We start from the raw sequence: 144179 nt of genomic DNA on the forward strand, positions 1-144179 counted from the left end.
GGCCAGGCTAGACTTGAGTAGATACAAAATCCCTTATTATGTAATGATGACCCGAATTAACAAGGAGGAACTGATATCTACCGAATTAATTTAACTAACAAAAAATTCAACTCCTAATCCACAGAACTAGTGAATTTATACATATAATATAAGATCTATCATATCTAAAAAATTAATAGGAATAAGTTAATATATTTTGAACATGAACGTGAATGGAAACATTATGGTGTCCACCTCTTTAAGGGTATATATCATACGCACCTTATCATAAATTAATATAATTTTATCATAAAAATTCGTAATATCAATCATAAAAGGCATAATCTCGTCTCAAATTAGCGTTACAAAAAATGTAGTAACCAAGCCATAAACTTTTGTGACATGAACCAAAAAATTTCGAACATTTTGTTGCGCTAATTTATGTTAAGGTTACACATTTTATGATTAATGTTACAAAATTTTGTAATATAGTTACACAAATTTATGGTATGCACTCCTAAGATGGTGCATATGGTACGCACCACTAAAATGGTGCACACCATATACTTTCCCATGAAGGATCTTACTGGTACATAACGTTTCTAATATAGATTCACCTAAAACGTAGAGAAAAATGGGTAAATTACACTCACTTTCTTAGAAAAAATACAGTCAGTCCTAGATTTTTTACATAATTATATATGCCTCCATTGATATTTTAGTTCACATATATTTAGATCCCTTTTTTTTGAGTAATTCATGAATTGTATGGATGAAAATATGATATTGTCATATATTTTAACTAACATATATAAGTATATAACTTTGTTTAGTTTATTATCTATCTACCATTTGTATAAGTTTTGATTACTTTAACCTTACTAAATGAAGATCAATCTAATTATGCCAAATTTATGGAGCTAATTATATAAATATCTTGAGATTAGTCCACCACCAGTGTAGCCACAGCTCGGCTATGGGGATGGGCAAGGTTCTAGCCTGGCTTAGACCATGGGGCAAGGTTTTAGCTCAGTTATGAGAATGGTAATGCTCCTAGTTCGGTTGAATTCGCATATGGTGGTGTAAACAGGTTTTATTTTGGTTTGAGCGTGATTTTCGATCAAAATCACTGGTTTTTAGCCTATCTGTTTGACATTCATCTCTAAGCGTAGAGTTAAATGGGTTTTCGGAGGCCCTAATGTAGTTCCACATCCATTTTTTAAAATATTTTTAGTGGATTAATACTTTAAAATGTTATTCTCAAGACTAAACGGTGGCACCAAGACACAAAGAACAGCTTGAATATTGAAATAGAAATGTTAAAAAGTTTCAGAGACATACAGATGAAGGATGCAGTGCTTGGTATAGATCAGTGGATGAAGCTCTAGTAGCTGAAACAAAGTAGATGCTTGAACCAAAGCCTGGCGCACGAAAATGAGCAAACTTTGGGAGCTCTGGCTTGGGATTTTGCTGGAAATGATGAACAGTGGAGGCGAAAGGGCGTGCATATTGGCTGTATATATGCATAAGGCAAAGAGGCAGGACCGTTCGAATTTTGGGGCAGTGTTTGATAGCTATACCAAGGGCACGGAGCTAGTGGGGGCATGCCACGTGTCCCATGATTGAAGTGGTGTCAAAGCAACAGGAAAACGTGCTAGGTAATTGATGAGACTCATTAGAGCCGAGCAAATCGCGAGACCGAGCAGGATTTTTTATCTCGGTTAGCTTGAACAACGGTAGCTCGGTTGAAAGACAATAATCCCAATCATGCTACGCAGATGGAATTAAGAGGTAATTGAGAGGGTAATTTGTGTACAAATTGGGCCAAGCTAGGTAAGGTCGTTTTCTGAGGTTGGGCCACGCATTGGGCCAAGCTATGTACTTAAATAGCTCGGTCCCAGGCTAACGGTTGCTAGGACGGTCAATAGGTTTGGGCCTAGCTATCTGTGTATGGCCAATAAAACAAACTGGAGTGATACGTCGATTACATGAAAAAAGCCAAGCTAGAAGTAGCTTGGTGGGATAACTCATGGCAATCAGGGATTGTTTAGCTCGGTCAGAGGAATAGTTGCACAACGTAACTCAATTAGGCACAGTTAGCCGAGCAAGGTTTTGGCCATCTCACTTGGCTTGTAGTAAGGAGGGTGTTCTAAGGATAAGTATTATCCTTAAATATAAGACTCTTAGGAGAACTCTGCTAAGGAGAGTTAGAGTCCTACTAGGATTATGCAATGTAGAACTTATAAAAGTTCATGACAAAACCTATGCACAGATAATGCAACTCTTACTCACAAATACATAGAGCATATTGTCTATTGTCTATTGTCTACTTGCTGACTTAGGCATTGGAGGAGTTTCTGGCACACACTCGTCAGCTAACTCACGTGTGTTTTTAGGTAGCAAAGCGACGACTTTAGAGGAGTGCAAACTTGGTCAACAGAATTATACGAGAAGATTATTTCATGCTCGTACAATTATTTATCTACCATTTATATAAGTTTTGATTACTTTAACCATACTAAATGAAGGTCAATATAATTATATCAAATTTATATAGCTAATTATATTTTTTTGTCAAACTTCATGGGAGGTTAGTGTAATTTACCCCTTCTCTTCCCTCCCCCCTCCACAAAAAAATAAAATAAATAAATAAATAAAAAATAAAAATAAGTGAAATATATCAATAAAATTATCGTGTGGCTCGATCCCGAATGCGAGCGGGATTCAATCGTGATTGATAATACAGTCAAAAAGACTGGCAAGCGAGATGGTTGTTAATAGTACTCCATTTGCATCAATTCATTCTGTCGTCCACAATAACATAGGCAACATCGGATCCCAAATCCGCTCGTACAAGCAAACAAATGAAACTATTATGAAAGTACGTGCCCGTGCAAAGCATTAAAATAATTTATATTGAAAAACAAAATCGGTAACTTCACCCATGGAAAATGAATCCTATCAAAGGCCTGTTTGCTAACATTAGCCCTATCCGCAGATTGGCCTGTTTAGCTTGTTTACTTATATAGTTATCTTCCTTCCCTATCAACCAAAGTCTTTCGACCAAATCCCCCTAAAAATCGTGCAATATCGTAACTAAAAAAATTGGATAAATTACACTTTGTCTCATAAGTTTCAAGATTTTTTTGCTTTGGTTTTTAAAGTAATTTTTTTTTTTTTCCATTTTGGCCCATAACATATGGAATCTTTTTCTAATTTACTTCCAAAACAAATTTTCATCCAATTTTGGAAGGAAAATACCACATTGGCTACCACGTGGTGCCATGTAGCCACATGTCATAAGAATGGGTAAATGCACTTTGTACCCTTAAGTTTCAGGTGCCTCTATTTACACACAACATATCATCTCAAGACACAACAATACTTAATTCACACCTTTAATAATTTAATAAATAATAAATTTGTTCAATACACACACAATGTTCCATTTTTACCCTTAATCACACACCCCACCACAGCCATCACCTGCAACCCAGCTCTGTCGCTGGCGCCGGTGTTAGCCCCTCCTCCTTGGCCTCTCTTCTTCAAGCCACCATTGCGATCTGCCCTTCAACCTCCTCCACTTCGGATCTAAGGTTTCAAAGGGTAGAGATTTAGGGTTTCAGAGGCGAAGGGAAAAGGAAGAAGAAGAAAGGAAAGAATGGTGAGAAAAGGGTATCGGAGGGAGGGGGCTAGAGAGGGAAGCTGACGGGAGAGGTGCTGCAAGAGTGGCGCAGAGGGGTGGAGAGGATGGCACGAAGCTAGTGGAGTGGCGACGTCATCACTGGCATCGGCTAGGGTTTGCAGTGGCACCATAGATCTTCTACCCTCTCCCTATTGCCACCAAAACCCCCTTCCACAAAAGCATGAGAGAGAGAGAGAGAGAGAGAGAGAGAAAGAGAGAGAGAGCGAGTGAGAGATATGCGATTTACCGAAAGAGAAGATCGCAAAATCTAAGTTGTGGGGGAGTGCTTGCGACAGAGGGAGAAGATGAGAGAGACGTTGGCGGCTGCGGGAGGATGAGGGAGAGAGGTTGACAACAGCAGGAGATGGGGAAGTCACTGGCGGCGGCGGCGGAAGAAGGAGCTACTCGTTAGGGATTCGGAGAAGAGAGAAAAGAGAGATAGAGAAGAAGAGGATATTTTGGTAATTCTCTTTATGGACAGAATAGTAATTAAAAAAAATGGTGTAGGATGAGTAAATTAGTGATGTGTAAATAGAGGCACCCTTAAGTTTCACATTTTTTTCACATTTGCCCTTAAAATATTTTTCTTCCCACTTTGCCCCCTTAATGTTTGTAAATTTACACACAAAATAAAGTACTGTCCAATTTTGGATGGTAAAATGCCACTTAGGTATCCATTTTGCATAAAAATAAATTATATTAAAAATTGTGGAGTTTTCGTAACTTGTTTTTATTTATTTTTATTTTTATTTGGAATAATTAGAAACAATTTGACAAATACAAATACCAAAAAATATATTTATTAATTTTCAAAAAATATTCCAACCACCCCAAAATTATATGAATATTTTGGTCTTTTTATTTTTTCTATTTTTTAGAAAACAAATTACAAAAAGCTCACCCAAATAAAGAGGTATTTGGGTGTAATTGAACATTGATCGTTGTACATGGTGAGATGATGAAGAAAGGGGACAGAAGGAGCTGATGGAGGTAGAGAGGTGCTAAAGGTTGGGGCAAAGAAGAGAAGACTGAAGAAGCAATGAAAGTTTGTGGATAAATTTGAAAAGGAAAAGGAGATAGGGGTTAGAATTTTGGGGTTTGGGTTTGGATCTTATAAATTTGGACAAAAATTGGTTTTGGGGGTAAATTGAAAAAAAATTACAAACATTAAAGGTCAAAATGAAAAACTATGAAACTTAAAGGGAGCAAAGGAGAATTTAATCATTTTGACATGTGCCATGTAGCATTTTCCATCCAAAATTGGACAGAAGTTTGTGTTGAAAATATATTGCAAAAAACTACAAATGTTAGGGGCCAAAATGAAGAAGAAAAAAAATTAATGGTCAGAGTAAGAAAATTGTCAAGTTCAAAGGGGCAAACTATAATTTATCAGTAAAAATATATATAAAAAAATAGGCTTCTAAGCCTTTTGTTTTTTGAATTTAGCAATATTATGAACCCAGACTTAATTATTTAAAAATTATTTATAACTATTATCTTATTATTTAAATTTATTCTACATATAAATCACACACTACGCATGTAATTTTTACCCTCACAACCATTCACCCAGAATGATTCCTAGAGTAATTCTTTTGAATTATGAAGGGAGAAAACAAGCATTTTAAGTCTATATCACGCAAGGCTTTAACTATATTTATAATTTTAGAGGAAGTCTATGCAATTTTACAAGTCATATTGCAAAGAGTAGTACATAATATTAAAGGCGAATTACATTAATAGTCCAAGTGATTTAAATTTTATGTTACTTTGTTTCATTACTTTTTAATTGTGATATATGTAACCTTAAATTTTAAATCTTATTATAAATAAAACAATCAAATATGTTTAAAGGGTAAAGCTTGTTAGACAACTTATTTTGTGTTAGTTAACTTGTATGTTGTTTGAAATTTAATGGTATTTTTTTAATGAATAATGCTGAAACTTTTTTAGTTATAAATTTCTGTTTGTTTTGGTTTTTAGCATCTGTTTTTAGAAAAATATTCTAATAAACTAAAAAATAAATTGGCAAAAAAAATTAAAAACACATCAGTTTTATATAATTTTATCTTTGAGAAAGGTAAAAATAATTTTTTTCGATATTTATTTTCATTAAATTAGTTTCTAGTTTTTCGAAAGTCAAACATGACGACAACTTTGATATCATTATTAAATTAATCCATTAAATCAAAAAATCCAAAATTCAAAACATTTCACATATTAAACATATCGATTATACATTAAAAATATAATAACCATTCATTATATGATAACCATTAAAAAAAATATCAGTTAACAAAAAATACAATCGTCTATTAGATGATAACCATCGAAAAATATCAACAAAAACAACAATACATTACATGATTATCATCCAAATACATACTAAAAATTAATTTAGTATAAAAATAAATAAATATGTAAAACATTTATTATTTTCATATAATTTTATCTTTAATGGGTAGAAATAATTTTTAAAAATTTAAAAATAATTTTTTGGCATTTATTTTTGTCAAACTAGTTTATATTTTATCAAATTGATGGCTTTGCCTTTGAAATTAAATAATGATATCATCAATTGTCCTTATTTAAAACGAGATTTAAAATTTAGAGTCAAATATATCACAATTAAAATATCAAAAATCAAAATAATACAAGTCCCAAATTATAAGGAGGATTAATGTAATCTGCCCTAATATTAATACAGAATAATGTGGTAATTGTTGATATTGTCATTTAAATCAAAAGAGCCATTGATGGGGTTTATGTATATATATATATATATATATATGTCAGTGTATATTATTTTTGTCAAATTTTTTCTATGAATATCATATTTTGACACATAAAAGTTAGAATTTTGGGTGGTGGTGGTCCGGGAAAGAGGTTTTATTTATTTATTTATTTTTATTTGATGCTTCTTGATAGGTTCATAATCGGAATCTCCTTTTAAAAGTTAAAGGATAAAAAGCAGCTTTACCTAATTGCTTTTCAAATAATTATAAAATACATTTTATATTTAAAGAACCCCACCCTGCTTAATTAAATCCATCATCTGTTTTTGAGAGAGAGAGAGAGAGAGAGAGAGAGAGAGATGAAAGAGCATCTGTTACTATGCAGGTTGTTATGTTCAATTTTGCTGCTTTCGGCGCTGACTGGCAAAACAATAGTCTTTTCCACTTCAAACGGAACCCTGCCCCAAGAAGAAGGTAATAAAATAGAGTTATCTTATTTTAATGATATATATAGTTATATGAAAACCAACTTCTTTCTTCATACTTTTGCTAATTACGCACTTCTATTATACTTTATAACAAAAATTTATACGGGGTGTCATTAATTTATTTTATGATTTTTATTTTCTTTTGGGTATATATAATATGTTTCAGTTACGATTATTATAATCTTCAATTATGACTTATCATGTAATGTCTTAAAATAATGTATATGTCTTCATAATAGCACTATATGAGTATGAAATATTTGTCGCACACATACACCTTGTGATTAAATTTGAATATCTCTTGAAATGACTTCATAAGACCTGCGTAGGCCTGCGTTCACAATTCAGGTAAACTTATCAGTGGTGAGTATATGTCGAAAAATCCCTCTGATACTTAAGTTAAGTCTCTTAAAATCAATATAGGGAAAACTTTGAATTCTGTAAACAAAGTTGAATTATCTGGATGAGGTTAACTCTGAGCCTTTATATGTTCCACATGATAGAACCTTAATCACTATGTTTGGTTCCATTTTTCTAAAAACAGTTTTCAAAAAATTTTACTTTCTTATTTTTCGTATTTTTTTGTTTTTACTGAATCTTTTTAATATTTTATGCAAATTTTTTACTTTTTAGACACACCTAACATAAATACACCTAAAAAGTAAAAAAAAAAAATTGTAAAAAAAATCATTTAAAAATTTACTAAATACCAAAAATACAAAAATTTAGTACATTTTTTATATTTTTATGTATTTCTTAATTTTTTTAAAAAAAAAATTCACATTTTTTTTACTTTTTAGATACATCTAAGTAAGGTACATCTAAAAAAGTAAAAAAATGTTTAAAATTTTAAAAATATTCATTAAAAACAAAAAAATACGAAAATTAAAAAACTCAATTTTCAAAAAACTTAATCCAAAAAACTCAAACCAAACACACACAATAAAACTCTAATTCCTCTTTCTAGAATCTTACTAGGACAGCCAACCTCTTAAATGATAACACCTATCCTAGTACCTTGACAATACAAATCCAAGTGAAGTATTCCAACTAAATTGGCAGCCGGACTGGGCAAACCATCAATTCGGTTGCATACAGTTCACGAAACTATATCGACCAAGTCTTGGTAACTTTAACTAGGTCAATCGAGCAAAAGCCGATCAATAGAGTCGCTCTACGTCTGCTCAGCTCATACCAATGCGAGGTCTACCACTAGCCAAAGACTTAGCTAGGCGGGTCAAAATTCATGCTAGGCCGGCCAAAGCCCATACTAGAACTATGCAAAGCTTGTACGTTCAATAGGCCAACCCAATTCTGCCCGACTAACACCAGGGCCAGGCCATCTGTACAGTTGAACATCCACTGTTCGACCTAAACCTGAGCCCATCTGTCCGGCTAAATATACACGTTCGGTCCAATAGTCTAGCATAATTCCCTCTCTCAAGCACCATAAAATTTTGTAATATAAATTATAAAATGTCATAATTTCTTACCATAAAAGTATTTGTTGCTCACCACAGAGCATATTACTTTTATTTTACTGTGCAAACTATAATGGACATTTGTAACTTTTACCACAAATTAATATAACACATCATAAATATTTGTAATTTTTACCATACAGACTCACAATTTTCTTATGATGTGCCTTTTAAATGTGTATATTATAAAATTTCCTTAAGAGATTAATAGAAGTTAAAATACTGAGATTTGTAAGTAGGGAAAAATAAAAATAAGAAAGAAGACGAAAGAATAGGTGGTTATGCAACTGTTATCTTAAATGAGTGTTTGAGGGCAACTTTAAAAAATAAATAAATAAATAAAATAAAATAAAGATTTTTTTTCCTTTAGTGTTATTTTTTCAACAAGTTCAAAAAATAAATAAATAAATAAAAGCCCAAAAAAGCCAAAAAAACTAACAGAATAATTAACAAAAATCAAACCCCAAACACGCACTGTCCAAGAAATCATCCCTGTTGTCATCGTTTAAGTTTATGCGTACATCTGATTAACGAAAATCATATAATTTAATTGTATTTTTTTATAGTTTATTCTTAAAATTATAATTGATGGGCCTTTTAAAATAAAATTAAAACAAAAAAAAAAACAAATATGATTATATCTAGTTATTGAATAAATTAAATTTTTATCATGAATGATTTATACATAACTCAAAAATATGAACAATATCATAATGGGCCACATAGAGTTTGAGGTGGTTGTGCACTCTGCGCAACTACTACTGGCCTATTGAATCTATTTTGGATCCATTCAAATGATCTGAACGATTTAATTTTTAGAATATATTAAATAAAATATATGTAGAAAAAATTTAATTAATCAAACCACCGATATATGATTAATTTGATTTTTTTACAGACATTTACTGTAAGATGTCAACCGTTGGAATCATAAGAGACCCAACACACTCTTGGGACTTCTATCAAAGAATTTGTCTGCAGCAAAAATAAATAAATAAATAAAATAAATAATCACCAAATCAAACAACACCACAACACCCATATCTAACACAAATAAAAAAGAGTTTGACTTCTCTCAGTTTGGAAATTCAATTTGATAGAACATTGGAATTTAGTGGGTTTATTATGAGTCCTATCTAGGTGATTCGAACCATTCATATTTTAAGATTTGTTGAGAACAGTAAATATATAAAAAAAATCAAGATGATTGAATTTTAGTAGTTATATGTTTGAATCACATTTGTCTTAAAAAAAGTAAATAGTGTAAGAATTTATGTATTATTAATTGATTGATGTATTACAAGATGTATTGTATTACAAATCAGAGTGGGTTATTATATAGGAGAGAGTTTGGGTAGTAGGTGAGGAGTAGGTGAGGGTGAATTGGTGGTAGGTGGAGTGTAGTAGGTGAGTGTGAATGGTAAATTCTAACAGCCCCCCGCAAACTCAAGGAGGATAGGAACTAACCAACTGGAGTTTGGAGAGAGTAACAAAACAAGAAAATATATAAAAATAAGAAAATACATAAAAATAAAAATAAAAAAGATAGGGGACACTGTATGGTCGTGTCAGACCGTTGGTGAAGACTCTGAAAGGTGGTGCCATAACGTGGTAGAGGACACTGGATGGGTGTGCCATAACGGTGTAGAGGACACTGGATGGTGGTGTCATAACGTTGTAGAGGACACTGGATGGCGGTGTCATAACGGTGTAGAGGACACTGGATGCTAACCGGAATCAAATGTCGGGACAGTTTATAGGGTCATGTCGGACCGTTGTAAAAGTGGCACCCTCAAAAGGCGTGCCCAATTTTATCAAAAGGCGTGCCATCAAAAGGCGTGCCCAATTTTATCAAAAGACGTGCCAGACATGATGGCGAGGCACGTGGGCGCCTTGACTTGTGCGCACGGTTGTCGGCTGGTGGCAAGAGGCGCGCGATGCGCGTGGCTGCCTCGGCTATAAGACAGAGGCTGAGGCTGAGGCAAAAAAAAACTGCGAGAGAAATTCTGAGAGAGATTGTGGAGAGAGATTCTGTAACACTCTGTTTTCTGAGAGAGAGTTCTGAGAGAGATACTGGGTAACACTCTGGTGCCTAGAAAATGGCTTCATCGTCTTCCCGCGGGCTGCTCACCCTCTTTCCCGACCTCAACGAGTCAACGAGAGAGAGAACTGGTGCGGTGGCACTGGAAACTCAACCAAGCGCCCCGGAGTTTGCTCCGTTGAACTTTCCGATGCGGGCTGTGGAGCAAAGAATGGCAGGGCAGTCAGATGTTGAAGCCAATCAATATACACTGAAGTCATGTGTGGAAACCATGACTGCGGTTACAAATTTGTCGAACCGGCTGCAGAGTAGAACAAATGAGGTGCAGCATTTGAACGGCCAACTGGCTCTGCTCCAGCGCATGTATAAGGATGCGCGAACAGAGATAAGCGTGCTGAAGGCGGAAAACAAGGAGCTGAAGCGGAAGGCCACGGTGATGTTCCGATTTGGAGGGCCGCCATATGCTGCTGTGGAGGAGCAGGGAGTAGTGATCGTGCCCAGTGGAGTGGGAAACACGGAGGCAACACCGTCAAGGGCCGCACAGGACGGAGGCAAGAAGAAGAGACCTGCAGCAGAGTAGAGAAGAAAAATCCCACGGTGGATGTGGGTGTTTGGTTTTGGTTTGTGTGTCTTGTTTTTTTTTTTTTTTTTTTTTTTTTTTTTTGTAAAATGGTGATCGGGGTGAGCCCCAACAGGAATAAAATGAGTGTGGTGTGCAGTTCTTCTTCTTCTGCTGTTTTTTTTTTTTTTTTGTTTTTTTTTATGGGCAAAGAAAGAATAATGAAAACAAGGTTTCGTGACCCACGGTGTTGTGAAAACCGGCAATGGTTTTTTTTTTTTTTTTTTTTTTTTTAAATAATAATAATAATAATAATAGAATATAGTATAATAGTGTGGGGGAACAAGCCCACGAGGAAAAGTAAGAACATTGAGATGCAAATCAAAAAAATATATATATATTATAGTATAATAAAAAAATAATAATAATAAATAAATAAATAAAGGAATAAAGTGAAAGGAGATAAGAACATGATGATGGCTTTGGTGGGTGGAGGCTGTGGGTGAATTGCAGAAGTGGACGTGGGTGCTGTAGTGAATATAGTATAATAGGCATATATTAAAATAAAAGAAATATTATAGTATAATAAAAAGGGAGATAATAGATATATATAAAAAAAAAGTGGGAGAGGGAATCAAGAAAGAAGAATGGGACACACACATGGACAGCCACGTCTTGGGACACACACATGGAGTAGTAGCTCCACCCGTAAAAGGCAAGCCGCGGAATGCCAAACTTGGATGCTGATTCAAGGGTCCAACCGAGGAAGCCATCAGATATGAGGCAGGTGACTTGGATGCTGACATACATCTCCCTATATATTTGTGTCAGTTCTACGGCACCAAAAGTTTTCTTCTAATTAAAGTCCTTAGAATTTCAAATTTTAAAGAGTGTTACTATTAGCACCCTAATTAATACTTTAGAATCCCACTTGTAAAATTTAAAATCTTAGAAATTTCTAGCAACCCCCAAATAATACTAAAATTATCCTTCTAAAAACATCAAACCCATCAAAATGCACACCCCTAAAAACCCTCTATCTCCCAAAACTCTTAACAGTTGATCTCACCAATCTTCCTCTCACTGTTGAAGTCACTAATCTTTCTCTGACCATTGAGAGAGTTGTGCCATTGATATCATCGTTGTTGATATCTATCACAGCCGAAGCCGATCTCTCTTTGTCATCAATCTCTTCGTTGTCATGTTTGGACTTGTGTTGTTGAACAAATTACCTATGTTTAGACCTGTGTTACGAAATAATTTGTACATATTTGGACATGTGTTACCAAACATTATAAAAATGTGAAGTCTTGCGTTTGTGAACAAATCTAACCCATCAAAGTTTAACAAGCAAAGATAAGTATGCATCAACCAGTTTGATTAACAAATAAAACTAAAGTTCATCGTATAACCAAAACATAAGTATGCATTAAGGTTACATCCAAAGTGCTGAATATATGAATAAAAAAGCTTGAATAAGTGCCGAACATATGAATAATATTCGGTTAGACGTTGCCGAACTAATGCCTTTAATTCAGCCTTGTATTGCTATTTTTTTCCACATATGTTTGGGAGTTCAGTACAAAAAAAAAAAAGACATAGTTTTCACAATTTTTTTTTTTTTTGTATTTCTTTGTTTTTTAAAAAGTTTATCATTATACAAGATCAACCTCATCCGAGCTACGAATATCATCCAAGCTATAAACCTCCTCCGAACTTACATTATGATGCTCCATTCATCTCATGGTATTGGGATTGTCGGAAAAACTTTTACTCACTGCTATTGTCGAAGAAGTGTTGTTGTTGAAAGCCTAGCTGCTCGAGGGTTTTGAAGGGTTCAGACCAAGGTTTGGACGCCCATGGTGGCATGACCCATCAGGAGACCCATATAATTTGAATTAACCACCTTATCCAAAGGATAAGGATATGAGCCTAACAAACCCATCTCATCTGGAAGATAAAAATGTGAGTAGTTAGGGATTCTTTGGTGACCAAATCAAATGCGTATAACGTATTTTGATTAATCAAATATCATTCAAAAAATATTCTCTCTCTATCTCTCTGCCATTCAAGAACAGTAGCCTTTGTACAGTGGATTGTGAGGGTGATTCTCACACCGTAGTAATCACTTCACTGCTAGAAGGTTCGAATTCATGATTTGGAAGCACGTGATTCACCCTAACTTTCATTGTTTTGGATTCAACAGATAAAAGTTATGCTTGAATCTGTTTATCTACTGCGTAATATTTATCCTACATTTTGTGTTTTCACTTTTATGTTAAAAAAAGAGGACACATTTTTGTAACTTTGCACTTTTAAATTAATAAATGAGGGTGTATATTTATATTAACGTACTTTTAAATTAAAAAACCAGAAACAATTATTTATATTTGTCCATTCTGAAATTAATAAATGGGAACATATATTTATATAATTGCATTTTCAAATTAGAAAATGAGCATATACATATACATTTGTATTTTTAAATTTAAAATATGGACAAATATGTATATTTTTACATTTTTAACTCCAAAAATAGGAATTATATTTGTTTGACCAAATGCTCCAATTTTATTTTTTGAGCCATTGATTTACTTGCCAACTTTTCAAGAAGTTCATTTTGTTACTTCCAATAAGCTGTCAATGAGGTGCCTTCCCACACTGATGTGTTGGGAAGTGTTAGGTTTTTGTTATTGGCAATTCCATTTGACAAAACTCCTTTCAAGCGTAATTTTATTCGTTCTTTTATTTCAGTGAGGTTATGAGTATTTAGAAGTGAATCAAACCCTAATTGTGTCTTTGCAAAGGAGTTTGTGATGTTAATTCTTTTATGTTTGCCACTTTGCTGAATATGTCGGGGTCGAGGTGCAACGCCCCTGAAGTAAAAAATGCAGTCGAAGTTGCTTGACCACTAGAGCGGCCATTTGTGTGCTCGAGCAAAGAATCTCTGGTTCCAGAAGTTTGAACTGTCTGCAAAAGTATTGGGAGTTGTGTTTTTGCGCTCGAGCGGCACTTTTTATGCTCGAGCGTAGATCCATGTTCTGAAACACGCGTTTTAGTCAGCCCGCTTGAGCAGCCATTTTTGCGCTTTAGCGGAGATCGTAATTTTGTTTTCTATAAATTTGCGATTAATTCAGTTTCTAGGGTACAGCTTCCAGATCTTTTTCTTAAGTATTTAGGTTTTCATCTGAAACTTCTTCGCCAGTTTCTTTGATGTTTGTTTGAGTTAACTCATGCTTTGAAGAGTATACATCAAAGGATTGTTTGTTTCATTCAATACAAAAGAGAAAGTTGTTCTTCGGTGGATTCTGGAGTGGCTTATCGTCGTCCATTCGACATCAACGTTGTGGGTTCAACATTGGGCAAGACAAGTCCAAGGTGAAGATAGTGGTGGAAGAGGCACATTGGGGTCGGTTCAATTCAGGCATGAATTCGTTAGGTAATTGAGGGTACACTTGTTAGTTCCTTTTGATCTTCTTAGTGAATTGTTTTGTGGTTGTGGCCCGTGAGTTTTTTATTGCAATTAGAGGCGTTCCGATTATAGTTTTCCGTGTTAAATCATGGTGTTGATTCGTTTTTGATTGTTTGATTTGAATTGTTTTTTACTATTTAAAATTGATACATAATCACAAATCAATATATTGGGGATTTAGATTTTTTTCAAGAAGGATTGTGATCGACATTGATTGGACGTGTGGTTACAAATCAGGTGCATAAAGTTTACATCCGCTCTATCAAACTTATCATTGTCAACTATTAAAGGATTTAAAAATGTTACATATCTCAAAAATTCTATTAAAAATTTTATCAAATGTCTCACATGAATGTGAGACTCACATTATGTAGGTCTCATACCCATGTGAAATATTTGATTGAATTGTTAGGGGAGCATCACCCTAAAGGATTCCTATTGTTGTGTGCATCACATGCCTAGGAAGAGGAACAGGAACAATGTGAGAAACAAAACAGAGAGGTCATGAAAGTGAGAGAGAGAGAGAGTGTGTGTGAATTACAGTTAATTGATGTTGCGAATGATGTTATTTACTTATAATGGAAAGACGCAACAGGTAGGAGATTCGGTCAACTTTCCGTCAAAGTTTGAATTTTGGTTTGCACGCAAATACAGTGGTCAACTCTATTTTTGGACCGAGTGTTAATCACCGATTTGAAAATTAATTAATCTAAGCATGAGCTTTTGAACAGAAAGATTCCGGTTCAGTTTGGTAAGTCTCTTAAATTATAGTTTTATTTATTGATTTAAGTATATTGTTTGTTTTAAATTTTCAAATCATAATTCTATACTTATTTGTCAAAACTCAATTTAAAACGTAATCATTATTTTTCAAAACTCATAACCAAATACATAATTCAAAACTCAATTCAAATCAATATTTTAATATTTTAAATATTTTAATTTTGTTAAGATTTTAAATATTTTAATATTTAAATATGTTACGATTTTTTTAATTTTTTGGAATATTTTTAAATATTTTAATTTTTAAATATTACGATTTTAATTTTTTAAATTTTAAAATATTTTATAAAAATAAATTCAAACTCTATTTTATAAACATATTTTTAAATATTTTAATGTTTTTGTTATGTATTTGGTTACGATTTGAGTATAGAGTTGTGAAAGTAGTATGTAGTTTCAAGTTATGTGTTGTGAAAGTAATGTATTTTGTTATGAGTTATAACAATTTGAATCAAATTTTGAAAACCTTTTTCAAAACTCATAACCAAACAAATTTTCTTACTTCACATGTCAAATCAAACTTTCAAAACTCAATTTCACACTCAATTCAACACTCTATTCAAAAATCATAACTAAACAAATTGTCTATACTCAAATCATAATTTCAAAACACACAAATTCAAAATACAACTCATATTCTCAAATCATAGTTAAAAAATCTTACCAAACGGAGCCTCATTTTCATTCCATATTCATTAGCAAAGTTATTTCCCTTAACCAATTCTTTGTTAAGTTCTCAAAATCTAATTAACGAAGCTTGAAAAACATGCTTGTGTTCCCTTTTGTTGAACTTATATTAACTTAGAATCACGAAAAGATGAGTTTGGGGCAAGAATGGAACCAGTGGAAGGCTATAAAAGGTTATGATCTCTCTGTTTTTGTAAATATTATTGTTTGTTATAAAATTTTAAATATATATATATATATGTAACATTTTATATGTAAAATGACCTCTTAATATAAAAAATATATATCATTCTTTTTTCATTTTGAATTTTCTTTCTATTTTACATGGAAAAAAAAAAATATATTCATCCTATTAGAAATTACTTCTATGGTATTTAATTTTTTTATGTATATATCATATATATATATATACATGTGTGTTTTGTGTATATAGTGAAAAAAATTATTTTCCTTTTAATCTCTTTGATAATGAAAGTCTGATTCCGTTCCTAATTTTGGAGAAACCAACATGCATGGAGAAATGTGTTCATTTTTTATTATTTCAAAGAAACCAATGATTAAATCTTTTCCAAAAACATGTGATTCACTCAAGTATGTAATTCAGTCCGACTTGACACGTATTTCCGTGCAAACAAAAGTAGAACATACATAGTGAAATAAATAAAGCGTAAAGTTACAAATTATGAATTAATTGTAGTTATTCAATAAAAATGAAATAAGACATGCAAATTCAAATTAATCTATGATCTACACTATACGAATGAGGTAAACAATAGTTCGACGTTCAAACCTTTTTTTTTTTTTTTTGGGGGGGGGGGGAACTGGTCGTCAATCAAACCTTGGGGCGCCCATCCGCAGTTCAAAGGTAAGGCGGTGATAAGATATATAATGCACTGCAAATCAATTTCTAAATTCAATTATTTAATCTCATTAAATCCATTTTATTTAATCTACTCGCACAAATTAAAGTAAGTAAAACAAACTTGAAATCAATAACCAACAGGACTCAATAACTTGCCAACAAGGCAATAACTTGACCTTGCGAACGTATACTAAGGCTTATTTTGACAATAAGTTAAAAAAGTTAACGTTTTGATTTTTTAACTTTTTTAGTTAGAAGAAGCCAGCTTTTTTGTCAAAAAAATATCCAAAAAGTTAAATAATTAAAAAATTAATTTTTTACCAATTTCTCAAAACACTTCTATATCCAAAACGTAATATAATTCTAGTTCTTACCCTAATCAAAACCCTTGCTCACTTTGAGTTACGTGTCAGAAAGAAATTTCATCTTCAACCACTGAGGCTACTACTCGACCAACTACATAGGGGGTGTTTGGCAATCAGAGGTTGAGGCTATTATAGCCTCTTTTGGAAAATTAGCCCAAAAGCTATCACTGTAGCACCTTTTTACTGATTTTCAAAAAAAAAAAAAAATAGGCTGCTGCCCGGACAGTGTAGGCATAGCCTACACTGTCACAGCCGGACAGTGGTAATTTTGCCCCTTTATATCAATTTTAAAAATAAAAAGTTAGGGATAAATCTGTCATTTCAAATTTAAATATCATTTCAACACACTTTCTAATACAACAACTCAACTAAAAATTCATCTTATCTTCCCAAACACAAAACTAAAATAGCCTACTAAAATAGCCAAAAAACCAAATAGCCTACTAAAATGGCCACTTCCCAAACGAGGCCATAGTGTTGGGGGTGTCTTAACATCCAGGTAGTGGATCTACTACATTTCTCAAGCATACCAAATCACAGTACTAGCAAGAAGCTTGTAACTCTAGCCAAGCCCATAAAATCAACACCAGCAGGACATGCTCGAAAATCAACAACACTAAGACAAGCTCGAAAATCAACTAGGTGTATGGGTCTTTTGAGAAGTGGATTATAATCCACTTCTCAAATTATAACTCATTTCCTTCTCTCATAAAAAGTTGATTATAATCAATTTTAATCAACTTTTAATCAAAAAGTTGATTATAACTATCTTTTCAAAATAGCTCATAGTAAACACCACAACCTGATTATTTAACACTTGTTCAGTTATCACTTTTCATACTTGAAATATTTTCCAACACTTGGCCATTTTTCTAAACAATTCCTCTTTCTGTCTAATTTTACCAAATTGCCCCTATGACTATAATAGAGGTAAATCTATTTCCACATATCAAATCCTCTTAGTGCACATCATTTCTCTAGACATACATTTGATGAATTTGAAATCTTATAGTTTGCTCAGTTCACATCCTACCATATCAAAAATGTCCTCATCTTCTTCATCATTCAAACCCTAACCCTAGCTCCCTAATTCTTATCTTATTCATTCATTGCCAACCAGCCACCACCTTCTTCGCCAAAAACTTGTACTGCCACCACCATTCATTATTCTACCGTCGTCGGCTACCATTAGCAATCTATTTACTCCACAACATCTAGTTTTGCTACCCACTATTTCTTTCTAAACCCTAGGCGATGTAGCCCCCATATCTACACCGCCCTATTTGCCATGAATATGGGGTCTTTCAGTGCAGAGCTTAAGGAAGATGACGTTGGAGACAAAGTTGAAAAAGATAGTGCTACAGAAAGAGTAGTGGAAGTCATCGCCACCAAGGAAGTAGTGAGTTAGGAATTAGAATTTTGGATGAGGAAGATAAGGTTATTTTGATTATTTTATTTTTGGAAAAAATTGTAATAAAAAAAATAATTCATTAAGTTTGTACACAAAGAGTATATAGTGTGTGGAAATAGAATTTTTTTTTTTTTTTTGATCAGCAGTGTGTGGATATAGAATTATCCCTATAATAGTAATATATTCAAGTGTGAAATGACCAAAATGTTGATAAGGACCAAAACTTTACCCCTAAGGGTCCAATTATCTAAATCGCAAATTACCAAAATGCCCTTAAGGCACAAAATACTATTTGACCTTCCATTAACCCCAAGTTAATTTCCCTACTTTTGAAAGACTATTTTACGACTAATGGATCAAAATTACCCTTTTGGTCTTGAGTCTAAAATGCATAAAATAATCCAAATAAGCCATAAAAGTAACTTAAATCCTAAAATAATAATGGGAACATACATTTTCAAGAAAACAGTAAACAAAACTAGTTAGTAAAATGTAAGAAAAATAGCAAATCGCACTCAAATCAAGCCATCTTCTAAACTAGATCATTTAAACCCATGGTTAGTCCAACTAAATCATTTTTTCCAATTTCTTAACATTTTAATGATATACTAGAAAATCAAAGTGACCAAATCAGCATACTCTTTACATCAATAGTCATGGAATATGCCATTGATAACACTTTTTAGGTTTGAACATGAAAAGCCCTAATTTCATATTTACTAGTTTCATGATTTCATTCAAAATATGACAATATGAAATCAACATAATAGCACACTTTTTGGGGTTTCATGGCATGATTGACATTTTAACAACAAAATAGTGATTTAAACTAGAAAATTTGGACCCTTGACTTAATCATTTCTTAGCTTCTTTTTTGGTTGCCGAATGTTGATAGCTCCATCTTCAATATATTTGTCAAGAATGGCATGGAGTTCTTCATCATTGCAATCTATGGATGGCATGACTTCGAATAAGCCATCCCTTTCCCTCTTTCTATTAGAAGAAGATTCCTTTCAATATGAATGGCTCTGGGCTGCCATGGCTTGATGGGTCATCTATGTTGGAATATCTCCAGTTGCAGGCAACAGTAGACATTTTTGGACAGATATAGCAGTCTTCCTTGTTGAATCAAGGAGTGTAGTAGACTATGAGATCCTCAAGTTTTCCAACAAAGCATGATTCTTCTTAAGAATTTTGTGGATGGAAAAGTTGACAAGAACAGCCTCATCATCATCATCATAATAATCTAGGCTGCATCTTAGAATCTTCTGACATACTCCAGCAACCCCTCTCTGAGCTGACGATTGGTGCTATTAAGGTCAATAACAATGACCTTGTCTTCACTGTGAAAATACTTTTTATAGAATTTTTCCTCCATCTTCTCCTGTTTTTTAATGAACCTCGAAGCAAGATTCATGTACCAAGTGAATGTACAGTCCGTGAGGAATTTTGAGAACTCCCTAAGTTGAAGCTCTCTATCCCTGACATGGGGACTAAGAGAGTTAAAAAATAGCTGATATGCTCTTTTACATTGCATTTATGTTCAGCATAGAGAACAAATGTAGGACTGTCATACTTCTTTGGATATCCAACGGATATGGATGCTGATGAGAAAATGGACTAACTTCATCAACATTTTTTTTTCTTGAATGTGTAAATGCCATGCCATTCAATGCAACCCACACATTGGATTTGACCCTTTAAGTATGTGAATCATTGAGATTCAAGTTGGCAATAAATCATTTTTTCCACAAGTCATTGGATTCCATCTTATATTTATCGAGGGACATATCTAGGGACCATGGAAATCCAAATGACCAAATTGAATACCCATAATTGCCAAATAGAAATTGATTCACAAAACAGAAACAAACTGAGAGGATAATTTATGAGTAAATTGAGCCGAGCTGAGTAATGGGTCGTTCTATGGGTCATAGTAAGAGGGGCTTAGTAAGTGGACCACAGTCCAGATGCTAGTTCAGTCCAGGTATGGAAGGGACCTAGCATGTGTTAAATCGGTCCAAGAATAATCACGGTCACCACGGTCGGAGTAGAGAAAGTTAGCTCGGTCAGGGTATTCGAAGTTGAGGTATGGTGCATTCACTTGATGGATCTCGCTCTGGTTGGCGCGGTGGAAGCTTGCTGAGGTTAGTTCGGTCTCAATGGGCACAACTGAGGTACAAACAGATAAAGGAAAGGAAGGCATAACTCGGTCTAAGTTGTCATTTCAACATGACAATACTAGCTCGGTCGTTTGGTCATACCACCGAGCTAGGACTACCTCACTTGATTTAAGCAGTGAGGGGGGTTGAAAGATAAACATTATCTTTCAGGAGTGTGACTCCTAGGAGGACTCTACATGGAGGAATAAGAGTCCTACTAGGACTGTGCCACGCAGAACCTATAAAAGCTCATAACATCACCTATGGAGAGGTAACACAACTTTGATTCTCGAATACACAGAGCTTTTTGCTTATTTGTCTATTTTGCTGACTTAGGCATCGGAGAGGTATCCGGCACACACCCACCCGCTAGCTCACGTATGTATTTTCAGGGAGTAAAGCGACGACGTTTGGAGGAGCGCAGACTTGATCAACAGGATTATACGAGAAGATTATTCTTACTCGTACACAAACAATAAAAAATAAAAATAAAAAAGAGCTGCCACTTAATTTTTATGGAAAAACTAGGAAACCCTAACTCCATGTTAATTTAGGCATCGAAAAATAAAAAATAAAAATCAAAACTTGATTTGAGAGTTTAGGTACAAAAAGAGAAGATCATTGATTGAGCACCATTTTCACCCAATCTAAGATTGGCCTATACTAGTTTATTTTTTGAGATTTATTTCCATGTCAAATTCATATCTCAATTAAATTCACTTATGCTTTTAAACTAATCCTACCATATATGTTGTAGATACTCCATTTTGAATGACTATAATGCTTAGCCCCACTTGGAAAACATCGCCCTATGATATACTCCAGAATGATTGAAGACTTTCGATTTGACAGCTCTAATCCAAAATTGAATGCACCAAGACTAACTTCAGTTCACCCTAACATCCCAAGAAAACTATTCACAACCAATTTGAGCCACATTGGACCCCTACTGTCCAATTCCTTTCTATTCTCTCTTCACCTTGCACAAGTCCAAAAAATTGTACTACCTTCTTTGCATCATTTTATAAACATTAGAATTTTTAAAACTGATCTATAGAATTTTCAAAGATCTTTCTAATGATATAAAATTCGTCAAAATCTACTTTCAAACAAAGTTTTAGTAGACATTTTCAGATCAATCATTGGTTTTTAACAAAGAGGATAAAATAGTTTTTCCACAAAATTTACAGGCTAGACTTGGACCGGGCTTTATCTATTTTATTTTGGGCCTATTTTAATGGATTAATTTTTGGATAAATGGGTGGCCCAAACCCAAAGCCCGTTTTGAAAAATGCGACATCACGAATGGTCAGATTGACCACGGGCCCAATTTTCTAGGCTAGTGGATGGCAAGACTGGCTCCGTCCCCTTATTTTTTGCAACAGCGATTTTCCCCCTTTTGCCCCCGCTGCACAGTTGGCCTTATCTGTATCCGAATTTGTGCAATCCCATATCATTTTTTGAGTAGAAAATCCCTTCTACAAGAGTTTTTATAAACCCCCTTTCACCTTCATTTATTTTTGTTCAAGATTTGAGTTCAAGAAGTTCAAGAATTAAGTTCCAAATAATTCAAGTGTGGAGCACCAATCTGCAGTGACTTGGCCGAGTTTTAGTCTTTGTGACATTCATCCAGAGGCGAGTTTGGAGTTCTTCCTAGCAAGGAGAAAAACTAAGGGTAGTAAAGCGTTTCCCATTGCGGTTCCACGCTTTAATAGTTTTGTTTTCTGTCTTTTTCTTTTAGTTGTATGGGCATGACCCATATATGATCAAGTCACTATTGGCTTGGTTGCATATAGGTTAGCCATTCATTTTGTTTATCCCTCATGCATCCCTTTTTCCTGTCTATCCCTTTCTAGTTTATTTTAGTATTTCCCCTCTCTTCCCATATTATACTTTTCCCATTCTTTTATTTATTGCCACCTATCATGCATAAGTCTTACCAATTTTGAATTTAAAATTATCAAGATGATAAGTAGAGGCCGACCTTGAGTCGGGCAAGATCGATGCATAAAATCTACCCACTTCATACCTAAGTCCCTGAATTGAGTCCTCTGGTGATAGGACCTTTATATACAGAGTTATTTTACAGTTCTTGTACCTTAAAACCAAGTAACGGTTTTGAGTTTGATTATTGATTGTTTGGTAACTTAGCCTACGTGGAAAAATGATTAAAGGTCTATGCACACCATGTGACGGATCTAAGTGGGCTTCAATAAAATACTATTTGACCGAATTTTCAATAATCTTATGGGTTTTATACATAAGATGGGCAAACGAGGGAATAAGAAAGTTATAAGCCAATTGCACCTCCTCCCAAGGTCGGTTGCTTTTACATATGTAACTCACAAAAGAAAGGATTTTATCTCTTTTTTTTTTCTTTCTTTTTTTTAAATAGCATTAGTATATTAGTATAGTTAGATTACAATTGAAGGGCTGTCATTGCTCCATCAACTCGAACCTTTGACCTCCCACTCACTACACCCTAAGGTGTAACTACTAGACCATTGGGCCACACTCCAATGTTTCCAAAATTGTTTTTTAAGAAAGTTCCCTAAAACTTGGAAAATTACAAAAAAATGACAACTTTCCAAAAAGAAGGAGATTTTACCAACAACTTGAATATTTCCAAAACACTTTCTGTTTGAATAAAATGGAATCAACCTAATATAAGCTATAAAATCTTTCAAATACAAACAGTTTCATAGTGTACAACAATTATATTACATAAGGTAGAGGGTTCTCTCTAATTGGGTTTCCCAACTAGAAGGTATTGTTGGGCCTTTATGGGCCCATTATAGAGCCCGCATTGATCATCCACTACTAAAGAAAGGGCCTTTTGAGTCGGTTTTTTGAGTCGGCAAATTTTACCGTCGCAAAAGGTAGCCTTTTTGAGACGGCACAGAGTTACCGACTCAAATACTAAACCTTTAGCGTCGGCACCGTTGACCGACACAAAAAATTAATATTTGATAGCATTATTTGAGTCGGTTGAATTTACCGATGCAAAAGATAGACCTTTTGAGTCGGCATATACCTTTTGCGTCGGCAAATTTGTGCCGACGCAAAAAATTAGATCTTTTTGTGTCGGCAACTCATGCCGTAGCAAAAAAAAAAAAATTATAGCCAAGATATATATATATTTACTTGATTATATTTAATAAATATATTTATTTATACATATACTTTTATATTAATATTGAGTATATATACTATAAATAATATATATCTCGTTTAATATCTGAAAGAGGTATGGTGGTAAAGTGGACTTAGCGCAGTGATCTCGGGTCAAATTGACCAAATGGTTGTGTGTTCGAAACTTGGGAGCCTCAATGAGTTAAATTTTTTAAAACATTTAACCACTTTTTGAGTCGGCAATCTACCGTCACAAAAAATTAAAACTTTTTGCGTCGGCAGATTGCCGACTCAAAAACTTTTTGCGACCCCACCATTTTCGTCCCTTGAGTTGCCGTCGAAACGCCGTCGCAAAAAGTTTTTGTGTCGGCAAATACGCTATTTGCGACGGCACGCTGCCGACTCAAAAGCCCTGTTTTCTAGTAGTGATCCGAGCCGTTTAATATATAGGGGTTGTCAAGTATTTCATTCCTACAAAACATCATGTTAATCAAATATCAATAAGCACTTGATCAAATTATATTTGTGTTACCAATTTATTTTAAAATTCATACTTACAGTTGACACAAATGTGATTTGATCAAGTGGCTATCGATATCTGATTAACATAATTTTTTGCAAGGATAAAGTACTCGATGAGCTTTACATATTAAACAGTTCGAATCATTGATGTAGGCTCTATAGTGGGCCCACAGAGGTCCAACAACATCCTTCAGTCTGATTTGGACTGGAGAAAAGCGTATCCCAATACATAAAATATCCGAAACATGCTATTAATAAGAAATAATACAAATACATACAAAAAGATACAAAAGGAGGGAAGAGCACTTATCAGGTACTCCTCCGCACCAAAGTCATAAAAACCAAGTTAGCAAATTATATATATATATATATATATGACCTAAAGCATGAAACTAATGCAACAACACATAAAATGAACACCTATAGCCTGGTAGGTGCTAAACGTGGCATATGAGCGTAAAACCATGGCTTTTCACATTTAAAACAATCAAATACCACATAATGCAACAATGAGAATATCTAGTCAATGGGTATATTGGGCCTAGATGCATGATAATCATGTCATGTGATTAAAACTAATGGTACAATGCAAAACAAGTAGCAAAAGTAAGAAAATAATGATTAAAACTACTCTAAATCATGGAATATGCATGACTATGACTTAACCATTATCAAAAGAAAAAATCTTGACTCAAGTATATGAAAATAATAAGAAAACTATAACCTAACCGATAGTTTGGTAGTCAAACCGAAGAATACAAGAGAAACTTGAAAACAAGGCCCCTGGGTGTTTCCCCCAGGCCTTGGAGCTCTCAAGGCACATTTTGGATGTTCAAATACTTCAAGAAGGTCTCCTTTTTTTAGGGTTTTGGGAGAGCTATGAATTTTTGTGTATTTTGGTAGAGGTTTGATGTAAAAAAATGGTAATCAATGTTTCCTTTTCACTAAAAACTAGACAAGGTTTTAGTTAAATCCAATGCATTGATTACATATTACTAAATGCGTTGTAAGGGCATTCTCTTACTAATATGTCCTTTTTTTTTCTTCTTTAGATTTATAATTAGTATTGTTATACATGTAATTATATTTTGTGTTGCAGCGATTTATCAAGTACTAGATTGAAAGGAGAAATACCAAAGGAAATTGGAAAACTTACTTCTCTTACTGAATTGTAAGATTATTTTCTACTATTTCGCTCAATTGGCTTACTTAATCCTTCTTTATAATTTGAAGTTTGATCGTGAAATAGATGTAGACATTCTTTTTAAGAGGAAAGTTCAATTCAGAGCTTAGATATAGGGTTGTGAGGCAAAAAAATGCTTTTTCACTTTCTTCTTCATTCCGTGAAAGGATGAAATTGTTGTTTAGGATATTTCATACAAGTCATTAGAGCAATGAGACGTGACACCTTCTCAAAACTCAATAAGTTTTTCTTGCTCTCCGTTGATATGACTATGTACTATGTCAAATTAATGCATTAATTAATTTCAAAATTTTGGAAGTGCTACAATTCCACAATTCATTTTCATAGTTTTCTTAGTTAATTTTGCGTAGAGCACATGAAATGCAGACAATGTAGTGTAATTAGGAAAATTTTACATTCTAACATGGTTCTTATTGTTATGCATTTTTTTATGAAGATTAACTACTTTCACAAATTGTTACCATCGAATTTCAAATGAACTTATGTTGAGAAAAATAGACGATGGGAGAGCGCATGTAGTCTCACATCTATATTTCTTCATATACTCTTTGTTAGGTAATTTCACCAATTCATTTACCTCCATGAAAAAATAATTATTTTTTTTAATGAAAAACCTCTCAGCTTGATTGGTTTGATTTTCAAATTAGGTTTCCCCTTCTTCTTTTTCATCTTTTCCCCAAAGAATCTACAAACGAATTTAGTGAATAAAATGAAAAATTAAAAAAATTAATCTTTTCCCGTATGATTCTCCCATATTTTGGGAAGAAAATAATTTCTTAAGATTAAAAAAAAACTTCTTTTTGTATTTATTTTCATAAAGCCAGTTACTATTATTAAAAAAAAAATAAATAGAAAACTTATCCTTAAAAGGTTGGAAACATTTTGGAAAAAGTCGATGGAAAAAGCTAACAAAAATAAGACAAAAATAACGTCTAAAAGTTAGTCAATTTTTTGTTTTCAACATTATTTTTCAAAAAGAATTTATTGTTTTTAAATTTTAAGATCTTCTAGTTTGGACCGACTTATAAAGTATAAACAAATTGACTCAAAGTTCAACCAAAAAAAAAAAAATTGCTAAAAGCAAAAACAAATATGTCAATTTATAAGCTAATCAAAGTACCATTATTTTGTATGACATGATTTAGCTTATTATTACCTTTAGACCATGATGAACTCATCATGCACATTTTTGTACCACTGAACGGTCTCAGCTCCATTGAACGAGAAGACTATGAAATGCATGACACATATGGCGTTTGATGTAACTTTTGATTGACAACAATTCTTTCTCTTCGTTATTTATTTCTTTTCTTTTTTCCTTTTTTCTCTTTCAGCAGTGACAATGAAATTTTATTTAATTTTGTTGCCACAGATATCTGGATGATAACAGGTTTAGTAAGATTCCATCTTGGTTACAAAATTTGTCCATGCTTTCAATTATGTAAGTTGTGTAATCATGTTGAAGCCTATTTAATTTCAATTTACTTTTTAAATATATTTTCCCTACCTAACTAAGATCATCATTGTCATGTGTAAAACCCTAACAATGCTATGGGTAATAAAAATGAACATGTTAGGGTAATTTAACATTTATGATGCATGTAAGGTTTTATACACTAACATTGCCTATCTATGATGAACAGTGTCCTTGATGGTAACTTACTGGGTGGACACATACCAACTTTCTTTAGTCAAATGAAGTCGTTGGCCACTTTGTGAGTTTGCATCATAACGTCTTTTTCTTTTTCTTTCATCATATAGGCTGTTTTGCATCATTCATTGGTTCAATATCAGCAAATTAAATTCGAAATGGTCTATCTTTTTTTTATTAGTGTTTGCATTTAAAGATTACCTCATCTATCTATCTATTTTCTATGAGACATTCTACAATACACATACTCTTTCTTTTTTTTTTTTTTTTTTTTTTTTTTTTTTTTTTTTTGGAGTGGAATGCACAATATATCTGGTTATAATTTTTTTGTGATCTTTAGTTATGAGTTAAGTAATGTATAGTTATGACTTACTATAATTGTTGAAAATATTTTTTAGTTATAAGTTATTATGGTTTATGATCATGATTATGACCTAACGAAGTTATTTTTTTATTATGACTAGTGGTCATTAGTTGTGATTCATTGTGGTGTTTTTAGTTAGGAATGAATGTAACTTAGTTATAAGAGGAAGTGATGTTTACATATATATATAACCCAAAAAGCAGCGTCAATTATAGAATTTTGGTCATACAACATCCAATGGGAAATGAGGTAATTTATTACCAGTCAATGGGAAGTTTTCAAACATTACATCACAATTGGAAGAACCAAAATTAATTACAAAATATGGCATCGTTTGGTAGAATTATGAAATTACCATGGTCACTTTTAGTTTTCTTTTACAAATAACCCTAGCCACGTCTTCCGTCACTGCCATCACTTCCTCCATTCTCCCTCACTACTCCCAACCGCCTCTGCTCACCCTAGTCCTCTCTTACCTATTGTGGCCAGCCCTACCTCTTCTTCATCCACAGCTGCCACTCTTCTACCTATTCTCTTGATCTATGCCACTCATCTACTCACTTTCACCAACCTAGACTATAACCACCAAACCCAGCACCCTAGTCGATATCCAAGCCAACTAACTGGATAACAAGTAGCGATTAGGATCCATTCAATGGTAGTATAAACAAGTGTGGCTGGTACTTATAAAGATTTATGCGCATTGGAACATATTCAATTTGTTTACAATCGTTGAATTGAATAGCCAATTATTGGGCAGCAATGGGTGCAAAATAGTTATTCATAGTTAAAAAGGTAAATCTAGAGATATTTGAAGAGAGTATCTATCACATAACAAGTCCACAAAACTCCTAAGAAGATGAAACATCCATGGGTCATGGGCAGTCATGGGAGTTAAGAAAAAAAAAATGTGCAGCTTCTTGAAATGCAAGAGACACTAGCACCATTACTGGAACAACAAATGCGAGAAAGAAAAGGGAAACAAGTCAACACCTGAGAAGGAAAGAAATATCACGGGTCGTTGTAAGCAATCACAAGCCACTGCAACCTAAAAAAGCTTTAGGAATCAAATGTTTGTCTCAAAAAGTGAAAATTTTGTTGTAAAAAATATTTGAGGACCAATTCCTGTCATCATGAAAGCTGTCATTTAAAGGTCATCCCCAAAGTCAAAGAAAATAGCTTTTAGCGATAGAATAAAATGCACTTGTAGGGATAACTTAATTTGGTGCCAAAAAGTTTACTTTTTGAGAGAAAAAAAATGGTCTCAAAAGAATAGTTATTCATCACTAAATGTCCAATTTTATTGTTAAAAATACAACATTTCATCCCTAAAAAATTATTTTGTCCTTAATTTTTTGTCTCAAAAACCTGAATACGTTGTAGTGAGTAGTTAAAGCATTGCGTCTATAAATAGAAGGCCAATTAAAGCAGAAATGAACCTCTAGACTAAAAATTTGGACTTATTGTTATATTTTCTTAGTAGTTTTTCTCACTAGTTAGGAGTGGATTCAATTCTAATAACCATAGGAGGAACTTCAAAGATATGAGTAGAAGTAGCAAGCTAGTGTGATCTTGAAATTGTATTGTTCATTCAATCAATTCTAACTTTGCTTTTAGTAATTATGTTGTTCACTAATTCAATTTCTTTTCACTTTATTTCCTTTTACTTTCTTTTTACTTTTAATTATGTATTACTTGTCCTCGATGTTGGCACATTGAGACAAAAGAACCGTTTAGACATTCATCTAGTTTTTAATTAGCTTAGGTTTAAATCTAAAAAGGTTGTTCAACCTTTTCTACTCTGTCCAAATTATAATTACGTCATTCAAAGGCATTTCAAAGCCAACATTTTTTTTGGCACACCTGATAGAACACACATTCTAGTGCTCCATGACAAGGACAAAGAGATAATAAGAAGTTATATTTTTAACAATGTGCAAGATGTAGGGAGAGAACCAGAGGTTGCTATAAATGCCTTGAACATGGAAGTTTCCTTAAAATAATAATAGATACGCTAGTGATAATGTTGGTTAGTAAATTCATAACATTTCTAACCTAAATGTGGTTTCGAACTAAGTTTTATTCTAGATAGGGCCAATTATAAAACAACTTAGCCAACAACTAATGAGTTATGTTAATAATTTGGCAACTAATTTGTTGGAGAGGTAACATCCCCTTGATCACCATTTCTCCAGATTATAAAGAATAACTTTTTTTTTTTTTTTTGATTGGCAAAAAGAAGTAACCTTTATAGATGGAAAATCATACAAGATATGAGATTACATCAAATAAAGGGAAAGAGTTTGGTGAGGAACCAAACCCGAAAGGAAAAAACAGAAGAACAGATCACAGACAAGAGAACCGAAAACAGAACAAAGAACTAAACAATGTAACAAACCAACAGATTAGCAAACCTTAGACCACCAACAGACCAACAGAACCAACAAATGTAACAAACAAACCACCAGCCCACAAATTTCTAGCTCAAAACAGATTAACAGCCCATAGCAGAACACCATCGACCCAAATTAACAACCTACCAGCACTCCACCTTATATCAGTTCAGCCTGTACTTTTGCTACCATTAGCACGTAACCACAGCAGTTCTGCACTCCACATTACAGCAATTCATCAGAGCACTTAACCACAGCAATTCTGCACTCCACATTACAACCAAACACCAACACAAATACACCAAGAGACCAACAAACTATTAACTTGATTCTTCCCACAAAAACAAAAACACAAATACACTAATGATCTTTCCCACAAAAACAAATACATAGATACCCTGATGATCCTTCCCACACTTAGATTCTTCTCATACCACAACCTCAATAGCTTGGTCTTTCTCATTCTACAAACTCAGAAAAGTCATTGAACTTCTGTTTTGAGCTCCAGACAATAACCCAGCCCTTTTATAAGACCAAAATGCACCAGTCTAGAACTAGAACCTTCACCCTCCATTCCTGATACAATATTTCACCTGAGGCAGATTAAAGGCCAAGTCGTTGATGGAGAAATCAACCTGGAGTTTCGATGCTTTGAACCACATAGCAACTCTAACCTTCACTAATTCACACAAAGTTTCCAGATTTGGTTGGGAACCATTAAAAACACAGTCATTTCTGTGCTTCCATGTGGTCCAGAGAGTGGCCAAAGGGATTGCCATCCTGATTTTCTTCTCCAGTTTCTGCATTACACACCCGGACCACCATTCCAGCAAACCATGCACCGATCCTGGAATCACCCACTGCAATCCCCACTAGTGGATAATATTTAACCAAAGCAGCCACACAAAAGGGCAGTTAAGCATAATATGTTCCACAGATTCAACCTCAATATGACAGAAAACACAGACAAGACTTGCATTGCCTATGAGAATTCCAATTCTATGAAGGAAAGAAGATGTTTTAACCTTACCAAGCCAAGCTAACCACCCGAAAAATTGCACTTTTGGGGGCGCAAAGTTGTTCCAAATTGAGGCAGCCACTGGAATTACATTTCCCAGAGAAGATTCAGACCATTTATAAACAGAAGAAACAGAAAAGAGCTTCGAGGAGTCTGCGCACCAAAGAAGCTCATCAGGATTGGTATTGTGCAGTGTTGGTGCAGTGCAAAGCAGACATGATAATCTATAAGCTTCTTCCTCCTCCCAAACCATCAAAGATCTTCTAAATCCCAGGTTCCAACCACCATCCTATGCTCTTCTTTCAAAAAACACTCTAACCACACCATCTTTATCATTAGATAATAAGAAGAGCCTAGGAAATTCATCCATTAAGCAAACATTACCCACCCATTTGTCCTTCCAAAAAAGAGCTCTTCTCCCATCCCCCAGAACTATCTTAGAATTATTCATATAGAATTGATGCAGCTCTGAATTGGAATGAACAACATGAATTATATCAATCCAAAGTTTTGAACCTCTAGCAAGCAGTTTTGGGAACCATCTACCATCCACTGGCACATATTTTGCACAGATCACTTCTTTCCAAAGCGAATGATTCTCCGCACGAAATCTCCACCACCATTTTAATAGTAAACACTGATTCAAAGTTTTAATCCTCCTCACACCTAACCCTCCTAATTTCTTATTTTTAGTAATCACCTCCCACCAGACCATGTGAACTTTTCTTCTAAGGTCAGAGCCACCCCAAAGAAAAGTTGATTGCAATCTCTCAATCTCCTTAGCCACTCCAATCGGAATTCTAAACAAAGATATATAATAGATAGGTAAAGAGGACAAAACAGATTTGATTAGAGTTAGGCGCCCGGCAAAGGATAGCAACCTTCTCTTCCAAGAGGACAATTTCTGTTTGACCTTGTCAATAACAGGTTTCCAGGTACTCCTCCAGGTAGGATTTGCCCCCAAAGGTAGTCCCAAATATTTGAGAGGCAACTTTTGGTTAAGACAATATAAAGAATCAGCAAACTCTTGCACTATTTCCTCATCCACCCCAACACCACAAATGACACTCTTGTGATAGTTAATTTTCAAGCCCGAAGCAATCTCAAAACATCGTAGAATTCTTTTGATGTTGGTCACCTCCACTCTATTTGCACCACAAAACATAATCGTATCATCCGCGAATTGCAAATGCGTGACTCTAAGGCCATTAGAACCCACCTCAGCCCCTTTAATTATGCCCAACTCCTTAGCTCTACTCAGTAAAATATTGAGGCCCTCTGCAACAATGTTGAATAAGAATGGTGACAACGGATCTCCTTGTCTAAGACCTCTTTGTGGACAAAACTCAGATGTTGGTGGCCCATTAACTAGGACAGAGATCTTGGCAGAGGAAACACAAGCTCTCATCCATCTAACCCATCTAGATCCAAAGCCAAACTTCGACAACATATCAAATAAAAACTCCCAATTAATCGAGTCATAGGCCTTTTCAAAATCCAACTTAAGCACCAAACCTTTTCGGTTAGACCTCTTCCACCCATTCACTATTTCATTAGCTATCAAAATCCCATCTAAGATATTCCTTCCCCCAAAAAACGCTGACTGGGCCTCACCAATAATCTTGGGCATCACCTTTTTCAATCTGTTAGCTAACACCTTAGCTAAGATTTTGTACAAGGATCCAATCAAGCTAATAGGCCTATATTGATTCAAGTAAGAAGGACTTGAAACTTTTGGAATTAGGGCGATAAAAGAGCTATTAATTCCACCAACCAGATTAGCATTCTGATGGAACTCCCTTATAAACTGTAATACATCAACCCGCACTATTTGCCAACATTTCTTAAAGAAGGACATGTTGAACCCATCAGGCCCAGGAGCCTTATTCCCATCACAACACTTTATAGCATTCCAGATCTCCTCCTTTGTAAAATCTACCTCCAATTGTGCCACAGTTTGAGCACCTCCTATACTCTTGAAAGGGCCAGACAATTTGGGACGGACTTTCCAGTCTTCCGAAAATAGCCTCATAAAGTGAACTAGAACTGCATCTCTAATTTCCGAAGGCTCTTCAAGCAACATACCATTCATTGATATTGAACACAGAGAATTCCTACTATTTCTGCTGCATGCCATTATATGGAAGAACTTAGTGTTTTTATCCCCTTTAGCTGCCCAGTTCAAACGAGATTTTTGTAACCAAATCCATTCCAACATTTTACTTAACTTCCAAACTTCACCCCTCACTTCCTTTCTTCTAATCAATTCTGTATCAAGTAATGGTCTTTCCTCAGCTAACAAATCCAGCGAATGAGCCTCATCTTCCACACTTTTCAATTTTAATTCAATCCTTCCAAACACCTCCACATTCCACTTCTTAAGAGCCTGTTTCAGTGCCTTAAACTTCATAAGGCACTTGTATCCTGCCCATCCTGTCACACCAAGTTCTGACCAACTTTGTTGAACAAAGGGAATGAATTTTGGATGTAGAATCCAAGCATTAAGAAACCTGAAGGGTTTAGGGCCCCAGTCCCTCTCATCCTCCATTAAAATAATAAGACAGTGATCAGACAACAATCTAGGAAGTCCCCATAGTTTGAAAGAAAAATTCTGCACCCATTCATAATTAAGCAAAAATTTATCGATTCTGCTCCATTTCTCCCTTGCTTGAGAGTTACACCACGTAAACTTCCTCCCTAACAGAGGCATATCTATCAACTCTAATTGATCAATCATGTTATTAAAATCCCTCATTCCTCTATCCCTTCTTGAACACCCTATTCTTTCTGAAATACTCCGGATTTCATTGAAGTCCCCCCCCTCCAGACACCATGGCCCCATAAAACTAGCTTTCAACCTTACTAGAGAGTCCCACGTCTCTTTCCTTTTGCCCACCTCATTAGGACCATACAAATTTATGACAACACAATCAAAATTGGAAAATAATGTACCTGATAATAGGATGAAATTTTGTGTACTGCAGCAAGCCTTCAGTTGAAATACTTCAGGGTTCCAAATACATAATAGTCCTCCAGCTCGACCAATTGCATCTACACCCATATAATCAAAATTATCCCCAGGCCACATAGACCTAACCAAATCAGAGTCCACTGCTGGCTTCTTAGTTTCTTGAAGTAACACAATATCCACTTTCCTATCTAAAAGACTTTTCTTGATCCTCCTCCTTTTTTCAGGTCTTCCAATTCCTCTCACATTCCAAGATTGTATCTTCATGAGTATGAAAGTTACTCTTAAAACAGCTGGATATAACAGACTAGCTTTTCACTCCTTCCTTCTTCTTAGCTCTCTGTTTATCTTGAGCTTCCAACTCCTCTAACTTGCTCAGCACCTCCTCTTCTTTATCTTCACATTCTAAACCCAACGCTTTACCAATTTGTATAGAAGCCTCTGCCTCTGATAACACTCTCCGACCTCTATTATTTCCACTTGCCATGGATAATGAAATGGCCGCTACAGCTGACCTGAAGACAGCTCCTTTCCTCAAGTTTAGAGATGATGCCTCTAATCTCTTGTTGACCCCAAACTTCCCCTTAGTTTGCTTTTTCTGAAACTGAATTCTTGATACTGCTCTTTCTTTTGCCTTCAATTTCACCTTACTAGCTGGACAAGAGGGAACTTGTAATGAATGAGCCGTATAAATAGATGGACCTTGTGGGTTGTAATGTTGAATTTGAGCCTGCCAAGCAAAACTATGGGCCGACCCCTCAAAGCCATGTTGAGGATTATTATAATGAGACTGAACCAGCCCATCAGATGTAAGGGCCGGCCCAGCTAGACCACCTGCTAATTGGGCCCCATTAAGATCCACTTCAAGTTGGATACCTTGCCGATTACCAAGTGACCCACTCAGACTTCTGATGAACCCCGAGGTGTATACTTCAGCGTCTACCCTACACCTATCACCATCATCATATTGCTCATAGCTCAACCCTACCCCTGCTGGTTGACTTACGCATGCGCCACCTTCCTCAGACCCATCCTTTATCATATCTGTTTCAGAAACAGCAGAGACATCACTCAATCTATCAACCCCGTCCAATTCATCTGAGTTGGCAAGTAATTCACTGTTCCCCTCTCCAACCACCTCATCTCTTAAGACTTCTTTCTTGCCCAGCTGGATATCCACATCATTATCTTCTACCTCGTGCCTACTGTTTATGTCTGAAAGCTGGTCATCTGCAAGTGCCTCTGGAATTTTCTTCCCTGCGTCCTTCCATTCGGTGGGTTGAGATGTACACTGATCAGATGTTGATTTAGAAACTATTATTTGTTCCTCACAAACCCTCACTGGGTATAATGTACCTTTGCACTCCAGATATATGATATGATTTATAGACTCCATACTTGACGTGGCTATCTTCACCTTACCACAATGAAGCGAATTAAGCCGAAGTGTATCCTCATCAATGGCGAGCACTACACCCCAAGTTTCCCCAATGCTACTAAATATTTTAAAGCTCCATAAATTCAGCGGGACTCCATAGCAGCTAAGCCAGACAAATCTTTCTTGTTCAATAACCAACCCTTGTCTCCATTCTTGGACTGAATCACAGCAAATATTGAGCCAATCCTGCATTCTCTGAAGTTTGGCCTTCATATCTGCAACTGATTTGAATGAGAGAACCATATCTCTTCCACCCCCCCATCTGACCGTTACTTCCCCAAATCCTCTCCTAGCAATGTCCTCCTTAAAAGTATCCATTGATGAGGATGCTTTTAATCTTATAACCACACTTTCATACAACCAACCATTACCTTCCTCATACGCCTTAATGGTTCGGATTGCTTTTGTTTGAGCTCCTTTGCCACTCACAACCTCAGCAAAAGATCTGTTCCTTTGATGACCATCAATATGTGTGAGATTAGCAGCTATGGCTTTTCTAGACTGTGGTACTTGGTTCGGTCTGGGTTGTGGACCAGACGCTTTTCCAAAATCTGCCATCTTAACTCTCAATGCTCTGTCATCACACCAAAGCCCATGTGCCTTTTGAACGGCTATGTCAGCTGCTACAGAACAATTATATCTTACAAACCCAAATCGAGATCTTGTCATCTTGCGTCTCTTATTTGGGATGAAAACATCAATGACTCTCCCATAATTAGAGAATATGTTGTGTAGCCCTCTGGATCCCATGGATTCTGGAAGATTATCCACAAAAATAGAGTGTATATTTGTGACTGACTTACTGATCCACTCACGCCGACCGCCATGCCGACGAACCACTGGTTGCCATCCTCCACCTTCAATCTTGTTCATGGTGTAGAGTTTCTTACCCTTCTTAGCTCACAAGATGATTATGACACTTGAACTCTAAAACAACCCAATATATACAAGATTTGAGAGTAGCTAAAAGGTCGAGATCATAGAGAATAACTTGTTACCATTTCAACAAAGAATGAATGGACCTTATAGAGAGCATCATTGCCAATATATGGTTAGAGATGGCCAACAGAAAAAAACCAACAATCTAGTATCTCTTAAAGAAGAATTTGTGATCTTGAAAACCCACGAAAATTTTATTATAAGCTAATGCCTCCAATGGAATGGTATAAGAAAAATGACTAATTACCCTCCACATGAGCAAAATTTGGGAGGAAATGATACTATAGTAAGACTATCTATGAGGTTAGCAAATAATCAAGCATTCAAACAAGGACTCGAGGGTGGGACAAACCAATTAGGCAAGTAAACGAGAAACCAAGAATGATGGAAAATATTCCACCTCCAGTGCTCGAACAACCACCAGTGGTTGTAACACCTACCTTACCAATAGATAAAATTGTTGGTCTCATACAAGATATTTATGGAACTATGGCTTACAAGGGTACAATCTCTAGTATATATAAGACAATATGTTGAGTAGGTAAATAGGTTATATGAATTCTTGAAGGGATTTAAATTTATTACTTTATTCTTAGGAAGTGAAAACCAGTCAACCATTGAACACATTGAAGGTTCACTGGACAATGAGGGAAATTTGAAAGTAATGATTGCTTAAAACTTAGAATATTCCTTATTTCTTTGACTAGAGCAACTTTCACGTGGTTTACTTGTTTGTTGCTATAGACACCCTATTTTTGATTGGCCCTACTACTGGGGGGCTCTAACTCGAAGCTCCCGATGATGAAAGCAAAAACCGTTTTAAGCACATGTGATGGATGAGGAGAGACAAACCTTCCTACACCTGTTTTGGCCAAAGAGTTTTCCAAACCTTCAAACCTATATTTTTTGAAATGCTTTTAAGGCAAGTGGTACCTTTTCGTTCATTTCATCCATTATTAGCATTATATTTCCAAAAGCTGTTGACCTATTTTTCAGAAAAGAGAGCTTAGAAAGTCGGAACTAATGAGAAGACAGGAAGACCTTTTGAGAAAAGTAACGCTGAACAATGCTTGGTCGGCCGGACAAATTTAGAGAAACACGACAAACAACATGGGTTAGAGTGAGCATGTTAGGACCACTTCAGTCCTGGTAAGCACGCCCAAACCGTTCGTGCTTTACCATATAATTTTTTGAGAAAACACGACGAACCACTCTTGTTCAGCCGTACAAGTCTTGTCAGACGAATGCCAGCTAACGTCAGCCAAACAAATTTCTCATGAGGTGTCTCCTGGCATCTTGGAATATGCCATTTGAATCTTTAAGGATCAAATGGTATATTCTAAGCACCCCAAGCCCTTTTAGCCCCCTTCTCTTAAAGGATTAAGGGTTGGAAAATTTGACTAGTTTTAGTCAATTTGGTAAATTGATTGAGGGAACCCAATTTAAACTAGTTAACTATTTGAGTAATTTAATCAATATGAGTGAGGATTAGAGAGTTTTGTGAATAATGTTTCATATACATATACACTTGGACTACTTTCTGCATACATTTGCTTGGAGTTTTGGAGCTAGAGATCTTCACTAGCTTGAGGGAGTTTAGATTGGAGCTTGTGACTAGGTTGGGCCCTATCTCTACAAGCCTAGAGGAAATCCTTACTTCCATTCTTGTGTTTCTTGCATCTTCCATCTCTTTTTCTTTCTTGTTGTGTAACGCACCCTGCATTTCTCACAAGAGCATGCCAAGACAAACACAACAATATACCCAAAAAATCATCTTTCTCATTGAACTAAGAGTTTAGATATTACAATTCATCATGTACATTCCCACAATATCTGGGATTCGTATCCCAGTTCAATGAACTAGATGGCCTTACGAAATATAATCCTCTAGGGCATACAACAACAACAAAATAATTTGATAGTCATGTTACAAAAATCCCAATTTAAAATAACAAAACACCCATGAATCAACTTTTTTCCAAAAGGAGCTATTGCTTATTCCAATCGATCAGTGAGGTGGTTACTTCATCATTTCCTGAAAAATAAAATAGGGTTGAGCTATATGCCCAATAGAAATACATTAAACCAAGTATTTAATCTTTTGAGTAAGCCCATGGCATTATTGTAACAAGATTGGATGCAAAAAAAATTTAATATCTATAATAGCCATTTATTATAAGAAAGGAATAACCACCATCAAATATTTATCTCACACCAAGCATCAAAATTCATAAAGGAAAACACACCATGAGTCCCTTGTAAGAGTCCAAATTAACATACACCTTTTTGTTTAAAAATCATCCCCACATTTGCCGACTATTATACGGCAAGACATGGGCACCCAAGAAAACCATCCGTTTTTCCATTTTTGCCGACTACAATACAGCAGGACCTGTGGACACCCAAAAATATTTTTCCCACATTCATCCGGCGATAAGCCTAGACAAGGTATTTGGGCACCTTTAACTTTCCCCGCACAGGTATTAACACAACTCACTCAATTTCAAAAAAAATAGCTCTTACCCGGACTCATGTTCAATTCACACTTTCACCAAAGTTCCATTCAAATAACCAACAATCAACGCAATATGAGATAAGGAGAAATATTATATTCAAGCAAATCCATTACCAAATCCCAATTCCATGGCAACAACAATACTCACGAGTTTCACCATGTCATTATTTGTCCTATAATCGGAATCTAGGAAATTCTCAAATAAATTTACTCATTTTTGCTAAATTTTCACGTTAGGGTTTTGACTAAATTTGGGGTTTCTCTCCCATTCTTCACATATAATTAATTTCATAATCATAACACACCTATTTCGTAAAAGATTTGAGAAATTTCAAATAAAAGTTGGGTAGAAGGTGTTGTTTATACAAAATAAGAGTTTAAGTCAACCTAATCACCAAATCAAGTCTTAAATCACACTAATACCATCAATGTCTCTTCAAAATAAGAAAATACTAGGTTAAAAGTAACCCTACCTCAAAGAAGTGAAAAGAAACTCGGAGAAGCCCAAAGTTGATGAAACCTCGAAGCTCTTGGCTAAAAAGAAAGCTCTTAACATGATCTACAACCTTTCTCAAAGGACCCAGGTGAGAAGATACTTCTAGGTGAGTAGATCTAAAGATCTAAGTGGGAAAAGTTGAGTTTAGAGAGAAAGAAGAGAGACTCACAGTTTGAGAGGAAAAAGAGAAGAAAAAAATGAGAGGTTTTGGGTCTAAAGATCTAAGTGGGAAAAGTTGAGTTTAGAGAGAAAGAAGAGAGACTCACAGTTTGAGAGGAAAAAGAGAAGAAAAAAAATGAGAGGTTTTGGGTCTATTTATAGTAGCAAAAAAATAGCCCTAAAGTCATTGAAAGGAATAAGTCCAAAACCCCTCCCTTCCCCTAAAGTAGGGCCCAATTGAACGCAAAAATCAGGAAATAAACATGCAGGGGTCGACTCTTAAGACAGTGGTATCGACCTTTAAGAAGAAAAGCTGAGACACTAATGTTTGCTACAGCCAAGGGTCGACCTTTGGAACTCTTGGTATCGACCCTAAATTTTAACAGCTAGTTCCAGATTCAGCAACATACAAGAGTCGACCCTTGGAACCAGTGGTGTCGACCCTAAAAACCAGTAAAGATACCAAGAATAAGGCAATGAGGTAGTGTCGACCCCAAGAACCCATAGTGTCGACACAAAAACAGAATTTCTAAGTTCCCAACAAGTCTAAATCAAATTGTACTCCTCCAAAATCAAGATACAACAACTCCAAAGACTCCCAAAAGAAAATAAAGGAATTAAATACACCCTCCAACAGATTAAAGCATACAAGTGTTGCATGTTGGAATTTTCTTGAGATCATTGTTGGGTTGTTACTGATAGTTTAGTTGGATTCTCTCTTCTTCTACCCCTCTCTGTAACTAGTGAAGTCTGTATAACGACTTTGGCCAAGTCCAACTTGTTTCTTCTTAATTTGTTATGGGTTAGAAACCCAGGTACAGTTTCCTCTATGATAAAAGATTGGATCTCTCCTTCTGAACCTCTTTTACATGAATTTGAGTAGCTTATACTCATTTTCACAACTAGAAGGAGAAGAACCTCTCTCTCATCATTAGAGTTTTCCTCGTTTGTTATTTTGATTGATTTTTGTTAATATAAAATTCCAGACAAGGTTTCCTCCATAAGAGTAGACCGAATCTCCCCTGTAGTCACTATTTCATGAATTTGGGTACTTTATACCCCTTTTCATGTGTTAGAGGGAGATAATCTCTCTATCCTCGTTGAAGCCTTCTTATTTCATCATTGTCTTGATTTTTGTTGATATAGAAGCCCAAGCCAATTTTTCTCCATAAGAGTAGACCAAATCTCCCCTCTCGTTACTATTTCAAGAATATGCGCAGCTTATATCCCTTTTCATGTGCTAGAGGGTGAGAATTTCTCTATCTTCATTGGAGCCTTCTTATTCATTCTTTAATTGTTGATTATTGCTAGATACAGAAACCAAGGCATGGTTTCTGTAATGCCCCGTATTTTATTACTTGGATAACCTTACCAATATTCATTAATTAAGTCCATTTACAAATAAAATTTCATCCTTAGATGAAATGATGAATAATTAAATATACATATTCCCTCTTGTTATACAACAATGACATTTACATACAAATAAAAGAAATGCCCTGAGGCTTACAATAAAAGAGAGGACACTACTTTTTACAAAAAAAATAGCACTCAACCAAACAACAAATGAAATAGTACAATCCATCATTACATTACACTTATGAAATGGTAAAAATCATTGTTTGATTTTCAAATCCGAAAAGCATTCTCGGTACACATATACAGGCAGGGGGTGAGCAACCACTAAGCCACCAAGCAATCTCATATTAAAACATTAAAAGATATGAGGGTACCAAAATACTCATACATATATGTGAAATCATATCATGTCAAAACCATATGATTTTATTGCATAATCTCTTAAATCCAATTTATTTAATTAACCACAACAAGTTAACTTAAATAAATAAACATGTTTCAATAGCAACATGATATCCTTTTCAATTCATTCAATTATCTCATTATCAATTGAATCAAATAATCAAACAATTCATCAAATCTATTTTATACAATCTTATGAGATGAATGCATATGTCATGTCATGCTCAAAATATTTTTCTCATCTTTTGAAAATCTTACGCACAATGCCATTTTGAAAACACATTAATCCAACAATTTCAATAAAATTCCAAGATGGTAAATACGACTGAGGTAATCCCTACGCTGGTATTTGCAAGTAGACCATACAAGTATTACCAATTTGTCATTTTTACTAGTATTAACTAGAAGGCTCGACACCTGTAATCTGTCATTTTTACCAGTATTAACTAGAAGGCTCGACACTTGTAATCTGTCATTTTTACCAGTATTAACTGGAAGGCTCGATACCTATCATCTACACCACCTTTCAAGACTTACCACCGTATTTACCCCAAAATCATTTCATGAACTTGTTTCCCAACATTCATTTCTCAATGCAAAGTTTTCAAATCAAATTTCAAAGTTCATCAATATCAAATAAATTGATATGCCAATGCAATGATTAATAATATAATGCAATATTTCTTCCACTTTCAATACTTCTACACAATATTCCCATTGTGATCAAAATTCTCATTTCTCATTTCAATATAATTTCTTAAGATGAATATAAATACTTTTATTCCAATTCATTTATGGGACAACAAAATTCCATACTTAGAGTAATCTCAACCATTTAATCACTTGAAGACTATACTAACATTTTGAACAACAATTTTCAAAACTTCAACAATTCTCATATTCCATGAAAATCATCATTTATATGTAAATAAATAACATTTTTTCAAACATCCTTTATTTTGATACACAAAATAAATATAACAATATCTTTAACGATTGTCAACATCTTTCTTAAAAGCCCCCAATTTCTAGGTTTTCTCACCAAAACCACTCATCTTCATTTATTGAAAGAAAGTCACCAAAAACGTCTCTCTTCAATCCTCATAGTTCAAAACCCTCCATTTCTATTTTAAAAAGGACAAGAAAGTAAACCCACTTTCAAAAAAATCTCTCATCTTCTTGAATCAACAATCAATTTTCAAAACAAATCAAAGGATGATTTCGAAAATCATCTAGATCTTGCAAAAACGTATATATAGCTCAAAGGAAATCCCTACTTATTAAATATTACTATTTCCATTCTACTATGTCAAAAGTTATGGTATAATCTCAATAACACACTTTTAACCATAACGGATATAATTTTTTAATCAAAACTAATTTAATCTACTAAATTAGTAAGTTTATTATATTCAAAAAAATTTCAAATTAATAATACCAAACCTAACTTCACATGCCTCATCCCTCAAATATAACTATATTTCAACACAACCATTTTTCATGCCAAGCCATTTAAAGAGGTAATATTTTTACCAAATTCCTTACCAATAACAATTTCACAACTTTTTCTAAAATTACTCAACCAACATGATATTTACATCAAAAATTATGAAATATGTCCAATAATAACATTTTTAAGGTTATGAGTTTGAAAGTCCACATTTCACATTTTTATTTTCATAAAAATGAACACAACTTAATCATCAACATATCATCTTTTATAAAATATCATGAATATAACATTTTTAGAGTTTTTAATCCCAAAACAACTCTATAATTCCTACTTAAGCATTTACTCCAAATTCCTCAACATTAATTTATTTTTCTCAAAAATAAATTCCAAATCAAAGATAAAAAAAAAATCAACTTTATATTTCTCAAAATAAATCATTTAATCATAATATGATGTAAATACAATCATTTTAAATTTTATTTTCGAATTTCTTTGCAAAATTATCAACACAAAATGATTTTTCTAAATCAATCTCAAAATGCCAATATTCTTAACATTTTAACATAATTTTTCTTTCAAAAATTACCAAACAAAAATCTGAATATATATATATATATATATATATGTATGCAATACCTCTCATAATGATATATTTTCTCAAAATAACACTAACATAGTTTTAATGTAAAAATATGAAGAAAGTCCCTACCTCAAATAATGAAAAAGAGCGGATCTGGAATACAAATCTTGCCCGATCATGAATCCGAGACTGCCATTGTGAAAATCATGTTGAGCTCTCCGACTTTCATTTACAACACTTTTGTAAAATCTCACTCTAAAAACTCTCACTCTGAGCTCAAAGCTTGAACAACTAAGAAAAATAAAGAAAGAGGAAGAGAGAGAGAGAGAGAGAGAGAGAGAGAGAGAGATATATATATATATATACACTCTGCCAATCAACCAAAAATGAAACGAGAAGAAAGGGAAAATAAAGAAAGGATAGGGAAAGATGGAGAGAAGGGCAACCCACGGGGGTTACCTTCCCAAAAATAAATTGGTTTCCCAAAAATATAATTTTTTTGTAATAATACCTTTAAGTTTTATAATGTAAATTATAAAATGATATAATTTTTCTCACAACAAAATATAACATTTTTGTACACCACAAACTATAATATTTCGCTCACTATGAAATATGAACTCATTTCATTCACTATAAAAATATAGAACTTTTCACCATATGGTACCCACCATAAATTCAACTTTTAAATATTTATTATAATCTCATATAATAAATAATAATAAGTTACCAATCACATAATTAAAAGGGACCAAATAATTAAACATAAATCATAAACAAATTCAAATTCAAATTAAATTGAATCTAAATCATAGGTCTCACCCATAAGTCAAACATGGTCCAATTATATACCAAAATAAACCCAACTAATTTATCTCAAATCATGGTCCAAACACCCAAAACTCAATTTCAAATTCTGCTATACATTAGACCGAACACCGATCAGTCCGCGAATTTTCATAAAATAAATACTCATCAATAAATTCTGAAATGTTTACCCAACGTGCTAGATTCGTATGTGAATAACATATAAAAATTTCATAATTTTTTGAGATCAGAGACTATTTTTAAAAAATACCAAACCGAACTGTTTTCGTACAGAATTTACACAGCAATCAAATTTGAAAATTTGCTCAATTAAATTATGCATTAACAATTTTTTTTTTTAAAAAAAATTGGGTCATTATGGTTTCCTCCGCGAGGATAGGTTGGACCTACCCTCCCGAACGTCTTTTCCATGGGTTCGAATAACTTATATCCATTTCCATGAGTGCGAGGGTTAGGACCTCTCTATCCTCGCCAGAGTCCTGATTATTATAGAAATATTAGCTCGTATATCTATCGTGTGTGTTGGGAAGGATTTCTCTTCCCCTTAACCTTATTGTCTTTTCCTATTTATTTTACCTCATTTTTATTTTCCTTTGATTTTTCATACTACCATCATAATATTCACATGTTTAGCTTCAGATCATGCATTCGAGCCCGGATCATCATTTTTCATTAAATCGTATTATTACGTAGCGTGTATAAATTCGTTGTGTCACATCTCATCTTAGTAGCAATCGGGCTCGTAGGATTCATTTTGTGTGTAAATATAGCATTTGGTAGAAACTCGCATCTAGGATCACACATATATTTTAACTATTTATCTTTATTTGTACTTGGCTGGAGTACTTGGTAAGTATTCTTGTTATTTCCTTTCCATCTCATCACTTAGACTTGTATCTAGGATCATGCATTGTTTCTAACCCTTTACGCACATGTCATGGTGAAGAGAAGTACTAGGTGAACCTTCTATTTCTATGCATCATCTATGTGTGATTATATCTTTATCATGTCTAGCATACTACACCATGCGACTATATGCTTATGTGATATAAACTCTGTGTTTGCCCTCTAATTGGAGGCTTTATTGCCTTAGTTGGAATAGTTCAAATCTTCCCTTTTGCAAGTTATCTCACCTCCTCCTTTTTCTTTTCTTTTCTTTTCTTTTTTTTCTTTTTTTTTTTTTTGTGGCGGTCTAGTTGCATCAAAAACTCTTTTAAAATACGAGAGATTGAAAAATTCCAAAATAGGTGGTTTAGTCTATATTTATTTGTTTCACATAATAATGTTAGCATTAATAACTGGGTTACATGTTCATATTGTGTTAACGAATTTCATATCAAGAATTAGTAGAGGTCGATCGTTGATAGAGTGAGTGAATGTGCTTAAAAAATGACATTCCCTCATCATACCTAGACTCTCGAGCTGAGACACTTTGGCAATGAAGGATCATGGCCTTCAGGTACGAGTCAGGGTTTTCTATCCTCTCCAAAAGATTAGATGACGACTCCATGTCTCATGTTTGATCTAGATGTAGCACTTCCATATGATTGGTAGATTTTCATCAGATATGCTAAGTCTAGACTATCATCCGTGTCTCATATTGCACCTTGTTTACTTGAGATATTGGAGGAGTGGCCAAACCTCTAGCTATTAGGAAAAAGGGATCCCACAGTTGCGAGGATTAGTCCAAAATTGTCAACAATTGGAAGAAATCTTCCATATGTAGTTTTTCCAATCAACACTTGAAGCATAAAAGGATGATTTGGCAATGAAGCTAGAAACATTATCAAAAAAAGGCTTCACAATTGGCAATGTGCTTAAAAAATGACATTCCCTCATCATACCTAGACTCTCGAGCTGAGACACTTTGGCAATGAAGGATCATGGCCTTCAGGTACGAGTCAGTGTTTTCTATCCTCTCCAAAAGATTAGATGACGACTCCATGTCTCATGTTTGATCTAGATGTAGCACTTCCATATGATTGGTAGATTTTCATCAGATATGCTAAGTCTAGACTATCATCCGTGTCTCATATTGCACCTTGTTTACTTGAGATATTGGAGGAGTGGCCAAACCTCTAGCTATTAGGAAAAAGGGATCCCACAGTTGCGAGGATTAGTCCAAAATTGTCAACAATTGGAAGAAATCTTCCATATGTAGTTTTTCCAATCAACACTTGAAGCATAAAAGGATGATTTGGCAATGAAGCTAGAAACATTATCAAAAAAAGGCTTCACAATTGCTAGGTAGAAGATTGATGTTAACTTCAAAGGTCTCTAGATATGAAGTTTTATCATAACAACAAGAAATAAACGTTTCTTCTTTTACGACCTACTATAAGAATCCTACTGCGAAGATTGTTACTACTAAAATTGTTAACAAAAAAAGCCATATACATGTGAAACATAGTTCGAAAGGTTATTACGATTGACCAACAATTTAAGAATTACATTCTTAAGAGATATTCCTTCATTGCCTCTAGAAAATATGTGATTAGCATTCTGTCTATAATGTGTTGCTCAAAAGGCAATGAAAGGCCAAACTTTGGTTGATTTCTTAGCAGATCGTCTATGTGTTGAAAAATCAGAACCATAAAAATTATGATTTGATAGTTTGAGAACAAATCCAATGATAGGAATAGGACTTGTAATTTGGTCTTCAAAAGGAGTAAAAACCAAATATGGGGATCCATAATTAATGAGAAATCAATTAGTTAATGCCTTTAAGTGCTATAGTAAGGCTTTATTAGCATATTATATTGCTTCATTTCACCTTCTATCAAGGTTTAAACAAGTAAATTTAACTTACATTTGAAGACTTACAAATAAAGAAGCTAATGAAGTGGCTTTGAATGGTTCAATATAAAAAATTGCACCTGAACATGAGAAAGCCATTTGTTTATCCTTGATTAGGAAAAGATTAATTCCACTACTAGAAGGAGGATTTCCAATGGAAACACATACAATGAAAATAAAATAAGATAATACATAGCCCATTATAGAGTACTTGGTACAACCAAATGCCAAATACAGTAGAACAATTAAGTTAAAATCCATTACATTCATTCCATATGATGGGCAGTTGTATAAGAGAGGTGTTGATTACAAGTATCTTATATTCATCATCTATATGGCATGAATATATAGTATGTAAATCAAAAGAGGTTACCATTCAATACAAAGAAAATATTCACAGGCTTACATTGAAAGAAAAAGGGATTAACCCTTACAAAAGAATGGCGCTTAGCCTACAAAACAAAGTCCCTAGGCCAACAGATCATTAGGACTCCTCTAGCTCATACATATATTTTCACGCCAAGTCATGACCCTGGTGCATTATCAGTACTTGAAAACATTTCAATAATGTTAGATATACATATAGTTTAGTAGGCCAATCTTAAATACAATTAATATGTCTCTGCACATGTATATGAGCATGATGCTAATATATATAATGCTTAAAATCTATTTTCCAATCTTTGTAATTATGATTTCTAAATCTCATAGTTTGTCACAATGTTTGTAACACCCCAAAAATATGAAAACTTTAATGAATTGTTATTTCTTATAACCATTAGTTATCTCTCATTAATTATGCAAAAGCTTATAATTAATCTCAACCATTCGATAATTAAATCATGCCAAACCAGTATTTCATTCATAGATGTCCATTATAGATTTACCAAATAAAATCACATACTTTTAATACATTCATTGATCCTAAAACATGAATTTATAACATGTGATCTAGGAAACGAAATCTAAACTAATACAAGTTCTTTCCTTAAAGGCTACCAATTTCCAGGGCCTTCCCAGTTACATCAAAAGTAGGTCATAAACCCAACACATCAAAGCCCTTGGCTATACAAAAAGTAAGAAAAACAAAACGAGCTTCAAGCTCCAAAATCCTCCCAAGTTATCACCTTGGCAAGGCATACTGTCAACACCTGAAAAGTTATTTCCACACAAGGATGAGCATAAAACCCAGTAGAGATAATCCTAATGATATGTATGATGTTTAATGATGTCATGCTGTGAATGCAAATGAAATGCCACGTCAAAACGTAAGTTTTCCATTTTGAGATTTAGATACCATGCACTAGTACCAAGACCATAATTCAAACGCTTTTCATTTCAATAGAAAACATGGCAGTAAATACAACTCTAGTAATCCTTAGCTGGTGTCTGTAAATAGTCTTATAGAGCACTACCAATCCACTTTACTAGCCCTTAACTAGAAGGAATTTGGAAGCTACTCTGCGTGTGTTTTTGGACTTTCACCATGGACCAAAAGCCAAATTAATACATCACATCTACATCTCCTAACCAGATTCACCATGGTATTTACTCCTTTGTTTTTTTTTTTTTTTGGGGGGGGGGGGGGCGCTAAAAAATGTTACAATTGTTTTCTTGTTTTGAGTTACAATTGCTTTCAACAAAACCATTTTCAATAAGATTGTCAAAATACGAAACAATGGAAATCCATGATCTCATGATATGTTCAATATTATGCGTGATTTATAAATATTATAATTTGCCTAGTTCACACGCAGTTTTCTACAACACGACAATGTTATCCTCTATCGATAGCTAAAACAATTATCTCTAATTTGATAATTAAAGGTAGACAACAATAGTATACAATCCAACACATTCTCAACTTTCTCAAAGCTATATGATGTTTCCAATAATCTCAATAATTCAAATGTATTCAACAATCATCATTTCTCAAGAGTCTCATGACTATCCTCAATCAAATTTTCCTTTTCAAAACTCTACACTTTCTAGGTTTTTAAGAAAGCTTGGGGGTTTCCTCTCAATAGATAGTATTGCCGAAATGAAGTTGGTAGGCAACTGTGTATAATCAGAATCGTAGAGGTGCTAGTAGATTGTAACTCCTCGAAATAATAACAAAAGCCCATCTCATAATATTCCTTACAATTGACCAATAACATCATATTTTAAATTCCATTTAAATCATCGATCATACAAAAGATGACATATGCTTGTATACATTCATAAATCCAATATTTTGAATCTGTAGCATATGACATGTGTACAAACATTGATATAAAAGAAAACCCAAGCAATTATATTCCTTAGTGGCTACATCTTTCCAAGTGGATACTTAGGTACATCAAAATGAGTTCAACTCAATATAATTCAAGCCCAACGCTTATACAAAAATAATTACATCAAATAAACAAACAAAAAAAAAATCTCTTGGCTCCAAGTCCCCCCAAGCTATGTCCTTGATGGAGGCAATCATCAGCACCTGAAAGTTGTTTTCTACACAAGGGGAGCCAAAACCCAGTAGAGATATTTTAACACAATATATGAATCTTAACAAAGTCATGAAGTAGATGCATATGCATGCCAATTGTCAAAGGTTTTACATTTTCATCTCAAAATAATGCAATGCCATATCATATATCAATTCATGAAAATGACCTTTTATATCAGAAAACAGGGCAGTGGATACAAAATACGGGGAATCTCTAGGTATGTGTCTGCTAGTAGACTATATTAATACTACCAAAGTCATTTTACTGGTACTAACTAGAAGCATCGGCACCTAACCGAGCGGGTTTCTAAAATTTCACTAAGGGCACACAGGCCAACATAATAACCACAACCACACATCCTACCTAGATTTGCCAAGGTATTCACTCATTTTTCTCAAAACAATACATTTTCAATGTTTAAGTATGAATCAATAGTCAATGTAAGATGTATAAGTAATTAGTTTGAATTCACCCAATCCTCATGCAATTTCTACAACAATCTAAACTATTCTCGCCCGTTAGCCCAAAATAGATATTTCTATTCAACAGATAATTTTCAACAAAAGATATAATCTCATCATTTTCAAAATGGGAGTGATATTACATATCCAACTCCACCATTAGCATCAACATGCACATTCGTTCCATTCTTTCAAGCGTAACATCATTTTCTATTTTCTTTCACAAAACCGAATATCCAAGATTTTAGAACAAAACTCTTTTTACTTTCAAAATTAATTTTAAGTAAAGAAATCCATCATTTCAACATATCTCAACCATTAATACATCCCCACAACCTTTTTGAAGAACCCATTTGAAAACCTTTGTTTTACATTTCAAAATCAAACCCTAGGTTTAATCCAAAATCCTCAAATCACTAGATTCTTTTAATAGACAAATAACTAAGGTAAAAATCATACCAAATGTTGAAGAAATCCCAACCTCAAGATTAGAAGACAAGAGAGATCTAGGGTTGAAGTTAGGCAGAGCCAAAAACGATATCCTCTTCGATTAGATTGAAGCTCTCAACATGCTTTACCTTTTTCTCCAAAGGACTAGGGTGAAGAAATCTATAGATTGGGAGTATTTGGGGCTTGAATGCAAGAACTAGAGAGAGAGTGTGTGAAAAACTAGGGTTTTGGAATGTTTTAGAGAGAGGGAAAGTGAAAAGTGATTCAAAAAACCTTTTTTCCCAAACTGATAGACACGACAGACTGCTCAAGCAACCAAAACACCGCTCAAGCGTCAGAAAGAAAAAGTGACACCGCTCGAGCACACCCTCTTCCAAAAACTCAGACCTATAAAGGACCGTTTAAGCACAAGAAATATTGCTCGAGCGAACAAGCAAAAATCTGGACAACAACTCTTTGAAAACTAACTCCCAACATATTCCAAACACAACAATAACTCCAAAACAAACAAACCCAACTAACAACTAAGAAATAGGTCGGGTCTAAACCAGAATCGTTATAATCTCCCCCCTTAAGGAATTTTGTCCTCGAAATTTAAATCAAACATATAATCACTGGATTTAGACCAAACCATTGATCATCTATACCTGTAACAATGATAAACAGAGTCTTTCAACACCAAATATTATAATTCAACTTTCCAAAGCATTTACAATGTTTACATTTCACAACATGAATAAGATTTTTAATACAAGTCTCAAACATTAACAAATAGGTCAGGATACTTCTCACGGACTTCTGCCTTACGCTCCCAAGTCACCTCCTCAACCCCATGGGATCACCATAACACCTTAACCAATGGAATAGTCTTGTCTCGCAAGACTTGGTCCCGAGTAACTAAAACCCGTACCGGTCTCTCCTCGTGCGAAGGATCCTCATCTACCTCTAACTCGGTCTATTCCAACACATGTGAAGGATCAAGTTTGTACTTCCAGAGCATACAAATATGAAATACGTCATGAACTCTGAAAAGTTGGGACGATAAGGCCAAACGATAAGCTACCTCCCCAATTTGTTCTAAAATCTCAAAAGGCCTAATAAATCTAGGAGACAACTTCTCACTCTTTCCAAATCTCATTAAACCTCGTCTCGGTGATATTTTCAGGAATACATGATCTCTTATCTCAAAAGATAAAGGTCTCCTCCTATAGTTGGCATAGCTCTTCTAACGACTCTGATTTGAAACCAACCTCTTATGAATAAGCACGACCTTCTCAAACATTTTCCGAACTATCTACATGGTCAGCTATACAAGGCCTCAAACAGTGCCATACCAATACTCACCTGAAAGCTATTGTTATAAGCAAACTCCACCAAAGGTAAATGCCTCTCCCATGACCCCATAAATCAAGAACACAACCCTGAAGCATGTCCTCTAAGATCTGAATGGTTCACTTAGACTGCCCGTCAATCTGAGGAGGATAAGCGGTGCTAAACGTTAATCTAGTGCCCAAGGCATTCTGTAGGCTCTGCCACAACCGAGCAGTGAAACATGGATCTCTATCCGAAACAATAGTTACAAGGACCCCATGAAGTCGAACCATGTCCCTAACATAAAGGTCGGCAAGATAATCTACCGCGTCACTCGTGCACAATTACAAAGTGTGCTGATTTAGTTAACCAATTGACTATCACCCACACGGCATCATTATCCCGTTGTGTCCTCAGAAAACCCACAACAAAATCCATTGTGACATTCTCCTATTTCCACTCAGCAATAGGTGAGGGTTACAACAAACTCGCTGGTCGTTGACGCTCGACCTTCCCTTGTTGACAAGTAAAGCACCTTGAAACAAACAAGGCTACGTCTCTCTTCATCCCCCTCTACCAAAACTGGCGACTAAGGTCGTGGTACATCTTTGTGCCTCTCACGTGTACCACAAGGTGTGAATGATAGAACTCTCGAAGTACCTCCTCCCTACAAGATTCTGGCACAAAAAGACAGTATAGATATCTCACACTCGAGTCAGGATACAAGTTTAAGCCCTTCTCTACCTTTCCACTAGATATCTTTCCTCAGATAGCCTTTACTTCGTGATCACCCCATTGGGCTTCTATAACTCGGCTCACTATAATAGGAGGTTGTGCAACTATAATTAACAAAATGGCTAACTCAACGGACTCCCCAAGATGCAAGTCAAACTCGCCAATAGCGCCTAATATCTCTTATTCCCAAATGGCAATATTAGCTACACTGCTTATGGATTTCCCACTCAAGGCATCGGCCACTCCATTGGCCTTTCTTGGATGATAGTGTAACTCAAATCATAATCCTTTATAAACTCCATCCACCTCTTCTATCTCAAATTCAAATCCTTCCGTGAAAATAGATATTTTGAACTCTTGTGATTGGAAAACACTTCAAATCTCTCACCATATAAGTAATGCCTCCAGATTTTTAAGGCAAAAATCACTGCCGCTAACTCTAGGTCATGAGTAGGATACTTTCTCTCATGTGTCTTCAACTGCCGTGAACCATACGCTACCACTTTCCCCTCTTGTATCAATACACAATCTAAACTTTCTCAACACGCATCACAATATACCAAATAACCTAAACCCCTCTCTGGAATAATCAAAATTGGAGCAGTGGTGAGTCTAACCTTAAGTTCTTGAAACGACTTTTCATAAGTCTCACTCCACACAAATTTAATTCCCTTCCTCATCAATCTAGTCAATGGTGAGGCCAATCTGAAGAAGTGTTTCACAAAACATTGGTAATACTTGACTAAGCCCAAGAAACTTTAGATCTCAAAAGTATTCTTAGGTTGTTCTCAATCTTGCACTACCTCTATCTTAGAAGAGTCTATAGTCACCTCTTCCCCGGATACCACATGGCCTAAGAACTTAATTTCTTTTAACCAGAAGTCGCACTTCCCGAACTTAACGTATAAATTATATGCTCTAACTAATTCAAGTACAACCCATAAGTGTTCCTCCTCGGAGGGTGAGTAGATTAAGATGTCATCAACAAAGACAACCACGAAACGGTCTAGGAACTCACCGAAGATTTGATTCATCAAATCCATAAATGATGCCGGTGCGTTGGTTAGCCCAAAAGGCATTACTAAGAACTCGTAATGGCCATCGCGTACGAAATGCCATTTCTGAATATCCTCCTCCTTCACCCTCAACTGGTGGTAACCTGATCTTAAGTCAATCTTAGAAAAACAACGAGATCCCTTCAACTGGTCAAACAGATCATATATATATGGTAATGGGTACTTGTTCTTAACATTTACCTAGTTTAACTTTAGGTAATCAATACACAGTCGCAATGTACCATCCTTCTTTTTAGCAAAGAGAGTCAGTGCTCCCCAATGCGATGTACTAGGGCGAATGAAGCCCTTATCTAGCAGTTCTTGGAGTTGAATCTTCCACTCATACAACTCGGCATGTGCAAAGCTATACGGTGTCATGGAAATCGGTGCTGTGCCGAGCACTAAGTCAATGGAGAACTCAATCTCTCGATGGGGTGGCAAACTAGTAAGATTTTCTGGAAAGACGTTTGGGTATTCATAAACTACCCTTCAACAAATCAACTCAGACCACATCACTCTCATTACTCAATAAAGTTACAAGAGGAAATTAAGCTCGCCCTGACCACGTGAGTCATACACTAGTGACAAAACTCTATCAGCTCAGTCTCTTAGAAAATAAAAACAGTCACCACTCAAGGTGCACACCGTAACTCTCTGACGGAAACAATCTATAATGGCAACGTATGAAGACAACCAATCCATGCCTAAGATGACATCGAAACCTGAAATGTCTAACAATACGAAAGCAAAAGGAAGTCGGCGACGAGCAACCTCTATCTCACAACTGCAACATCCTCAGTCTAAGACAGCCTTAACCCCAACTGGAGACTCTACCTTGAGCGGAGGCACTAACTGAGCCACTTTTAAAACCAAAACATATGTGAATGTAGACGAAATGAAGAAATGAGATGTACCAGTATCAATCAACACACTAGCAAGAGAATTGAACAACAAAAAATTACCTCTCACTACAAAAGATGCTGGCAACTAATTTGAAGTGGTAACAACATACACATGCCTTGTGGGTCTTTGCTCTACCCGCTCACCCCTCGAAGCATAGAATTGATACACTGATTAAGCCGAAGAGGCTCCCTGATTGGCCCTCAAGGCCTATAATGAATGGGTAGGCTGATGGCTATGTGTTTATCTCGAACTAGATGCACCAAATGTGCCACCTGTTTGAGGGCAAAACCTTCTCAAGTGCCTCAATTGCCCACACTGATGATAGGTAGATGGCTGCTCTCTCCCCATACTCTAGCTCTGAGGACGAGTCAAAGATGGTGCAGACTGTTGCCCTTCTCCTCTCCACGGGCAAACAGAAGACTTATGGCCCAACTGACCACACTTGAAACAAGTGATCCCACCCTGACTACCTCTCCCTGAGCCAGAACTTGGCACAGGAAAAGTGGATCTAAATTGTGCTGCTTGGGACTACTATGCGATGGAACCTCTCTGCCGTTTGTTGTCTTGTACCTCTCCATGAACTTTCTAACTCGTCTGTTTGGAGCCCCTCATCTGTTCCTCCTCAGATTCGATCGTGATCTCTAGGTGAGCCGTCGCCTCTACAAGGTGACCGTAATCTCTAATCATAGACCTGACCACCTTGAAAAGGATTTCGGTCCTCAACCTTTTTTCAAACTTGATGCAACGACATTCCTCCGTCACCACGAGTTCTAGGGAAAATCTAGAGAGGCTAGTAAAAACAGTCTCAAACTCGACTACAAGTGTGCTCAGTTGTTTGAGCTTCAGGAACTAAACTCTCAACTTCTCCCTAGCAGTGGGAGGCAAAAACTTGTCTTGGAAGGCATTGACAAAGGCCTCCCAAGTCACCCCAATGCACCCTCGTGCATACTTTCACCATTGACCCGTATCTCCCTTCAGCTGGAAAGATGCCAAGGTCATCTTCAACTTGTCATCCTCAATGCCAAGCGTCTCAAACATCTTCATCATCTACTCAAGCCATTTATCCGCCTTCAATAGCTCTTTTGGATCCCCTAAAAACTCATCCGGATTTGACCGAAAGAACTCCCTCTTCAGAATAAATGGGCATGTCTCAACAACATGGGCCTGGACTTGACACTCAACCTTGAGAATGTCGATGGATTCTTGCAAAGCTCCAGCCATTTTGCGGGCCAAAGTTCCCATGGCTTGTTGACTTGCTGGCTCGACCACGTTGGCCTAAGGATGGCAATTTGAACCCGGCCCGACAGGGACCCGACCCCCAGCCCCGTCCACGTCTCTATTTGTCCCCGAAGTGAAATTACTATTTTACTTCTCTCTCTCTATACATATATAAACCAAACCCTCATATCACTTCTCTCTGTCTCAGATCGCATCTCTCATCTCTCTCTCCCTCACTTAGATTTGTCTCTCTTATTCTCTCACTTCTCATCATCATCATCATCATCATCATCATCATTATCCAGAACAAATCGTGAATAGATTTAAACAGATCCACCGATCCTTCACCACCACTGCCTCCACTACCATGGCCTCCTCTTCGACTCCTCAACGCCACTGCTTCACTCTCACATCTGCCTAAAAAATGGCCGCAACACCACCTCTGCCCGTCCTCCTCCATAGATTTCGACATCACTCATCACTTCCTCCGTTACAACACTGCCTCTGTCCGGCCTCCGCCGCAACTCCAGTGGATGATTTGGATTTCGATTTGACCCAAACGACGGCATACGACTTAAGTTAGCCAATGCACTAGTTGATCTGTGAGAACAACTCAGATCTATATATGTGTGATGATGATTGTTGATGTTGATGATGATGATGATAGATACATACATATATATGTGTGTGTATGTAATGAACAATTTCAAATCTTTCTTTTTTTTTAAGTTGATGATTGTTGATGATGATAGATAGATAGATACATATGTGTGTGTGTGTGTGTGTGTGTAATGAACAATTTCAGATCTTTTTTTTTTTTCAATTGTTGACGATGATGATGAAATATACTGAAAACAGATTTTTTTTTGTTTTTTTTGTTTTTGTGTTGAACAAAATTAATAAATAAATAAACAAATAAATAACAAACAAGCAAACAGGTCTAGAATTTTTCGGGGGTCGAGAAAACCCGATCCCCACTAGAATGCGGGGGCGGGAGGTGATGACGTCCTTACCAGGGATTGGGGACAAGGACGGGGATGGGGATTTTTTTGCCTTCGGGGATCGGGGACGGGGAGTGTAATCTCTGGCCCCGCCCCAGCCCGTCGTCATTCCTACGTTGGCTTGACCAACTCCTTCCTCTTGCACCGGAATATCATCCGATAACGGCACCTCCTACCGCCTAGGCTTGCCACACCTACCATCACCACGTCCTAAAATCCTAATAAAGTTAACACAATAGATTAGCACCTTTACAAATGTGTCGAAGCTAATTCACTCACATCCTAATATGGTGGGCAACAAATAATTCACTCTACATAAGCACCTAATCACATAAACATAACCGAACTTCCTTTCTAGATAATGATCGTCCCGCGACATTGCAAAGTTTCAATTAAAAATAGCAGTGATCAAGTGCTCTTCTAACAGGACTTCAAGAAACTCGTAGGCGCAATCAATATTTATGAAATTAAATCCCACATTCATCTAGTCACATAAGCATGTTATCACATACCATACCAGGTCTACTTCTAATATCATCTAGTGAGATAACCTATTGTGGTAAAAACCACATTCTGCGATCCCTAAGTATTCAAACCTGGTAGCTTTGATACTAAGTTGTAACCCGAAATAATAACAAAATGCCCATCTCATACTATTCCTTACAATTGATCAATAACATCATATTTCATATTCCATTTAAATCATTGATCATACAAAAGATAACATATGCTTGCATACATTCATAAATTCGAGATCCTTAATCTATAGCATATGACATGTGTATAAACATTGATATAAAAAAAAACCCAACCAATTATATGCCCTAATGGCTACATCTTTCCAAGTCGATACTTAGGTACACAAAAATGAGTTCAACTCAACACAATTAAAACCCAAGGCTTGTACAAAAATAATTATATCAAATAAACAAAAGGAAGTTCTCGGCTTCAAGTCCTCCCAAGCTATGTCCTTGGTGGAAACATATCATTAGCACCTGAAAGTTGTTTTCTATACAAGGTGAGCCAAAGCTCAGTAGAGGTACTTTAACACAATATATGAATCTTAACAAAGTCATGAGATGGATGCATATGCATGCCAATTGTCAAATGTTTTACATTTCCATCTCAAAACAACGCAATGCCAGATTATATATCGATTCATGAAAATAACCTTTTATATCAAAAAATAGGGCAGTGGATACAAAACACTGGGAATCTCTAGGTACGTGTCTGTGAGTAGGCTATACAAATACTACCAAAGCCATTTTACAGGTACTAATTGGAAGGATAGGCAGCTAACCGTGCAGATTTCTAGACTTTCACCAAGGACACAAAGGCCAACATAATAATCACAACCACACCCCCTAACCAAATTCACCATGATATTTACCCATTTTTCTCAAAACAATACATTTTCAATGTTTAAGTACGAATCAAGGCTCAATGTAAGATGTATAAGTAATTAGTTTCAATTCACCTAATCGTCATGCAATTTCTACAACAATCAAAGCTATCCTCCACCGATAGTTCAAAACAAATATTTTTGTTAGTTCAAAACAAATATTTCTATTCAACAAATAATTTCTAACAAATGATATAATCTCATCATTTTTGAAATGAGAGTGATATTACATATGCAACTCCACCATCATCATCAACATACAAATTCATTCTATTCTTTCAAACCCAACATCATTTTTCATTTTCTTTCACAAAACCAAATATCCATGATTTTAGAACAAAACCCCTTTTTACTTTCAAAATCAATTTTAAGTAAAGAAATCCACCATTTCAACATATCTCAACAATAAACATGTCCCCACAACCTTTCTCAAGAATCCATTTGAAAACTCTTTTTTTACATTTTAAAATCAAACCTTAGGTTTAACCCAAAATCTCCAAATCACTAGATTCTTTCAATGGACAAATAACTAAGGTAAAAATCATACCAGAGGTTGAAGAAATCCCTACCTCAGGATTAGAAGACAAGAGAGAGCTAGGGTTGAAGTTAGGCAGAGCCGAAAATAATATCCTCTTCGATTAGATTGAAGCTCTCGACGTGCTTTACCTTTTTCTCCAAAGGACTAGGGTAAAGAAATCAATAAATTGTGAGTATTTGGGGCTTGAATGCAAGAACTAAAGAGAGAGAGAGAGAGAGTGAAGAACTAGGGCTTTGGGATGTTTTAGAGAGGGAGAGAAAGTCAAAAGTGATTCAAAAAACCCTTTTTCCCAAATTGATAGACACGCAAACAGCTTGAGCGACCAAAAACACCGCTCAAGTGCACAATGACCCCTTCTTAGAAACTCAGACCTGTAAAAGACTACTCAAGCAAAGATACCCTACTTTCATAAGTTTTACAGATTGTAAAAGACCACTTGAGCACAAGAAAAACTGCTTGAGCGAACAAGCAAAATCTGGACAACAACTCTTTGAAAACTAACTCCCAGCTTGTTCCAAACGCAACAATAACTCCAAAACGACCAAACTCAACCAGCAACAACATGAAAATGAAATGAACAATAGTTAAGGATATGGATTCTTAGATTCAAAAGCAAGAAATGGGTTGGGTCTAAATTGAAATTGTTATATAGGCTTCCAAATTTTTGGTATGCACTTTGCAAAATTTGACCATACGGATGTGTTCGGAATGCTCCAAATAGCTAGAAACAACTATTGCATCATAGTGATTGGAATCTAGATGGCTTAGATTTAGCCAAAATAGATATGATAGTTCAGATCAACCAATTGCACTTCGCCTGCGACTTTGGATGATTTCTTCATTGGTTTTTTGGTTGTCATCTCCAGTGAAAAGTTGACTTTTTGGGAAAACTTTGATCAACATGTATGGCTTCGTTTTAGCTTCGATTTTGATGCGATTTTTTATGTTAGACTCATCTCAATGAGTACTTCACATTAGTATATTCAAAATTAGATTTTGACAATTTAAAAAAATTTAGTTTCTGGAAATTTGATATGTTTCGCAATTACCGGTGAATTTCAGTAGTTCTTGGCTTTTTGGTTGGTGGGTCTAGACTCCTCTAGTTGATACGAACCATCTGGTGTATCCAGATCTTGATTTTGACACCTTCAAAATCTTGACAAATTTGAAATTGTGCTTTGTTTCTTCAAAAATTTTGAAAAGTGGCCCGTACTGGCTTTAATACCACTAATGAAAATGAATTATGAAAATTTCCTTTATTTATGCTCTGATACCATGCAAGTCTAAGTTTTTCTAGGAGCATAATTGATGAGGGCATGATGCATGTTGTCGAGTAGGCTTTTAAGATGTGTTTTCAAGCTAGTGGATGATGTCCAAGTAACTTCCAATTTGCCGAGTTGGCCAAGATAACGACAATGTCAAGCAAACATCCATGGCATGGGCATTTCTTGTTTGTTAAGGTGAAGTTGATGACATTGGCTGTGGTATGTCTTGATTTTTAATAAAAAATTTTGCATGGCAGTGTTGCAAGTGTTCGGCGGCGACATTATTAGAGTGAAAGGGTGATGTCGTGGAGCTAATTGGCCAAGCAATTCTTGTTGTATTGCTGAAAAGTTGCTCTCATGAAGAAGAACGTAGACCCAATTTCTAGAGAAAGAAAATGGGTACTTAAACTCGGTCGGCAACTTTTCTTGGTCTTTAGCTTGCCAAGAACATTTCTAGAGAAAAAAAAAATCAAGATCCAGTTGTAGATCTTTGATATGCATGTTCTTCGATGTCACCACGAGGATGACTATGGCATTGTTGAACTAAAGTTGAGGTGAGTTGGTTCTTGTTGTTGCTCGTTTCAAATCGGCAGCCCTTTGAGGAAGTGTCAATACCTCTATTTCCACGTACAGCTGAATTTTTTCTTGGTGTTGTCATCTTCTCGGCATTATAACGATATTGTAATGACCTAGAAACCGGATGTCATAGACATGGTCCAATGGCTGAATTGATAAATAAGGGCTAAGAGACCAGCATTGAACTACTAGGTTGTGGCAATAGGTTGCTGATACCCACAAGATTAGGTCTAAGTAGCCATCATCTGTCTGAGCTGAAGCAATGGTCGATCGTTGCTACGTAGACTCACTTTTGTGATAGTAAACCCATACTAAGTAAGAGGTGGCAGCTGAAGTGATGCCGATTGAGAAAACCATTCTTGGTTTATCTTCTTTGTATACCTATTGTTGTTGAAAGATACATATTTCCATGCTTGGCTATTTTGATTGTTCCTTAGTCACAACAGATGCCTTCGTGAGAGGAAATGGTGCTCAACAATCTTTGAGAGAGAAAATTAAGACCCAATTGTAGATCTCTTAGCACCATGTTGTCTGAAAGTTTTTGTGTGTGTGTGTGTGTGTCTGTAAGGCTATCCAAAGCTATTTCCAAGATGGAAAGATTCCATAATAATAAACCTGCAATCAGTAACGTGTAACAATGATCCGAGCGGTGGTTTTTGTTATCTTCTTCGTTGAATTCTTTTGGTCTTTCCCACAAACAGCGCCAATTGTGAGACCGAGAAAATCCCCTCACATGGATTGTTAAAGAGATCCAATAAAGGGATGAGCTTTGTCCCATAGATTTACAAAGATAAACATGGTTGACGCCACCGTATCGGGGTTGTCGGCCAAGAACACTCCGATGATAAAGTTAGAACCCTTGAATCAAAAAGAATAAATGAAGAACTTGTAAAGTGTTTGTGTGTGTCTGTTGCAGAGAGGAGGCATACTTCTCTTCTATGGGATGCTCTCCTTTTATATAGATGTGTGTGACTTGCCCTAAACATTTACTTGATGAGCTTCTTTGCTTGAGTTGGGCCCATTGTTAGGACTTGTTTGGATTATCCCAATAAGCTGGGATATTTTGGGTTACTACAAATACAATGAAAATTAAAAGTGCCCTCAAGCTTACATTAACGAAAGAGAAATGGTGTAACCCTTTATATGTTGGAAAAAATGATTTTTGGTGACTTTAATTTAATATTAAAGTGTGGTGACTTTAATTAAATATTAAAATGGGTCCCAACCTTTTATTGTGTTAGGTCCAAGTGAGCCAAAAATCATTGGATTTTGAATAAGAAATTGCCAAGAAATTGTCTCATGATGTTAGATTCATGAATAGGATTTTAAAGAGTATTTAAATCCTTTTTCTTGGCTAAAGGGTGTGAATCCTTTGGACATCCAAACTTTCATATTTTTTGAGAGGGGCTATGGATGCTTGGTGTTTTAATGACTAGCCTTAAAGGCTAGAGGCTCTTCTTCTCTCCCCTTTACATGTATAAATTGAGACCCTCCTATCAAGTTTCAATATAGAAATTTTTTTGCTTCCATTTTACAAGTCAGTTTACCAGAAAGTTCCTACATTGAGAGAGTGCTGCCACTGTTCTTGTTCACTAAGCTAGATAGAAAGTGCTTCTGCCGTAGCTAGTTTTGACCATCGTATCCTAGGAGACAGACACCGGGATTCCTCAAGCACTCGACCCGCGAGGCGGCGAAATCTGTTTTAAGAAAACTGCTTCCGTGCAGGCTTTGGTTCCGTCTCTTTACCCTTTTATTGTTTTGTGTATTTCTGTTGAAATTTAATTGTAATTATTAGCATATGTTCTTGGTATATAATTTGATTTCTTTATAAATCTATTTATTAATTTCACAATTTGAACAACAAGCTTAAAACAGATTATATATATATTTTCTATGAAATTGATCGAATAGATTTATATAGATTATTAGGTTAGCTTTGTATAATGTTACTAGGAATTGTTGCGGAATTGCTCACTATTTCAATGATTGTAAATTATGCAATGGTACTCTCTAATTGCTTAGTTTAGTCAGAATTTTCTATCATAATTTGCATGAATTTTAAGGTTATAAAATATAATTTATGGATGTTGCAATTTTGACATGCTAATTCTATTATAGTTTTAATTTGTTACATGCTTATTATTTTCTAGACTAGATTACATAATTTAATGTTTTTAGAATTATTTGCATATGTTAATTGCTAAATGGTTATTGGTTTGTAACTTTTGCCTATTAATTTTAGTTTAATGTATTTAGAGTTATAGAATTTTTATGAATTGTGTACATGATTAATTTGAATTAATTGGGTGCATTAATCTAAATTATCTAATTGGGTGCATTAATGTGAATTATTTAATTGGGTGCATTAATCTAAATTATTTAATTGGGTGCATTAATTTGAATTTATTTGGGTGCATTAATCTAAATTATCTAATTTGGTGCATTAATCTGAATTATTTAATTGGGCTCATTAACTTTGAATTTAATTTATTTATTTAGAGTTATTAGTTTAAATGTTTATTATGAATTAATTTCATTCATAACTCATGAGTATTGAACTTTTTTTTTTTAAGTTTTCATTAAATTGGCATTTTAATTCATTGGTTAATTTTATAAATAGTTGGCTAGATGGTTTCTATTATTTATTATATTTATTTTTTGCTTAGATTATTTGCTTGTATTTTGTTGTGGTTGACTACTAACTTTCTTTGTAGGCATACCAATGCGAAAGGGAATGAAAAAACAAATATAAAACCAAATGAATAGTATTTAGGATGTAAAAAACAAAAAATGTTTGGACTACTAACTTTTGTGTTGAATAGGAATACTTAAGCGTGGAAAGGCTTTTGAACTAAATAGAATCCTTATGGATTGGCTATTTTATTTAAATGTTTGAAGCATGTTTTGCTTGAGATTTAGTTGGTTTGTTTATCAATTTGTGGTAACAAGTTTTATTTGCTTGTTTTATTAGTAGCATTTTGTATGCATGTATTTGGTTGTAGCAATTTTTAAATTGCTTGTAAATTTGGAATTTGGTTTGGTTTTCTGTAATAGAAACCAAAGTGTTTAGCCTTGGCTAAAGAGTAGTTCTTATTTATTCAGAAATGACAACTAAGACGGATTTGATTTCAAACCTTTGGAGTTTGAGGAAGTCTTTGGGTTTAATCATTTTATTTCCAAAGTGTTGGAAAACCAAGTTTGGAGAAAGTCTTTAGTTATAATCTGATTATGTCCCAAGTGTTTTGGTTTTGAGAAAGGAAACCAAATTTTAGTTTTAGCTAAAATATTTTTGATTTTATTCAGAAATAATGGGCTTAGTTCCGAGAGTACCGGTTAACTTTTATAAATGGTGTAATTCTGGTAGCAAATTTTATTTTCTTGGAAATTGGTTTGTTATAACCTGGTTTATCCCCTGGAAATCTTAATTTTAAAATTGTTTCCTATGGACTAGGAGTCAACATGCTCTTGGATGTTTTGTCAAAAGGTTAATTGGGTTTTAAGTGGGACCAATGTGACCCCTACAGTCTTCCTGGGAACATTCCTGACCATGTTCGATTCTAGGTTAGGTGAGACTAGTTTTGAATTAAATTTCCATCTGAGGGATTTTCGAAGGGTTAAGTTTAATTTCTGGAATCACAAAAGTGAAATTCTGTTGTGATGTTTCAGAAATGGCTTCAAAAAGTGACAAACAGAAATGTTGTTCCACCTGACAACCTTTGCCTCACGAGATTCTTAAAGGAAGATCTTGAGAGATCAAGTATGGTTAAGGAAATCATAAGATTGCATTAAAATATCTCTGAATTAATCAGAGGTAATTAGTATGGTATCTTTGTATTATTTATAGCATTTATGATTGCTATGTGACTTTGCTTGAAAGTAAAGTTGAGACAACCTGTTATAGTAGGTGAATATTTTTTGGATTTTTAAATTCCAAATATATTCTTAAATTGGTGGCTCCTAGTGAGTACAAGATCACTGATCACAGAGATAGAAAATTGGTGGTTCCTAGGAGGTGTTAGACCACTGGCTACACAGTTATGAGATTGTGATTCCTAGTAGTGAACAGATTACTGATCACATGTCAAGACATTATGGTTCCTAGTAGTACAGCGGCTACTGGTCATATGTCAATACATGATGATTCCTAGTAATGAAAGAGTCTATTGATCCTATGTCAGGACGTTGTGATTCCTAGTAGTAAAGTGACTACTGATCACAAGTTAAGACATTGTGATTCCTACTAGTAGAAAGTCTACTAACCACATGCTGAGAAATTAGTGATTCCTAGTGATAAGACTACTGGCCATGTTATGAAGTTCCGGATAGTAGACTATTGAACACTGGATTTGTGTTTCCTAATAGTAAGACTATTGGCTTCAGAGTGATAGGTCGGACCTAATATATTTGGGTGCCTAATTCGGTTGATGACATTCTGGGAATGTATTTACTGTGATATGATTTTGAGAGTTTCATAATCATTGTGACACAAGGATTTGTTTAAAAATTTGTATAAATTCTATAAAGAAGACCTAATTATCCGACTCCGTCATGAGGAGGGTAATAGAAAGAAAGGAGGGAGTACCTCCTCAGTGAAGGCCAATGTCATTGAGCATGGCAAATCTTCTGGGGTAAGGAAGAAGCCCCCCCGTGAACAAGGGCTCTAAGCTGGGACCAAGGGGTGGTGTTGCAAAGAAGCTGGCATACAAGCTGCAGGAACCTGGTTATCGATTCTTTGGGAAGTGCTACAACTGTGGTAACGAGACTTTTAGTTTTACTAGGGCTACACGCCACATCTGCTCTGAGAAGGAGCTGTTTACAACTTTCGAACCGGTTACAAACGGTGAGAAGTTGTTTATGGGAAACTCTACTACCTCATTTGTTGAGGGAAATGTGGTCCTGAAGTTAGCCTCAGGAAAAGAGCTAACCTTGAATGAAGTCCTGTATGTTCCGGACATTCGTTAGAATCTTGTCTCAAGGTCTCTTCTCAGTAAACATGTTTTTCGCATGGTTTTTTGAGTTCGACAAGGTTATTCTGATGAAACACAAGTGTGAAACTTGTGTTGAAGCGAAGTGGACAAGATCCCGTATGAGTTATGGAAAGGCGTTAAGCCTTCTTATAAATTCTTACGAATGTAGGGGTGTCTTGTAATAGTGGCGATTCCTACACCCTAACGGGTTAGGATAGGCCCGAAATCCGTGGATTGTATATTCATTGGTTATGCACATAATAGTAGTGCATATCGATTTCTTGTACATAAGTCTGAAACTTCAGACATTCACAGGAATACCATCATGGAGTCAAGGAATGCATGTTTCTTTGAAGACATTGCCGAACCTAAGAAGGGGTTCTGAGGTTTTGGAGCAATTTGGTGAGCTTGCTAGTGATGATGATCATTTTGATGATCAAGTTGAGAATCAAGGTGATGATCAGCCTAGAAGGAGTAAAAGGGCTAGGATGTCCAAGTCTTTTGATCCAAACTTCTTGACTTTTATGGTTGAGAACGAACCTCAAACTTTTCACGAAGCTGTGCCTTCTCTTGAGAGTCCTTGATGGAAAGAAGCGATCAAAAGTAAGATTAACTCCATCTTATAGAACCACACTTGGGAGTTGGTAGATTTACCTCCAGGTTGTAAGCCTTTAGGCTGCAAATGGATTTTTAAAAAGAAAGATGAAGGCCGATGGGTCTATTGACAAGTATAAGGCGAGGCTCGTTATCATAGGGTACAGGCAACGAGAAGGCCTGGATTACTTTGATACGTACTCACCTGTAACTAGGATAGCATCCATTCGCATGGTGATTGCGATAGCAGCTTTGCGCAATCTGGAGATACACCAGATGGATGTAAAGACAGCTTTCTTAAATGAGGATTTGAATGAAGAACTCTTCATGGAGCAACCTGAAGGGTTTTCAACTCCAGGGCAAAGCAAGAAAGTCTGTAAACTTGTCAAATCTTTGTATGGTTTGAACCAAGCGCCTAAACAATGGCATGAGAAGTTTGACAATGTAATGTTGCCAAATGGGTTTAGAATCAACGAATGTGACAAGTGTGTTTATGTTAAAGACACTGACAGATGTTATGTCATTTTGTGTCTATATGTTGATGATATGCTCATTATAGGTAGTAACGATGAAATGATCAAAACTACCAAGAAGTTGTTAAACTCTAAGTTTGACATGAAGGATATGGGCATTGCAGATGTTATTCTGGGAATTAAGATTACCAGAATCTCTGGCGGAATTGTACTTTCTCAGTCTCATTATGTTGATAAGATACTTGAGAAGTTTAGTGGATCAGATACGAGTGTGTCATCGACACATGTAGACTTATGTCTACATTTTACCTAGAATAATAATGAAAGTGTCTCACAGTTAGAATATTCTCGGGTAATTTGAAGTTTAGTGTATCTGATGAGTTGTACTAGGCCGGATATAGCTTACTCGGTTAGCAGGCTTAGTAGATACACAAGTAATCCCGATGCTTCTCATTGGAAGGGCATTGTGCGGGTGTTAAGGTATTTACGCTACACTCGGGATTATGGGCTGCATTATACTCGATATCCAGCGGTGCTTGAAGAATATAGTGACGCGAATTGGATATCAGATATTAAGGACTCAAAGTCCACTAGTGGATATGTGTTCACTCTTGGTGGGGCAGCCGTGTCTTGGAAATCTTCCAAGCGAACGTGTTTATCTAGATTAACGATGGAATCAGAGTTTATTGCTTTGGATAAAGCAACGGAAGAAGCAGAATGACTTCGCCATTTCATTGAAGATATTCCACGTTGGTCTAAACCTGTGCCAGCTATTTGTATTCATTGTGATTGTCAATCTGCAATTGGTAGGGCACAGAGTAATATATATAATGGAAAGTCTAGACATATCCGTCGTAGACATAATTCCATACGACAACTACTCTCGAATGGAGTTGTCTCTTTAGACTATGTAAAGTCTAAGGACAACATTGCAGATCTGCTAACCAAAGAGTTAAGTCGAGTGTTAGTCGAAACGTCGTCAAAAGAAATGGGGTTAAGGTCTTTGAAAGTTACCGGAATGTAAACCCAACCTAGTTGATTGGAGATCCCAAGATCTAGGTTTAATGGGACAACCTAATTACATGTAACGGTGGTATGTCACTGAGGAGGTTAAACCTCCAGCCATTCCTTCTATCAGTGATACCTGCAAGTGTAGAGGTTGAGCTAAGCTTTTAATGACTCTAGTGTGTTAAGCTGTTGAGCTGAGTATTGCAGGATACTCAAGTAGAGTCACCTATGTGAGTGTGAAGTGGGGCCGCTTCTAGAAGAATTGGGCAGGCCAAGATTCTTTAAAACCACTCGCTGAACCAGGCTAGTGTCTAGGGCCACACAGGGCATACCAGTGAGAACAGAATGGTGGTAGGAGTAATTCCTGTGTGAGATCTATTGTCTCAGTTTACATAAACGGCAGAGCAGTTCAAGATGTCTTATTCACTGATCAGCCAGTAAACTCGATAGGTTTTCACTAGGAGAGGTTCAAAGCCAAAAGCTACATTCTCTGATGTCGGGGTTAATTCGTTGTACTCTCTCTTCGAGTCATTATTATTGAACGATGTCCGTTTGTTGAGTCTTTCGGTCAATTTTTATTCATGTGGGGGATTCATGACTTTAATTTAATATTAAAGTGTGGTGACTTTAATTAAATATTAAAGTGGATCCCAACCTTTTATTGTGTTAGGTCCAAGTGAGTCAAAAACCATTGGATTTTGAATAAGAAATTGCCAAGAAATTGCCTCATGATGTTAGATTCATGAATAGGATTTTAAAGAGTATTTAAATCCTTTTTCTTGGCTAAAGGGTGTGAATCATTTGGGCATCCAAACTTTCATATTTTTGGAAAGGGGCTATGGATGCTTGGTGTTTTAATCACCAGCCTTAAAGGCTGGAGGCTCTTCTTCTCTCCCCTTTACATGTATAAATTGAGACCCTCCTATCAAGTTTCAATATAGAAATTTTTTTGCTTCCATTTTACAAGTCAGTTTGCCAGAAAGTTCCTACATTGAGAGAGTGCTGCCACTGTTCTTGTTCGCTAAGTTAGACAGAAAGTGTTTCTGTCGTAACTGGTTTTGACCGTCGTATCCTGGGAGACAGACGCCTGGATTCCTCAAGCACTCGACCCGTGAGGCGGCGAAATCTGTTTTAAGGAAACTACTTCCGTGCAGGCTTCGGTTTCGTCTCTTTACCCTTTTATTGTTTTGTGTATTTCTGTTAAAATTTAATTGTAATTATCAGCATATGTTCTTGGTATATAATTTGATTTTTTCATAAATCTATTTATTTAATTTCACAATTTGAACAACATTATACACATATGGCATTTTGCCTACAAGTAAGGCCTCGTGGCCACAAACAGGCAATTTCTTTAAATAGTAAACTGACTTTTTCATTGTTGTATTATTCGAAATCAACAATCTCAGTGTTATCTATGGTGTGCAAATCTTCAAAACCAATTGATTTTAATGTTCTTAAATCTTAAATCTTTAAAATCAATTAATTGCAATGCTCTTAAATCCTAAACCAATTGATTTCAATATTTTTATCCCCTTAGATCTTCAAAACTAATATATTTTGGATGTTTTGTTTTAGATGTTTATATATCTATAGGTGATGATAATGTGTGAAGTGTATTTTGTGTTTTTATATATGAAATCTTTGAATGGATAGAATATACTCCCATATTGTCCTTAACAATCTTTTCATTTGAGGATATTATTGAAACATAAATTTAATCTGTTAATAGTGTGTACTGAGAGAATTAGTGGTTGTGTAAATAAAAATTTTTCAACCTAATTTTTGGGTGCAAATAGATCCTTCCCATATATATTGTAAAATAGTTAGTATAAATACTAAAATACTCTTCTTTAGTAGTTTTGTTTAACATAAATAAACTGATGGTTGAGATTGAGATAACAGTAAAAATTTAAGATTTATATTGAAAAAAATTAAAAATTTATAATTTAATTTATTATGAGAATTAAACTTTTAATTTATTTATTTATTTAATTTCTCCGAAACTTTTTTATATCATATTTGTTTTCTCTGTCATTTGCTTAGGCATATATCAATTTTCTTTTCAAGCATCAATAAGAAGCATCTTTTTTCCCTCCGCAGAAGCCTCGCAGACAACAATTTTAATGGTCCAATCCCGCCAGAATTGGGTGCTCTTCCATCTCTACTAGAGTTGTAAGTGTGACGGCTTCGCCCCTCCCCTCTCTCTCTCTCTCTCTCTCTGCACAACTGACACAGGTTTTATTAGGTTTAACCCAACAATAAAGTTTGCATGTGTCGAATAAATATGAACACACATTGCGGGTGTTTGGGAAGAAAAAAAATAGTCAAATTTAGGTTAAAAATCACAAAAAGATAAAATAGGCTAAAATAGTTAATAAGACAAAATATCACATCAAACTCATAATCATTTCACTTTTTCTCTCACAAACATCACATCTAACCACAAAAAAATCCAATCATCTTCCCAAATACAAAAATTTTAGCCTACTTAAAATAGCCAAAAACTAAAATAGCCTACTAAAATAGTCACTTCCCAAACGAGGCCATTGATGTTTTTGGGTAAATTTTTAGTATAGCTCTTAATACAATAATAGTAATCCATCAATGATATGAACCCACCATTTTTAACTCATAATTTATCTTAAATTTATTTGTATGGTGGAGATTAAATTGATAAAATATGAATGCATGAGTAAAATAAATCTAAACTATTGATTGGTTGTTTTTGGGTAGTGTTGTGGATAGTAATATGATGGTCTATTGTTCTGTTGTTGTTGTTAACAAATTACAGGGATCTAGATGGTAATTTATTGTCAGGACAGATACCATCTCAACTGGGGAGCCTTTCTAGCCTTGTGGCTCTGTAAAACCCTACTGATCCTATTTCGTATGTGATTTATTTATTGTTAGTGAACTATTCTATTCTCAATATTTTATTATTATTTTTGTAGGGATTTATCTGATAATCAGCTCTCAGGGGAACTTCCCTATGAGCTAGGGCATCTCACAAATCTTAGATATCTGTAAGCCTCCCTCTGATGTCTATTTGGTTACCAGAGTAAACAGACTTACTGGTTTTTCCACCTTAATTCAAAATTATGGTTCTCAAATTATGGTCATATCCTTCAAATCCATTAATTTATATGGAACTACAGTTTAAATTCTAAATGTTAAAATTTTTATAAATATTGATTTGCTTTATATTTGATTCTTTACTCAATGTAGAAGACCTTCTCAAATTCTATTACATCATTTACTTGTAAAATTCCTTATATTAAAGATTAATAAAATTATTAAATTGCTGAAATCTAAAAAATACATGACACAAAACTGATAGATTTATTTACAAATATTTCTCTGTATTTTGGACCCTATTTGTTCATTTGAGTTATTTATTTTTTTATTTTTATTTTTTTTGAGGGCACTCAGGCCATAAATTCAATTTTCAAACTTATTTGGTTAAACTCTGATGGCATGTTTGATTGGGTGGATTAGAGCATGGGATTAGGATTATTAATCCGTGGGTCCAATTATCCTATGTTTGTTTTAATATTTTGGTTTAGGATTATTAATCCAATGGATAATTAATCCAACAAATTTGTAAGATTATTAGTAATGGGGTAGGGGTGGGATTATTAATCCAATGGATATTAATCCAATTGGATAGTGAATATCGCACTAATTTAATAGGATTATTAATACTTCACTATTAATTTTGTGAATCAAACATGACCTGAGGGATATTAGCACCCAATCAAAACTTTGGACCCCACCTACAAAATTCAAAAATCCTAAAAGTTCGATGTTGCCTCTAAATGTACTCCAAAAATACTATACATGGAAACTCTTGGGATCAACAATTTTCACCAATACGAAGAAATACATTTCAACTGCAACTAGAGAAGTATATTTCATGACTTGTATTGTTGTAACAATCGTGTTATCGCTTTTGATTTCAGGAGCCTACCGAATAATAATTTTAGTGGAAATTTGCGTCAATCGTTTGATCAACTTAAAAACATGGCATATTTGTAAGTGGATGTTGATGTTACATTTCTTGTTTCACTCTTGTTACGAAGCACTATCTCTTTAAGTTCATTTATTTATCTTCTGTAGTGACGTCCGCGGGAATAACTTCAATGGACAAATACCTGCTTTCATAGCCCAATGGAAAGATATTGAGGAATTGTAAGCATTGAGTTGAGCTAGTCTAATTAAGCTAGCCATGTATGCACCATGGAAGTTTGATTCCTATTTTTCACGTTCGACTTTTGATCTTCATAGGTACCTCATGGGGAACAATTTTGAATGGCCTGTTAGTCATGGAGTGTTCCAATCATTGAAGAATCTTACAATCTTGTAATTTTTTACCCCTGGCTGAGGCCATATATTTTGTTTCCTCACTCAAGTTATTTTGATTACAACTTGCTGTTTTAAATTCCCATTCCCATTTCTTTGTTCAGGCAGCTTGCTGACATAACTGGAAGTCCCAGAGATTTCCCCATTGTCAATAATCAGTCATTGACACACCTGTGAGCCTCTCATTATGTATTAACACAATAAAATTATATCTGCTGCTTTCATTCTATGTGAACTTTGGCAGTCTAATCAAAATAATCGCTCCAGAACACTGCGGAATTGCTCACTTGGTGGTCAAATCCCTGAATTTATTTGGCAAAGTCAATCCCTACAATATTTGTAAGATACTCATCTTGAATGTAAATTATTAAATTTGACGCAATTAGTCAAGTTTATTTTATTTGCCACTGTTTGAGACTTGGGGAAATTACAAAGAAAAAACTTGAGGTTTGAGTCTTAGAACAAAATAAATTCTGAATTTTTAATTATATAAATTTAAATCTTAATATTTTGATTTGTTTTCAATCTAAACTATCTGTATATTTTTGTTTAGTAAAATCGACGGAAAATTTGTATTTTAGTCATTAAACTCGATGGAAATGGATATTTTAAACATTTTTTGTACACCTATTGGGAGGTCTGGACTTCCTAATGTAATCTGAAGGAGCTCGTAAACCACAGAAACTGAGATCAACACTTCTATGACTGACGAATGTGACTTCCAATCAATCAGGAACAAATTAGGTTAAGAAATTAGAGTCTTTATACCAAATAATGGAGTCAAAATCAAAAGATAATTGAATTTTTAGAGAGAAGAATTCCTAAATTGGGATACAAGAGCTACAGATCTGAAATTTACAATCTCAAAATATCGGAAGTTAGTTATTGAGAGGGGTAGCTCAACCATCAACTACTAACAAGTTAACCAGCATCAATTTACAAAATAGAAGAGTACATATCAATAAGGACCGTAACAAATTTAGGCATACGGCGGTTGCCTCAGCAGCCTAGTGGTTCCGTTGTCCCTAACTCAAGTATAAATTGATTATTTCATAGTTGTATAAATGCATCAATCCTTATGGACTTCTGATGCTCCATTTATTCAAAGAAACTTCTCATCTACTTGTCCTGTATCAAATACAGTCCAAGAGACAGGGCTGGCCCTGAGGTGAGGCGACCAAGACGGTCACCTCGGGCCTACAATTTTGACCAATTAGGTGTGTGTATCATATATTATTTCATAATTACTTCAATATTAGTTCAATCTATTTATTTTCGTGTTGTCGTATAATATTATTTTGATTCGTGTCCGATTGATATTTAATGTAAAAATTTTCACTTTTAGTTAAAAATAACTTAGTAAGTGTATGGAGAGATTAATTTTTTCCATAAGTTGAATTTTATAAAATTTATTTCTACTAAATAAAATTATTCATAGAATGTTTGATTTCAATTCTAATTAAAAAAAATTGTGCCTTATTACTATATATTTTTTACTAGATTGACTCCAAAATAGGTAACAAAAAAATTCATATCTTAAATGAGAAAAAGACATTAGCCTTAATTATTATGTTACATATTTTTATATTCAGTTAGATGAAGTTAAATAAAATATTAAAAAAATGCCATAGCATCCCTTAGTGAACATTAAAATATATAACTAATAATTTATGTTATTGAGTCGTGTCATACTTAGATTTATGTTGAAAAATAATGAACCCTAACTTGCTAATTTTATATATTGTTTGAGTTGTGTCGAAAATTCTCATCCTTAGCACCAATCAATTTTAGTTCTTATAGCATTGGTAAGCTAAAAAATAAATATTCGATTCAACTAATTGAAGTTCAACTATTATATATATATTTGTTATCTAAATTTTGTTAAATTGTAAGGCAATAGAAATAAATTTTTATCATTTTTGTTTTATCCAAACAATTTTTTTTATTTTTTTATTTTTTGTAATGATATATGAAGGGCCAAATTTAAAAAATTCGCCTTAACCCCTAATAATTTAGGACCAGCCTTGCCAAGAGATATATGTATGAAATGGGCTCAACAATGTGCCTCAACCTATCCAACACCCCAATGTGCTCACAAAAATATAAATAAATAAATAACACCTCTCATGTGAGAGGCAACGAAACTAAAAAAATTAACTTGAATAGGGTATAGAAATTAACATGAACAAACAAATTCCTCAATAGCACATAACAGGGGAATTAACGACATTATGATACTTGAACCTAGTCAGGTCATATAAAGGACTTGCTTAAATCAATACCATGGTAGATCACCTGTTGTCTAAAAGTTTAGACTTTTGTGAAATGAGTCCAACAGTAAATATTAAGATGTCTAATACCATCTTGTAATATTACTAACAAAAATTTGTTTTATGGGTTCTATTTGCATGAAAGTATTCCTCCAATAATATCTGCAACAGATTAGATGTTTATTTAAGATATTTTGAATTGTAGAATTTGTTCATTTTGTAACTTGCCGCTTATTTTCTATTGCAGGGACTTGAGTTTCAACAATCTGGTTGGTGAACTTCCAACTTTTGCAAGCAATCTAAAATATATGTAAGGGAACTTACCTTCCAAATGCTCATATTAAAGGTTCTAGTTTGGCATTTCATGGAAATAATGCATTTCTTTGTGGCCTGCTTAGGTTGAGACAATCACATTTCGTATTGAGATATACTAAGGTTATAGTGTGTTGCTGGAATTAGAATTATTTAGAATCAATTAGGACTTATTTTATGGCCATTGTTTAGGCCTTGATTTTGATTTCGTTTCCTTTCTCTGCACATATCATCAATATATATACATGACTAACCTAGTCTCAAAGGTATGTCAATTACACCAAATCTCTTCTTCTTATTTGGTATCAAAGCCAAACCCTAGTTCCTTGTTCATTCCACCACCACCATTACTGCCGGCAGCCCTTCATTTTCAGTCAGCAACCTGTAGACGTCCCCGAACGTCCCAAGAGGGAATCTCGTTTTGTTCATTGGGGCTTACTACGGCTCAAGACTCAATGTCACGGTCCTATATCTAATCTCGCAGAGTGCAATGTAAGACCGATGAATCATCAAAGAGTCCAAATCCGACAAATCGTTTTGAAAAACTGATTTTTTAGAAAGAAGTTTCAAATATGGACTGCTTTGCCAGATACAAAGTCGCCATCTAAATATTTTATTTTGGAAGAATTTAGGAAACCCTGACTCGTGCCTAAAGGCCATGTGTCCGTCATTACCAAAGTTGCCTCGGCTCGGGAACTTGGGTACGATTGGGGAAAGTCATTTCATGAGCACCCCCGCTCGCCCGATCAAAGATCAGCCACTACTAAGCATGATATCGAGTTTTTGAAAACACATGCGTTCTTATTCTGGTTTATTAGCCTAGAATTACTATGTGATGCGCACAACATACAAGTATAGACTGGATCACCTAATTTGGAACAAAGTATCGCGTATCCGTTTGTTTTGAAAATGGATTGAAGTTTGCTACTCGCAAGTAGACTAAAACACGGGTTTCGACGAATTATTTCAATTCAAGCAACCCAACCTTCACCCACAGGCATTCAGGCAGTTATATCACATAAGCACATAGCTTCATGGCATACATGCTATCATGGTAGTCACTCACACACATGCAAGGATGCTAAAGCATAAACACTTACTGAGTACTCTAAGCCAGAGAAAGAAGCTAATTAGAAAATATGCATGAATCCTAACTATACTAAGAATGCCTTAATGCAACACATGCAAAAATGCAACTACAATAGGCTCAGCTATTCTAAGATAGCATATGAGATGCAACAATCGATACATGTATTCAACTTGGAATTGAAATACAATACATTTAGCATGATACGCCGAGCTCGGTGCATGCAAGACAGATGAATGGATGCAAACATGCGAACATAAGTATGCTAATTGAAACGTGCCCTAAAACTAACCATCATAAGTTGGTAAATAAAAGGGAGAAAGACGTGGGGTTGGAAGACATGCATCACACACACGCACACTTATTACAACATTGCCCTCTCGCAGAGGGTCCGAATAAATATTACACAACCAAAATGAATAACTAATTATTACACAACACTAGCTAATTAACAAATTAACTAAGAAAGCGAGTAAACTAGCATGCAATGCTACATGAAATAGACTACCTCAGCTCTATTCGGAATGATGAAAGATGCATGCATGCTCGAGTCGCCTTGTCGGTAAATCCATCGCGATGCCCCGATTTGCCTCTGTTTACAATTGACCTCGAAACACTGTACATAACTCCATGGGAACTTGTAGGGATACTGCTGACCAGTTTTTGCTGCTGGCTTCCGATTTGCTGCAACAGAGAGCAAGAAAGGGGCATGGCAAAGTATTTTCAACATATGTATGCATAACCACTCTCCCCGTCATTGCATGAGCTCTAGGGAGTGTAGTCCTCGATCCTCGTGTCACCAATCACGCATCTCGATGCATGATGGCCGAGGAGTCGAATTGCACGACTCAATGTGAAATAAATGCACAAATGGACACCTAAAGCCAACAACTCTATCATGGATAGTCAAGAGTGTCGGTGACCGGGAATTGAAGCACGTTTCGTCACTTTGAGTACGAAACGTCCCTCGTTTCTCGTGTTTGGACTAAACCCTACTCCAAACACTATGCAATAACTAGAATGGCATGGCATGCAAACACAATGCAACAATTAGCATGCAATCCTAAACGAAATGCAACTAAGACACGCAAACATACAAGGAGTTATATGCAAAGGTGCAACTAGCATGTGCAATGCTATGAACTATCAATGGCATACTCAATGCACATGACATAATATGACATACACAATGCAAGATGGACTTAAACCAATATGAGTGGACCTCAGCCACACTCAAATCAGTGGGCAAACATGATGAAATGAAGTAACAACACTCATGCAAACATGCCCAAATGCAAGGGACCAAAACTAAGGCACCAAGTGCAACTCTACCAAGGCATGGCCTGCATGTAATATAGCATACAACAACACATTTTCCAGCTCTGAAATGACATACGAAAGGGTCGCGAATCGTGCGAACACCTCACACAATGCATGCTAGATGGCCCAAATACCGAAACTAGTGAAGTGGGTTATACTAGAGGTATGCAAAGCGATGCTCAAATGACCAAACCACCCCCAGACAGTCCCTATGCAGACCAAAACAGTAGCAAATATGAACTAAAATGGTTGCTCAAAAGGCATGGAAATGAAGCTCATGCAATGGTCCAAAAATGAGGCAAACAAGCAGAACTCTCAAATGCACTTCAGGAGTGGAAAACATGGGAACATGGCACAAGTATGAGGCCTGAAATAACATGCATAATGATGCCAAGACATGCAAACACCTCTATTCAAGCATGCAAAAGGCTACAAAACTCAAGGCTAGGCATGGATATTGAACTACAACCATGCATAGCATGCATCATTCGACCATGGGGCACAAAAATAGAGCTAAGGCAGTCCAAAAAATGCACAAAATCAGGTTAAGGCATGGCCAAAAAGTGCTAGAATCAAGGGCCCAAACAACATGCAATACAAGCTAGTAAAGAGGGTTTACACTACAAATATATTAACCATTCAAGAGGCCACTAAACCAACAAAATTCAGAGGTATGATATGCCAAATAAAGCCCAAAAACTCACTGAAACATGGTCTATGCATGCAAGAATGAGATGCTCCTTTGATAGGCCATGAAGAGGGTTGTTCTACACATGCAAGATGGACACCCAATATGACAAAACCACCTCTGGATAGAGGTTATTTAGGCCCTAAAACTCACTGAAAAAGGCCTGAAATGAGGTTAGGAAGCATGCAAGTATATGCTATGAAGAGGGTTATTCTATACATGCAAGAGGGACACCTAATATGGCAAAAACAGCTCTGGAAAGAGCTCATGCAGGTCCTAAAACTCACCAAAAATGGCCTGGAACATGGCTTGGAAGCATGCGCACATGGGCTCCCTTGTTAGGCCAAATATGCTAGAAAACAAAATAAGGGGTGAGAGGGTTACCCCTCTCTGATTTTGGCTCTCAAAATAGTATGCTAGCCACTAAAAATCCACTAGATTTCAGTGGCTAGAAGGCCAAACAAAGCTCAATGCAAAGGTCTAAGTGCATGGCTCAAAACAAGGTGAAAACAAGCATGCAAGGGGGTAGATGACCCCCAACAGAAAAATGACCTTAAACAAACATGTAAAGGACCTCAAAATAAGACTTTTTTCAGTTTATGACAAAGCTCAAAAACGCTTGCAAGTAAGGCTAAACGATGAAGCAAAATAAAGCCTTAAAGAGGGAATATGGTGTTACCCTTATAGCTCAGCAACTCCAGCAGCTTCTGGACCAAAAATGTAGCTCCTTAACCTCTGAAAACAAGCTCCAAGGACCTTAGGTTGGTGTTGGAGGTGTTAGGCTAAGAGGTAGTGTGTAAAGGGGCAAGAACTTGGCTCTTTAGAGGCTAAAATATAAAGACAGCGGGAGATATATGTATGTATGCTCCAGCCAACTTCTGAACCCTTGCAAAGGAAGGAGAGGCCTTCCTTTATAGAGCCAAGGGTCCAAAGCTTCTCCTAGAAGCTTAGAACCAAGAGTGAAGATCCTCCACACACGTGTATGGAGGATGCAGCTTGTGCCTCCCAGTTGGCACAACTGGAAAGCATTCAGGGAGACAAAAAAGGTGGGAGCTGGCCTACCAGTTCAAGTGGTCGGCCGACCACTTGCCCTGGTCAGCCGACCAGGTCAAAAGGGTCAGGTGGTCGGCCGGAAAGAAAGGTGGTCGGAGGGTGGTCTCCAAGGCCAAAAAGTGGTCGGCTAGTGTCCAAAATAAAGCCCCAGAAGTTAGCTTTCCAATGGCACCAACCTTGCATCAAAATTCCAACTGTGCAAAAAGTTATGCATGTTTTGGTGAAGCCGTGTAGATTCGGTCCAACCGGATTGATGCCTTACTTCAACCAACCATATCTCCTCCATCCGGACTTGGCTTTAAGAGATTCTTGAGTGCAAAATGAAGCCCCAGAAGTAAGATTTCCAACGGTGGTGGCCTCATAGCTAAAATCCAAGTGTATAGACAGACAGGCGTGATTTAACGAGGACCGCTCGGCTCTTTCTCTTAGCGATTCAAACCCACCTTCTTCTTCAACTTGGTTTCTTGCCTCTTCTCCAATTTTCCTCAACTCTAAACCCCTAAACAAGGTGTTTTGAAAGATTTTTCAAAGATTTCAACTCCCTTTCATTCATTCCCACTTCGTCCTTGCTCGGTTTACGGAAAAGCGCAACATTTAACGAAATGCGAGCGTCGGAACATCGTAGGAACTTTATTTTCAAAACATTTTGAAAGAGAGGGTTTCAAGGTCTAAAATCTTTCGATCAAGATTGTTTTGATCCAAAAGGGGTATGAAGTTGAGATTTGACTCTCTCCTTGCCGAAGAAACTGAACCTTTGCCCTGCACACCTTCATCACCGAGTAAACCATTAGTAGCGCCCAAGTCTTAAGGGCGGTAAAAAATGGGGTGTCTACACAACCCTTCCCCTTAGTTGGTAGCCCCTTCCCTTCTCTTCTCTTCTCTCTCCCTCTCTGCTGTGTTGGCACCTTTAGTGTGAGACCCAGCCCCTACGTTGGTCTTTCTAGTTATGGACAGGTCCATCACCACACCTTGGTTGTCGACAGGTTCAGTCAGTTATTCTCAGCCGTGACACAACCCTCTGTGGTAGGTTTTAGCCCTTGTTTTGGCATCGACAATCCTCTCACAGTGGCTTAGATTCTTGTTTTTTGTTACCTGCTAGTTATGATATTCATCTCTGATTGGTTGAAGCTCGTGTGCTGATGTGGTAAGCACTTGTCTGTATTTTCTTTGCTCATTTTGCTACCGGGTTGTTTGGTAGCACGTCTTGGTGTATGTTGTTTTCTCTGGCTTCTTTATTGGTGATTCCAACTTTTGGGTTAGAGGTATTTTTGTTGTTTTGTGTATTATTCTATATTGTTAACTATACATGTTGCAAATTCTTTAGTTATCACCATATTTGAGGTTACTTCTGATGTTGTACCTGAGAGAGCCCTAGTAAGCCGATTACTGTAGATTATTCCTTGTCCCAACAAGCATTTATTCATCGTATTACTATTGTTTTGTTGAATGGAAAGAATATTGCGGCTATGAGTCGTTCCCTTAAACTCTATTTAGGGGCAACGGGAAAGTCACATTGGTTGTTTTCTATAGAAACTTAGCCACTAACAACGAATCCTAAGCGTAGTCAATCGAATATTGACAATTGCACCATTTTGGGATGGATGTTCAATTCCATGAAGACTTATATCTGTCATATGTTCCTATATTGTGATACTGTCCTAAACTTATGGCATGCCTTAACTTAGACATATGCTCATGCTCGTAATGATGTTCGCATTTTGAGCTTTATCAGGATATCTCTCATGCATCTCAGCCGCTGGGTTTTTTGGGTATCTACAGGCTCGTTGGGAGAAGTTGGCTCAAATATGAGCATTTGAGTGATTTTTCTGTAGAGGCTACCTCTATTGTTACCAAGCGGCATGCTCATCAACACACCTACCAGTTTCTGATGGGTTTAACTTCTGAGTATAAGTCTTTTCGGATTCAGATTTTAAACACATTGCCTATGTCTTCTTTTTATGAGGTTTTTGCTACTATTGATAGTGAGGAGCATCGCCGCCATTTAGTCCAGCCTGCCTCTTCCACTGTTTTTGAACCACCTACTACCTCTTATTAGATGGCTCTTACTGTTAGCTCTCGGGCTCGTTCTTCTGCTAAAGTGTAACTTGTCATCATTATGGAGAATCGGGCCATGTTAAGGCTCACCGCTTCAAACTTTATCCTGAGTTAAGAGAGTGATTTTCCCATGCTCACCCATCTGGCTCATCTCGCATTGTTGCTATTGTTAAGATTGTCCCAACTTCCCGATTTGCACCTCCTTTAGACTCAAATTGGTTAGATTCACAGACAACTTGGTTCTCTGATTTCTTCTTCCTCTGGGCCTTCATCCTGGACTGTCACATTGGCTACAGGTACTCCTACTACTTTCCATGTTTGCTCTACACGTCCTACTTGGGTTTTGGATTTTGGTGCTAATGATCACATGACGGGTGAGCTTTCATAACTTTCTTCTTCCATTCTTGCTACAACCCAAACTGTGTGTCTAGCTGATGGCTCTACTACTTCTGTTCTCCATTTGGGGTGGTGTTACTTTATCTCCTGATATTACTCTTTCTTTTGTTTTACATGTTCCTAATTTCTTATATAATTTCTTGTTTGTAAGTCAATTTGCCAAGGCCTTTCATTGTGCTGTTTGTTTCTTACCCACTTCTTGTTTATTACAAGACTTGAGTTCGAAAAGGATTTTCGGTAGGGGATATGAGCGAGATGGTTTAGACTACTTTAGAGACCTACCAGATTCACCACTACCACCTCTTTCTAGTTTTTCAGCTTCTGTGTTACTTGAGGATTCATCCTCCTATATTTTTTCTTTTCAAACTTTAGCATTGTGGCATGTCCGTTTGGGTCATGCGAATTTTCAGTATTTATGTTTTCTTTTCCTATATTTTAATAAAGCTTGTAAGACTCAAAAGTTTCAATGTGATATCTATGACTTAGCTAAACATACTCGTACTACTTATATTGCTCGTATGTACTGTGCTTCTTGTGTATTTGGCCTTATTCATTCTCATGTCTGAAGACCCTCACCTATCGTTGAACGAAAAAACTGTCACATAATGTCTATGGTTCATTGTCTTGTTCGGGGTATGAATGTTCCTATGTCTTACTGGCATAATGATGCCCTCATTGTTGTTTATCTCATTAACAGGACTCCTAGTCGTGTCTTGCAAGGCCATGCCCCGCTTTAGGTTTTATCTCCTACCCAGACTCTTTTTCCTCTATTACCTCAGGTTTTTGGGTGTACTTGTTTTGTCCAGAATAGAAGTCCCTCTCACACTAAGTCAGATGATAAGGCCATTAGGCGCATCTTGCTAGGGTATTACACTATGTTGAAAGGGTATCAGTGTTATGACCCTAGCACTTATAAGTACTATCATTCTTATGATGTTACGTTCATGATGAGGTGTTTTTATTTGGTACTCACCCTTCTGTGAAGGATTCCTTACCCACTCCTATCCCATTTGTAGATTCTACCATTCTACCTAATCCCATCTTTGATGAGGTTGAGGTTGGCCTTACTAAGGTTCTTCCTCATTCTCCTCCTCCCTTGTAGGTATATTCTCGTCGCTCTCGTTCTCTACTAGCATCCTCTCCGATTCATAGGTCAGGTAATTCTTTTCCTTTGGTTGCTGCTCTTCGTCGCAACCCTCCTTGTAAGAGACATCCCCTTGATCGTCTTGCTTATTTTAGTAGTACTAACCATCATATTTCCCAGTATCTTTCTTATGACAGTGTTACCCTTACTTGTCAGTCTTTTCTTGGCAAGCTTGAGTTAGAAACTATTCTTCGTTCTATGTTAGAAGCTCTCTAGAATCCCAAGTGGGTTGTTACTATGTAAACAAAAATGGCAGCCTTGGAACACAATTAGACATGGCGGCTTCTCTTTCCTCTAGTGAACAGACTATTGGCTGCAAATGGGTGTTCACTATTAAGTATCTAGCAGATGGCACTGTGGACCGCTACAAAGCGAGGCAAGTTACCAAGGGCTTTGCTCATATTCCTAGCAAGAATTTTAGGGCTACTTTTCCACCGGTCGCCCAGCTTACTTATATTCGGCTTGTTATTTCCTTTGTTGCCTCTCATTCTTGGATCAACTGGATGTCAAGAAAGCCTTTCTGTGAATATTTATTGGATTCTCCACCTGAATTTTCGAGCTATAGTGAATTATACAGGAAAAGTTTGTCGACTGAAGAAGTCTTTATATGGACTTAAACAGTTTTCTAGGGCTTGGTTCAGTCATTTTAGTTCGGTCATTTTGTCCATGGAGTTTGCTTAGTGTCCCTCGGATCATACTTGCTTCGTTCGCTGGAATTCCAACGGTCAGTGCATTATACTAGTATATGTTGATGATATCATTCTAATTGGTGATGATTCTGTTGGCATAACTCAAATAAAAAGAGATTTGAGTCAAGTATTTGATATCAAAGATCTTGGTTCTCTCAAGTATTTTCTAGGTATTGAGGTTGCTCGCTATCGTCAGGGGATCTCCTCGTTCCAAAGAAAGTATGCTCTTGATCACCTTCAAGACACTAGTATGTTAGAGTGTAAGCCTGCTTCTACTCCTATGGATCCTAATCTCAAGGGCTATCTATGTTTGAGTTTTCTTCCTAACAAGCCACATCACAAATAATAGTGCAATGCGAAGCTATGAAAACATAAAATGGATGAATGCATGGATGCTAATGTCACAAAATGAATGTGTTGGGTGTTATAGTAGATAAGGAAAAAGTGAAGGAAAATGTAGTGTTAGGCTATGTAACGCCCCCAACATAATGAACTCTGATTAATCCAGATTAAGACACTTACAAGATCCAATTCCCTATAGTTCCATTATTAACAAGCTGAAGTAATAGATATTCTTCATTATCCGACAATCAACACCCATATTAAATCTTTATCCTTCTATTTATGACATTCACATGAGATTTACAAAAGTGATCACATGCATTCATATATTTACCATCCTTATGATATGAATCTATAACATGTGATTGAGAAGAGTCTAGGCAAGTTAAATAAAAAATAATGCCTTAGAGACTACAAGTTCCAAGGCTTTGCTCGAATACACAACATGGTTTTCAAACCCATACATAGATAGCCCTTGGCTTGCAAAACAAAAACAAATAAAAAACTGAGCCTTGTGCTCCAAAAGATCCTCTATGCCTTTACTTCAGCAGAGACACACCACAATCACCTAAAAATGGTTTCCGCTAAGGGATGAGCATAAAGCCCAACAGAGATAATCTAAATAAAGTGCATGCAGTTTAAGAATATCATGAGGTGCAATGCATATGAATGCCAATGCCAAAAACATTAGTTTTTCCACATTTCGAAACTTTTCCATGCCATGCACTTGTCCAAAAACTTAATCAACTCAATCATTTATTTGATAAACAAGGATGGTAAATATGACATTGGAAATTCCCAAGTAAGGTGTCTACAAGTAGGCCCTTCAAGACTACCAAACCTATTTTACTAGCTTCTAATCGGAAGGAACATGGTAACCTGCCCCACGCATGTTTTCAGTCTTTTACTATGGACATTCAGGCCAACTTAATTTGTCAAATTACACCCCATACTGGATTTCACCAAGTATTTACCCCATAACTCAACACGTTTCAAATGTTCTCGCTGAATCAATTTGAAAATCCATTTCTCAAGTCCAATGCGAGGATTAAATCATGAGATTATGCTATAATGCTATGCATGAGTTTGTAAATAATTCAATTCACCTAATTCACATGCAATTTCTGCAATCATCAATACAACTCTTCACCCATTGCTAAAATAATTATCTCTATACAAAATATAAATTTCAAGAAACAATAAGCAACACATAATCTTGCATATTCAATCAATTCAAAATATGAGTAACAATCATAGGTTCAATCTCTTTCCCAACTCAACCAAGAATCATAATATTTTTCCAAAAATTTCAAAAAATTTCCTTTTTGTTCAAATTCAAGAATTCACCAAGAATTTTCACAATGCCAAAATTAACATATATTTCTCTCAACATTTCTCAATATGCTAACATTTTCCAAAATCCATGGAGTTTCAACAACACAAATTAATCTCTCAATCTCAACAAATTCTAGGGTTTTGGCAAATAGGGACTTCTTGTTTGAAAACAACATTTTCTCTCAAATTTTAACACTATTCATCATCTTTAATAAGCAAAACAAATCTTCAAGAAGATTTTAAGAAATCCCTCTTTTTATTTATGCAATAAATATAAGATAACAAAACCCTAAACCTCAAGATAATTCCAACTCATCAAAATAACAAATAATAGAGTTAAAACACATACACTATGTTTAGAAAATCTCTACCTCAAAACTTATGACAGAAAATAAATGAAAATCCCAAAATCCAACATTGTTGGATTTTGATCTCCACCGGCCAAAACGCTCCTCTTGAGATGCTCATCAATTTGCCAAGAACTAGGGTCAAAGCGTTTATGGATTTGTGTGGATTAAAGAAAATACAAGAGTTTGTGGGTTTAGTAGAGAGAATGAAGAGCGAAAAAGAGTAGAGAGACAAAATGAGGGAGAGCCGAGAGAGAGAGAGAGAGAGAGAGAGAGAGAGAGAGAGACCTCTCTATCAAAGAACAATGAATAAGAAAAGAGAGAGAAGTGAGGGAAGGACAAACAGGGGTAGCTTCCATGTGGGTTGCCTCCTTTGTTTCTATTTTAATTTTTTTTAACATACAATTATCTAGATATGTTTATGTAAATATATATTTGTATATCATTAAAGAACAATATAATAATACCATAAGATTTTATAATTTAGATCATAAAATATTATAATCTTTATTTCTTACCACAAAATATAAAATTTTCATTTGGTGATATACACCATAAATATTTGCAACATTCTCATAGTAATAAAATAAATAATAACTGATAACTACAAATGAGTTGTAATTCTATCAATTAGGTGTAAAAGAATGAAATTTAATAATTTAAAATAATTCACCAAGTGAGACTAGAGCATGAATTAATTTCAAATGGACTTAAGATGGTTCTTCCCATTTACATAATTGAATATGAGCCAAAGTAATTAAATATGGCTAATCAGATAAGATCCAAAAATTTAAATTTATATATGCATTTAATACTCAATACCTAAGAATAATTAAAACTCAAAAAAAATTGTCGATTTGGCCTCACGAAGTTGAAATTGAAAAGTAATATAATTTATTTTTACCAATTTAAATAGAATGATCCTTGATACCACAACAATACTAATAATAAAAAGAATACAATTAAATTATTTGAAAATTCATACCAATTCAACTCCAATCAATACCCGAACTCGCAAATTTGTTATGAAGATTACTAAACAGATACCGAACAATAAATAAATCGAATTTAATTCGACTCATTACAGGGAAAGATGAGAGGAAATCGAAGACAGACAGTTTCTGATCTAGTGAAATGAAGAAAGGAATGTAAACTTAATATATACACATTTTAATCACGTGACACACACCCTCTCTGCCTATGCACCTACACATGGTCAATATGCGTCCGCATTGCCAATTCTAGCTTTTGACCACTCAGTGTTCAAACCATGCCCCCTGGGTATCCCAAAACTCGATCAACAAGTATACACAACCAAAATAAGAAAATAAATAGTGTTAAGTACTAAAATAAATAGTGTTCAATGAGATAAAAAGTGTAGGTGAAAGGAAGGGTTGTTTTAGAAGAGATAAAGGCATGAGAGAGTTCAATGAATTTATCGAACAATGTGAAGTAATTGACATACCATTACTTGGCAGAAAATATACCTGGTGTAACTCAATAGCAGGGGATAAGTGGAGTAGAATTGATAGGGTGTTAGTGGATCCCAAATGGTTGGAGGTGTTCAATTTAAAGCTTTGGGGTCTTCCTAGGCTCATATCTGATCATTGTCCTCTGTTGCTGATGGAGGATGATAGGGACTGGGGTCCTAAGCCTTTTAGAATCATCAATGCTTGGAGTCTACACCCATGCTTTCCAGCCTTTGTGGAGAAGACCTGGAAAGAGGCTGCAGTTGAAGGTTGGGCTGGCTTTGTCCTTCTGAAAAAACTTAAAATCCTGAAGTTAGAGTTAAAGGCTTGGCATAAAGAGGTTTTTGGTAGTGCGACTGTGAAGTTGAAGGAAGCTGAAGAGGAACTGCACCTTCTGGACTTAGCTGCTGAATCCAAAGATTTGCATGAGGCAGAAAGAGCAAGAAGTAGATTACTCAGAGATCAGGTGTGGAGACTTAGCAAAATGGTTGAATGGTTGTGGTTGCAAAAATCAAGACTCAATTGGAATTTGAAAGGAGATAGAAATACTAGATTTTTCCATGTAATTGCCAAGGGTAGGCACAGTAGGAATGCGATCTCTTCCATGTCTGTTGGGTCTATTGTGTTGGAAGATCCTACTCAGATTAGGAAAGAAGTCTTTGACCACTTTAGCAAGCAGTACACAGAGGATTGGAGAGTTAGGCCTAAGCTAAGTGGCCATTTTAAATCTGTCCAAGATTGCCCTAGCTTTGATGGGCTGGAAGCAAATTTTTCAGAGGAGGAAATTAGGGCTGCTGTGAAGGATTGTGATGGTAACAAGGCCCCCGGACCAGATGGCTTTAACTTGGCTTATTTTCAAAAATTTTGGTTATTGTTGAAAGCTGATTTACTGAAGTTTTTTAAGGAATTTCATAGGCATGGAAGGTTGGTGCTGGGTCTTAATAGCTCATTTATTTCACTAATCCCAAAGGTTGAAAATCCAGTGGGGCTAGGTGACTATAGACCTATCAGCCTAGTGGGTTCAGTTTACAAAATCCTTGCAAAAGTTTTGTCCAGTAGGCTAAAAAGAGTGCTTCCTCAAATCATCAGTGATACCCAATCAGCCTTTACAGGTGGAAGAAACATCCTGGATGGTGTGCTAATTGCAAATGAGGTGGTTGATGGCTGGAGAAAAACCAAAAAGAGAGGTCTGATTATTAAGATTGATTTTGAAAAGGCTTTTGACTCAGTTAATTGGTGCTTCTTATCATTCATGCTCTTCAATTTTGGGTTTGGTGCAAAATGGATTAGTTGGGTAAAAGAATGTGTTACTACAGCAAAACTCTTAGTGTTGGTTAATGGTTCACCAACTGAGGAATTTTGCCCTCAAAAGGGCCTAAGGCAAGGTGACCCCCTGTCCCCCTTTCTGTTTAATGTAGCAGTTGAGGGTCTTAATATTCTTATGTCAAGAGCACAGCAGTTGGGCTTGATTAAAGGAGTGACGATTGGTTCTAATGGGGTGCAGTTAACACATTTACAATTTGCAGATGATTCCATATTATTCTGTGAAGCTAAGGAGATGGAGGTGTGCAACATTAAGAGGGTCTTAAGGTGTTTTGAACTGATTTCAGGGCTGAAAATAAATTATCATAAGAGTCAGGTGTGCGATATTAATGTTCCTGAAGAATCCTTGTCTAGTTTTGCCTCCAAGCTGCATTGTAAATCTAAGGCACTTCCTCTTAAGTATTTGGGTTTGCCTTTGGGGGCAAATCCAAATAAGAAGGCAACTTGGAAACCAGTTCTTGATAAAATCAAAATCAGATTAGCATGTTGGAAAAGGAAGCTGCTATCATTTTCAGGAAGGCTCACTCTTATTAAGTCTATAACCTCTACCTTGCCTACGTATTATCTATCTCTCTTTAAAATGCCAGTGGGAGTTGCAAGAGAATTTGAGAAGCTTCAAGCTGCTTTTCTCTGGGGTGGGACGGGGTCTAAAAAACAAATCTACCTGGTTAAATGGGATGATTTAGCAAAGAACATGAATCAAGGGGGCTTGGGCATCAGAAGAATAAGGCTCGTTAATGATTGCTTGTTATTAAAATGGTGGTGGAGATTTGCCAAAGAGAAAGATGCTTTGTGGAGACAAATCATTTGTAGCAAATATAAACTAGATGTCAAAAGCTGGTGCCCCTCCCCTATTTCAAACAATAGTTACTCTGGTGTGTGGAAAGGTATCATTTCCTTAGCAGAGAGGAGCGGTAATCTGATGTTGTTTTATCATAACAATTTTCTTGTTCAGGTAGGGGATGGGAAAAGAATTCTCTTCTGGAAGGATAGATGGTGCTCCAATAGTTGCTTGAAAGATGAATTCCCTACTCTTTACAGATTAGTGATGGAGAAGGATGTAACTTTACGTATAATGCACGATAGGAAGGTTGCAGTAGGGGATTGGAGCCTTCTTTTTAGAAGAAGGCTGTATGACTGGGAAGAGAGGGAAGTCAGTAGACTCAAGGAGCTTTTGATATCTGGCTCAAATTGTTCTGATAATCTGGTGGACAAACCAATCTGGTTGGCTGAAGGCTCTGGTATGTTTTCTGTCTCATCTGTCTATCGGAGTGAGGTTGTCTCCCTTGGCCCCATCCTTATTACTAGCAAGTTAGTTTGGAACCATCTCGCTCCTCCAAAAGTCCAATTTTTTTGCTGGTTAGCATGGAAAAACAGAGTAAAGACAGCAGACTTTCTCCAGAAAATTGGAGTCCTTCAAGCCTCTTCACCAGCTCTTTGTGCTTTCTGCAAAACTGAGGCTGAGTCTATCTGCCATGTGCTGCTGCACTGCCATTTTTCCTGGAGGGTTTGGTTTGCAATATTGAATTGGTGGGAGGTGCAAGGACCCCTTCCCGGATCTGTGGAAGCTGTTCTTCACTGGTGGGAAGATGTGAAGCTTAGCAAAAAAGAAAAATTGCTTTGGAAAGTCATTCCCTCAGCTGTGTTTTGGTCTCTATGGAAGCTGCGAAATGAGTGTATTTTTCAGGCTGCTAAACCTCACCTGGAGGACCTATGCGAGTTGGTTAAAATCAGAGTTGCACTGTGGTTGAACCAGAGTTTCAAGGCCTTCAATTTCACTGTCCAGGACTTCCTGTCCAATTTAAGACAAATCAGGTACTGTTTGGGGAGTAAATCTGTCCTATGTGGCTAATTAGATATCAGTTTCCTGGAGGGTTTGGTCTGTTTTTAGGTCTGCTGTGCTCTACTCAATTCTCTTCGGGGCTGTTGGACTGCTGTTTTGGCCTGTTGTTTTTCAGCTTGAGCTTCTTCTCAGCTTTGGGTTAGGTTGAGGTTGGACTGCTGGTCTTGTTTTGCATTTTCATTTTTCTGCTTTGTTCTTTTCTTTTCTGTTTCGGTTTGGTTCCTCTCCAAACCCCTTTCCTCTCCTTTTTTGATGTACTCTTATCTTGTATGGTTTGGTCATCAATAAAGGTTTCTTTGGCTGCTTCAAAAAAAAAAAAGTACTAAAATTGCACAAAGAACTCAAATGTCGTAAAGTCAACACCTAACACCTATTCAAGTCAACAATTCAAGAATAAAACGAAAGGCTCAACTACGAAAATTCACTCAAATCTAGAGGTCAGGTTAAGGCCCTAGTTGTTACAATCATCAATAAAAATAACAAAATATCTAGAACTGCCGAAAAATTACCTAAGATGGTCCTCATAAGTCATTATGCACCAGCTCTAATCATTGTCGTTTATGCATTCTCATGACCTTGACGAAAGACCCTTTTATGATTTTCCAAAACACAATATTCACAGAATCTCCAATCCAACAACTACGAGTTTGGCAGTTCCACCTTTAACATTAGAACCTTCATCCATTTCTCATTTGAAATGCCACATGACTGCTTCAAATTTCAATAATGCTACTATGATCGTACCATGAATCCCCAATGTCAAGTAGAGAGTTCATTGTTTTTTACCACGAGCTACCACCATAGCTCCTTTTATCATCCTCAAAGAATCACAAGGAAATGTCGTCACAACACCAAAATTATAACTTGGGCCCAACTAAAATCAAGTGCTTCTTAAAAAATGGCATATGTCTAACATCCTTGATTTTTATGCATGTTCCATTTGGTCGATTAACATGAATCTCATGCTTGTCAATTATGTCACATGTGTCACTATTTCTAAGGTATATCTTACCAAAATTTCCTTATACATAATTTTGGAGTACCTCCAAAGCCAATACCATTATATCAGACTATATTCTTCTAACATCTTAACAATGTACTTGTCACCTTGTTTCCTGTTATGTTTCTTTGGTGCTTTGCAATCTCCTCCAGTGCGGTTGCCTTTGCCACAATTCCTTCACTTGTCTTTGATGGTCACTCTCTCACAGATGTATGAAAATCCCTTGGCCATGAATAAAGTCCATCTTATTAAGAAGTTGTCCAACTTAAAGATATTGGAAGGAGTTACAATTCAATATATCAACAATTTCAACTCACATTAGTCAATCGAAATTAGTTTAGATCTCAATAGATGTAGTCAAGGCCTGCGCACTACTATCAAGTATTCATGAGAGTTGGAATTTCTTGTATGTGGTGATGATCAATTCCATGGTAAAACCTCTAGTTTGGCATTAGCAACACATGATAGAGGAAAGAAGCACAATAAATGCAACTATAAGAGTCGAAACACAAGCAAGTTAAGAAATTTTCCAACTTGATCTTAACCAACAAATTTTCCATTTTCTTCTCCTTCTTGATATAAAACAGAACAGATGTGGTATGGGTTAACCTTTTTGTTCCTAAGGCTTTACGACCCCACTCATCATCCTATATATTTGTACGCTTCTTCAATATTCATCTAAGAGGAATATAAAGATCCTTGTGGTAAAGATAGATCTCTATATCCATCTTCATAACCTGGAGTTTGAACCCTTAGATTTTTTTTTTTTTTTTTTAATGTTAATCTTACTTTCTTGCTCTGGGAACTAACACCTTGATAATTGTTTGTTGTGGATAATCACAAAACCTCCACAACCTAAGCAGTCACACACACACAACCAACGATACTAGAATGTAAATAGATAAAACGAACAAATGTAGACAAGATACAAAGATTTATGTGGTTCACCCCCAAATGAAGGGCTATGTCCAAAGGGCTACCATCTCATTGCGGTCTTCAACAGAGGAATTATAAGAGTCTCTCTTCCCCAATCTCACAGACTGTCTTTATTGATCTCACCAAAATCTCATACAACAGAGTTACAAAGGAGTATGTACAACAAAGTTTTAAAAGGCTTTATTGAGGCTCGTCTCACCTTGAGGTTTGATTTTTATACTATTCTCTCCAACGGCTTTTGCATCACAATTTGGGTCTTGAGCCTTGGGTAAGCCTTGTAAACCTTTTGCGCATAAGCATATGAGCAGTACCCATATAAATAAGTTGCCCTAGGCTATTGTTAAACTTAGTTTAGTAAATACTTTAAACATAAAAAAGCAAAAAAAAAAAAAAAAAAAAAAAAGAACCTATTTTGCAACTATATTCTATAAGTGTAAATGATCAATCAAGGGGAAAAAAATAAAAAAAATAAAAAAAGAAGCAAAGTTAAATGTTCAAGTGAGAAGCTGAATCACTTAAGCTAAGAATGTCAATTTCACTTTCAATGAAGCTAAAAGCTTCCTTCTTTGTAGTAGTAAAATGTTCAATGCCTTGAGGAAAAAAGTATTTAAACATTTATATTTGATTTATATTTATTTATTTATTAGTTTAAAATATTTAAATTATTTACTAAATATTACAATTTGAAAGTTGAAATGCTTAAGCCTCAACATTTTATGCATTATTCCTTGCTACATGATGAGTATAATGTCTCGAGTTATGCATTTGCCTTTAAAAAACTTTGATGTACAATACTAACCGCGAACAACATAGTGCTATTGGAGTCCAATTGCTAAAACTAAAAAGGAAACTACTTCTTACAAGATTTCTAGAAACAATCTACCTGCTTGAGCAAACCCCTCTTTAGCAATAGCGCCACTCCAATAGATAAAAGCAAACTTTTTTGCATTTGGCTACAAGAGAGGCCTACGACCTGGTCAAGTGGCTATTCCATAGTCTCCACATCCCTATCATCATGTTCTTCATGGGGGAAATCAAATTGCTCTTTGTTTGGCCAGCTTCTCAACAACTTTACCTCAAAATTTGGCTAGAAAATGTTCTTTCTTCTATTAGTTCTCTGGTTTTGTTGGAGGCTTATTACATTTTGTAATTTGGCCTCATGGGATTCCCCATCTAAAAAGAAAAATATTAAGCAATAATATTTTATATTATTTTTGACTTTTTTATGCACTTTTATTATATCTTAATATATTTCATTATGATATGAGTGTACGATTTCTGAATGATTTTTGTATATTCAAATTGTCAAACATTAAATACGCCTGATATATAAAGCAATTCTAGGCCTAATTCTAAATAGGAAACAAGAATAAACCTAAGAACAAAATACTCACGCAATCTAAAATATTCACACAACAATATATACTAATATTCTCACACACCCACTCAAACTGAAGGTATTTTAGCACAAAACATTGACAATTTGCCAAGAGGAAACTGAAACCGAGAAGTGGTGTGAGTCTTGGTAAAGAAGTCAGCAAGTTGCAGAGCCAAATAGACGAAAGGAAGAGAGATAAAGCCAGACTGTAGATGCTAACGGATAAAGTAATAATCAATCTCAATGTGCTTCGTCCACTAATGGAAGATAGTGTTATGGGCAATTTGAATAGCATTATGGTTGTCACAATAGAGAGGTTGGGGAAGATTGAGGGATACGCAAATCAGACAAGAGATATCGAAGCCAAACAACCTTAGCAGTGGCGTGGGCCATAGCATGGTACTCAACTTTGGCAGTGGAACAAGCAACAACTGTTTGTTTCTAGCTTTTCAAAGAAATCAAGAAATCACCAACAAACATGCAGAAGCTAGAAGGGACTTGCAATCAGTGACATCATTAGCCCAATCAGAATCAACATAGGCTATCAAGTCTAAGGAAGAAGTAGAAGACAACACAAGTCCTAAAAGATAGTATCTCAAAGATAGCGAAGAATCCGAATCAAAGCAACCCAATGTATAGATTAGAAACAAACTGACTAACTATATGAACAATATAAGCAAGGTCAGGGCAAGTAACCATTAGATAGAATAAGCAACCCACAAGCTCTTGATATAAAGTAGGATCATCTAGATGGACACCATTCATAGTGTTAAGCTTCACATTAAGCTCAGTTGGGGTATCAAAAAGCTTAGTGTCAGTAAGATCGGCACGGTGAATAACTTCATTTGCATACTTGGCCTGAGACAAAAAATATCCTTTGGAAGAAAAAGCTACCTCATTACCAAGAAAATATCACCATGGGCCTAAATCAATCATTTCAAGAGTGGGGAAGAGATGCTGCTTGATCTGAGAGATAACAGAAGAGTCAAAGCCAATGATGATCATATATCATCCACATAAAGTAACAGGGCAACAAACCAGCAGAGGTGTGGAAAAGCACAATGATATTGCTGTAAACCATTCAGAGTATACCGAAGATGACAAACCTGCCCAGAGGAATGGTGAAGGATAGGGAGAGGACGCATGTAAACGTCCTTAATGAGATGGCCATTAAGAAAAGCGTTCTTAATATCCATTTGATAATGAGGCCAATAATGAACATCAGTGACAGGAATTAAAGTACGGACAATAGTCATCTTGGCAATAGGGGCAAAGGTCTTCTCATAATCAATACCATACTTCTTTGAGAAATCTTTTGGCAACCATGTGAGCTTTGTAGCGCTTGAGAGAACCATCAGAATGAGTCTTGACTTTATAGACCCATTTGTAACCCACCAGATTCTTACCAGCAAGCAAATGAACCAGTTTCCAAGTCGTAGTCTTCTATAATGCAAACAACTCATCCTCCATAGCTTGAACCTAACTAGGATCCTTGTAAGACTGGGTTATGAAAAAGAGTGACTAGCAAACAAAAAGGTGTAATATGAAGGAGAAAAATATATTTTAGCAAAACCAAGTTTGACTACTTGTTTACGGTTGCGAAGGGGATACTTATAATTAGTCAGATCATAGTCATTAGAAGTAGGAGGATCAGCAACTTGGGTAGAGATAATTGGTAGATGGAGAGCCTTACGACAAGAATAGACTAACAACGGAGGAGGATGAAGAGTAGAGGGGAACGAAGAGGAGAAGAATGAACAAACTTAGGAGGGATAGTGGAGAGGGACTCAGTAGGAAAGGGGTAGGAGGAAGAGAATAAGGAACAAGTTCATGCAGAACTGTAAAGACATACTCATCAAAAGGGACCTCGGAAGGAAATGGATCAATGTGATCCAAATCCTCTTTGGAAACCTGGGCAGTGATAGGAGGAAGCTAAAAGTATGACAGACGTTCGAGAAAGACAACATGCTAGGAGATATAAAAGCACGGGAAATAAGGTCGTAACAACGATAGCCTTTTTGAGTAAGACTGTAACCCAAAAAGACGCATAGGATAAACCAGACACTAAGTTTGGTTCTATCTTTACGGGAAATAATGACAAAACAAGCAGACCCAAAAACGCAAAGGAGAGAGTAATTTGAAAGTTGAGAAAACAGAGCCTTATATGGGGAACGACCAAAGAGAAGGGGAGTAGGCATACGATTGAGAAGAAAAGCAGTGGTAAGTAATGCTTTATCCTAAAACGGAACCCGAACAGAGGTAAAGAGAAGAAGAGATCGAGCTGCCTCAAGGAGATGACGGTGTTTACGCTCAGCTCGACAATTTTAGGCAAGTGTATTAATATAGAAAATTTGGTAAATGGTATCCAAATTGGCCAAATACTCATAGAATTCAATTTTAAAATATTTCCCACCCAAGTTAGAGTGTAATAATTTGATAGTAGACCCAAACTTTGTAGTGATCATAGACTAAAAAGTACGATGGTCATTAACAAATAACATATAGTATGTAGAACCCCCTTTGGTGAGAATAGGAAAAAGGCCCCATATATCAGCATGAATGAAAGAAAATGATGTATCAGAAATAGAAGTACTTTTACGAAAGGATAGGATTGTCATTTTGGCTAGTTTACACTCCCAACACTTGATAAGTTGACGAGGAAAAACTTTACCCAATAAACTTGACTGAGCTAAAGACCGTAAACGGTCAACAGACAAATGCCCTAATCTAGAATGCCACAAATAAAAGGACTCGACAAAGAATCTAACTAAAAAGAGAAAAAAACAATCGAATGGGTAGTCATAGGCATCCCCGAATCTGCTGCTTGGACATTCGATCCTACACAGAACAAATAGAAAAAGAAAAAATAACATCAAAACCGGAGACATCAAGCTGATTGATAGATAATAAACTGACACATAATTGAGGAACATAAAGGACATGAAATAGTGATAGTAGACATATCAGATGGTAAGACAAACCCAACAGATATAATAGGCATACTAGACCTATTAGCAGCATCACCAATAACAGGAAAGGGAGTGTGAGTACAATTTTCAATTAAGGAGAGATGAGCAATCATATGATGAGAGACACCTGAGTAAAAAAGCCAGATAAACGAGGAAATACTTAAGAAGGTCCAAGTAAACCTAAATGAAGAAATGAAACAATAGAGGCATATCAGGTTGGTTAGGAAGTAGATAGTATATGCTGAAGCTGACCAATCTAAGCACTCAAAGAAGCCAAGTCAAGATCAGGAGACGGAACAGATGCACTATAAACAACTGGAGTCTGAAAAGTATTCTAAGTAGGAGCTCGGAAGTGTGGCTGAAACTGTAGAGCAGATGAACGTCCCTTCTTGGGAAATGATACTTCCAATGGCCCCTCTAATGGCAGAAGGCATACTCATTAAAAGTAAGAGACATTGTAATAACCAAAAAGCTGAAGGGATCGAGTGTAATAAATCCTAAATAGCCAAAAGCGTAATAAACAAAGGCCTGATAGGGCAAAATTTAAGCCAATATTAATACTAGATGCGTCAAATATGACCAACAGAACTAGAAAGTGAGTTGCACAATTCCAAAGTGGAAGTAGCGAATCAAAGAGGAGATGGATCGATTAAGAAAGATGATACCTCAGATGGGTCACGCGATCAAATCAAGATCCAGAGAGGGTCGCGGGCTGAACCAACACCAGCGAGAGAAAGTGATGTCGCGAGTTGAACCAGAACCAGAACCAGAGAGAGACAAAAGTCGCGAGGTCCAAAGAGAGAGTCAACCACGAACCAGACGAACTTGAAAAAGATAAACCTAAACCATGAGGGTCACAAAGGGATTGTGATGGAAGGGCAGACAAGCTGATGGACACTGAAGTCGATACAAAGTCGCGAGACAAACAACATCGCGATTTCGACCTAGAAAACTTGATTCCGATGGTCACCCACAAGGCTCAAATCGGGCACGTTTTGAAAATCAGAAAAGTTGTAAAGAACCTGACGAGGTAGAGGGTGAACTAACGACTCAAACTCAATTGAATCCTGAAATGAAAACTAGAGATGATTTCTAACTAGAGGGAGAAAACTTCAAACCAAAGGGAACCTTCAAATCGAAGGGAGAACTTCGAACTAGAGGGAACTTCGAACAATAAGAGGTGATAACTAGGGTTTCAGACATGACTGTGATACCATGTATGATTTCTAAATGATTTTGGTATATTCAAGTCGTCAAACAATACAATGTGCACATTTGATACATAAAGCAATCTAAGAATAAAATATTCACACAATCTAACACAATCTAAAATATTCACACAATAATATAAACTAATATTCTCACAATGAGTTGTAACAAAAAGCGGGCACAAATTATTTGGATATTTGTTGACTTTATTGCGAGCACAAAGCAACATATTTGTCAAATTATGTTTTGTATTGTGACCTTTTGTATTCCATTAATGTTGTAAAAGTTGATTAAAATGCTGTGAAAAATAAAAGATTTCTTCATTTCCGTGGGATGTCCAAGTGTTCTATATGTAATACATATGCTTAGTTTTGATTATGAACTTATTTATCTTTTTATTTTTATGCTCAGATACCTCAGGGGAAATAAGTTCCACAATTCATCGCTGAGATGGTTCACTAATATCTCAAATTCATCCGTGTAGGTGTTTGTTACTAGAATTTGCAATTACTTGCGCAGTGAAACTAAAATATCTCATGTTTCATTTTCTTTTCCTGATGTTAGATTGTGTTTCTTGAAGCATTGGTCTATTTTTTAATTAGTATGAAGCTACTATTCTAGGGATGAAGCCTGGAGTTGATGATTGAAGGGAGGGAAAAATAAATCTTTGACAAATCTAAGCGTTGATATATTTAAATGATTTAAATAATAATTAAAATAAACAAATCACTATCAAAATAAGTTAATAAATAATGAGAACACTCTAAATGTGTTATATGAAATTGAACTTCAATGATGCACAAGTAGAAAAGTACAAAGCATAAGTAATATCACATAATTCACATACTACATGAATGATAATAGATTATAAATCATACCATGCAAAAGGTCCATACCTATATGCTCTTTTAAAACTATATCACAATGATTCATAACAAAACCATAATTGTTCATAACTTTTGTCACCACAATAGTTTGTAACATTTTAATGTTCATAACATGACTACAATGGGAAATACAAATATTAATTACTTTTTAGAAGAAAAAACCTTTGAGGGGCTATGTGTGTGACGCCCCAAATTTTGGGTGCATCAAGGTGACGCAATATACTAAAATAGTAGAGCTTAACTAGTGGACACACGATATATTACAGACAAGGTTTTAAAAAGCGGTCGCAACCGTTACATAACACCGTTACGTAACGGTTTTCGTGGTTACCGCCACCTGTTACGGCCGCTTTTGCAGTGTGATTCAGATTCACAGGTGTGTCGGCCGTAGTGGTTGCCGTAGCGGTCATAACAGTGCCGTAACGACCGTAAAGGCCTGTTACGCACCGTTACGTAATAGTTCCGAATTGCTTCTTTCAAAAAAAAAAAAAACACAAAAAAAAAAAAAGTTGAAAATGGAAGAAGAGGGAAGATGGAGAAGAAAGAGATAGAGAGAGAGAAGAGGGAAAATGAAGAACATGTTATTGATTTGTTAAAACTGTAAGACCTATGCTATTCTATTCAGCTACTATCACTCAACCATTTGGTTTGTGTGTGTCTATCCATATAATAATAATAATAATAATAATAATAATAATAATAAGTGTGATCGTTATCTATTTGGCTTGATTAAAATATATATATATATATATATATATATATATATATATTTAGGCTCTTATTTATTCTCATACTTTTGTTATTGTTTATCTTATATATAATAGTTAGTGATTGATTTTTTGTATAATATATAAAGTCATTAATTGTTAAAATAAAATGTAAAAAACTCAGTTTATAGTGATTCAAAAATATGAAATATATTGGATCATACTTAAAAATTTACAAAAATTGATCAATATTTATTTTAAAACCCAATAAGTATGATCATGGAAAAAAAATGTGTATTGGTAAGTTTTTTTCAAATTGTGCGAAAAATAAAAAAATTTACGATTCCGGTTACTACAACCGTTACGCTACGACCTTTACACCCCACAACCGCAACCGCGCTTCCACCGCTATAGCGACCGCAACCGCAACCGCTTTTTAGAACCTTGATTACAAATAATTAAGTACCAAATAAAATGCTAACGACTAAAAAAAATATTAGTTACAGACATAAGTTTTTAGGTCAATAATTACAAAACATAAGTTTTGATTAAAAAAAGGTGTCCAAAACGGAGGTAGATAACCTAATTCCTAAGGCAACCAAGTTTCTTCAAAGTTTTCAAGGAACCTATCCTCAACATAGAATTTGTCTTTACTTGCCATAAAACACCATGACTATGGAATGCGCAGTAAATACACATACACCCAAAACTCTTAACAATTTAACACAAGCATAAAATAATACAACAATAAGCACTTTAAGCAAATAACAGTAATGAAATAATAGAACAAATACATTAAAAAGACCACTAGAGTCCTCCAAAGAGACCTGTCCTCCTAACTGCTAGAATTAGACACCAGACTATTTAGAACTCCTCCTTTTGCTGCTTTGTAGACCTTACCACGGATGTCTGAAACGATTATATACACACGACGCCATTGATGGGCATCAAAAGAGGTAGCCAAAAGAAAAAGATTTTATCGTCCTGAACCCAACCTTATCCCTCCAAAGCAAAAAAAAAGTTTTATCCTCTTAAATGTCCCATCTGGACCCAACCTTATCTCAGTAAATCAAATTGTTGCATAGAGTCCGAATATGTCCATTCTACCCTAGGGTTAATGTGGCTTAATGTGGCAACCACTTGCGCAAGATTAAACTCAATTGGTAACAAGTCCATCACAATCTATTTCATTAATATACACTTAATAAGTCATTCCAAAACATTACTAGTGACGTTCTCATTTCCAATCCCTTAACATTTCCCGTTAATTAGGTGTTTTAAAAGGCGAGTTAGTCACATTCAAGCATAATCGTACATGAGTCATACATATGAGAGGAAATATAATCCAAACTAAAGTATACAAAACATGATAAGGCAAGAAATTAACATTTAGCATGCTAATAAAACATTTGAGGGTAACAAGCATTCAAGGATTTACTTCTAGAATTTTTAGAATAGTTGAAACGGAAATAAAAATATGGCAAACATACTTCTAGGTCAAAAATATGGCAAACACAATAGAATTAGCATACCACAACCAGGAATTAAGCTACAAGCCATTTTCCAACATCTGTCCAGATTTGCTACCTTTTAGTAAAAATAGATTTTCTCTCAAACTACTCATTAACTTTTGCTCAAATAATTTATTTGTGGAAAGAGGTCACAAAATGCTAACATTCTACATAAGAACCAACATGGGGTGATTTTTTGGAATTTTATAAAAACTCAAGAAGTGGACTGTTTTTCTGGAACATAGGACCATATTTAAAAAAAAAATGTTTAGGCTATAAAATCACATAATTAGGGGCTACCAAAATTTTCACATGCTCTACACACCTCAAATATTATCCCCTACAATCAGATTTGGAAAATAAGTAAGTTTGATATTTTTTGCAAAAATGAGAAAGTTACAGCAGTGCATGAATTGAGAAGAAAATGCTAGATAAAATTACTTTTTCATGCTAACACTTAACACATACACCCTATGTCCATGCATATCAACATTACATACACACAAGAGACATACTAGGAGATAGGATGAGATGGGGTGGGAAGATTGGAGAAGAGAAGAGGAGTGTATGTCTTACTTGAATTTGCAAAATCTTTCTTTCTTCCTTCTCTTTTTTTTTTTTTTTTCCCCAAGTCTTTTTCTCTCTCCCTCTTTCTACTACTGCGGGCTGTATTGTGTGTATATGAGGGAGAGTGTATTGCCAATTTATTGAGGATTGGCCCTTAGTTGGGTTTGAATTGAATTTTTGACAATTTAGTTGGAATGAAATGGAATAGGAGTGGATTAAGGCTCTTAAGCTTGTTTTATTAAGGATCTAGTTAGCTTAGTTAGGATAATAGGGGACAAGGGAACACATCCCCTAAATTAAGGATTTGAACAATGACTTCTTTCCTTTTTTATTTGTTTTTTTTTTTTTTTTAATTTTATTTTATTGAAAATTGCCAATTAGCCTCTCAAGTACAAGGCAGACGGCTACCCCTCTCCTAAGGTACCAAAATCAGATTGCTTTACATATATTTATGAGATATATATAAGATATTGTATATATAATATAATAGTTAAGTAGTACAGTACTCAGTAAAAAATCAAGAAAGGACCCAAATGCAATATAAATAAAAGGACAAGGACCAAATCTGAAATTTTGATAAATCAGCACTTATTATTAATATATAATTATAATAAAATAGTTAAAATAATTAATTCGGGTCCGGTCGAATTAAATCGCAAAGAAAGGCGAGAAATTGAGCAAAAATGGTGTTATCAAGGATTAAGATTTTTAAGCGATTAATTTATAATTAGGGGATCTTTCTAAGTTATCAGGAGTGATTAGGGTTAATTAAATACACCCACGATGAGTTGGAGTTCTAGGGTTAAATTTGCGAGAAAATGATAATTTTAGGGGTTTTATTGACATAACTTCTAACATTAGAGATTCAAAGATAATTACGAAAATTGGAGTCTCTACAATGTGCATTTAATCATGAAATATGAGTAAAAGAAAAAGTTTGAGTACTCTAAAATCTCACTCCAAAATTTACTGAAAATGATGTGGAAGGTTATATGTCAATTGTTGATTTGTGTAAACAACCATGACATAGGTCATGCTATAGGTCATTGTAGATGAATTTAGGAGTAATATTTGGAATCCTAACAAAACTAATAAGTAATATATAAGTATGGGGGACCAAGTATAATTCAGTTACATAAATACTATTCCATTGCCAAGTTGATCTTTTGAATTCGTAATGAAGTTGTCTGAAAATTAGCTTTTAATGTGGTTCCTGTTGTTTAATTACAAGATGTGATTTAATGATGAATTCATCTAGACTAAAATGAAACCGCAATCCAAAATAAATATTCATATATATATATATATATATGGATCTAAAAGCATATTTGCAAGCCTGATGAAAACATGTACATTAATCAAAACTTATATTTAAAAGTGAAAATTAAAAAAAAAAAAAAAACCCTATAGACCTTTTAATAAACAATCTTGTCTAACATTTAGGTTTACAAGTAAACTCACTTAACTAATACAGTAACAATGTATAATGTGATTTAACAGGTGTAAAGCTACCATTATTCTTCATTAAATTTCATCAATGATACAATCACGGATGATGAAGGATAGTTCCTTCTCGATCAAACTTGTCTTTGCTTTCTTTTTTTACAAGAGTTGTCCCTAAGCAAGTATGATTCACTATTCTCCTCTCAAGATTTATTCAACAAATCAAGGCTTTGTTGATCATTTAAGACAATTAGAAATGATAAGCTATATGCACATTCACAAATTGTTCAATCAGTTATAGGTCGAAGAGATAATGTGGATGCCCTTTTTTTATTTTTATTTTTTGGTTGGTTGGGGGGGAGGGATTAATATAGATAGTTGAAGGTTAATTAGAGCAAGATTACTTCATAACCATAACCATTCCCAATCTAGATTCTGGGAGCCATAACCATTCCCTCATTTTCCTTAGTTTTCCATATCTCTCCTTGAATCTCCCTTGTTCTACTAACTTCAGACTCCTGTAAAGATCTAACTTCAACAACCAGATCCATAGAATGCAGTTCTTCTTCAGCTGCTTTGAGTTTAGTAACCACATTATCAAACACTTCAAAATTCCACTTCTTCAGAGCCAATTTCAGTGCTTGCAACCTTTTCATAATTCTGGAAAATAAGTTTTGTAACTTCTGAGAAATTTTAATAACATAGTCATTGGTGTATTCATGATCAGTATTATGAGTTTATAGCATGATATTTCATTTAATTACATATCATCACAATTAATCTAGAGATATACCTAATTGCGTAAATTGTTCCATCGGGTAAGCGTGCACAATATATTGTGTGGGTGTGAACTTAATATTGTGATTGGAGGCACCACAATTTTATTGTTGGTCCATATTTAAATCTTATGAATTTTAAACTAAAGGTATGGTGTCATCCATGATTTAGGGAAATGGTGTCCCTTTGCCCCCTTATTTGTGTCCTTACCCAACCAAAGCCTTAATTAAACCATAACTAGGTCTCCCTAATCCTTCTCTATTCCATTCCATTTCAACCAAATGCCAACCAATTCAATTGTAAACCAACCGAGGGTATTTTAGACAATTCAACACCAAATCCTCTTCTATAAATAAGACCCCCTCATTTTGAAACACTAGAACCGGCCATAAGAAGAGGGAGAAAGCAAGAGGGTAAAAAACATAGTAAGGAAGAGAAGAGAAGAAGAAAGGAAAGAAAGAAAATTTTGCTAGAAAGGTAAGACACTATCCCCTCCTCCCTTCTTCACCATTTCTATCCTATATTTTCTTCTCATAAATGATATTATATCTATATTACTCATGTTATAGTGTGTTGGTATGATAGCTTGCTCTTGAATCAGTTTAAGTTAGTGTTTTCGCGTTGTTACCGGTATGTTGCACCTTGTTTCCTTGATTTTATTTCAATGTCAATTCTTCATGAACTTCAGACCTATTTCAATGGCGTATTATATGATGTATGCAGAATATGTGTGATTTTCTGTAAAGCCTAAATGTATGTTGTTATAGCCCATCCAATTTCTTCACGTTTTTGTTCCTGAAAAACAGCCTACTTGTGTATTTTTATAAAATTCAAGAATAATCCCCTTAAGTTGAATTTTGTGTCTAAAGTTTCCTTTGAATATTAACTTTCATCTAAAATTTATTTGAGCAAAAATGATTGAGCGGATTGTGAGAAAATCCACAAATCTGGACAGAACTAAAGCAGTGTCAATTTCCTGGAGCTATGGTTACCCTTTTCTGTTTTTTAAATTGGAGATGAAACTAGACTCCTTGTCTTACAATCTCAACAAATTTCAGACCCATAGGAGTCCCGGAAGTATTTTTACCGATTTAATCTTTTTGTCCCTGCGAATCTGAAATACTAAATAGTTGTGGTTATGTGCTTTCTTGCCTTGTATATTATCAATGACTTGTCTATTATTAGTTTTGCCTCCATGATATCGTATGTGTCCCTTTATTAGTTATATTTGCTCATGTATTATTCGCCCCACGCTCAAATATAGTATCAGTTCATTATTGCTAATTGCATTTCATAATAAACTTAAGAAAGGGGAAATTTAATTGGGGTAATGACAAGTTTTGCACTCATTTATCATGTTTTGGAAACATAATTGAAATTCATGATTTGGAAATGAAAGTTGGCGGGACATGTCCCCTTTTTGAGTTAAGTCTTGTGCAAGTGGTTGAATCATAGTCCTAGGATGGAACGGGTGTATTCGGACTCTAGACAATGGCTTGATTTCGGAGGAATACGGTTGGGTCCATTTTGGGGACTTTCAGGGTGTTGACCCTTGTTTTTACCATCTCTTTTGAGGTTCTCGATTGGCTCTACTCTGTGGATAATCGGTGTAGGGGTCTGCAAAGCAGGAAAAGGGAGAGTACCAAATAACTTGAATTCACTCCTTATGGTCAAGAGGAAAGGATCTCTTTAGGGGATTCTAGAATTATGCGCTAACTTTTAACATGTTTATTGTTGTATGTTTTCATTATATCGTGCCTTGTATCATGCTTGTTTGCTTGTGTTGGATAAGGGTTAGGGGGTGTGTGTTTTATTGGGTATTCCAAGTTCATGGCGTTTCACGCTAAGTGAAAAAGAGTATTATTTAGAAGAAAGCATTGCTGAAGTGTTCAAGGAACCATGGTTTCGTTGGATGTAGATTTTCTTTCTTTTATTTTTTATTTTGTTTTATTTTCCAAGATTATATGGAAGACTCACTTTTGTATTATTTATTGCTAACTAGTCTAATTCTTATATGTAATTATTACTATTAATATATTTATTTTGTGATTATTTATGTATGTAATGTTGTGCTACGCTAGTTAAACCCTATCTATTATGTCACCTTGACGTCCCCGAAATTTTGGGGCGTCACATTAGGCATAAGGAGTTGGTCTCTACTCTCATTAGTTTTAATTACCCATTAGACTTGTAGCATGAAGGTTAGGGAAAAGAGTTAAGAGTTAAACATCCTATTATTTTCAGTTGTGATTTCTATGTAGATACACATCCTTATGATTCCTGTAATTAGATCTTGCCTCAATAATTTTACCCAAAACACAACTAATTTGTTAATTATAGAATTGTAGAAGATGTTTTTAAGTAGGAAAAATCTAAAGCTTGCACCCCTAAAAAGGTGCGCCCCGTACGAAAGTTACGCTTTTTTTGATAAAAGTTATGAATGTTTATAGCATCTTATGCCACTTTGTGATAAAGTTACGAATAGTAAATTTATGATGTGCACCTTAAAGTTATGAATGGCGAAATTATAACACTTTTGTGGTTTTTATTATGACATTTTATTGTGAGAAAAGTTATGACAATTTGTAATTTATGCTACAAAATTTTGTGAAAAAGTTATGAAAGGCATTCCCTATTCACCCTTTTAGGAGTGTACATGGTAATCCCTCCCTTTTAGGTAACTCAATAGATTGACTCAAGAAAACTTATAAAAATATAGTTCAAACAACAAGAACGACTAAGGTTATTTCTTTTTCTTTTTCTCTCCAATAGCTAAATGCTACAATAGGCAGCTTCCTGGAGTTCCACCAAGAGGTTCATTACTTAGTTTTGACATAACATTTTTGCAGGGATATTTCTGAAAACAATTTCACAAATTTAACTTTACCACCTGGAAACATATCTATAAATTGGTAAGGGAAACCCATAATTCACACTTCACATTTCTCCATTTATCTTTCCTTTTGCATATTCTTGTTTATTGTTATTGTTATTTTTTCTTTCAGGAACTTGTTTTCATGCTGCTCTAATATAAAAGACAGGTAAAGCCCTCATATTTCTTGCTTTTTTTTTTTTTTTTTTTTTTTTTTTTTTTTTTGGGTGGGGGGGGGGGTGTATTTTATTTGACTCTAGGCTCTTGTTTGTTTCGATGTAAAACATTTACACTGTAAATTTTTTTTCATGTAAAATGATTTTAGATGAGCAAATTTTTTCTTTGAATTTTTGTGTTTGGTTGACAAAATGTTTTCTACAAGAAAAAATTTAATAATGAATTAATTATAGATAAAACTTTGAAAAAGAAAAGAATATAATAAGATAAAGATTGAAACTCAAGAAGCGTTGATTGATATAGATAAAAAAAAATAACTTACAGTCTTTTGAAACATAATTAATTTTTGCCTTATGACCAAAACTATTTTGCTTGAAAAATACTTTTCTTACTTTTTGGCCAACCAAACAACAATTTAGATAAAATATTTTCCTCAAAATTATTTTACTTTGAAACAAACGTAGCCTAAAATGCTCATCTAAAGTTGGGCAAATTTTAGCAAGCATTTGATGTTTTCTTTGTCTTATTCTTATTGACATTGCAGGCCTATTGAAGCATGGGAACAACAAAATTACCCTTGCGACAGTAAAAAATCAAAAGGTAAGTCAATGATATTTAAAACTGTAGAGATATCTTAGGTGGATGCTGCTTTAGCATGCTGGACATGACTTATGATTTAATTGGACATGACTGGGTTAAACTAGTATGCTCGTTGAATTATTGTTCAGTCTACTTGACATTTCATATATTTCTAATTATGTTCTCAATATATATACATATGCTTGTTTTTGTGGATTTTTTTTGTTTTTTATTTTTTTATATCAGCAAAGAAACTTCAATTTATCAAAAAACAGAACAGGAAGAAAAAGTACAATGAGATTAAAGACTTTGGAAAACACCGAGCATCATTGTCATTGCATGATGTCCCAACTTGGTTGGTACCTAATGCTAGACCAATCACATGCCACCAAAGCCAAAAAAGTTGTAGAGATTCCAACAAAGCTCAACAAAACCAACCCAGAAGCAGAACAACAGAAACAAACTAAAGGGTCAAAAGCAAAACCAGCAAAAAGAAAACCAAAAACCAGACCAATGCAAAGTCACCAACCACCTCTCTCAAGTATCTAATCTGCTTGAGGTTTGAGACAAAATCATGCACTGAGTAAGGCACCACTTTTGAATTGTACTTAATCCATAAAGAAACTCTTACCTTAACAATTTAACCCAACTCAACAAAATCTGGTTGGCACCCATTGAACAAGCCTCATTCCTGAGTTTCCAAACAGACCACAACAGTGCAAGATGAATAGCCTTCCAGACTTGCAGCTCCAGTTTTTTGAACTTAATTCCTGGCCACCACTGAAGCAGTCCTTCTACTGATCCAGGCATTACCCATTGAAAATTCCACCATTTTTTGATATCAGACCATACCTTCCAAATAAAAGGGCTAAACAAAAGAACATGGTTGACAGATTCAACATTGGACTTACCAAAAGAACACAAATTGCAAACATTACCATTGAGCACACCAATCCTCTGTGAAAAAAGCTGTTGTTTTCACCCATCCTTTCCTGGCTAGCCATCCTAAAAATTGAACTTTAGGAGGAGATACATTACACAACAGCAACTTAGGAACTCCAAGATTAGGCCCATGGAAAGATTCACACCATTTCCATAATGAGGACACAGTAAACTGTCCTGATGAAGATGCAGTCCGCCCAATTGAATCAGTAGACTCTGGTCGAAGAGAAGGGGTTGCTAACAACATATCATATAGCCTTTCAACCTCTTCCTCCTCCCAGGCTAGAAAAGATCTTCTAAAGGCCAAATTCCAATCCCTTGAGTCTAACCATGGACAAAACCAAGTTGTGGGATGAAATAGCAAAACTTGTTATTCATGTTACCAAGTTTCCCCACTAGTATTTATTTACAAAACATCGACTTTCACAATACTTGTTATTCATGTTACGGATTTTCTTTCTCTCTCTTTTTCTTTTTCTTTTTGTGTGTGTGTGTGTGTGTGTGGTTTGTTGAGTGGTGGTGGTGGCGTGGCAGGGGTAGTATGATGATAGGGAGAGTTTCCAGGGGTGGTGGCTGGAGTAGGTTGTCAGAGGGGAAGAGTCGGTGGAGGAGGGTGGGGAAAGTTGTCGGAAAATGATCACATGAGATTATCGTTAGAAAGTTGTTGGCAACCAGTGGTCCGAAAACAATTGTTGGAAAATGGTCATTGGAAACCAAAGTTGGTTGTCGGAGGTGGTGGTCGGCTTCCTAAAAGGATCAACTAAATTCATTGAGTTGTTCCAAAGGATCAAAAGGGACAGTTATTAATGGAATTCCTTGTCGGCTCTCTGTAAAGGCCTGACTAGATATTGATGAGGAAGCCGGCTTTGTATATGAAGATTCAAACAAAAAGGAAAAAGGAACAATATCTTACTAAATAATCTGACTGAATGAGGAAGAGCTCTTTATGTGGTCTCACTTTACCACCATCTAAAATGTCCTCATCAAGGCATATTGTGATGCTTGTTGAATGAGCAATTCAATAAGAGACCTTGGATCAAATCAATATATCAGCACCGATTCAATCCAAGCTCTTAGAAGTGGAATAAGTTCGTTAGTGGATCACGAAATCTTAGTGATCTTCTCTATCTAAGGAATGGAACATCTTGAAACATCAGAAAAAGAAATTTGTTTTGTCATTTAGATGAAAAAAATTATGATTATTATTAAAAACTCAACTGGGCCTTCCCCTTCAAATCAAACAAAGAAAGAAGTGAATTCCATTGAGTTCTTACACGAAAATGTATGTTATTATTAATATTTAGAAAAGGATATTAATGACAACACATTTTATCATTGAAAGATAAAATTCTAAAAAATGGATCAAATGCAAAATTATCCCTTTACTTCATTATAATCCATCTTCTTATAGTTTAATAAAAAAAAATGTATTCCTGTTTAATTTAAAAAACACATTGACACCTTTTTAAGTTGATATCGATAAAAATAAATTTTTAATTCCACATTTATCTTTATTTTTGTTGAATGTTTTTATTTTTAACTGTACCAAATAAAGATAAAGTAGTCACATCATGAAAATTTTAATGTGTGTTCTCTTTTATTAAACTCTTTATCATTTGTTGAGATATTTTTATTTCTTTTTATTTAGAGGACAAACAAATGAAATTGCATTGAAAAGGTAGTTGATAACTGTGAAATCTGTTGTAGATGATCACCTGTACATAAATTGTGGCGGTGGAGTAGCATCAATCAATGGAACTGGATATGAAGCTGATAACGACACTCTTGGAGGTTCACATTTCTTTTTGAGTCCTAATAACAAATGGGGATACAGTAGTATGGGAAGTTATAATAAGTCATACCCTGGCTGGTGGTCCCCATCCCCATTACCATCCCAAAGCAAGTACCTAAGGTATAAAACATGCGACCTTAACATGTCCGATTCAATATTGTACAGTACTGCGCGCATTGCCCCCATATCCCTCAAGTATTATGGATTTTGCTTAAAAAATGGACATTACATTGTGAAACTTCACTTTGCTGAGATAGCATGGAATCAAAACAGAGGGCTTAATCAGACAAAGCTTAGAAGGACATTGAAGCGAATTTTCAATGTGAAAATTCAGGTACCTATACTTAACGGAGTCTATATACCTTTGGTAGTTGGTACTTTTAACAAAAAATGCAACCTATGAAATACGGGCACGAACAAAGACATGTGGAGAACACATGCAAAATATATAAACTTAAGTATATTATATAAGGAATAATTATTATGTATAATTATTGTGTGTTTTGTTTATGAATATTTAAGTTAAATATAATAATTTCTAAAGTTCAAAACATGATAATAGATATTTATTTACATAGTTTCTGTTTTAGCATTGGATCCAAGCAATGGCGTAGTAAAAAATTTGATTTAATGGGGTCATTCAGTTAGCTATCATCAATATCATTATTTCATATTTCTAGTGGATTTGGCTTCTCATCTTGACTTGAAAGAGCGTTGGGCTTGGTAGGCCCATTTTGGGACCAATTTCGGTCATTCGAACTATTCACTTTGTGGGACTCGTTGAGTAGAATATATTCATGCAAAAAATCAAGATAGTCGGACATTGGTAGCTATATGTTTAGATCAAATTTGTATTATAAAAAATGGATGGTTATTCTTGAAATTATATTTGTTGTCAAATTTTATAAAACAAATATAATTCAAACATATAATTAGCGATGTCCAATCATCTAGTTTTTTTACATGAATATTCTACTCAATGAGTCTTAAAAAGTGAATGGTACAAATCACCGAAATCGGTTTTAAAAGTGCAAATACTCTCTCAAGTTGAGATGATAAGTTGAGAGAAGCCGTTCTACAAATGTTTTCAAAATAAACTTTCATACAATATACAATAATACATTGCAATAAAATATATTTTTAATAATAACATTACTAAAATAATTCAAACTTATTAAATTACTTGTACAACGAAATTTAGGAACATTAATATACTATTGATTCAACGAAACTAACGAGAGCAACACTACGATTTATAATCAATTGAGCAGAGAGAGTGAGAAAAAAGGCAAAATGAGTAATCACATGAGGAAAAGAAAAACAACTTGTAAACACTTTAAGTATTCTCATGATTGAAGAGAATGATCACTTTTTTGGAAAAAAGAAAAAAGAGTACTATTATATAAATGCATAATTTTTATACGCTTCTTGTTGTCTCTTCATTTTTAATCAAAAGACTCACCATTGCCCTCATATTTTAGAAAATATGATTGACATGTCATTCTAAATATATTTTTTGTAAAAAAAAAAAAAATTTATTGACAAATCATTTTTGTTTTTAAAAAAGTAACACCATTATATTTAATTTTGTAATAATTTTAGTATTGTCAATTTATGAAAACCTCTCCAAAACTTTACATAACAATATATAATCCTAAACATATTTCAAAGTTTAGTGGGTTCAACCCACTCAACGACACAGTTCCGTCCCTAATTCCAAGTAATTATATTCAAATTTCTAATGTGTTTCACGTGTATTTAAGTGTTGGAAAGTGCCCAATGAGTGTCGTGTCGTGTTGTATCGATGTCTGATACAGTCTTGAACACGACACATGACCTTCTTAAATGTGTATGTGCTCTTAGGTTTTAACTTAAAATGTAATATTGAAAGTTGATTACTGCGTGCAGGACAAACAGGTAGAAACAAATTTCAATATAGTAGAACAGGCTATGGGTGTCGACCAGAATATCACTCTAGAGTTTGATGAAGTTCATGTGAATAACAGCCGACTAGAGATTCACTTATATTGGGCTGGCAAAGGCTCTACGGGTTACCGATTTCCACAATATGGTCCTTTGATATCTGGTATTTCTGTACATCGTGTAAAATATAAACTCCCTCCTCTAGTAATTGCTGGGATTGTAGCATCTGGACTACTTATCCTTGCATTAGCTTTACTATCCCTCTGGAAATTGGGCTGCTTTCGGAAGAAAGGACTGCTTGATGAAGGTAAGAATGACAAATGATAATGAAGTTCAGTTTCCATGAGTTCCATAACTATAACCTTGACATCAGTTTGTATGTCGGTAACGATCATTGTACTGATTTTCTTGTTCTTTCGTTCCCACCCCCCCGCGGCGACTTTTAATGTATTTAAACAGAACTGAAAGGCATGGAGTTATTATCTGGCTCGTTTTTCAATGCTCGACAAATAAAAGCTGCCACACAAAATTTCAGCCCTGCAATGAGGCTAGGTGAAGGGGGTTTCGGATCTGTCTACAAGGTTCAAATTTAATTTTTTTTTTTACTATATCCTAGATCTTTTTAGCTTTCTAATTACTCTAGTTCTGTGTTACTAGAAAATATTAATACTGGAGCGATTGACATTTTGGAACGAACGCTCGAAAATGTGGTTAATTTTCATTCCAAAACATTGAATTTGGCAATCCAAAGCCATGCCAAAAGTATTTTCCATTATAAACCTTAAAAGTTACCTTACAAGGAAAAACAAATCAAATATAATAAACTAAAATGGAAGAAGAGTGGAGTTTTGGTATGACAAAACGTAAAACAATGGATCATAATAGTCATATAATTTCAAAAGAAAAGCAACATGTTATTGGATGTCTAATTTTTAAAAGAAAATTACTATACCTTAAATCCTGAGAGTGTAATCTAAACAAGTCTACCATTATCGTACCATATTTTGGAGAATATAATGTTCCCAATCCCATTTCGTGTACGAAAACGATCGATGTTCCAGATAACATAGATCATGTTAGTTGAACTTTGGTTGGGATCATTGACGAAGAAGTGTCTACAACCAAGTAATAGGGGTATGCAGTGGCTGAGCCACCATGTGCCAACAAGAGGCAGCTGCCCTTCTCAACTATTTAAAATTTTAATTCTAGCAGTTTTTATAAAAGAAAAATTAAAATCCCCCCTTCAAAATCTGATATATGTCCCTCTAAATCTTTTATATTCCCTCTTTTCTTTTTGCAGAAAAATCTATGAAAGGTTTATTATATTTCATATTAGTTTCTTATAGGGCATACGTGCTTCTGATCCTTTGAAGTATACATTTAGTAAAATTTGCATGCTCTCCTATGCTCAGGTGAGCACAATTTATCACCTAAATGATGTCATTATTTTTCTTTGCTATATGTTTTTGTGCATTGACTTGAAATTGTCATGGTTTCTTACTGAATGGTTGTAGTTAAATAATTATATTGACAATATTTTGTTTCATCATCTAATCTGTTCTTTCACACTACTAGGTGCAGATGCATACTGTTTAATGTAACAAGCCAAGTGTTTGATAAAATTCTAAACCAAATTGACACTGACTGTAATATCTGCAATTGACATCAGGTCTTTGATTCAGCTATTCATCTATTATATTATGTATCAGAGTGGGAATGTTTATCGTTTCTCCATCACATAGTTTTTTTTTATAATTTTATATTGAGGCTTTTGTTAGATTTTACTTTATAACAAGAATTTTCACATTTGCTAATGAATAACCCAAGTTTTATTTGGTAAAAGCTCTGTTCCAATCCAAACCAAAACTTACAACTGATACAAACCAAACAGACCTGCCACTGGGTGTTTGTACCTACACATCGGTTTAGAAGGAATTTCTGGGAACAACCATGTCAACCGAGTATCCTGCACCCATATTTGCAATTATCAATATATTTGTCATGTTGTATTTGTTGGGTTTTAAGGCCAACCCACCTGAACTACCAAACATAAAACACACAATAATGACACACAAGATTTACATGGTTCGGCCTCAATGCCTACGTCCATGGAGAGAACAAGAGATTTCCACTTGAAAAAATAGAGATTAAACAGAGGAGTGGACTCTCACTCAACACACACTCTCTTCTGTCTTACACTCTCAGCTCTTTTCTCACCTTCACAGAGATACACACTCACTTGTGTGTTCTTGCTACTGACTCACTTGTGCATTGTTCTTGCCTCTTGCAAACTAACTCAATATATAGAGTGAGTTGGAGACCACAGTCCATCCCACTCCCATATGAAAGCATTAACTTGCCACCTCCCTACGTGCAACTTGTCTCCCTAGCTTCTCTCCCACCATTGTCAACACTTGGTGGCTACTCTGCATTCATGCCAACCAATTTCAACAATGGTGGCTACCTCTATCCACATGGGTGAACTCAACAGTATTAACATCCTGGGCTAGCATAAACAGTTTTACATCCATGTTGCTTTTAATCCAAAAAATTGTTGCATGACTGCAGGGTGTACTTCTGAATGGAACTGCAATAGCAGTTAAACAACTTTCATCTAAATCAAGGCAAGGGATCCGTGAGTTTGTAAATGAAGTAGGAACTATTTCTGCTCTGCAGCATCCGAATCTTGTAAAGCTACTGGGATGCTGTGCAGAAGACAACCAACTTCTTCTTGTCTATGAGTTCATGGAAAATAATTCCCTTGCACATGCTTTGTTCGGTAAAGAGGACAAGCTGTTCTCTGAACTTCCTTAAAAAATACTTTGCCTTTTTTTTTTTTTTTTGATAACATAATATAAATTTTATAAATCGGCTTATCTACAGGTTCAGATGAGGTGAGGTCAAGATTAAATTGGCCCACCAGAGTTCAAATTTGTCTTGGAATCGCGAAAGGCCTGACTTTTCTACATGAAGAATCCAAACTGAAAATTGTTCACAGGGATATTAAGCCAACAAACATTCTTCTTGACAAGGATTTTAATGCGAAGATATCTGATTTTGGATTCGCTAAGCTTTATGAGGAGGAAGTGACACATGTGGTCACTAAAATAGCAGGAACCACGTAAGGGATAACGCCTCTCTCTCTCTCTCTCTCTCTATGTTGCATATCGCAAATCATCTCTTGTAATAGAAGATTAGTATTCTCATAATAAAAAAAAAATGACTTCTTATTTTAGGAATCATATTTATTTTCAAGATGAATGCATATCATTCTCATAGAAGTCTTTTGCAGTGGATATATGGCTCCTGAGTATGCCATGAGAGGTCACTTAACAAATAAGGCAGATGTTTACAGTTTTGGAGTTGTCACATTGGAAATTGTCAGTGGCAAGAACAGTACCAGTTATCGGCCAAATGACGAGAATGTTTACCTTTTAGATTTGGTGAGCCAAAACTGAACACAGACTCTAGTAATTCTACTAATTACATTTATTTATATCTTTTGTGTGTGTATTGCTAAAAGTTTAATGAGTTAGTATTATGAAGAGAGAATTGTTTGTTGTGTTTTATTTAAATAATGCCTTCTAACTACGACACTCGGTTTAATGTATGACAGGCATATGTTTTACAACAGAAAGGAAATCTTGTAGAATTAGTTGATCCGTCCTTAGGGTCAGACTACTCTTCAGAGCAAGCAAATACAATATTGGAATTAGCAATGTTGTGCACTAACCCATCCCCATCACTCAGGCCCCCCATGTCTGAGGTTGTGAAAACTCTTGAGGGAAAGAGTAAGATAGTTGGCGCTTCATTCAGTACCCCTTATTCAATGGATGATTCGGCAATGGCTGAAGAGATGGCTGGTTTCTCTCAATCTGCAGAATTTGGTAGCACTTCGCAAGAAGGGACATCAAATGCCAATAGTTCTTCTCAAGCTGTCAGCAAAGAGGTTGAAAAATCCAATACCTTCTTTTGATTGCTCAGCAGAAATCACAAGATGAATGGCAGTGTTTAGCAAAAGGAGATGTCTTCATTTCACTTTTAATTTGGTTATCGCAGAAAAATTGTTGCTAAAACGTAAGGACCTTTTGTGTTGCTTGTTCCTCAAACTTTGCCTGTGTTTAGCTCACGGATCTGTTCTTTTCTGGTGGATCAATGCTTGAAAATGTAGTTATTGTTTGTTAAGACTGCGAAAGACTAGCTAAATCAAATAAACCTCATATGATGTAATTATTATTACTGTTATGAATTTGAAATTTGTCTTTGTAATTGTAGTGATGATTCCAAGCCATACTACTATTTTCTTTTTGATTATCCTACTTATGATTGTGTTAGTATAATTTTTGTTAGGCTTAAATCAATAAAGCCTTAACTAAAATTTTACCAAACAACACAATAATCAAGCAATTGCGTTGAGATTTTATGCCTTGAAAGTTTAAGGACTTCTTTGGAGAAAAAGAGAGAGAGAAGAAGAAGAAGATGATGATGATGTAAATGATTGAATAAGCAACCAAATTACAAATAAAATATATTAAAGCTACTCCTATTTAAGTTTGAACTACTCTTATGTAGATTACATCTACTCTTAGGATAAAAATCAAGTCATTTATTGATTTGTTAGTCTCTTACAATAGAGCCATTAATGGCAATTTATAGAAAAAATGAAGGGAAAAACTTCCATTAACCACCACTTAAATAACTACTTTTAACTTCATAAATTTTCCATCTTCTTTCTTACAATGCCATGTGTCTTCCATCCCTTGAATTTTCAAAACTTGTCCTAACTTCTCTTTATCCTCCAAGATTTTCTTACATAATAATAATAATAATAATAATAATAATAAAATTTAAATCTAGTCATAATTGACGAAAAATTTATTTATGGTACAAGCAGTGCCTCAATTCTTTAAGAATGAGAGTACTCGAATTCTTAAAAAGTTGTATGAATATAAATATATAATAGAAATTATGAAAATTATAATCGATTGGCTATATATATAGTTTTTTTTTTGGTTGTTGTGGCAACATTGAAGTACTCCCCCATTACTATTATATAAGAAATATAAATAAAATTTAGAATTTCTTTTTCTAAACCATTTCATCAAAATCAATTTTTGATGTGAACTACAAAGCCATTGTGATTGTTGGATGATAGAAATCATAATGTCAATTGACTTTAGAAAATTAAATTTTTTGATAAAATTAGTAATGTCAAAAATTTTAACTTCATCAAATGTGGGTTGTTCATAATTTTGAGCCATGTTTGGCTTAAAATTATACCCTCCAATTGGATTTTTACCATCATTTTGTGTGGTTGTTCGTCAAAGTTAGCCATGTTTGGCTTAAAATCATGCCCTCCAATTAGATTTTCACCATCATTTTTTTATGGTTGTTCATCAAATTTAGCTATGATTAGCTTAAAACCATGCCCTCCTATTGGATTTTTAACATTAAAATGCTTGATATCCTTTGGCAAAAGAAGTTGGGTCTTCTTTTTCAATTAATGGCTTGAAAAATTGCCCCCCAGACAGACCATTTTCATAACTTAATCTTTTCTTAGCCATGACTTTTAGCAACTCATAAAATTTATACTCTCTAAGATTCTCTAATTTTTTACTCCAATATTGAATTTCTCCATCAACTTGATAAACATGACAACTAAGTTGATGAATTTTTCCATCAAAGTAATTTATATATTTTTGCATCAAATAATATGGTGGTGATAAAATTATCTGAAATTTTTGCCAATTAAGAAAGTTAATTGTTTTTTGTTGGGCCAAAATTTCACTTTTGTACCAATAAATTTCATCCTTACAATGCCGAATCATTCTTTCCATTTCATTTGTCATGTCATTATGTTGGCAATAGGGGATAGAATCATTACCATAATATTGACAATTATTATACATGGAAGATGAAACATTCCAATAATAATTCATATCCATTGGAATATTGCCACTCTATTGGTGGTTTGTATCCATGGGTGCACAAGATGTAAACATGACACTTGATGGCATAATTTCTTGATACTTTGTTTGTATTATTTTTTTTTTCCCTTCCAAGTTAAGATGATATCCCATTAGGTGTACTAAAAATTGTTAGCAAAATTTTTGTTAGGCTTAGATCAATAGATCCTTAATTAAAATTTCACCAAACAACACAATGATCAAGCAATTGTGTTGAGGTTTCATGCCTTGAAAGTTTAAGGATTTCCTTAAGAGTAAAAATAATGACAATACAAACAAGAAAAATAGAAAGAGAGAAGAAGAAGATGATGATGTAAATGATTGAATGAACAATCAAATTACAAATAAAATACATTAAAACTACTCCGATTTAAGTTTGAACCACTCCTATGTAAATTACATATACTCTTAGGATAGAAAAGAAATGGAGATCAAGTCATATATTAATTTGTTAGTCCCTTACAATAGAGTCATTAATGGCAATTTATAGAAAAATGAAGAAAAAAAACTTCCATTAACCACCACCTAAATAACTACTTTTAACTTTCTAAATTTTCCATCTTATTTCTTCCAATACCATGTGTCTTCCGTCACTTAAATTTTCAAAACTTGTCTTAACTTCTCTTTAACCTCCAAGATTTTCCTGCAAAATAATAATAATAATAAGTAATAATAAATTTAAATCTAGTCATAATTGACGATAAATCTATACTATATATTAAGCAAAAGGGGGTTTTTAATCCCAAGTCTTGTGGGAGATCCAATCTCCCAATCTAAATTTTCTGATTTTTTGATTTAAAAAAAAAAAAAGCTTAGCATTTATTAACTTCTTCCAACCCCCAAATCTTACTCTCATAATAACACTTTAATGTATTAAGAACAAGTATAAAAAAAATTCTTTGAAATCCACCACATATGAATTCCTTGAAAAGTCCCAACACATATGATTATTATCGCTCATAATAACACTTTAATGCATCAAGAACAAACATAAAAAAAATTTCTTAAAAAGTTCAACACATATGATTCTTATTAAAATATTAAACTTTAATTTAATATAATTAAAAAAAAAGACATTTAATTCCTTAAAAAGTCTAACATATATGATTATTATCAAAATAGTACACTTTAATATAATATAAAAAAGGAAAAAAAAGAAGACATTTAAAAAAAAAAATTTAAAAATTACAATTCACATATATAAATAATTGTAAATATAATTTGTGCATAGAACGAGTGATATGCTAATTTATTTATGTGACAAATAAATTGGAATAATGTTGACCCACTTACTTAGCTAATTAAGAGATAAGCAATGACCTACGTAACCACGTAAGAAGTGCAGCATAATATTCTGGGACTGATCAATAACTTTTTGAAGGTTGGCCTTGGGGGATTAATGGGGTTAGTGGACATCATTATCTAATAAAAATAATAATAATTTAATATTAAAAAATGATATATAAATTCACTTTCTAAATTTACTTTTTAGACCTAGTAATGTGTCAACAAGATAATTGATTAATAATTAAAAAATAAATAAGGAAGAATTGATTTAAGTATTTAATAGATAATTGTTTGCAGGTATTTTTATTTATTTATTTATTTGTTTTGATCAGTAAAGAAAAAAATTTCATTAACAGTATGAAATTAAAGGTATAAGAAGATGACATGTATCGAGAGAGATTCGAAGAGTACAAATTACCCCTACTACTGCTACTCGCATCTATACAACTAACTCTTTGACCTCACGATTTTTTTTAAACAAAATAAAAAACAAACCAAAAAAATAAAATAAAAAATTAAGGACTTAACTAAAACATAAAATGCATGACCCACACAACCCAAAACAAAAACACCCATGCTGCTCCTGTACTCCTCTTTTCAACAAACCAAAATCTTATTTTCAACACCCATGCTGCTGCACTCATTTTTTCAACAAACCACACTCTACTTTTCAACCCAGATCACTATTCTTTTCACTAACCCACACTCTTCTATTCCACCAAAAGCTACAATGCTTATCTTTTCAATAACCTACACAAACCAAAAGCAAGACCCCCACACCTGAAGTACACTGATCCGTGGCATAAAAAATCATGACACAGGCGTAAGGAACACTGCCACCATCCAGTTTCGTTGAACCAACTGAGAACCACCATCACACCTCCCATGGCCGAAAGAATCGTGGCTTGAAAACTCCCTTGACCAAGGACTATGGCTAAAACACACCCAAGGACTCCCACACCTACCTCTTCGCTGACCGCATCTACCATGACTGATAAACATCCATGTCCGAAGCTACCTTGGCCACAACCGGACACTCCAAAGATGATCAAAACCCATTGCCATAGGTGAACAAGCCACAACCATCTCCACTTCCATGGTCGGAACATATCTTATTTTATGATCCAAACACTAAACACACCTACTGCAAAAGCTCCTATGATGAGGATCCAAACACTGAACAACCGCTGAGACACCTCCATACATCTGGACGAAGTTCACCCCTCAAACTCCCACTCGAAGAGGAACGCTCGAATGAAATCCTATATAGATCTGGATCGACTTCGACACCCATGTTTCTCCCCTAACAAAGCGTCGATACTTCTTCATTAATCTGAACTAGAGTTCACCCCTCAAACTCCTACTAGCAAAGGAGAGCTCGAATGAAGATCCTAACCAAATCTAGACGTCCTCTATGCCGGTCTAACACCTGAAAGTTTGCTGAATTTTTTTTTTTGAAAAAATAATTTTTCAAAGATACACCACCTGATTACACAATCTAAAATACCTCAATCCAAGTGTGTTGTTGTTAGTACCTCACCAAGCGATCCAAGTGTCTCGCCTCCAAAGTGATTCACCTTGCACCTTCTTACTTTTATTGTTTGTGTGTATTTTTCTACAGACCTTAAAAATTATGACGACCAATTTTTGTATCAAATACGTCTGATATATATACAACACATAATAGAGTTTGCATATTGGTGGGATCCTTAGGGATTGTATTTTTCAATTCCAAATTCCAAATTGAATATATGTTAGTTGTAGCATCTCATATGCCATGTTTAGAATAGCCGAGCCTGCTATAGTTTGCATTTTTGCATGTGTTGCATTAGGCATTTCTGCATACTTAGGATCATGCATGATTTCTAATGTAGTTTATGTTTTGCCTTGGAGTACTCGGTGAGTTTTATGCTTTAGCATCCTTGCATGCGTGTGAGTGACTGCCATGAATAGCATGCTTACCATGAGGCTATATGCTTATGTGATATAACTGCCTGAATGCCTGTGGGTGAAGGTTGAGTTACTTGGATTGGAATAAATCATCAGCTGTTTGTTTTAAGCCCACTAGATAGTGGCAAAACCATCTTTACTAAGCCCACCCGAGAGTGGCAAAATCTGCATCTTTAAGCCTACTTGCGAGTAGCAAACTATCTTTCAAAAACAAACATGAAATGCTTTGTTCCAATTCAGGCGATCCAGTCTATACTTGTATGCTGTGCGCATCACATAGTAACCTAGGCTAATAACCGGAATAAGAACACACAAAGTTTTCAAAAATAGATATCATGGTTAGTAGAGGCCGATCTTTGATCGGGCGAGCGGGGGTGCTCACGAAGTGACCTTCCCCAATCGTACCCAAGTTCCCAAGCCGAGGCAACTTTGGTGATGACGGACACGTGGCCTTTGGCACCGAGTCAGGGTTTCCTAAATTTCCCATTAAAAAATATTTAGGTGGCGACTCTGTATCTGGCAAAGCAGTCCATGTTTGGCACTTCTTTCAAAATCTATTTTTCTCAAAACGATTTGCCGGATTTGGACTCTTTGGTTCAGACTTAGAACCGTGACAATTTGAGAGTCCTGAACTGTAGTAGACCCGCAAAATGAACGGAACGGGAGCTCGTTCCTCCCGGGGCGTTCGGGGACGTCTACAGTGCGCGATGTTCGTTACTTGTCAACATGAACAGGGTGTATCCTTTAAACATTTTGTAACTCTTCCGAGAGGTAAATCAGAAGTTGCTACTGAATTTGTTTTTGTCAATTATGCTTTTGTACCTTGTGTTGAACATGCATTTCATATTGTTGCATATAATATGCATTTTACATATACACTGCATGTCTTGCATAGGTTATGATTCACGCATAAAATATGCTTTTATTCTGATTTCATGCATAGAAAATGCTCTCATCTTATGCATAGAACATGCCTTGCACTAATATCATATCTTGGTTGTTTATCTTGCATAGAACATGCATTCTTACTGTATCGTACTTGTTAAGTTTCCTTTTTTACACGTATATGATATTGTATGTATGGTTCATTTGAAGAAATGCACGATATTGTATGTGCGGTTCATTCAGAAGAGTTCCGGCTAAGATCATTCATGTCTCAGTAAGAGAGCCCACTCCTTTAACTCTTGCATCTATTGCACTCATCCACTTTGTGCATCTATCGTATTTGTTTATCCTTTATTCATCCATCGCACTCATTCATTTTCGTGCATCTATCGCACACCCCTCTCTTTTACTTTGGGACGTACGAAGTACGCGCCCGAGTGGTTGTTTCTTAGGACGCGTGAAATGCGGCCCTGGGTGGGTTTTACCTTGAGCGCGTACGAGCGGTTGTTTCTCAGGACGCGTGAAACGTGGCCCTAAAAAGGTTTTACTTCGGGACATATGAAGCCTGCGCCCGAGTGGTTGTTTCTTAGAACGTGTGAAACGTGGCCCTAGATAGGTTTTACCTCAGGACATATGAAGTACGCGCTCGAGTGGTTGTTTCTTAGGACGTGTGAAACGTGGCCCTAGGCAGTTATTACCTCGGGACGTATGAAGTATGCGCCCGAGTGGTTGTTTCTCAAGACGTGTGAAACGCGGCCCTGTGTGGGTTTTACCTCAGGATGTACAAAGTACGCGCCCGAGTGGTTGTTTCTCATGACGCGTGAAATGCGGCCCTGGGCAGGTTTTACCTCGAGACGTACAAAGTATGTGCCCGAGTGCTTATTTCTCAGGACATGTGAAATGCAACCCTGGGCAGGTTTTACCTCGGGACGTACGAAGTACAAGCCTGAGTGGTTGTTTCTCAGGATTTACGAAGCACGATCCGGAGCGATTTTTGTGTTGTATCTCGGGATGCGTGAAACGCGAACCCGAGCATTCTTCCTTGTTTCTCGAGATACGTGAAGCGTAATCATGAGTAATTTTCAATTTCTAGAGACGTATGAAACACGTCCCCCAGCGATTTTTTTCCCTCATTTCTCAGGGTGCGTGAAACACAACCCTGAGCGGTGTTTTCTTTCCTCATCTCTTGCTTTGGCGTGGTTAAAGTGCGGTTTTATCTTCTATAAGCTTGAAGCTGCTCATTCATGTGTTGTTATCTTGCTTATTGTATTCATTCTTATCGTATTTGTTATTGGTTATTGCATCATCTCGCATGATCATGAGTTTTCAAAATAGCTGACTTCGCGTAGCGTATAAGTCCAACCTTCAAACTGCTCTGCATGCATGTCATTTGCATTGCCCCAGAACTACGCTAGTTTGATTCCTTGCAAAAGGATACATAGGCGGCCTGCGGGCGCAACCATTTATTTTATGTCTTGTTTGTTTGTCTAAGTCTTTTGGCTTTGTCAAAATGTGTCGTCTCCGGACTTTGACATTCACTCAAGTCATTTCATGACTTTTGAGTTTTGTCAAAGAGGGACAACTGTAGACACCCTATTTTTGACCGTCCTTAAGACTTGGACGTCATCGCTTGTGCACTCCATGATTGTGACTATTTGTGCTCATTTTAGTGCTCGAAGTCCTTAGTGGAATGCCTTGTCTTTGAACCTTCACACCCTGTTCATTCTATGCCTTGTTTTGGACCAAAACCTTTAAGCCTGCAACCCCTAGTGGCTGTCGGCCACCAATTGAGGCTACCGGCCATCCAAGTGGCCTGTTGGCCACTAGTGTCTTTTTTCAGATATTTTGTTGACAACTATTCCAATTGTTGGCACAATTAGCTTCATCTCCCTACGCGTGTATGGAAGGATATCTCTCAACCAAATGCATGTTTTTCTATATATATGGGGTCTCCTCCCCAATTTTTGAGGGTTAGAAAATTTGGAACAAAAATCTCTCTCTCTCTCTCTCTTTCTGTTGCAAATTTGTGCACATTAGCTAAGATATGCTATATTTTTGCCTATACCTCCTTAACCAAAGTTGATCATCTTTGAGCTGAGGTTCCTTGAAGCCTTCTTAGAGCTCTTGAAGGCGGTTTTGGCTTGAATTTTTGCCTAAAGTTGATCTTTGCTTCAAAGAGGTATAACACTTGTCTTTTAAACTTGTTTTGTATACTTGTTTTTCTATCTCTTCCCATTGTTTTTGGGCTATTTTTGGGTCATAAAAAACTCTATTTTTGTGGGCTGAAATTGGAGTTTTAGGCCATTTAAGGTTAGAGGGGTATCTCACCCTTCTTTATTCCTTGCTTGCAAGGCTTTTTCCACCTTTATTTCCCACCCTCAAACCATCTTTTTCTAGGCTTTTGAACATTGAATTTTAGAGTATTTTCAGTGGTAAAAATTAGATTTTGAAGTTCAAAATTGAAGGGGTTAGCCTCCCCTCCTTGTGTCTTATTTGCTAGCCTAGATAGCTCTATATGTTAACATCTTTTTCTAGCCTTTTGTAGCTTAATTCCAATATGTTTTAGGCTTTATTTTGTATTGTTTTAACTCTGTTTTGGGTTGGTTGTTGCATTTGAGTCTTGTTTGCATGATTCTAGTGTAAGTGTCGTCACAAGCTTGGTGTTTTAGGCCTTTAGACACCACTTGTTTGAGTTGATTGCATGTTTTAGCTCTTTTCTCACTTAATTTCAGCACTCATTAACCTCTGCAACCTCCCTCATTTATTGACTTTTTCATTTTCTTTGAGGGTTGTTTCAACCTTAGGATAGTTTAAGCTTGAGATTGAGGGTCAGGCTTAACGGTTTAATCATCTTTTGGGGGTTCATTACCAACAACACGACACCTCTCTCTTTCCTTAAACTACCCCTTGTTTGACACTTCCTTCTCTTTAGAAGACTTCTCACCAATGGACTTAATTGGTTAAAGAATGGTTGGTAAGTTAAAATGGGTAAACAAAATGGAAACTAAAATTGTGCCAAGATAAGAATTTGGTTGTGTTTTCATGTGTTCAATCGGACGTTAATTGAACACAGGGAAAATTTGGCATTTCATACTCAAAGTGATAAAATGTGCCAAGTTTCCTAGGTCTCCATTTCCCTTGATCATACATGATAAGGTGATGATTTTTGGTCTTGTTTATGCATTCATTAAACTTGTACATCTTGGTTCCCTAGCCATCATGCAATGAAATTGCTTGATTGATGGTTTAAGGACCAAGTGTATCACTCATTTGAGATGTTTTGATGATAATGAGGGATACACAATACAAACAACCTGTGAGAATGCCCTCTCTTTGCCACGTTTGCTCTCTGTTGCAGCAAGAGAAATGGTGTGTCATCAGTAGCTGACCGGCCATTATTACTGGCTGCCAGGCAATCAGTGTTGGATAGCATCTCCTAAATGGTAGCCGACTGGCCACCACTCCTGGCCTGCTGGTCACCAATGAATTTTGAACAATGTCCTTGTGAAGCATGGCAGAGTTAATCTAGAGAAGGAAATTAGTGCAAGGGTTGTGCAACAGAGACTTTTGGGAGCAAACAACAGATGTTCTTTGGGTGGAAACTGAGCGTGCATGGGCCTCCCTTGCTTCCCGGGACTAGTTAATCATTTGTTTGTTACAATTAATTAGTTATAGCTAATTAGTTTGTGTTGTAATATTTAATTAGCTTAATTAGTTATAGCTAATTAGCATGTGTTGTAGCATTTAATTAGCTTAGATAGTTAGCTAATTATTAAGTAGTTTAGCGTAGCTAGTTTATTCATTCGGACTCTCCTTCGTGAAAGCATGTTGTAATTAAGTATATGTCTTCCAACCCTATGTCTTTCTCCCTTTTACTTAACCACTTTCGATGGTTAGTTTAAGAGCATCACGTTTCAATTAGCATACCGCATGTTTGTATCCATTCATCTTGTCTTACATGCACTGAGGCTCGGTTCATCATTCTAACTACATTTCCATTTCAATACTTCTTTGAATATGTGTTTAAATGCATGCTATTAAATCGTTGCATATAACATATTAAGTAGCTAAGCCTATTAATTGCATATTGCATGTGTTGCATTAGGCATATTGCATAAGTTAGAAATCATGCATTTTTCTAACTAATTCTTTTTTTGGCTTGGAGTACTAGGTGAGCTTTTAATGCTTTAGCATACTTGCATGAGTGTGAGTGATTGCCATGACTAGCATGCTTGCCATGAGGCTAAGTGCTTGTTAAACTACTTGAATGCCTGTGGATGAAGGCTTGTTGTTTGAATTGGAATGATTCAATAAATGTACGTTTTAAGCCCACTTTGTCAAGTGGAAAATTCGCAAATTTTAAGCCCACTTTGTTAAGTGGCAAACTCAAACAACTTTGTAAAACAAACATGACTTGAAATGTTCCAATTCGAGCAAACTAGTCTATACTTGTATGTGTGCGCATCACATAGTAATGCTAGCATAATAACCGGAACAAGAGCATATAATGTTGATAAAAATCATATCATGATTAGTAGAGATCAATCTTTGATCGGGCGAGCGGGGGTGCTCAAATGTATTCATGACCTTCCCCTCTCATACCCAAGTTCCTGAGCTGAGGCAACTTTGGTGATGACGGACATGTGGCCTTTGGCACGAGTCATGGGTTTCCTAAATTTCCCCAAAAATAAAAATATTTAGGTGGCGACTCTGTATCTAGAAAAGTAGTCCATTTTTGGCAATTTGATTCAAAATCGATTTTTTAAAAGATTTGCCGGATTTGAACTCTTTGGTGTTTATCAATTTCACATTACACTTGTGAGATTAGATTCAGAATCGCGGGAGTCCGAACTATAGGGCTTCTTTCGAACTTCTGAAAGGCAGTATGAAAAAGGTGAGCTACAGTTGGGTCCTGAATAGGTCTAAAAAACGACTGAAAGAGTTGTGCTTATCCGTAAGAGGTTAGTTTCAACTCAGAGTCGCCAGAAAAGCTATGCTGACCGTAGGAGGAGACCGTTATCTTTTGAGATAGGAGACCATGTGTTCTTGAAGATATCACCAATGCGGGGTTTGATGAGGTTTGGGAAGAGCAGGAAGTTGTCTCCTAGATTTATAGGCCTTTCGAGATTTTAGAACAAATCAGGGGGGTAGCTTGTCATTTGGCCTTGCTACCTCAACTGTCCGGGGTTCATGACGTGTTCTATATCTGTATGCTCCCGAAGTATGAGCCTAATTCTTCACACGTGTTGGATTGGACCAAGTTAGAGGTAGATGAGGATGCCTCGTATGAGGAGAGACTGGTTCGGGTATTAGACTCTTGGGATCAAGTCTTGCAAGGCAAGACTATTCCATTGGTTAAGGTGTTATGGCGACACCACAGGGTTGAGGAAGCAACTTAGGAGCGTGATGCGGAAGTCTGTGAGAAGTATCCGGACCTATTGTTAATGTTTAAAACTTATGTCAAAAATTTTGTAAGTGTTGTGATACATGAACATTGTATATGTTTTGAGGAAGTAAAGTTGTGATAGTTTATGTTAAAAGAAGTGGCGCATCCTTGTTGCAATCTAGATGTTATGGAGATCGTTTCATTTTCTTCAAACATAAACTAATTTTAAAATATCGGGGATGAAATTTCTTAAGGGGGGAGATTATAACAATTCTAGTTTAGACCTGACCCATTTATTGCTTTTAGATATGAGAAATCGTGTATTCAATTGTTGTTCAACTCATTTTGTGTCATATTGCTCATTGAGTTTGGCTATTGGGAGTTTTGGTTGTGTTTGAAACAGGTTTGAGAGTTAGCTTTTCAAAGTGTTGTTGCCCAGGATTTTGCCTGTTCGCTAGAGCGACTATTCTTACACTCGAGCAGTCTTTTACAGTCTGTAAAACTTCTGAGAGTTTGGTATCATCGCTTGAGCGGTCTTTCTTGTGCTCAAGCGAACTTTTGCAGGTCTGAACTTCGGGAGGATGTCTTCGTGCGCTTGAGCAGTGGTTTTGATCGCTCGAGCAGTGTCACTTATTGTATCTATCGTTCGAGTCACCATTCTTGCGATCGAGCGGTCTGTGCGTATATCAGTCCACAAGGCTATCTCTTTCAGTCACTTTTTCATCTCTTTTTATCTCTAAACATTCCAAAACCCTGTATCTACTTTTTCTTTCTCTAGTTCTTGAACCTCTAGCTCCATATACACTCAATCCATTAGTTTCCTCACCTTCGCCCTTTGAAGTAAAAGTTAGAGCACATCGAAGGCTTCGTTTTCATGGGTTCCATCAAATTCTATCCATTGGTCTAGATTGCCTTCTACTTGGAGGTAGGGATTTCTTTGACTCGTTTTTATGATTTTAGCTTAGTTATTTGCCTTTTTAAAAAGAATTACCAATTTGGGAATTCTTGGTAAACCTGGGGTTTGGTTTTGAAATCAAAGGAGGGGTTTTCCAAATTAATTCTTGATAATTGTTGCGGGAGTATAGTTATGGAGAAATTGTGTTGTAATGATGGAAATACTTTCTTAAAAATTGATTTTGAAAGAAAATGGGGTTTCGCCCTAATTTTGAATATTTGGAGGTTATAGAGAGGGAAATGGAAATCGATGCTGGATATTATGAAATTGGATTAAGGGTTATATTGATGATGATGGTGGGGTTGGATATGTAGTATCACTCCCATTGTATTTGATGAAAATGTCTCTATTGATTTGAAAGTATCTATTGTATAGAAATATTTGTTTTGGGCTATCGGTGGAAGATACTCTTGATTGTTGTAGACATTGCATGAGGATTAGGTTGAATTGAAACTAATTTCTCATCCATTGTGCATTGTGCATCATTATACGTTGAACATGTTAAATGTGTCATTTTTAAGAAAAATGGGTGAATACCTTGGTGAATCTGGTTAGGGGGTGTAGTTGTGGTTAGGATGTTGGCCTGTGTGTCCATGGTGAAAATCAAGAAACCCATGTGGTTAGGTGCCGATCCTTTCAGTTAGTACCAGTAAAATGGCTTTGGTAGTGTTTGCATGGCCTACTGGCAGACACGTACTTAAAGATTTCCAGTGCTTTGTATCCACTACCCTGTTTTTTATATTAAAAGGATTATTTTCATGAATTGATATATAAACTGGGGTTGCATTGTTTTGAAATGGAAAATGAGGAATGTTTGAAAAGAGCATGCATGTGCATTCACCTTATGATTTTGCTAAGATTCATATACTGTGTTAAAGTATTCTTACTGGGTTTCGGTCCACCCTATGTAGAAAACAACTTTCAGGTGCTGATGATATGCCTCCGCCAAAGACATAGCTTGGGAGGACTTGGAGCTTAAGGCTTCTGTGATAACCTAATCTGTAATCTACTTAATTAGGCATGTGATTATGTGTTTGATATGAATTTGCAAGTTTAATATGTGAATTATGGGAATTTGGAATAATATCTGTTGAACGTAGGAACATCTGTTGCAGTTACAATTTTGAACTTGAATTGAAAGCCTTAGAGACGTGATAAACAAAAACCGACTTCATATCTGTGATAAGCATGATTTATAGAGCTTACGATGAAATTTTGAAAAATTATGATTCGTAATGATTAAATCATGTTTTATGAGTTGGGTCATACATGTGTTTAGCCCTTATGTTCTTCATTATTATTTGAGAGCTTTAGAGAGTGAGTTGGAGAGAGGGTGGAAGAGGAAAGCTAGGGATTTTGAAGAGAATCAAGGAGCAAACCTTAGATTTGAGTTAAGGTATGATAAATTACTTACAATCTTTGTCTTTAGCTTATCTTTGTCATGAAATCAAGAAGGAATTAGGAATTTTGAGATAGGGTTTTGAGTTATGTAATGGCTAGAGGTAAATATATGAAATTGAACCGGAATTTCTTCATCTTTGTTTGATTTGAGTTCATTCTTAGGATTGACCCATGAAATAAACCCTAGATGATTCATACAGACAAGATTTGTTGGAAGATTCACCATGTTTGTATGTATATTGAACTTGTTTATGTAAATCATGAATTTGTGAAAAGATGAGACCATAAATTTGATGTTGAAGCAAGATTGATAGGTTTAATGTGAAATTACACTTGTATCATGCTAGTAAATCATGTTTTTGGGTTGGTTTTGCATGATTTTGGGGTTGGAAATGAGTTCGGAAAGATTGCATTTTTTGTGCCTTTTTCGGACGGTCTGTATGTACCCACACCGCTCGTGCGGCCACGGGCTCCACACGAGCGGCCCATGAACCAAACCTACGCAAAACCATTTTGTGCGCTTGAGCGGCTCGAGCTTTTGCATGAGCAGAGCCAGACCGCTCGAGTGATTAGACCGGCCGTACGTGTGGCCAAGCAGGGAAGAAAACCCTGTTTTCTCGTGTTGGTACCCCCAACCTCCGGAACGCATTCTCAACCTTATTTAAACCCTTTTGGGAGTGAAATGATGATTAGAAACTCATTAAAGAAGGTTGCGAATTATGAAAGATAAGTGTACGAATTGAAACAAATGATTTATCAAATGTGTGTATGAAATGTTAGTGTAGGTCGTGTCATAGAGGAGATGCCGTGATATCAAACACGCTATGAGTAATAACATTGTACATATATGTTCTCTATTGTGTACCTCGAATCATGAATGGTGAATGGTGCCAACATTGCGATTTGATCGAAATGAAGAAACTTCATTAATATTACATGACATGTGCAATGTGGACCTAAGGTTTTTTTGTTTCTGTTTTGATATATGATTAGGCCCGAGGCCATTTTGACATATGTTGGGCCTAAGGCCGTTCTGTTTATATGATTATGGATATGGCGAGAACCTCATGATTATCTATTTACACTGCTTTACTGTATTATTACTCATAGGGCTTCGCTCACCCAATATTATCTATGCACATGTAGGTGATCCGCAACATGGAGCACACCACTAGAGTTAGCTTCAGGAGCTATTTTTGTGACCCAATCAAGTCATGCCTTTGAGATGGAGTTTTGTCTTTGACTCACACCATACCTTGACTTCATTTTGTTTTTGCTATTATGGTCTTGGGTTTGTAAGCGATATGTACAAATTTCCTATGGTACTTCTATTTTTGCATGCACATGTAAATGATTGAATGTGTTTGAGGTTAGCTTTATAATTTTGCTCATGTTGACAGAGCTCAATGGACTTCTCATTATTATATGCTTCCGTTTATGGCCCCATTAGCATGAGTATTCTATATGTTCATTTGAGGCCTTCGGTATATACGGATTACTGGCTGGTTAAGAGTCAAACTCTTAGGGGCGGGTTCGGGTCATGACAGCTTCCTTTTTGTTTCTTGATGTAAATATTTTGTTCAAACCTCATGCTTTACTTGTATTGAGTTTAAACTCATTGTGTTGTTATCAGTATCGTCTTGGAAAGTTGTAAGACATTAGGGCATTTCTTTATTTGATTTTAATTCCTTTTTACTCTTGTATCCATGTCATATGTTATAGATTTCGAATCTAGGATTTGTGAATATATATTGTATATGTCATTTTTTGTAATGAATAATGATGTGATGAATGGGAAATATGACATAGTTAATCAATTATAGTACTATTATGAGTTGGGTTAAATGTTAATTATTTCGGGACGTTACACAATCAACAACAACAAAACAACTTATGTGTGCAAGGGAAATGGAAAACAACATGATTGAATATGCGTATCAAAATAGTGGAAAAAAATTTCCATGTAAGGCTTGTGAGGGAGGTAGTGAAAAAAATTACAACTTCTATGTGTGAGGAGCATGATTCAGTAAACAAATGCTTGCAAGGGGACAATTATATGGAATCTTGTATCTCAGAGTTTTCTTGTTCTTCCCTACAGCCAACTTACTTAGAACCTCAGTCTACTCCAAATGTCATAAGCATTGCAGTAACTGAAGCAAAGGACAATTAAGCAATATTAGTTTACCATCAAAATTTTGAAAGCTCAATAACCTAAGCAGAAACCTCTAAAGATCTAGGGTTTCAAACGAGAGAGAAAGGGAACAGAGATAGCTTAAGTCACTGTAATGGCATCGACGGCGTGCAACCCGAGTTCTTTGAGATCTCAAGTTGTTCAAACTCTTTTGCCGCCTCCTGAAGTGCCGCAACAATGAAGCGACAGATCAATATTCGGATCAAGTGTTGGAAACTCAAATCGATATTCTCACGCCTTGATCGGTCCTGGCGATGGATATGGATACGTGGTGGTGGTTGTCGTCGTTGACAAAGCAAATGCCGTGGAAGGTGAAAGGCGGAGACGGTGGTGGAGAGGTGGAGAGTGAGGGGGAGTGGTGGACTTCTCGTTATTATATGCTTTCATTTATGGCCCTCTTAGCATAAATATTCTGTATGTTCGTTTGAGGCCTTTAGTAATCTACGGATTACTGGCTTGTTATGATCCAAACTCTTAGGGGCGGGTTCGGGTCATGACAGAGTAGTATCATAGCACGAGTTAATATCTCACACACGGGTCCATGTGAGCGATAAGGAGTTTAGAAAAAGTTTAAGTTGCATCAATAATGCATTCATAATCAGGTATGACATGAGAAAGTGCAGTTGTAAATGTAACTTATGTGCATATTACCTGTGAAAGTTATAATGTCTATTCCTCTAGATCACGGTGAGGGTAAGGGCGGAAGATAGGGAGAATTCAACATCCGCACGACTTGATAGAATGGAGGCAATGATCATGGCTATGGCAAAGGCTTTTAGACAATAACAACAGCGACAGCAACCACCACCGCCACCAATGCCTGTGCCACCACCTGTAGTGCAAGACCACCAAGCTGACAACTGAACTATTGCACTCACAAAGAAATTTAAGAAGATGAAACCGCCGTTGTTCAAAAGAGGAATCGACCCACTAAGGGCAGGGGCCTTGGTGCTTGGCATAGAGAAACTGTCTGAAGTCTTTCCATGCATGAAGGCACAAAAAGTTTTGCTTGTTGCTTTTATACTAGAGGATGAGGCACATCGTTGGTGGATGCTTATCCGAGAGGAACATCAAGGAATTAATTGGGCTCAATTCTTGGAGATCTTTTATGAGAAGTACTTCACAGAGTATCCGAGATAGGAAAGTGTTGGAGTTTAAAAACTTGAAGCAAAGGAACAAAACTGTAGCAGAGTATGAGGCACAATTTACTGAGTTAGCCCGTTTTGCACCACGGATGGTCCATACGAACTACAAAAAGGCAAGGAAATTTGAAGTAGGTCTTCGAGACTCCATTTGTTGAGATGATTAATGTGTTGAAGATATACAAATATGTGGATGTATTGGATAGGGCCATCATAGCGGAAGGTAACCAGGCCAACCGTAACCGGTACTCGGATTGGAAGGGCGAAAGGCAGGGTTCTAAAATTCACAAAGGGTTGGCGTCCTCACAAAATAAGAAGCAAAATTTGGGAACTTCCAACAGTTCGGGTTCTACCCGTGATTCAACACTAACTTGCCCGAAATGTGGAAAGAAGCATCGTGGGGTTTGCTATTGAGCAACAGGAGCTTGCTTTAATTATGGAAAGACGGGACATATGATAAGAGAATGTCCTATGTTTGGGAAACGAAAAGAGAATACGCCAATTGCTAGTTCAGCTGGATCCACTCCTACAACAAAGACCATAGCAAGGCCTACTACTTCTAGAGACAATGTTAGGCAAGGGAGAGTCTTTGCTCTTGTTTCGGGTGATGTCCAGAATTCAGATGTTGTGGTTTTAGGTATACTTTCCATCAATGGCCAACCTGCTCATGTGCTACTTGATTCGAGTTCCACTCATTCCTTTGTTTTGAAAACATTTGCTCCTAATTTGAATAGATCTATGGAACTCTTGAATTATGTGTTGTGTGTGTCTCTCTCATCTGGGGACTATATGTTATGTGCTTCTATTTATTCTACATGTGAACTTTTACTTGGAGATATTCCATTATGTGCTAATTTTATGCCTCTTGATATGGTACACTTTGATATAATTTTAGGGATGGATTGATTAACTAAGTATCATGCAACAATTGATTGTCGCCCACCGGGTCAAGATGAGTTTACTTTTGTGGGACATGGGATACCTCCTCCACCCTATCTAATCTTGGTTATGAAAGTCTGTAAACTACTTCAGAAAGGTTGTAAGGGTTATTTGTGTAGCATTTTACATGTAGAGACAACTGATGCGAGTGTTGAAAATATCCCAATTGTTAGTGAGTTTTCGGATGTATTTCCTGAGGAATTGCCAGGGGACTTGATAGACAGTGAGATTGAGTTTGTTATTGATATTGTACTGGGTACTCTATTGATTTCAAAAGCCCCGTACAGAATGTCTTCGGTAGAAATGAAGGAATTGAAAATACAGTTGCAAGAATTGCTTGACAAAGGGTTTATCCGACCGAGTACATCACCCTAAGACGCACCCATTTTGTTTGTGAAGAAGAATGATGGGACTCTTCGGTTGTGTATTGATTACCTAGAACTTAATAAGATAATGGTGAAAAATAAATATCCTTTACCACAGATTGATGATTTGTTTGACCAATTATAAGGGGCACAAGTGTTTTCAAAAATTGACTTGAGATCCGAGTACCATCAGTTGAAAGTCAAAGTAGAGGATGTTGAGAAGACCGCCTTCCGAACCAGGTACGGCCATTATGAATTTTTAGTCATGCCATTTGGGGTTACGAATGCACCACCAGTTTTTATGGATTTAATGAATTAGATTTTCAAACCGTATTTGGATGAGTTTGTGGTGGTATTCATTGATGACATTCTTATTTATTCGAAGAGTAGGGAGGAACATGAAAAGCACTTGAGACTAATTCTTCAAACACTTAGGGACAAGAAGTTATATGCTAAATTGAAGAAATGTGAATTTTGGTTGAATGAAGTTGTGTTTTTGAGGCATGTGATTAACAAGAATAGTGTGTCTGTCGATCCGCAAAAGGTAGAAGCTATTGTGAATTGGCCTGCTCCTACTAATGTTACAGAAGTACGCAGTTTTATGTGTTTAGCAGGTTATTACCGAAGATTTTTTAAAGATTTCTCTAAGATTGCGGTGTCGCTTACCCAGTTGACTCAAAAAGGTGTTCCATTTGAGTGGATAGAACAGAGGGAGTCCGCCTTTCAAGAATTAAAGATAAGGCTCACAACAACACCGGTCCTCGCCTTATCGTCAGGTACAAAAGGGTTTGTTGTTTATAGTGATGCTTCTTATACGGGATTGTGATGTGTACTTATGCAGAATGGAAGAGTGATTGCGTATGTATCTCGACAGTTGAAGCCGCATGAAAAGAACTACCCTACGCATGATTTAGAATTAGATGGAGTGGTGTTTGCGTTGAAAATATGGCGGGATTATCTTTATGGAGCAACGTGTGAAGTCTACACCGACCACAAGAGCCTCAAATATTTCTTTACTCAAAAGGAGCTTAATATGCGGCAAAGATAGTGGTTAGAACTCATCAAAGATTATGACTTGCAGATTCATTACCATCTCGGCAAAACCAACACAGTAGTGGATGCTCTTAGTAGAAAGTTAACGAGAAACTTAGCGTGCTTGCTTACAGAGTGGAATGAACTATTACTTGACATGGAAAGAATGGAAGTGGAAATTGTGCTATATGAACGGGGTGGAATGTTAGCCGCAATGGCAGCACAACCGACTATTATTGAGGAAACTAAACAAAGGCAATTGGAGGATGAATTTCTCAAGAAAATACATGATGAGATGGAAACAAAGCAGAGACCGGGATTTTCTTTGGAAGCTCAAGTGTTAAAATTCAAGGGAAGATTGTGTGTTCCTAATGTCCCCAAAATTAAAGAAAGAGTCTTAGAAGAAGCTCACAAGTCTAGGTTTGCTATGCATCCCGAAAATACCAAAATGTACTAAGATCTGAAGCAAGCTTTTTGGTAGCCCAATATGAAGAGAGAAATTGAAAAGTTCATTTCAGGATGCCTTCAATGTCAGCAAGTGAAAAAGGAGCACCAACGACTGGCGGGGTTACTTCAACCTCTCCCTATTATAGAAAATGGGAGCATATAACTATGATTTTATTGTGCGCTTACCCCGAACCCCCTGAGGTATGGATTCTATATGGGTTGTTGTGGATAGATTGACTAAGTCTGCTCACTTTCTACCTATGAAGACTGTTTTTAATGCTGATACATTGCTGAGATTATTTGATTGCACGGTGTTCCAGTTTCCATTGTGTCGAATAGAGATTCTAATTTTGTGTCAATATTTTGGCAAAGTTTGCAGAAAGCATTGGGAATGGAATTGAAGTTCAGTACCACATTTCATCCACAAACCGATTGACAATCTAAAAGAACTATATAGACGTTGGAAGACATGCTCCGGATATATGTTTTGGATTTTCATGAAAGTTGAGAAACTCATTTACCTTTGGCGGAATTTTCATCTAACAACAGTTTCCACTCCAGTATTAGAATGGCACCATATGAAGTTTTTCATGGAAGAAAATGTTGAACTTCGGTTTGTTGGACCGAGGTTGGGGATAGGTTGTTGATTGGGCCTGAAATTGTGCAAATTACTAAGGAAAAGATTCAGATCATCCAACAGAGATTGAAAACTGCTCAAAGCCGACAGAAGAGCTATACAGATCAAAGAATGAGAGACCTAGAATTTAAAGTTGGGGATCACGTTTTTGTGAAAGTCACCCTAATGAAAGGGCACACATGGTTTGGCAAGAAAGGGAAATTGTCACCCCGGTACATAGAGGCATTCCAGATTTTAGAAAGGTTGGGTTCGGTTGCCTATCGGATTGCTTTACCACCGGGCATAGAGTAAGTGCACAATGTGTTCCACGTGTCAATGTTGCAAGGCTACATTCGGAACCCTTCTCATATTATTGACTATAATTAGATCGTAATAGATGACGATATGGTTTATAAGGAGAAACATATCCAAATCCTTGATCGACAAGTCAAGCAACTAAGGAACAAGGCTATCCCAATGGTAAAAGTCGAATGGAGGGAACACTATGGGAACGAAGCACTTGGGAACGAGAGGAAGAAATGAGACAACGATATCTAGAATTGTTCTCGACTTAAGATAAACAAGTTTGGAGGACCAAACTTCCTAGAGGGGCGAAAACTGTGATAACTCAACCCGTACTCTACTTAATTATGCATGTGATTATATGTTTGATATGAATTTGCAAGTTTAATATGTGAATTATGGGAATTTGGAATAATATATGTTGAATGTTGGAATATTTATTGCAATTACAAATTTGAAATGAAATTGAAAGCCTTAGAGGTGCGATAAATAAAAACCGACTTCATATCTATGATAAGTATGATTTATAGAGCTTACGGTGAAATTTTAAAAAATTATGATTCGTAATGATTAAATCATGTTTTATAAGTTGGGTCATACATGTGTTTAGCCCTTATATTCTTTATGTTGTTCAAATTTTGAAATTAAATAAATAGATTTATGAAGAAATCAAATTATATATATACTAAGAACACATGCTAATAATTACAACTAAATTTCAACAGAAATACACAAAACAATAAAAGGGTAAAGAGACGAAACCGAAGCTTGCACGGAAGCAGTTTCCTTAAAACAGATTTCGCCGCCTCACTGGTCGAGTGCTTGAGGAATCCCGGCATCTGTCTCCCAGGATACGACGGTCAAAACCAGCTATGGCAGAAGCACTCTCTGTCTAGCTTAGCGAACAAAACAGTGGCAGTACTCCCTCACTGTAGGAACTTTCAGGCAAACTGACTTGTGAAATGGAAGTAAAAATTTCTGTGTTTGAGACTTGACAGGAGGGTCTCAATTTATACATGTATAGGGGAGAGAGGAAGAGCCTCCAGCCTTTATGGCTGTTCATGATGCACCATTAACCTCTGCAATAAAGGCGGGAGTTACAAACCCCATTAATGCAGGAGTTACAAACCCCATTAAGGCTCTATTAAACTCTGTAATAAATGCAGGAGTTACAAACTTCATTACCTTTTTTTCCATGAAGCTAACTTCATGAGGTAATTTCTCATTCAAATCTCAATGGTTTTTGGCCATTCTATCTGTGGTGTAAAGATCTCAATGCAAAGTGTCTAGACCCACTTGGACCCAACACAATAGATGGTTGGGACCCACTTTAATATTTAATTAAAGTCACCAAAAAACCATTTTTTCCAACAATCCCCCACATGAATAAAAATTGACCGAATGACTCAACAAACGAACACCGTTCAACAATAATGACTCGGAGAGAGAGTACAATGGACTAACCCCGACATCAGAGAAGGTAGCTTTTGGCTTTGAACCTCTTCCAGTGAAAACCAATCGAGTTTACTGGCTGATCAATGAATATGACATCTTGAACTGCTCTGCCATTTATGTAAACTGAGACAATAGATCTCACACGGGAATTACTCCTACCACTATTCTGTTCTCACTGGTGTGCCCTGTGTGGCCGTGGACACTAGCCTGGTTCAGCGAGTGGTTTCAAAGAATCTTGGCCTCCCAATTCTTCTAGAAGCGGCCCCACTTCACACTCACATAGGTGACTCTACTTGAGTATCCTGCTATACTCAACTCAATAGCTTAACACACTAGAGTCATTAAAAGCTCAGCTTAACCTCTACACTTGCAGGTATCACTGATAGAAGGAATGGCTGGAGGTTTAACCTCCTCAGTGACATACCACCGTTACACGCAATTAGGTTGTCCCATTGAACCTAGATCTTGGGATCTCCAGTCAACTAGGTTGGGTTTCCATTCTGGTAACTTCCAAAGGCCTCACCCTATTCCTTTTGACGACGTTTCGACTAACACTCGATTTAACCCTTTGGTTAGCGGATCCGCAATGTTGTCCTTAGACTTTACATAGTCTATAGAGACAACTCCATTCGAGAGTAGTTGTCGTATGGAATTATGTCTATGACGGATATGTCTAGACTTTCCATTATACATATTACTTTGTGCCCTACCAATTGCAGATTGACTATCACAATGAATACAAATAGCAGGCACAGGTTTGGACCAACTTGGAATATCTTCAAGGAAATGGCAAAGCCATTCAGCTTCTTCCATTGCTTTATCCAAAGCAATAAACTCTGATTCCATCGTTGATCTAGATATACACGTTTGTTTGGAAGATTTCCAAGACACCGCTGCTCCACCAAGAGTGAACACATATCCACTAGTGGACTTTGAGTCCTTTATATCTGATATCCAATTTGCGTCACTATAGCCTTCAAGCACCGCTGGATATCGAGTATAATGCAGCCCATAATCCCGAGTGTAGCGTAAATACCTTAACACCCGCACAATACCCTTCCAATGAGAAGCATCAGGATTACTTGTGTATCTACTAAGCCTGCTAACCGAGTAAGCTATATCCGGCCTAGTACAACTCATCAGATACATTAAACTTCCAATTACCCGAGAATATTCTAACTGTGAGAAACTTTCATTATTATTCTTGGTAAAATGTAGACTTAAGTCTACAGGTGTCGATGACACACTCGTATCTGATCCACTAAACTTTTCAAGTATCTTATCAACATAATGAGACTGAGATAGTACAATTCCATCAGAGATTCTGGTAATCTTAATTCCCAGAATAACATCTGCAATGCCCATATCCTTCATGTCAAACTTAGAGTTTAACAACTTCTTGGTAGTTTTGATCATTTCATCGTTACTACCTATAATGAGCATATCATCAAAATATAGACACAAAATGACATAACCTCTGTCAGTGTCTTTGACATAAACACACTTGTCACATTCGTTGATTCTAAACCCATTTGACAACATTGCGTTGTCAAACTTCTCATGCCATTGTTTAGGCGCTTGCTTCAAACCATACAAAGATTTGACAAGTTTACAAACTTTCCTGCTTTGCCCTGGAGCTGAAAATCCTTCAGGTTGCTCCATGTAGATTTCTTCATTCAAATCTCCATTTAAGAAAGCTGTCTTTACATCCATCTGGTGAATTTCTAGATTGCGCAAAGCAACAATCGCAATCACCATCCGAATGGATGTTATCCTAGTAACAGGTGAGTACGTATCAAAGTAATCCAGGCCTTCTCGTTGCCTGCACCCTTTGATAACAAGCCTTGCTTTATACTTGTCAATTGACCCATCGGCCTTCATCTTTCTTTTAAAAATCCATTTGCAGCCTAAAGGCTTGCAACCTGAAGGTAAATCTACCACCTCCCAGGTGTGGTTTTGTAAGATGGAGTCAATCTCACTTTTGATCGCTTCTTTCCATAATGGACTCTCAGGAGAAGTCACAGCTTCGTGAAAAGTTTGAGGTTCATTCTCAGCCATATAAGTTAAGAAGTCTGGACCATAAGATTTGGATATCCTAGCCCTTTTACTCCTTCTGGGCTCATCTAAAACCTCAATTTGATCATCACCTAAATCATCAATATGATCATCCTCACTAGCAAGCTCATCAAATTTCTCCAAAGACCTTGGAACCCTTTCATGCGTTCGGCATGGAAAAATGTCTTCAAAGAAACATGCATTCCTTGACTCCATAATGGTATTCCTGTGTATGTCTGGAATTTCAGACTTATGTACAAGAAACCGATATGCACTACTATTATGTGCATAACCAATGAATATACAATCCACGGATTTCGGGCCTATCCTAACCCGTTTGGGTGTAGGAATTGCCACTTTTGCAAGATACCCCCACATTCGTAAGAATTTATACGAAGGCTTAACGCCTTTCCATAACTCATATGGCGTCTTGTCCACCTTCTTCCGGGGTACTTATTCAGAATGTAATTTGCAGAGAGAATTGTTTCCCCCCACATGTTCTGTGGCAATCCAGAACTTATCAACATTGCATTCATCATTTCCTTTAGCGTCCTATTCTTCCGTTCAGCAACCCCATTTGATTGAGGAGAATAAGGCACCGTGGTTTGGTGGATAATCCCGGATTGAGCACAAATCTCAATAAACGGTGTTTCATACTCACCACCACGATCACTTCTTAAAGCCTTAATCTTGCGGCCTAATTGATTCTCAACTTCATTCTTATAAAGAATAAACTTGTCAATAGCCTCATCTTTGCTTTTGAGCAAATAGACATAACAATACTTAGTGCAATCATCAACCAATGTGATGAAGTATTTATTGCCACCACGTGATTGTATAAACTTTAAGTCACACACATCACTATGCACTAAGTCCAATGGCTCTGAACTTCTTTCAATAGAATGAAACGAAGATCTTGTTAACTTCGCTTCAACACAAGTTTCACACTTGTGTTTCGGATTAATCTTAAAAGATGGTATGTGATCTAACTTGATTAATCTACGTAAAGATTCAAAGTTCACACGTCCTAGTCTACCATGCCACAAATTGGAAGACTCAAGCATGTAAGCAGAAGAAGATGCATCTTTATTCATCTTTGGGATAATAGTCATTACATTGAGTTTAAACATACCCCCCAACATATAACCCTTACCCACATACACTCCGTTCTTGGTCAAAACGACCTTGTCGGACTCAAAAACAATGCGAAAACCATGTTTGCTGAGAAAAGACCCTGAGACAAGATTCTTACGAATGTTCGGAACATACAGGACTTCGTTCAAGGTCAGCTCCTTTCCTGACGTCAACTTCAGGACCACCTTTCCTTTCCCCTCAACAATCGAGGTAGTAGAGTTTCCCATAAACAACTTCTCACCGTTTGTAACCGGTTCGAAAGTTGTAAACAGCTTTTTTTCGGAGCAGATGTGGCGTGTAGCCCCAGTATCAATCCACCATTCTCTTGGGTTTGAACCTACCAGATTCACCTCAGAGACAACGGCAGACAAGTACATATCATCCTCCTCATGGTAGTGCTCTTGTAAATCTGCCATATGAGCACGAGGTTTAGTCTTGTATGACTTCTTCTGCTTGTGGCAGTCACTAGCCCGATGCCCATTGCTACCACAGTTATAGCACTTCCCAAAGAACCGATTACTTGGTTCCGGTGGCTTGTAAGCCGGCTTCTTTGCAACACCACCTCTAGGCCCCAACTTAGAGGGCTTCTTTCTTATTCCAAAAGATTTTCCATGTTCAATGACATTGGCTTTTACTGAGGAGGTACTCCCTCCTTTCTTTCTATTATCCTCCTCAATCTGGAGTCGGACAACCAGCTCTTCAATTGACATTTCCTTGCGCTTGTGCTTCAAGTAGTTCTTGAAATCCTTCCAACCATTGGGAAGTTTCTCAATGATCACAGCAACTTGGAATGACTCGTTCAAAGGCATTCCTTCAGCATGAATTTCATGCAAGATCACTTGGAACTCCTGGACTTGGCTTATCACAGTTTTAGAATCTACCATTTTAAAATCAAGGAACCGGCCAGCCACAAATTTCTTTGCCCCGGCATCCTCAGTCTTATACTTTTTGTCCAGAGATTCCCATAACTCTTTTGCTGAGCTCTTGGAACAAAACACACTATAGAGTGAGTTTGCCAAGCTATTGAACACATAGTTCTGGCAAAAATAGTCTGTCTGCTTCCATGTGTCAAGCACCATGACTTTCTACCTATCAGGCTCATTCTCTGCCACGGATGGAGGATCCTCGCTCAGAACCTTTGCAAGGTTTAGCGTGGTCAAGTAGAACAGCGTCTTTTGCTGCCATCTCTTGAAGTTCACCCCAGCAAATTTCTCTGGGCGCTCAGGATGACTGAGCGGTCCTCTTGGAACAATCGGAGTAACGCCATGGTTGACCACAGAGGTCACAACAGTAGGGGTTGGCAACCTAGTTGGCCCGGGGTTCAGATCCCCACCAACATTAGCAGTAGCAGCAGCATCAGTGATAGTTGCCATTTCGAACAAATAAAACCTCTTTTTTAGCCAAGGCTAAACACTTTGGTTTCTATTCAGAAAACCAAACCAAAATCCAAACTTACAAGCAATTTAAACTTGCAAACAATTTAAAATTGCTACAACCAAATACATGCATATAAAATGCGTCTAATAAGCAAATAAAACTTGCTACTACAAATTGGTAAACAAACCAACTAAATCTCAAGTAAAAAATTTCTTCAAACATAAAGAAAAATAACCAATCCAATTGAGGATTATAAGTAGTCCATACAATTACTTTCTACGCTTAGGTATGCCTACAAAGAGAGTTAGTAGAAAATGGCAACATAATATAAAGCTTGTACATACAATCAAATATTATTTAACCTTCTAGCAAATCATAGAATAGCAAAATAACTAAGGAATTAAGATACTATACAAGTTACAAAACCTTATAACTTCTACATTAAATTAAAACATTAATTGCCATAAATTATATAAGAATTTAATTCACAATAACCATGTAAATAAATATAGGCAAGTTACACAAATTTTATAACTCCAAAGAACTACATTTAATTCAAAATTTAATTCATCCAATTAAATCACACACTATTCATGGAAATAACTTATGTGTATAACTCTAGAAAACTAGAAGCAATTTCACATGCAAATTAGATAGTAAAGCTAGAAGCATGCAAAATCAAAATATACATATGCAACATTAGACAAATAGGATGAAACCAAATAAGTAGCATGCGGTTTATGTAAATAATTTGAATTGTTTATATGTAATAAACTAATAACCAAGCACTTCAAGTATATAACCATTCAACCATTAACATGCAAAAATTCTAAAGATTAAATCATGTAATCTAGTCTAGAAAATAATAAGCATGTAACAAATTAAAACCAAGAATAGAATAGAATTAACATGTCGAAATTGCAACATCAATAAATTATATTTTATAACCTTAAAATTCATGCAAATCATAGAAGGGGAATGATGAACCATACTCATAAAATAAGATCAGAGTAATACAATTAAGTATACAAATTATGATAGAGCATTCTAATTAAACTAAACAATTAGAGAATCACATTGCATAATTTACAATCATTGAAATAGGGAGCAATTCCGCAACAGTTCCTAGTAACATTATACAAATGTCTATATAAATCTATTCGATCAATTTCATAGGAAAACATATATGAAAAATCTATTTTAAGCTTGTTGTTCAAATTTTGAAATTAAATAAATAGATTTATGAAGAAATCAAATTATATATATACTAAGAACACATGCTAATAATTACAACTAAATTTCAACAGAAATACACAAAACAATAAAAGGGTAAAGAGACGAAACCGAAGCCTGCACGGAAGCAGTTTCCTTAAAACAGATTTCGCCGCCTCATTGGTCGACTGCTTGAGGAATCCCGGCGTCTGTCTCCCAGGATACGACGGTCAAAACCAGCTATGGCAGAAGCACTCTCTGTCTAGCTTAGCGAACAAAACAGTGGCAGTACTCCCTCACTGTAGGAACTTTCAGGCAAACTGACTTGTGAAATGGAAGTAAAAATTTCTGTGTTTGAGACTTGACAGGAGGGTCTCAATTTATACATGTATAGGGGAGAGAGGAAGAGCCTCCAGCCTTTATGGCTGTTCATGATGCACCATTAACCTCTGCAATAAAGGCGGGAGTTACAAACCCCATTAATGCAGGAGTTACAAACCCCATTAAGGCTCTATTAAACTCTGTAATAAATGCAGGAGTTACAAACTTCATTACCTTTTTTTCCATGAAGCTAACTTCATGAGGTAATTTTTCATTCAAATCTCAATGGTTTTTGGCCATTCTATCTGTGGTGTAAAGATCTCAATGCAAAGTGTCTAGACCCACTTGGACCCAACACAATAGATGGTTGGGACCCACTTTAATATTTAATTAAAGTCACCAAAAAACCATTTTTTCCAACACTTTATTCTTGGTTGAGAGCTCTAAAGAGTGAGTTAGAGAGTGAGTGGAAGAGGAAAGCTAGGGAACCTTAGATTTGAGTTAAGGTATGTTAAATTACTTACAATCTTTGTCTTTAGCTTATCTTTTTTGTCATGAAATCAAGAAGGAATTGGGAATTTTGAGTTGGGGTTTTGAGTTATGTAATGGCTAGAGCTAAATATATGAAATTGAACCGTAATCTCTTCATTTTTGTTTGATTTGAGTTCATTCTCAGGATTGAC

The 144179-nt window shown here is 35.8% G+C and overlaps 1 protein-coding gene across 10 annotated transcripts; it reads left to right on the forward strand.

The window, feature by feature from the left end:
• Positions 1-6695: 6695 nt before the first annotated feature.
• On the forward strand, positions 6696-115368 carry LOC114282669 (putative LRR receptor-like serine/threonine-protein kinase At1g53430). 10 transcript variants are annotated; one of them, XM_082887539.1, is made up of 24 exons: positions 6696-6873; positions 25464-25535; positions 26941-27009; positions 27212-27283; positions 69420-69548; positions 70168-70239; positions 70328-70399; positions 71336-71407; positions 71493-71564; positions 71661-71735; positions 71840-71908; positions 72003-72074; positions 74253-74315; positions 97312-97380; positions 105642-105704; positions 105798-105833; positions 106386-106441; positions 109070-109488; positions 111063-111384; positions 111537-111658; positions 113646-113856; positions 113961-114198; positions 114370-114520; positions 114694-115368. In XM_082887539.1, the coding sequence occupies exons 1-24, from the start codon at positions 6779-6781 to the stop codon at positions 115051-115053; spliced, it is 3051 nt and encodes a 1016-aa protein (XP_082743665.1). In that variant the 5' UTR covers positions 6696-6778; the 3' UTR covers positions 115054-115368. The 10 variants fall into 10 exon arrangements, with proteins under 10 accessions (XP_082743665.1, XP_082743667.1, XP_082743666.1 ...); XM_082887541.1 differs by having other exon boundaries at positions 69477-69548; XM_082887540.1 differs by having other exon boundaries at positions 6708-6873; positions 70328-70402; positions 71339-71407.
• The last annotated feature ends 28811 nt before the right edge of the window (positions 115369-144179 follow it).

The sequence above is a fragment of the Camellia sinensis genome, chromosome 9 (assembly GCF_055761805.1).
Source record: "Camellia sinensis isolate YWXY chromosome 9, ASM5576180v1, whole genome shotgun sequence".
NCBI classification, from domain to species: Eukaryota; Viridiplantae; Streptophyta; class Magnoliopsida; order Ericales; family Theaceae; genus Camellia; species Camellia sinensis.

What these genes read in the sequence shown, in the direction of transcription:
- LOC114282669 (XM_082887539.1), top strand. Translation starts at nt 6,779, where the DNA reads ATGCAGGTTGTTATGTTCAATTTTGCTGCTTTCGGCGCTGACTGGCAA. An exon ending in CTTAAAAACATGGCATATTT is followed by an intron (nt 71,408 to 71,492) that starts GTAAGTGGATGT and finishes TATCTTCTGTAG; the next exon opens with TGACGTCCGCGGGAATAACT. An exon ending in AATATCTCAAATTCATCCGT is followed by an intron (nt 97,381 to 105,641) that starts GTAGGTGTTTGT and finishes ACATTTTTGCAG; the next exon opens with GGATATTTCTGAAAACAATT.